Raw genomic sequence first — 144,179 nt, 5'->3', positions numbered from 1 at the left:
CAAACACACCGGTCTTTATTTTTTCAAATGACAGCCTAGGAAATGCCAAAATGAGAAACTTGAAACTTCTCTTTCAGTTGGCAAAGCTTTAATGAAATGCTTCATCAGACAGAGGCAGAGGTGGGAATATAATATTCTTTCTATCAACAAGTGGCTCATGTAGAAATGTTTGGATCACCTGGTTTTAGGGCAGATCTTTCAGGCAAATTCCTTTCCACCCAATGCCTTTCACCAGCTGTTCTGTCCCACATGCACAGATAACAAGGATACTTGGTGTATGTGGGTTGCTGACCAAGAAGGAAGCATACCATTTTAAGGTCAACACAGATGACCCAATTGTGTTGGACTCAATGGGCCAAATTTATCAATGAAATCCGCGCTCCCTGGTCGCGCGTACTTTCGCGCCGTTATATTGAGCCGGTTTACCGCGGGCTGGAGTCATATGCGCTCGTACACTCGCCTCCTCACTGCCAAGCCGGATGCTTGCCTTCATAACAAAATGGGCAATAGGGGTCGCGCATCCGCCAATTAAGGCCATTAGAAAGAATGATTTTTTAGGGGAACAGTGACTTTTAATGCAAGCTCGCCAGTGTAAAGCTGCCGGAGATGCGCGGCTCCGTCCGCAAGCTAATTCAGTTGCTGAATTGCGCGATGGCTTACGATTTCGGATCGCGAATACGAATGCGTGAGCGTCCGATTTTGCTTGATGAATTAGGGCCTATGTGACAGTGCTGGTGCTTGGAAAATGGCTTTGTGCTGCTACAAAGGAGTAGAAATGGGTGTCCTTTTTAGGGATGAGCGAGGACGAATATTAAGTTCTATCTCGCGGCGAATTGGGCCTTTCTCGCTTACCGAAAATCTAAGCAAGAACGGCCTCCTGATTCGCCGAGAGGTCGAGCTCTCGCCGAACAGAAGGATTTCCAGGGCTGCATCATGCAGGTTAATTAACCTCTAGTGCCTCGGGGATTGCACACTCTTCTCAATGAATGCAGCCAGAGCTGCAATCATTGAGAAGATGCCCTGCACAAGAGAACCTCCTGACATTGTAATAAAAGTATCTCTTACAAATGATAAATTTTTATCTGTATCTTTCACCGAACCATTGGAAGTTCAAGGAAATTTTTGCCTGAATGCCAGAGGCATTCTCTCTCATCCCTAGTCCTTGTATATACCCCAACTGGTTTGACGCAGAGCCTGCACAGGGTATCCTGACTTTCAGAGGTAAGCATAACTCTAGACAAATGATATCTGTTCTATAGACTTTGAGATGAAAAAAAAAAACTGTTGCTTTATACCAAGGTGTACTTTACTAATTATTTCTTTAAAACTATTGTGAAGGAGATGGTGTCATTTTGTTTATTTTTTTAATTAAAGCACAGTGCAAACATTTTGTATTTGTACGTTAATGTTTGCGTGACCTTGTGTTATACATGCAATAATGTTGATTGTTCTTTTTCTGAACTATAGCCTCACTGACTGCTGATAATCATTTTTTTTTCAACTACAGGCTGAACTAAGATATAGGCCAACTGATCCTGGCATATACCCAATGCATTCTCCTATAAAAACACTAGAACTGAACTGAGCATTTGAGCTACTGAGCTACTGGTGAAGGTGATTCTAACATGGAAATAACAGCTTTGGCAACCCTGATCCTCATCCTTCTTTTTTCATGTATGTTTATTTATTCTACATGGGATAAAATGTATAGGAAACCCAATTTGCCACCTGGACCAACCCCACTGCCATTGATTGGGAATTTGTTGCATATTAAGAGAGGTGGACTGGTAGAGTCATTGGATCAGGTGGGTTTCCATTGCATTGTACTGTGTGTGTATTGTATAACTGGGATTGGTAATCTAAGTAAAAGGTATACAATATTAATATTAGGGATGGCAAATAAAGATTGCATTTACACTCACCAGTCATCAATTCTTTAAACCTTTTAGTTTAAGTCCTAAATGCACAGTGATTGTATTATTGATACACTATACTCAGTGTATCTACATGATACACTATACTCAGTGTATCTACTGTGTGTTTCAAGGTTTTTACAACACCTACGTAAGAGCAATGCCAAAGTGAGAGTAAATAAAATTTTTAGTTTCTAAATATTTACTCAACAGTTTTCTCACATTCAAATAGGCTGATTGCTTAGAGAGACTTTTCTGGTATGGAAAGGACATTTTAAGGATTTTTAGGATTATATTGTATTGTACTGGACAAGAACATTTGTAATGCATCACAGAAATGTAATTTTTCCAATGTATTACCTTAATGAATATTTTTAGTAATGAATTTTTGCATAGATAATCAGCCATCACAATGAATTTTGTAACAAATAACCTTCTAAATTAAAGTACCATTAGATTTAATCTAATAAAATAAAAAAAAAACATTTTTTAAAAATGCTACAATAACCAAAAGCAATCAATTGAAAATTCTTCTTTTTGAAAGCAGGTTGTTTGCAAAGCCATAACAGCACAGGATATTGTGTTTTTTTAATACATTGTGTGTTATTTTCAGAATTTCATTATTCAGTTTGTTAAAATCACCCTAACAAATTAAAGATATGAATATTAGTAGACAGAGTAGACTGTAAGGAAGTTAGGATATAGAGCATAGACTAATCTATTAACAATATCAGCAGCTATGGGTGCCAATACTGATTCTCCTTAAATACAGTTTTGATGAGACAGATAAAGAAGACTTCAACACAAACTTCTAATTCCCTGCTTTTATATGAGTTATTATAATGTAGTTTAGATAATTATCATACATTAGTAAGGCTTAAACTAAACTTTTTTTTACAGGTTATCTCAATTACAGGATGATTCTCAGGGTTGCAATGAACACAGCCCTGGAAATCCTCCTGACAGTGAGGGATCCCCAGGCACTAGGGGTTAAATGAGGACAAGCCTCTCCATTCACCCCTAGTGTGCTGTGATTGGCTGAGGTTTTATGTTTCTCAGCCATTCAGCACTAGACATGAATGGCGAGACTTGTGCCCATTCATCTCTAATGCTCTGTGATTGGCTGAGAAATAGGAAACCCTGATGACAGCTCAAGCTTCATCAGGATTTCCCTTTCCTCAGCCAATCAGGGAGCAGAGCAGTTAGCGGAGCTTTATTGTGCTGACAGCTCCGCTCCCCTGATTACTCCCGCAGCCCTTGAGGAGCTGTGACATGTGTTCTGTATCTGTAATACATGTCACAGCTCCTATAATGCTGCAGGAGTGATCAGGGGAGCGGAACTGTCAGCAAAGCAGAGCTCCGATGACTGCTCTGCTCCCTGATTGGCCTGTGCTCATTGCAACCCTGGGAATCATCCTGTCATTGGGATAACCTGTAAAAAAAAAGTTTTGTTACACAAACACACACATTTAATAAAATATTTAACATTAAAGCCTTGTCTAATTTTTTACACATATTTTAACCCTTTCAGGGAATGAGTAAAGGGTTTTATGTACCCCTGTTCACTCATTCTCTGAAAGGGTTAAAAGTAAAACTTTTATAAACGCTTTAGTAAAATCATGGCAATTCACGGTACAGTTAAGCTTTAAAACACTAGTAAAAGTGCATAAAAAGCATATAAACGTGGTAGGAACGCTTATATGCGTTTTTAAAACTGTTCGTGTAGACCCAGCCTAAGGTCTTGAAGTTATCAATAAGAATCCTGTTACTGGTCAGTAGCACTGAATGTTCTAACTGTAGGTAATATTGGTTCCCCAGTAGGAACACCAAGGTTAATACAAGAGGGGTCCTTATAAAAAAACTTTCATACTCCTAATGTGGCTTATATCAATAGCTCCCAATATACTTATATCAATTTCAAATAGGCGATCCTCAAATTGCAAAACTTTCGTAAATCCATAAAAATCCAGTATTTGTAACCAGGTTTTCATAACTTCAGCATTTGCTTCCTGCACCCAAGGAAATTCAACTTTATTTTCTTTTCATATTTCAGCTGAAAGAGAAGTATGGCTCAATATATACTTTGTACTTTGGCTCACGGCCAGTAATAATTCTGTGCGGCTACCAAATGGTGAAGGAGGTATTGATTGACAAAGGAGATGACTTCAGCAACCGTGGCCATATGCCCACAGTGGACAGATTCTTCAATGCACATGGTAACCTCTCCAGAGATAGATTTCTTTCTGCTTTTTTTAATCATACATCATAATATGTTATGTTCATTACCCATTTAGTTTTTATGTTTTACGGGATCACTATAATGCTTTTTAGATTTGCTTCTTTTTGTTAGATTAGAAAATGGTTTAACAAAATGTTTCTCATACAGAAATGAAGCACTAAAACAAAACATATTATGTAGCCTTCAGTGGGCCCTATCACCTGTTACATAGCTAACTGTTGCTGTATCAAAGTAAAAGCTATTTACATTTCACCCAGAATTGGAGGTTAAAGCGACCCATGACTTTGGCTATACAGGGCAAGATAAGTAACACTTTGAATTCCCTCCGTAAAATACCATGTCCCACCCCCACCACATCATTATGCTTAACTTTCCTTGGCTCTCTTGCTGGATCCTTTTCCATTGCACCAGCAAAACTACCAAGCATATTCAGGAATAGAGTAGCAAATGATTGGCTAACACTTGACTCCAGTTAGGCGTAACAGCCAGTCTCCAGCCCCAAGCACCAACACATGACTGAGAGAGTTGTGTCACCACTCACATTGGTTGACTCTATTCTAATTTCAGAATTTTAATTGGTATGATAATGAAAGGAGGGAGCAGATCTAGGGGGCCTTTTGGAAGGACTTTGCCCTGCATGGACAAGGTGTGGGTGTCTCTTTTAGTAATGTGTGAGCACTTTAAGGAAATTAGAGGGCTTGCTTACACTGTATGCATTTGAAATAGAATGCTTTGCAGAAAAATGCATGTACAAAACTATACTTATCTCCTTCCAAAGGAGAAACATCTGCAAGCTCCCTCTCCTCTGCCAGCATTTTTTCGCAATAAAAAAAGACCAAAATGAAGTAAAATGGTCATTTTTAGTGTCATGTTCAGATTTATTCCAAACATTGCTTTTCCTTATACATGAAAATTTAGGTACACCCCATAGAAATTTTTGACATTTTAGCATATTTATATAGACAAACGTTAGATCGTTTTCAAACATTGCCTACAGATAAGGGTGATATACTTAAAAACAAAATTCAATCAATTTGTCTTTTCAATAGCGATGGGCAAAACTGAGAAATGTTTTTTTGCCAAAATTTTTTAAATAATTTCAAAGCACCTGAACACATTGAGCCTGATTTACTAAAGCCCGCCAAGGCTGGATAGGATACATTTTCATCATTGGAGCTGGGTAATCCAGCAAACCTGGAATGGGTCTGGTCTAGGAATGAAAACTTTGCTAACAAATAGCAAATTACTTTGCTATTTCATTCAGGTTCAGTGTATTCTCTCCAGCCTCGGAGAGCTTTAATAAATCAGGTCCAATATTGTCACTAAATTGCTGGGGGATTTGGAAGCCCAAACTAACATAGATTGAACAGTTGGTCCATATTGACATGTTAGCATCATGCTGCTGAATTGTCAGCAGGTTGATTGTGAGATCCACATTCAAACGTGCCATAGGTGCTTTAGTAGTTTGAGATCTGGTGACTTTTGGGGTCATTTGGGTACATTGAACTTACTGCTATTTTCAATAAACCAAATAATTCAAATAATAACTTCAATAAAGTTATTATGATCTTAGTGTTCCCATTTTTGTTCCATTCTCTGTAAACACTAGAATGATTGTGCATGAAAATCCCAGCAAAACAGCAGTTTCTGAAATACTCAGACCAGCTTGCCTTACACCAACAACCATGCCACATTCAAAGTCAACTAACTCACTTTTTTCCCATTCTGATGCTCCGTTTGAACTTCAGCAGTTAATCTTGACAATGTCTACATGCGTAAATGCATGGAGTTGCCATCATGTGATTGGCTGATTAGATATTTGTAGTTAAAAGCAGTTGAACAGGTGCATATAATAAAGTGGCAAAAGACAAGACTGTTACTGGCTTTTCAATTACCCTTGAAACATTGGACTTTAAACATATCTTTTTCTGACCTTTTATTCTTAACTTTATTTTTATTTATTTTTAGCATGTAATTTTTTCAATGTTTTTCATTTGATGAGTTTGATTTGATGACAATCTGCCCAGACCATGTAGTAGCAAAGTACCCTAAACTGTAACTTTTTCACCGCTATGCTTCAAAGTTGGTATAGTTTTTTTTCAAATGTTGTCTTCATTTTCATGTCTCAACTAACCTAAAAAAAAACTGACATACATCAGTAATTCATTAACCCATATTCTATTTTATTTAATGCATCTAATACAGTATCCAAGCATGCAATCCTCATAGAAAATAGTACAAGGGAACAATTACAGCAGATAAATTGATTTGCTGGTCTGTGAGTACAAAATTTGTGGTTAACAAATAAAAGTTTGGAGTTGGATGCTTCCCAAAAGAGACCATTAAGAGACCATTAACAATACCTTCCCCCTTCTCCATAAGGCCTTCTGCTTGATCATTCATATATTGAAAACAAAATGAAACATTTATCAGAAAGCCAAATCTTTTGAAAATGGTTCAGAGAGATAAAGGACTGAAAAAGGCAACTGGGTGACCAACACATTAACCTCTACTCAGAGCTAACAATGGGTAGCATTACATATTTAAAAAATATTTTAATATTTATGTAAACACTTTTTTTCGCCCGACAGGGATCATTCTGAGCAATGGGGAGCGGTGGAAGCAGCTACGTCGATTTACATTGATGACACTAAGAAATTTTGGAATGGGAAAGAGAAGCATTGAGGAGAGAATCCAAGAAGAGGCTCAGTTTTTAATAGAAGAGCTCAGGAACCTGAAACGTATGAAGTCCTGATTATGTTATCTAAAGATAGTAATGATGATATTTGTATAAATTCATTACCGATTTGCCGTTGAACGGTCGCTGCAGAGTGATAAAATTGCTACATTTTTCCAGATAAGATTTAACAGCATTTGCTCGAAATTTCTTTCAAATCTCATTCTTTGAAATAGATGAGACTAGATGAGCAAATATATTTACGGTAGTTCAGATCTTGCCAGGATAAATCCTAAACATTCACTAGAAGCTATTTTTCATATGTGGATAAAACTTTGTGAGAAATGTTTGGAAAACTTTTGTTAAAAAACAAGAATGGCTCATCATTATTTTTGCCAACACGTATCTCTTGAGGCTTAAACTGTGTTTATTTATTTATTGGAAATTGTTTTAATTCAAAAGAAAAAAAAACAAACAAAATGCGTTCCCTGAAGCAGCTCACCTCATTGCAAGGGAGGGCAAAAATGTTAGCCTAAAGCTCATATTCCCCCATAGAGAACAAGTAGGTGGTCGTTCCCTCTCCTTTGAATATGTTTTAGGGGCCACTTGGGCTCCGAACCAGTTCACTGGTATGCCCACGTAAAAGTTGTAATAAAAAAGAATACCACTTGCAATCAAACACCTCTATCATTCTCTTAATTAATATTCACCTTTTCAGAGTTGATCCAATGATGTCCTCCCATCCCCCGTCTTCCCCAGCTATAGCAGGACAGAGTTCAGCGGAGCCCCTTCCTAAAAACTGAAGAAGTTGTATGAGAACTTAAAACTGTACCAGTGGTGAGATCTTTGGTTAATATGAACAGTAATGCTATGAGATTTTGATGTAATTGCTCATATTTAGGTCAAATATTGGTAGTTTGCTCATATGTTGGATCACTGTCCATATTTGGACTAATATCAGCACTAACATCATCAAGGAACAAAAGGAGTTCTTTTGGTTCTTTTGATCTGCTGATGTCGGATCAGTACACCTTGGATATTTTTTGGATATTGCTGTAACCTGCAAAGGTAAGAATTATTAAAAATATTTATATGTGGAAAGGTTGCTAAAACTTTTTCCTACCTGCACACATTGGTATTTTCATTATGGATAGAGTGACTCTTAAAACCAGACAGAGGGCAACCTCCTACCTCTCTACTATTGGGGAAGAGTTACTGCAGTTTTTGCAGTTGGTATAGGTCTCCAAATGCTGTGTCCTGGTTCCATGCCTTTTGGTTGAAAACCTGGCTAATAACCCTTTAATTGTCTGGAATTGCCCCCCCCCCCCCAAACACACACACACACTAATATTTTACACTCTTTAATCCTTCAAGAAGAATTTCAAAGTGGTTTGTTAACCAAATCCAGGCAGATTTGCACATCCCTGCACAGTCTAAAAACTATTAAACTCTGAAAGAAGAGAGCAATGGCAATGTCTATATTAATGGAAATTAGGAAAAAAGATTCTGATTTCAATTACAGAACATTCCAAATGCATGAATGGCCATTGAGGTGGCCTAGGGGTTTATACCAATCAAATTAGGTTTTCAATTTCTTTAAGCAGAAAAAAGAACATACGGTGAAAAACACCAATTTCTGTGCAGGATTTTTTAGGCCAATATCAACAACATATATTATAAAAATAACAATTTTATTAATATTTACAGTAAAAGGCTCATTTCCAATACACACATTTACACTGTTTATACAGTTTTGCTCTGGTATCGATTTTAAATCACATCTAGTTGTTATTATTATTCCACCAATTTTAATGTTATTTCTATTAGTCAATTTTAGATGGAACTTGAAGCAAACAATAATACCATACTGAAATCCCACAGCTGCGCCACACGTTTACACACCAGCTCTTTCAGTATGGTATTAATCTTCTTCAGTATGGTATTATTGTTTGTTTCAAGTTCCATCTAAAATTGACTAATAGAAATAACATTAAAATTGAAGGAATTGTAATAACAACTAGATGTGATTTAAATTAATACCAGAGCAAAACTGTGTAAAAAGTGTAAATGTGTGTTGATATTGGCCTAAAAAATCCTGCTACAAAAATTGGTGCTTTCACCGTATGTTCTTTTTTTTCTGGGTTCAATAAGGGATGTGGCCTATGTGATATATAACATATGTATAGGCGGAAATCTTCAAATTTTATAAGCAATTTAGTGGCACAACTAAATTTCCAAATAAAATCTGTTTTGTAATTTATAAAAACCGTATACTTTGCTACAGTGCCGATCATGTTAAGGCTATAGGAGACCATTGTCCTGCATTTATGAAACCAGAGGAGTAGAGAAAGAGAACACAATGTTCAGTCAGTTACACTTTTAGAATATTATCTCAGCACAAATATGATCTATGAGGTTACATAAGGTATTAGCTTCTGTACACATAACTTGAGAGTTCCAAAGACTTTTTCAAATGTTTAGTAAATATTTGAATTAGAACAGGGAGGCATTTCTTGTACACAGTACAAGCTAAAGGTGAAGTTTAAAGTGTTAGAACAAGTAATCCATCTCCAGTCCTTGTACTTATACACAGAAACAGAATTTTGCTTAATAATCAATAGTGAATAGATAATGCAACGTCTGCAGTGTATGTTAAATGTAAATGTTTGTTGTTTTCTCATTGTATACAGTTTTCTTAAGCTAATCATTCTTTGGGAATCGGTTGCAAAATCTAATACATGGACATCCTGCCAGCAACAGAACATTCTGTCACAGACTGACAATGCTAAAATAGCTACAGCATTGCTATTCTGCCTAATTTTACCAAATGTAGTCAAACAGTTTTATTATTCTCTTAAAGCTGAACTCGAGCCTCATGTTTCTAACCTTTCCTTTGTAGAGTGCTGCTATCTTTTCTTGTTATTGCTTCCTCCTTGCTATCTTCGGCCATTTTGATCGGCTGGTCTGGGATGATGTAACTAATGTGCAATGTCTGTGATAGGAATGCACAGCAAACATGACTTGAGGATGGACAGAGTACCGCATCCAGTTCCCCACCCCACCCCTTAACATAAAGACACTACACCAATTTTTTATTAAAGTGTACCTAAACTCATAAATTTCACTTTACATAAAAGGGCAGACCAAGATGGCGGTGGCCGGAGCTCCGGCTCCAGGATGAATGCTGGGACAACGTGGGACCCAATACAGGACACCCCCCGATGGATCGGACTGCCCTGTGGGATTGAAGGTAAGTGTATTTTTTTTAGCTGATTTCAGTTTAGTTCCTCTTTAAATGGCCCGTAGGTGTTTTATTTCCCTAATAAATAACTGTTTAAATAATCATATCATGCAATAACTAAAACACCAATAACAAACAAAATTAGGACAAATTAATAGGAGTAACCCAACTAAAGTTAAATAACATTTTCCCAAACATTATTCTCTGATTATCGGTCCTCGAAGTTCTCCCCTTCCGAATTACTGCTTTTGGGATCTGCGCCACCATGATATGTGTGCTCCCAGCTGCATCATGCCAAGCGCGGGAATGATATCACCACAAATCACAGTCCATTCCTCTAACTACTACAGCCATAATCCACACCAAAGGCAGAATCTGCAACCTTCACTGAAAATACTACCCAAACCAACTTCCTTGGAGGACCTCACCACAGCACACTCAACAGACTCTTGAACCAGATGGGAGGGTGGGAAAAAACTTTCCCCTCATTCTCTCCCTTTCCCAAAATGATCACTCCCTCTTTTTCCTGTCATTTTAACCTTTTTTATTACCCTACCTCAATTTTCCCTTCTCTTCCCGTTTCTATCCTAGAGCCAACTCCCACTTTTTTATATAATTAACCCCCTCACTGCCTGCATCCTGTCTTCCTCAGTTATGCAGGCCTTCCACTACCTTCCTAACGTCTCTACGCTCCAGACCTGTCTGACCTTATAAAAGAAGAAGGGTGCTTAAAGTGACAGCCATAGAGGACTCCATGAAGAACTCATGAAAACAGAAGACAAAGTCACCAGCACCCCAAAGATTCTTGCTTTACTGAAAAAATCACTGTCACAATATGTCTGAAAAGCCAATGTTTCAGGGACACGCAAGTCCTTTCCAAAAGACAACATTGCACAGCTCCAAAATGTTAACTTTTCAACAAGTTGTGTTTTTTTTAGTAAAGCAAGAATCTTGTAGTTTGGAGTGCTGGTGACTTTGTCTTCTGTTTTTGTAACTCCATGGGAGGCACATGGGAGATCGCTCATTTTCAGATCATGAAGAGGAAGCCAGAAATTCTGGGTATCCTTGCAACCAAAACTGATGCTGTGGGAAAGAAACTTTAGTTCTGCTTTGGGTAATTCACCTTTTCAGGGTTGGTCCAAATGTGTCTTACCATGTCTGCTCCAGCTATAGGAGGACAGAGTTTGGGAGACCAAAGGTTCCGTCTTCTTCACTTCTGAAACAGGCACTGAGCACTGACAACGCTACCACCACTGGTACAGTTTTAAGTGCCTATTGATCCTCGGTGAATTTGAGCAGCAATGTTATGGGGTTTTCTCTTTGATACCATCGCTCATATATAGACAGTAATGTTGGATCATTTATCATCATCATATTTGAAATGCATGCAGATATGGGCAATTCTAGCTTGGTAACTCCAAAATAAAATATGGCATTGCTTAAACATACGTTTTACAATAATAATAATAATAATAATAATAATAATAAATATTTATATGCAGAATATGGTATGGAAAGCATAACTAATAATACACATACTATCCAACGGCCTCTCATTGTACTATGCTTTTAACATTTGAACACCCACAGTAACATTGTTTTGCCAGTGTAATTAGGCACATTTTGTGTTCTTACTCTTTAGAATCACCGATAAATCCCATCAATCAACTGGTCCAGACTGTGTCCAATGTCATCTGCTCTGTTGTGTTTGGGAGCCGGTTTGAGTATACAGATATGAGGTTTCTGAAACTTCTTAATATGTTTAATGAAGCATTCCAGATCATGGGCTCCACCTGGGGACAGGTAAATAACATTTTTATATTGACTGGTGAATAAAATCTTTATATTATAAGCATTGTCACTGTTCTAAAATATCTTTTCTGTTGAAGAAAGTATAGCTTGAGAGACACAATGTTTTGTATAAGATTGAACATACAGGACTACACACAAATGCTCCTTAACTAGTATCCAATAAAAACATTACATAGGCTTCAAGCATCAGTTTTCAACTTTTTATCTAAGGCTAAGTGGACCAATTTCAATCTGGTAAAAGGACACAAGTTAACATATTCCTGTATGCAATAATACATAATATATGTGTGTGTGTGTGTTCAAAACTAAGCACTGTATGTAAATACAGGTGGTCCCCGGGTTACATACGAGATAGGAACTGTAGATTTGTTCTTAAATTAAATTTGTATGTAAGTCGGAACATGTACATAATTTGATTAATTGCAATTAGGTCAGATGTTTGTCTCAACAAAACGTGGAGTCAGTCTAAAATCCCCCTCATTCATTAACTTCTGGAGCAATAAGAAACAACTGCAGAGTTTGTCTTGGTCATTAAAGAGTTACAAGATGTTACAGATCAGCTCTTAAGATCATTAACAACCTCAGCTGTGTATAGCAAAGTGTTTCCTATGCTAGTCATGCAAACCACCCCACCACCCCATCAAACCTCTGACCTGCTAGGGTAGGGAAGCCCTGTTCGTATCTAGGATTCACCTGTATGTTGGATGTCCTTAACTCGGGGACTACCTGCAACTGACTTTTCACTCCTCTGCACAACAGAATTTATACTGAAAGAGGGAGAAGCAGCAAAGGAAGTCAATCAGTTATGCTGTAATGCACATCTTCTACAAAAAAACATGTTGTTGGACAGATGTAGAAGGTTGAAGTTAAATAAAAGTAGAAAGAAAATAGAGAGAAAAAGTAATTTGTATATAACTGTATATAGTCAGATATAAATAGATTTTTTGACCTGAAAATGACATTAGAAAAATAATCCTGGTTTATACCCTCGCCACTAAATTGCCATGTATTCTCATGTAAAGAGTATAACAAACTCCTATAGTCTGAGGCAGAGTTTACTACACACTGAAGGAGGGGTCCACAGCCCCCGGTCCGAGATGTAGCCATCTGACAGGTGGGCCATTGCTCTGGCATCCCCCGGCGGGGTCAGGAAAAGGAGCCCAGTTGGGGACCAGAGCCGCGGACCACTTCTCCCAGAGACATTGCAAGCTCAGGGTGGTGGGCGGGTTGTGTCCCCTGATCATGACGTCACTCTTGGGGTAATTTTCTTCCCCATTTGATTGACACACGGCTCCCTGCAAGCTCCAAAAGGTTGGGGACCACTGCTCTAGAGGACACAAGGAAATAGTGCCACCTACTGTTAGGTAATAATGATGCACTAAAGAGCAAGTTTTGGAGCAAGTGATGACAAACTCAAAGTACAAAATACTATAGATCATTGGATATGTGTTTTGAACAATATATAACCTACAATTACTGGTTAGGAAGTTAACTGTTCTTACTTTTGTTTCATTTGAATTATTAAACAAGCTTTAATTTTGTGACTCCACCTTAATAAGATATAAAAACATTGTGCCAATCTTCCAGCTGCATGACATGATTCCAGAGATAATGGACCATGTTCCTGGACCCCACCAAAGAATTACCAAAATACTGCAAGATCTACTGGACTTTGTGTCTGAGAGAATAAAGATCAATCAGGAAACTCTCGACCCCCAAAACCCCCGGGATTACATAGACTGCTTCCTCATTAAGATGAATCAGGTAATCTTTATGTACCAATAAACAAATATAAATAGCAATCTGTCTATCAAACTGTCCTATTGGTGATGTCTGTGTAAAGGTGACAATTTAATTATGTTAAATATTAAATAAATGCTAAATAAGTGCAGACCGGAGGTACTGGCCTTTGTATCCTAAACCAAGCGTCAAGTGTCTATAGTGGTCTTAAAACAAATAGATTATTTTTGTTTTTATTATTAATGCAAAGAAGATAGATGGACTACAACAAATTGGTTACAGAGAGGCCTGTGAATTGGTTACAGACAGGCAGCTTAGACAAAAAACGGGACTGGCAGCAATTTACATGTATTGTTAAAGTAAATTATACAAATATTAATTAAAAGTGCATAAAATAAGTAAGGAAGGTCTTTCCCAATAAACACTTCATGAAACAGAGGACCAAAAATTGCTAAACACATGAAGCCATCTATATGATGAGGAAGCCTTTACACGGTTCACCAATAAGTGTCCATAGGGGATGTACTGAGAACATTACTGCATGGTAATCGAAGAGGTTTTTATGTGAAGACAGATAAAATCCTTCAAAGGGAGGACTTTTTATGCATTAGAATGCTGATTAGTGTTGATGTTCGAATTTGGGTTGTCCCTATATTCGACCCGAATATGGCTGTTCGAATTCGGATAGACCAGACCCGAAAAACACAGTATTCGACAGCAAAAATTCGGGAAAAAAAAGTTTAAAAAAAAAAAATAAAAATTAATCTTAAATGAATTTATTTGTATGTGTTTTTATTTTAACTTGTTCTTTTTTTATTTTTTACAGGTTATCCAACAATGACATTATAAATCATAATGTCATTGTGGGATTCCCGGACCGTGGGAACTTTGCGGTCACAGCTAATTGAAAGCACATGCCTTCAATTAGCTGTAACCGCAGGCAATACCAGGGCAATAGAGGTTGAATGAAGATACGTATCTCCATTCATTACCTCTACTGCTCTGTGATTGGCTGAGAAATAGGAAACCCTGATGACAGCTCAAGCATCATCAGGATTTCCCTTTCCTCAGCCAATCATGGAGCAGAGCAATCAGCGGAGCTCTGCTATGCTGACAGCTCCGCTCCCCTGATCGCTCCCGCAGCCCTAGAGGAGCTGTGACATGTATTACACATACAGAACACATGTCACACCTCCTCTAGGGCTGCGGGAGCGATCAGGGGAGCAGAGCTGTCAGCATAGTAAAGTTCTGCTGATTGCTCTGCTCCCTGATTGGCTGAGGAAAGGGAAATCCTGATGATGCTTGAGCTGTCATCAGGATTTCCTATTTCTGAGCCAAACACAGAGCACTAGAGATGAATGGGCACAAGTCTCCCCATTCATCTCTAGTGCTGAATGGCTGAGAAATGTAAAACCTCAGCCAGAGCACTAGGGGTGAATGGAGAAGCTTGTCCTCATTTATCCCCGTAGTGCCCTGCAATCCCTCACTGTCAGGAGGATTTCCAGGGCTCTGTTCATTGCAACCCTGGAAATCCTCCTGTCATTGGGATAACCTGTAAAAAAAAAAATTAAATTACACAAACACACACACATTAATAAAATAATTTAACATTAAACCCTTGTCCTATGTTTTACTTATATTTTAACCCTTTCAGGGAATGAGTAAGGGGATTTATGTACCCCTGTACTCATTCCCCAGAGTGGGGCGGTGGAGATCTGGGAGTCTCCTTATTAAAGGGGGGCTTCCAGATTTCAAAGTCCTGCTAAAAATGTTTATAAAAGCCACCATTGTTTTCAATGGAAGCTTTCATAAAAGCTTAAAAAAGGTTGAAAAAGCCTCCATTGAGTTCAATGGAAGCGTTTTACCGCGGTTATCCAGCGTTTTAATTTTTTAAATGTTGCAAGCAACGTTTAAGATAACGTTAAAAAACGTGCCTGAAGGAAACGTCCTGGTATAGATTAGCCCATGGGAATGCATGGGGACTTCAAACACGGGCTTTAAAAAGCCTCAGGTTAAACGCTGGGGAAACAGTTGTAGAATAAAGCTGCATACACACGTCCAATAATTATCGTTAGAAACGACCGACGAACGACCGATGAACAACTGATTGGCCAATAAAAAGTGACCAAGGACGCCTACGAACAAGGATTGTCGTTGGAAATGAACGACTGCCACGGTGGATCTGATTGGCTGACGATCTTTCACTATCTATCGTGTGTATGGTCGTTCAGTGATTGTGCATGTTTCTGCGGTACACTTTCTCCTTTACATGTTCCTCCCTGCATCGTTCAAACAATTGTATCTAGCGTGTGGACCCTGTTGGTGGATTATATATGAACGATCATATTGTTACAGCATGTACAGAATTGTGCACAATATGATTTTTCAAGTATAATCATGCATAATCGTTGATCGGTCGTAATCATTCATTTTCTAACAATAATTATTGGAAGCGTGTACCTAGCTTTAGCCTAATATTGATGTGACAGGTGCTCTTTAATATTCATGTGAAGTACAGGGGTATGTATCTTTTTATGTAATCATTTTATGTATCCTTTTACAATATATCCTTTTACAATGTATCTTTTTATGTATCCTTTTATAATGTATCTTTTTACATCTGTTTGGAGGCTGTAGAAGCTCTACACAGTGCTGAAAAAAACCCAAATTTTTCCTCCCATTGACTTTAATGGTGTTCCACTTTGACATTCGACCACCCAAATTTTTTTGCTCTATTCGAGCGAATAGCTGCCGAATCGAATAGTGAGCTATTCGACCAACATTACTGCTGATCATTATCTTTGTGCATTGTTTATTGCAGTGGGATTCCATAGTACTTATTGATAGAATTCTAAATCATATCTTGTTTCTGCCGTTTTGATACAGTACAGTAAACAATTGTTTTCATTATAGGACTAGAATTGTGTTACTGGCAAAATCAGCTAATTAAAATAGTAAACTGCTTGAAAAGAGAAAACAAATGCAGCAATCACAAATATGAACTGGCAAGCTTCAATATATTACATTTTTGAATTAAGATATACATTACAGTGACCAGGAATTCTCAGAAGGCGGCACGGCATGTCATCTATACTTATCATTATAGAAATATCAGAGTCGTCCATGCTGGTGTTTTTCTGAAAGCATTGGTCTTTACTTCCTCGTCCGTATCTGTTTCACTGAGAAAGGAAACACTGGTGCCAAAATACCAGTAACTGCCAATGAACCAGTATTATGAAATGAAGAGTTGACAGTCCCAGCCTACATATTTCTCTTATGAAAGGTGTACTTTATGTCTAATTTGTTCATTGAATTTTGTAATTGTTGTAGTTTGTGTATAACTGTTCCTTATCTTAATTCTGTGTTTACAGGATAAGCAAAACCCATCCTCAGAATTTAACACAAAGAACCTGTTGTTGACTGTCCTCCAGCTGTTTTTTGCAGGAACAGAAACAGTCGCTAGCACTCTCCGACACGGTCTTCTTATCCTTGTTATTTACCCCGAGATACAAGGTATAATGACTGTATAGCTTTAAAGTTTACAACCTGGCTTTATTTAAACATAAAACCAAAACAGTTATGTATTGCAGCCTATCAGTCTTTAGATGGGATAGCTGCATTCATTTTTTTATTTGATTTCTGTTACTGAAAGTCATCTTCTGTGATCATTCCCAGTGACTGGAGAACTAACAAGCACTGTACACACAGCACTGTTCTGTTCTATGAGGATGGTGGGGTGGAGAACGAGCGAGTGGCACCCCAATGTGCTCTCCTTCAAAAGAGTGCACAGAGGTCATTTCTGAACAATCTTCTCTGGTGGTTTGATGAGCAATGCCAGGGGACTGCTGTACATATGTCAGTGTTTTTGCCATAGATGCCCACAGCCTTTGATCATGGGCAAGAATTACACTTTTTTTACCCTCTTTAGCATGGGGGAGTCCTTAAAAAAACATTCAGGTCTTAAGGGAACCTCAGCTGTAATTGCATTGGTGTTACTTAAACTGAGTCGAGCTCAAGGAACCCCTAACAACCTCTGAAGCAACCCTGGGGTACCACGTTTGAAAAACACTTATAGCATATGTTTGTATCCTTAGTATGATAAAAGATGAAGATATAGAACAATAAATACTCTGCATTAGAAAACCTTGAAATCCAGATAAATCAAAGGTTCCTAGATGCAGGTGCCACAAAGTCCAAAGCATAAGGAGACACACATCTAGTTGAACAACCTGTATATTCATTAATGGCTGACACCTGAAATCTGTGTAATGTAGGCTGGGCCAAATGTAAATGTGTCAGTATTTAAATCACTGATCCTTATGTGCATACAAGTACTGCAAGTACCGGCAAACCAGTCCATTTTTGTCATCATCCATCAGACTTCTTTGTTTTTTTTGCCTAAGCTAATATTACATATTATTATTTAGAATTTATATAGCACCAAAAGACACAGGAGTAGAAGAGCTGGCACTAACTTTCCCACATTGGTTAAAAAACAATAGCTATCAAAATACAACAGACCCCACCACCCCCCAACACCCTGACCCAACAAACCCAATTAAAACTTAGTTGACTTTTTACCAATTCTGGTATCATTGGGCCCACTATGACACATATTATGGAAAAGAAGACCAGTGATCCAACATTGCAATATAATCCTATCACTGTCTTCGAGTCTTTTTTATAGATCCTGGACATTGCCAGGCAGATATGTGGGCCTACAAAGAAGAACTTTTTTTTTTTTGCAGTGAAGAAGGATTGACTCTATTTAGAGCAAAAAGCTCAGCTTTTTAAATGTAATTGGGCATTTAGCTGGGTAAGTGAGGAGTAATCCAGGTCACAAATTATTATCCTTATACCTTAGGTACAGTGAATGATATACCTTCATTTTGAGTAATATAACATGGGTAGAATACAAACGCAATTATTTTTTTCCAGAAGGCTGCTTTTCCTTTCAAGTCAGCTCCCAGTTTTGGAGGAAGCAAGATATCACAGGGCAGCTCTTCTTGTCCCTTAACCCAGTGGCCATGGAATAGTTGACACATTTAAAGTATATGTTAAAGTTTTTAAATAATAAGCTTGTTACATTGCTTTGCCTTACAGACAAATTGCATCAAGAGATTGATAAAGTAATTGGAGATAATCGCAGTCCCACCATTGAAGACCGCAGTAAGATGCCATACATGGATGCTGTGATTCATGAAATCCAAAGGTTCGGTGATGTTCTGCCACTCAATCTTCCACATGCTCCACAGCGAGATATGGAAATTAATGGCTACCACATACCAAAGGTAATTTCTAGAAATTTGAACAGAACCAGAAATGTAATAATTATTGTATATACTTGAGTATAAACTAGATTTTTTTAATATGAAAATACCATTGAAAAAATAATTTGTTTACTCAGGCAGACTTGAAGGCACAGTGTCTTCATAAATATTGTATACTAAATTCTTGCCTTTGATATAATATTTGCGTTTGTTAAACACCTAGGTTGTATTTGTAAAACAGGGAAAGACACATTCCCTCCAACATTTCCTAGTGGGAAACTTCCAGGTCCATGTGCTTCAATGGCAGTAATTAATTTGCACAAGGAAATCTGAGATCCTCTGTTTTAGAGGCCTTTATATGAGTATAGAGAGTGTTGATAGCCAACAATAAAGCATGAAAGACCATTTCAGAGCAAGTGACTTATACTATTTAAAAGTAAAGAAAGCCTATAGGAATACTCCCCCCCCCCCAATAAAAAAATAAATAATGTTTTTACCACATCACAGATATATTCATTATCGACTTTATTGGCATTTCAGTTGATTACTGTTTTGAATGTTAGTAGTGACGGCTGCATTTTGTGCCCTGAGTTTATACTCGAGTGTAGTTTTCCTGATTTTGCAGGAAAATTTTGGTACCTACATTTTTATTCAGATTAGTATTTTTATTCAAGCATATAAATCAATTTATGTAGATTGCAGGGATATTATCAAAGTTACTGCTTGCTGCCATTTGTACTGAAAATCACACATGGACTCCGCTCACTCCCTTCTAACTGCAGCCACATCCAACTTCAGGGGGACAGGTCTTTCAACACACTAGTGACATAGGTGTTGGCGAGAGACACTACAAAACAAGTCAGGAGGAAGCATACCCCAACGTTTGTTGGATTTAAAGATGTTTCAGGTAGCAGCAACAGAGTGAAGATTCTATAAAAGATTGCCAAAAGTATGAAGTGTGTATGTAGTAAAGCCATTATAGGCTTGTGATTAGCACATTTATCCCAACCTTGTGTATATAGCTTTAATCTGTTCACATTGTAACAATTTATTTTTACCAGGGTACTGATGTATATCCACTGCTCTACTGTGCTCTAAGAGATCCCAGCCATTTTGAGACCCCACACAAGTTCAACCCTAAGCATTTCCTGAATGAGAATGGCAGCTTCAAGAAACCGGATGCTTGCATTCCATTTTCCACAGGTATTTTTCATATACATGTGTTCAGACATATACCATCAGTCAGCAAAGGATTTTAAGGAGAACTACTGAGGGAAAAATAAAAAAATGATGTAAATATTCAGTTTATAACTATAATTTGTATTACTTGCACATCCTGGCAGTAAATCCAATATCTTTCTACTATTTTAACAGGATGACAGATTTTTGGGGTTTCTAATTGGGAAATCACCTTTAAAGAATGGTTAGATCATCTGCAGAATGTTTTTTTGGCCTCTGCACCTTTCTGTCCTGGGGTACCATCCCAGGGGCAGAAATGCAACAGGATGCAGAAAAACTTTGCACTGTGAAGATAATATGAAATATTCAACTCATTCATTTTTCATTGTCAGAAGCTTGACTGTGTACTGTTAGATTGTATCCCCGGCTTTCTGCTCAGCACCACCTTCCCCACTTCAAATCCCAACCTCATCTCCCAATAATAACACGCTAACACTTATGGTGAAAATGGCCTATAAGGCCATTTATTATACAATTGCCTAAATACTTTATTATAAATAAAATAATAAACATAACATTGATAATATCCATAATAAATGACAAATAACATAACAACATTCTATCATTGTATCTTTAGTATATAACAATCTCTCAACCGTATCATCAACCTAACCCCTCTGACAATATTGTAACCTACCTTAAGTTGGAGATCCTTGAGCACACTAACACCTTAAACTCCATTAACCCTAGGGACCTGCATTTCATTGATATATATCCTGCTCCCAGACGCTATACCACTGCCTCGGGAACTATATTAACCATACCCCAATCCCTTCACCACTGTACCCCACTTGCCACCAAATTACCATTTTAGAGACCCCATACCTTAGATGCCTCTTCACACCATTCCATCACTTTAAATACACCCTGCCTCAAACCGCCACCCTTCAAATAAGCCACATTTCCAATCCCTTCCAATTTTCTGGCGGGTAGGTGGGATTCTTTTCCCTTTGTTGTCCTTTCTTAATCTCACTTCAGACCCTCTTAGCCTTCCTATATCCCTTCTCTTTCCCGACGCATTGTTTTCCTATTGTCACCAATCCTTGACCCTTACCCCTCCCTCCAATGTCACCCATACCTTTCAACCTACCACCTAGCTCGCCCCCCCAGTCAGTTGGCCTTTCACCTATCCTCCTTCCCTCGTGCTCCAGGCCTTACTTTATAGGCCTTCTGGATGCACATTATATAAATAATAAAATCTGGCCTTTTTCCTCTAATCTGTCCAACCACATCAGCCTATTGTGGTTCATCAGGAAGACCAAAACAACTTCTGGTATGAATGTCCTGCAGATTTTCTTTTTATTAATGTCAGCTTTGTTTTACTATAGTCTGTTGCATTTTTGTTTAGTTTTGTTTCCTTTAAGGTAGCAGACAGCATTTCTTTAAGCTTTAGTTTTGGAGAAATGGTTGTTAAACTTTTAGTACTTTAGCTCCACTTGAGAGAATTATTATTATTATTATTATTATTATTAAACAGGATTTATATAGCGCCAACATATTACGCAGCGCTGTACATTAAATAGGGAATGTCCTTTATCTCCCATGATGATGACTGATACCACCAGGAACATGAAGTAAATGAACATCTCTTTAACAGGGGTACAATCAGTTGTGCAAATCATTTTATTCCCCCCCCCCCCGCACCATAGTAGCTGGTTAGTAGAAATTTGGCTTACAGTACCTTTTGGTTATTGATTAACACGTTTTACTTTTGAACTTTTCAATGAACCAGGTAAACGAATTTGTGCTGGAGGGGCTGGCTAAGATGGAACTCTTCCTGTTTTTAACCACCATTTTGCAGAACTTTAGGCTGACCTCAAAGATGCAATTTACTGACGCTGACATTGGTCCAAAGAAGGCCGGATTCGCCAAAGTTCCAATCATGTACCAGCTCTCATTTGTTCCTCGTTAATTTAACTCCATTTGTGGATCTCTTATGTATTATGATATGTATTTCATATGCAAGTGATTACTTAGTATGATCTATAAGGCTGTAATATTACATACATGTAATACTAATCAATTCCCAGTTCTTTTCAGACACGAAAACAGTTAGGAGCCCAGGTCTCTCTCATTTAAAGGTCTTGGAGTAAATAATGAATAATAAAGGAAAAAGATTGCCTATAAGGCTGCGTTGGATGCAGAAAAAAATATATGCAGTGCCCAGTTCAGGGTACATAACTACATCTGGCTACCAAGAAGTCATAAATAGCAGAAAATTAAGTCTTTTCATCTTTAACACATTTCTAGGAATTGTGGTCCTTCAAACTGAGTTTAGAGTGGATTGATCAAAGAAAGTAATAATATACAAAGCAATGCTTAGGCAGAAATTGGTCTAATTAAGGTCTTTTTAGACAATTGATGTGGCTGCCATTTTTAAGCAAGTAGATCACATATAGGGTCTGATGATAAATGATTTTGGGAAAACCTATCCAGGTTTGCCTGATCACCCAGGTTCTCCCATGATAGTCTATCTTCTCCAGCCACGGAGAGCTTTGATGAATCAGGGCCATAGTTGTTGAATACGTATGGTAAGAAATATATACTTTTGCTGCACCAAAAGTGTTATCAGCTCTGCCTGCTGAACCACAGAACAGGTCCCCAAATGTTATCCAGAAAGTAAAAGCAAACTGCAATGTAAAAATGTAAATGAACCTCCAATGTTTAAAACAGTTTATATTTATATATACATATAAACTGTACATATAGCTTAAATGTAAACTATACATACAATTTATATTTGTCATAGTACCTACACAGAAGAGGACTTTTTTTTTTTTTTTTTGCTGACATAATTTGTATTACTGATAAAGAAACTTTTTGTTTGGCACATAACATAGTAGAAAGTTATATCTTCCCAGATAACACAAATAAACTGATTAATGACAAACTTGAAGCAAAATGTTAATACTCTATAAAAAATACTGTATGATAATTTTATATAACACTGTCACAAGCAGAACATCATTTGGAAAAATATTTAAATTTTGTTGAAACAAGTTTTGACATGTATAATTTATAATTCTGTATAATATTTATTATACACCTAATATTAGGCAATCATGTAGCCATGTAAATGCCTCTTACCAACATAACTTTTACTTTGTGACCCCAGATCTTCTAACATTATCCTATACAGGTAGTACCTAAGTTAAGGACATTCGACATACGGACGACTTCTAAATAGGAACTTCCCTGCTCGTTTGTGTGCAGGACGGAGGCTTGATGGGGGGAGGGGTGGTTTGCATGACTTCTGCAACATCTTGTAACTCTTTAATGATCAAGACAAACTGCGGTTGTTTCTTTTTGTATATCAAAGCACAGCTTGCTCCAGAAGTTAATGAATATCCAAGATCCATAAAGTTTTTTTTGATTTTTTGCTTTGTTTTTTTTTTTTTTTTTGTTTGTGATTAACTCACAGTGAGGATTTGATAAAATAACTGACACCACACTGCCTAATAATATGTTGAGACAAACATCTGTCCTAATTGCATTTATTAAAATAATGTACCTATTCGGACTTACATACAAATTCAGCTTAAAAACAAACCCACAGCCCCTATCTTGTATGTACCTCGGGACTACCTGTATATGTTTTATCCATTCCTGGTCTTTTTGGTCTCCCTACTGGATTTCAACATCACTTTTTACAATTTGCAATCAATAAGGGGGTGTGGGGAACAGGAAATTCTGAATAACAATGAAACCACAAATGGGGTCCCTTCTTGTGTAAAATACAGCTGATTAAGACAAGATGATGTTTGACTAAATGAGGATTGTGTGCAGGCAGATGAATGCTTCTTTAAAGTTCCCCAGTTAGGTTAATCGGAAAGAAGGAAGTTTTGAAAAACAAATTTTTTTTTTCTTAAATGACAACTTAACCTTTCCCAAAGCTATCCTTTAATAAAATGCTATCACCCCCCTAAGTGCAAGTGCATTAGTCTTTTACTTGACTTTGAACAACTTTTGCCTTCTCATAACCTGAAAAATGAGCATTCAAGAACACTAAGGAGACATCTGATGCATTTCATGCACTTTTCATGCAACTTGTCACTCATCTTGCTGTCTGCTGCACCTCTTATATCTGTAATGTGTAATTATTTTTATTACATTTTTTAATAAATGTATTTTAAGGAAAAATATTTAGGTGCTTTTAGCAGAAACTCTGTTTTAGGACTAAGAACGTCTTAGTCAAAACTTTTGCCAAGTAATATGTTTCTTGGATGTTTTAGTTTGGCCTTTTCAAAAATGCATCGAAGAGTTGTTAGATGGGTATGATAAGCACTGAAGGCTCATGGTAAACACTGGAAAAAAATAAATCTTTCCAAAAATGTTGAAACTTAGACTATCAGGATGGTGTTTTTGGGCAAATATTATTGGTATTGTCTAACACCAAAGAAAAGGAGGAGATTTATGGATTTGAACTAATAAATATAACTTTGGAACAAATATAAAAGGGGTTTGGGTCATTTGGGTTGGTTTTTGCATCAATATCAATGGCAAGTACCAATATCACGATTGTTTTTGGAGTGGGTTGGGATAAATAATGTATGAAGACAACAACGACAGCTTTAGCAATAAGGTAGGATAAATATGGAGGAAATAGACCCAAGATCTGTATTTTTTCTTGAGGCTCATTTTAATTCCAGATAACAATTACATATTTTTAAAAAACAAATTAATTTTTTAATTCTATAACTCTTTTTTTGACCATAAGGGAACCCCTTAGAATAACTTTCAGCTTTTTAGGGTACCCCTGATATAGTTACTATAATGACAACTCTTAGTACATTCTTTTTTTTCAGTAGAGGAATGGCTCTGACAATGCTAGCCATTGGGAAAAATGCCCCCTTACAGATAGCTAAAAAGATAATTGGTGTCAGTTAAGATAATTGGAGTTCCTAGGATTCTATAGAACCCTGACTAGGAAATTATGCCTATACAATACACTGTGTATCTTTTAACACATACATGTAAAACAACAAAACAGTAACTGACAACAAAAGCACAGAAAAGTGGGTACCACGCAATCACATGTATCCCTGGCAAACAGCAGACTTTGGCTCAATTTTCAGTACATAACACAAGCATATTTAATATGGATTAGGATTAAGTGTTTAAAGAAATCACATTGAATGGCTGGTGATATTTTATATGAGCTTGGTGTCTTGTTAAAATCCTTTTCTTTCAATTTCCAAGAGCCTGCTATAAAATTACTTCTAATATAGACAAAATGTTATTTAATAGACTTAAGAATCCTGTGAATATTATCTAATGTTTGTGACAATCCCCCGGATTTTCTCCATATATAAAGAGATTCAATAGTACTTTATTGACAAACTGACCACAAAATGGATCTGACCGCACTAGGAACCTTGATCTTGGCTGTTTTCATCTCTTGTCTTGTAATTTACTCAACATGGGACAAATTATACAGGAGAAGAAATTTACCTCCCGGACCGACTCCTCTCCCTGTGATTGGAAATCTTCTACAGATTAAAAGAGGGGAGATGGTGAAATCTCTTATAGAGGTTAGCAATCTAAATTTATTTTTTATGTGGTCATAATTACTTTTTTCTACTGATGACACATCAGTTCTATAGGTAATATATCAATAGGTAAAATCTAAGTAGTGTTTGGATAGGCTTCTGGGAGATTATATGCTACTGCCACCAACAAGACACACGAGATAGGTGTGAAGAAATGAATGGAGGTTGAGTATTCTTTGCTAAGGTCACAACTTAAGATAGAAGGGGCTAAAACGTTTCTTTGATTACACATATTTTTAGAGCATCTTTTTTCCCCAGAGTTACCAGCTTGTCATAATAGTCATAAATCCATCCAAGCAGAGAAGTTGGAACCCCATTTAGTATCAATAGTAATCCATATGCTTCCCAGTTGCGGTGGGCCCGATATCCTTTTCCTCTTTAACCTCTAAAATAATGTGGGAATGGTGGAGGGGGCTTTTTTTAACAATTATACTATTATACTTCAACTAGACAAAGCAGATATCATTATTCATGGTGTTCTGGACTATTCACCTGTAAGAAATAAAGAAAAAAAAGTGCATCCAATGTGGAGAGGTTATGAACGGCATTGGGCAACTGTTTGTCTCGGATAATGAGTATCTGACCCATGTATGTTGTCCTAGGTTTTTTTTAGACTAATAGCGGGAAAGCTTCTTTTTCTAGATATTTACCCCTGGAAAACATTTCACTTAACTTCTGACCCCCCCCCTCATTTCAATCACTGAAACGAAAGAGATGGTGGTTGTGGTTGGAAAGTCTTTTTTTTTCCTGCAGACATTTCTCAGATAGTACAATTTTAGGTCAGCAAGACCCTCCTTGCAGCATTTTATGTTCAGTTAGCCACTCTACCACCTCACGCGATATAATCAGTAATCCTTTCAAATACCTGCTAAGCATATTTAGGCAATTAAAAGCTTTGTGAACAAGAAGTACAAAAAATAATGCCTTTCCAAATGACAATGTCAACTTTCAAAACTATTTTCAAGTCCTTGATAAAAACACCTGTTGTCAAACTTACCTGTTCCTCACTAAAGCACAGGCATCTCTTCCCTGCGCATGCAGGCAGTTCTGATGCTGGGCGTGCCACTGTTTCCAAGCTTTATCCACTCTGTCCATGCCGCTGGCCAATCAGAAAATAGCCTCTTAACCAGCCCTGGCTATTTAGCTAGCTCACAGACTCCATTTTGTGTTCGTGCAACAAGTATTACTAGTGCTGAGCTCCCTAGTTCCTGTGAACTATTGAACTAGTTCCTGTACACCTGCTGCTTAATCCAATGTTTCATGTGTCCAGCTCCTGTGTTAACCCTTCATTGTACAGATAGTTGGTTCCCAGCCAACTTCCCTGTGCTGTTCCTGTGTTCCTGTCTGCCTGTAGATATCCCTGCGTCACCTGTACCTTCTGCTGTTTCCACCATCTCTTGTGTTCCCTGTGCCCGCACTGTCATTGTCATTGCTTTCTGTCTCCTGGATCCTGGCTATTGACCCCTGGCATGTGACCTGACCTCTCTTGCTTGCTGCCTTGACTTGCTGCCAGGCTTTCCTTGACTATCTTTCTGCTTAGTGATTTGGTACCGTGCTTTGCCCACCTTGGTGTGCCCAAGGACCGCAACCGGGCAGTAACCAGTGGTGCAACCAGTGACCAGTGGCTCTGGAGGAAACCTGGCTACTGCTTAGATTCTGCGCCTTGGCCCTTCTCATGGCTCAAACCACCTCCGTGCAAGCCATAGCACCCCCTAGTGGTCCTGCCTCTCCGAGTGTGACACCTAAATCCACTCTATGCACCTACCATTTGACATTGGGCATTGGCTGTTCAGTAAGTGAAAACCACCTTGTAACCAAACTATCTGTCTAAACAAGCTCTTAGGGATTCTCATATTTTCCCAGTGTAACCTGGTAAAAGTTGTGAAATTCTGAATTCACATCACACATGTAATAGTATAGTAATATTTGTTAAAAGAAAGATGCATATGTTTCCAATTTATCAAATCGAATAATTTATTGTAGCAGTGCATTTGTGCACACCATTAGATATTGATTCATCATAACGACAGAAATTCCAAAGTCATGCACCATTGTGCTGTGTTAGTGACCTCGTAATGCACATTTAATTTCTCTGTATAGGTGGGGAATCGATATGGTCCAGTGTACACCCTTTATTTTGGCCACCGGCCAATAGTAATTCTCAATGGTTATACAGCGGTGAAAGAAGCTCTTGTTGACCGAGGGGAAGAATTCAGTGGATGCCTTCAGTGGACAAAATCTTTGATGGGTATGGTAAGTAGTATTATTAATTTAAAATAATTACTTGGGGATAAAAAAAACTGTTATTGGGCATTTTTAATGTGATTGCATGGTTAAGAGTGATTACCTGGCAGTGAACAATTAATATTTGTTTTCTTTAGCTCTTTGATAACAAAGCCAATTCCAGGAGGGAAGGTTAGGGTTCAAGTGGAGGAAATGCTTTTTGAAGGTTCAGGTTTAACCTGAAAGAACATTTTGTGTCTGAGTAGACATAATGACTGGATGGGTCTTTTTTATCCTACCATTGGTAACTTGACTGGTACTGAAGGGTAGAAGAAAACCATGGAACAAGAAAATGCATAGATATTTTTTTTGAGCAGATTTTATTGATCATCTATAGACACAGTAACATTTTAGCCATCTCCATAGCTTGTATTTGTGCCTCCTTTTAATGAAAAGCTTCTGGCTGGTCAGGTGAAAGTTGCTTTTTATCCATGGTAGAGGTGGATGGACCTTCAAACTGAAAAGCATGTGATATGTGAGACTCGATCGGAACAGAAGAACTAAGGCCAGCTTCAATATGTATTTGCAAGTGGGAAGACTAAGTAACATCTAGTGGCATAAAATAAATTACTTTGTAGGAAGATGTCAAATTGAAGCTAACTTCTGAGCTATACATTATTTTTTTTTTACTTTTGGTAATACATAGAGTTTTATCTGGTTTTGTTTAAAAATGAGAGTGTTACTTAGTTTGTCCTAATTTGTGTTTCAGGTGTTGTGTTTAGTAATGGGGAACGCTGGAAACAGCTCCGTCGTTTCTCCCTCACCACCCTGAGGAATTTTGGAATGGGGAAGAGGAGCATCGAAGAGAGAATCCAAGAGGAAGCCCAGTGCTTGATTAAAGAGCTTCACAACTTTAAACGTAGGTGGTTAACTCCTCTTAGGATTTATTTCTAAAAGGTCAAATCTAAAATCTATCAGTTTCTGGAAGAATGACTCTTGTGAAATTGTAATTTTTTTTTCCCGAAATTTAAATATTTTCATAATTCCTAGGGCAATTTTATTTCCTGAGTAAGAAGCCTTTTTTTCAAGAGTGATAATCAAAGTGAAAGGCAAAATTTGTTGCAGATCAAGTTGCTGACCTCTATGGAACAGAAGTGTCAGGCAGCCTGACTGCATATGGACTGGCAGTGTCAAAAACGAAAAGTAACATCTGTCCAATTATTCTATTGAAGGTCATTAATTTGTTTCTATAATTGTATTATACATTTTACACAACTTGCTTGTCTTCTCATCCACAGAAAAGCCCTTAGATCCCAGGAATATCCTTGTTCAAGCCATCTCCAATGTTATCTGCTCAGTTGTCTTTGGAAACCGCTTTGAGTATGAGGACCTCAAATTTCTGAAGCTGCTAAATTTATTTAACGAAACATTCCTGTTAATGAGTTCTACCTGGGGACAGGTAAATTACCACAGAGATTCTACCTAATGTGTATTTCTTTATTTCAAGAAGTAATTATTTTGTATGACTAAATATCTCGGGTCCAGTCTTCATTTGCCCCTAGCCCAATATGCTTTGACGTCACCTTTACGTTTGTGATGTAAACACAATAATGTGAAGCCAATATTCTAATTCAACAACCTTAAATGCTATTTGAAAGTGATTGTAAATATATTTCTATTTTTTTTATATTTACTTACCCTGTGAAATGCCATGTAGCCATTTCTCAAGTGCATGTAAACAGGAAGTTGCTCCAAAGAGGCTGCCCTTTGGTAATACTGACAGTTATTTGAGGGAATGTCTGGTAAAGAAATTCTCTTTTTATTTAAGTTGCAGGAAATACTTCCGAAGATAATGGATTACATTCCAGGACCGCATCAAAGAATCAATCCTATTATTGAGAGACTCCTAGAATTTGTGTCCGAGAGGGTTAAGATGAACCAAGAAACCCTTGATCCAAGTTCACCAAGAGATTACATTGACTGTTTCATTGCCAAAATGCAACAAGTATGTCAAGGATTGTGAGCGTGAATGGGTTGGAAGAAAGGCAGGGAAAAGTATCAGGCAGATACAAATCTTCTGTATCATCCAGTGTAATTTAGGGGTTTTGTTACAGCTATGTGATTTTCTCACACTTTTAAGCTTCCCCAAGCTATCCTGCAAGTTGGAATCCTTAGCACTATCATCTCAGATGGTTCTGAGCCAATAGACATTGTGGACCCAATTGGCATTATTGACCCAATATAATTTCAATTGGCTAGGCCGCAATCAGGACTTTCTGTATCAGTGTGCACTCCTGATTGCAAATCAAACACCATGTGATTGCTGTTCAGTGGTCAAACAAGTATTTTTGCTGGGCTGTGACTATGTATTGTTGGTATTGACTATTTGATATCCATATGTACCTCAAAATGTACAAAAGAAAACAACTTTCATCTCTCAGCAATTAATTATTCATGTTTTATTAGAGATCTAAATATATCCTTTTGATCCCTGAGATGATTAATAAAGCTGTGCTCATCTTCCTACTGCTGGTTCAGGAGACACAAAACCCATGCAAGCCTTTGACTGAGGTAGAAACTGATGAGATGTACCTGATCTTGTCAGTAAATTAACATTCAGGTGTGAAAGGTTTAAACACCTGGTCTGCTAATTCAGAACCTAATAAATGCTAAACCTGCAGATATCGTAGCACTTCCTATATGTTTTTTTTTATTAAAAGGTACAATTAATTTATAGGAGCACAGGCCAATTTGTTCCTGGTACGATAATACAGTTTTTTTACTTGCTATTCTAGGATAATGAAGACCCCACTTCTGAATTCAATATGAGGAACTTACTTCTAACTGTCCTCAATTTATTTTTTGCTGGGACAGAGACAGTCAGCACAACTTTAAGACACGGATTCCTTATTCTTATGAAGTATCCAGAGATACAAGGTAAAATAAATTAAATTACCAATAATACCAGGCTGAGAGGGGGTAACGGGGCTCTGCTTACTAAAGGGATGCACAATTTTCACTTTGCATTGAATGGTGAATGGAAGTATCTTCTTTTTTTGTGGCCAGAAAAGATATACAGTATATTAAACCCATGGTGTCATTTCCAGTAGATGTAACTTTGGAATTAGTTCGAACTTAGAAATAGCATACTTGTCTGGGCATCGCTATAGGCCCATACTATGCAATTCATTTCTAGAAAAATTATAGCTAGCACCAACCCCTTAACACCCACACCTGCACTTGACTGTGGCAAAACATTAGTTATGCAGACTTCTGCCTCCACCCCCAAAAAAAAGCCCTTTGTTACCTCCTTTACAACGTTTTACCCACCTTTAACAACCCCCTGCCCAATAAAACATGCCAAGATGCATTGGTTAAATGACCCGAAAGCCTTTTTTTATAACAATTATAAAAATATTTACTTTTAATATTTATATAAATTACAAATATAAATATAAACACCATAACAAATCAACAAACATTAATACATAATAACCAATAAATTAACAATAAAAACATTTAAATAACCATTAAATAACAATTAAACATAAACACTGTTCCCAACTGTGGTCCTCGAAGGCCACCACACTTTTTTGGTCTTTACCCCAATAACAATTGCTCCCAGTCGCCAATTCTCCCAGCTCGATAGATAGATTCCTTCCATTTGTGCAGAACCCCCAACAACATATTCCAAACACCATTATCCAAACCAACAGGAACTCCATACCGTACATGGGTCCCCAATCCCATAGCCATTTTAAACTAGCACACCCCCATCAAGGACCTCAACCTCCCACCCTACTACTCTATCCCAACTCTATGCTGTCTACTCCCTGTCTGCCCAGTCATGTCAGCCTTCCCCTATACTCCTTTTCCTTGAACATTACAGGCCTAACTTTTTAGACCCTCAGCAGTGCCTCAACCAATTGCAATTACTGTGTTTGCAATGTTGCAATTGGCTGTTTTCATTTATATGGGTCTCTGAGAAAAAAGAACTTCAAGCACAAATTAGAGGGCAGGCACTCTGTAGACTGATCTGTATTTCCCTAGGAACCTAGTGTAATAGACATTACTGAGAAATTGTATATTGTAGAATAGTAAGTTCTAATATTGCTTATGGTGTTTGGCCACATGTTTTTTTTTTATTATTTTTTTTTTAAACAGAGAAGTTACATAAAGAGATTGACTCAGTTATTGGTCAGAATCGCTGTCCAAATATTGAAGATCGGAGCAAGATGCCTTATATGGATGCTGTCATCCATGAAATTCAGAGGTTTAGTGATGTTATACCAATGAATGTCCCCCATACTGTTGTTAGAGATACAACTTTCCGAGGATTCACAATTCCCAAGGCAAGAGGCACAACTTTCATTGCAAAATTTATATGTTATTAAAGTACAACTTATTTGTAAAGTCACAAAATCAGTTCTGCTAATGCAATGTCTTGAAAAGCAAAAAGATTTTTTGAAAAACCAAAAGGGATTGCACCATTTGTAATTATAATTGTAAAATTTATATTTGTTTTTTTAATCATTAAATGTTTTTTGTACAGAAAACATATTTACAAATTAAAGTTTAAAAAAACTGGCCGTGCCATTATCTTCTCGGGTCACTCCCCCACTGATAGGAGGACTCAAATCTCGCTCCGCCCCTCTCCAACGGAGCATGTCTACAGTTTTGCAGATATGCAAGTCATTGCTGTAGGCGGCTATGACAACTTATTTTATATTATTATATGTAAATATAAAGGACAAAATATGTTTTTTTTATATACATATAATACTTACATTTGTAAATGTATCCTGTAATTAATTTAACTTTTCTACTTTTTGGACCCAGGGTACTGACATTTACCCCCTTCTGTGTACAGTTTTGAGAGATCCCAGTCAATTCTCAACACCTGACAAATTTAATCCCGACCACTTCCTTGATGAATCTGGAAGTTTTACGAAGAGTGATGCTTTCATGCCATTTTCCATAGGTAAAATTCACTTGTATTTTGTGAAAAAACAAAACAAAAAACAATAAGACATCACAAGCAAGCCAAAAATTTCATTACTGAATTAGATCTTTTAAATTGTTATCATTTTTTAATACAAGGAGTATATATAAGTAATTAGCTATTATGTCAGAAAAAAAATGAGACAAATTAGGAGTTTTACTTTCTGCATCTCCTATTTTTCTGATCTGATAACATTTCCTTTTATCATTAAAACTCATTGTTCATTAGAAAATAAAGTTCTTAATAATGAACATTTGTTCAATGTTTTGAAATTTTTTCTATGTTCTAGGGAGAAGGATTTGCCTGGGAGAAGGTCTTGCCCGTATGGAACTATTTCTGTTCTTGGCAACCATTTTGCAGAATTTCACACTCGTCTCAGAGACAAAATTTACAGAAGAAGACATTGCCCCGCAAATGACTGGATTTGCCAATGTTCCCATAGACTATAAGCTATCTTTTATACCTCGCTTGATGTAATTTAGAAATAGAAATCCATCATAGACATTTCTAAGAATCTAAATCTCCACACCTAAAGAAATCTTACTTTTAGTAAAGGTGTCCTTTAATGTCAGACCCCTATAGAACCTCCCTCCTGCCTGATCTTTCATAGAAAAGTTTTGAGGGTCAGTTCTCAGTGCTTAGTTCAAGCAGAAGATTTGACAGCTTTGCTTATGTCAAGCCTAGTTTTTCATATATATAATAAAATTACTGATGTAAAATAAATCACTTTGTTTCTATTTTTAACTGTACATAATAACAACTATAACTGAAAATATTAGAATACAGTTTTCCGTAAACTGTACATATCAGCACATTGTTTATGTTAAATATATAGGAAAAAAGGATTTTTTTCTATTTTTTTATAAAATAGAATAAAGAATAGAATATAGAATAGAATATAGAATAAAATATAGAATATAGAATAGAAGTTGAGGCCCTTCTGCCTTTACTGTTGCTGCAGTAAGGACTAAATGGGAAGCCCACTGCCTTCTGAGATAGCTACTTCATGTATCCCAGGAGGCTTCGGGCTCCTCTTTCTGTACATGCCTGAGATCGGGGGCTTTTCCTGCAATGTAAAAAAAAGGTCCAATCTCACACATATGCAGTGAAAAATCATGTAAAGAAAGCTCCTATCTATTTACCAAAGAAGAGCGTTTGGTAAAAAAAATGTCTGTCCTACTATAAAAAAAAATACAGAGATTTCAGTGTTTGATAACTGTTCCTATTTACCAAATAAACCATTTGGTATAAGTGCATTTTTGCCCGAATAAGAAAAAGATGAGTGGTAGACACAGCGGAAGGCGTGGAGTTGGGCGACCTGCCACATCTGGCAGGGGGCATACTCCCCGGCAGTCCATCACTGTAGGACAGCAGCAGCAGCAAACTGTTGAAAGCAGCACACAAGTGGTCAAACAGGTCCAAGATGTGTGCGGAACAGTTTCTACCCAACCCGGCGCAAGAGAAAGAAATGGTGACACTGCCTCCATGTATCCTCCTGTAGCAGCAGCAGCAGTAATGGCAGCAGGCCGCACACATCCAAAAGTCTAGGCCAAGGCAGGGGGGATTTTCTGGATGCCTGGTGAAACCTGATGCGGCCACCTGAAACAAGTGAAGTGCAGGGGCATAACAATCGAGAACTGATGAAGCGCATGGTGCACGTTGGCTCTTTTCTGGCTGGTGGTGGTGGTGGTGTTGACGACAGCAGTTATGAGGAGGATGCCTGTCCTGGCAGGAGTAATGCCCTTCATTTTTGGGTCAACAGGCTTGAAATCTGCCCGCAGTTGGCACAGTATGCCATCAAGCTTCTTTTGTTCCCGGCATCCAGTGTTCTGTCCGAATGAACCTAAAGTGCCACTGGCAGATTGGACAAGGACAACCGATCACGACTGTCTCCGGAAAATGTCAATTGCCTCACCTTTTTTGAAAATGAATGAAAGGTGGGTTACTAAAAACTATCATATCGCCACTGCAGATGTCACTGATTGACTAACACAAGTACTCACTGGCAGATCAAAATCCCCAGTACTGCCACACTGATAGGTGCCTTTGCCTAATGTTTTAGCTAAGTGTTGTAAGATTGAGGGTTGGCATTCATGTCATCCACTTCATGATGCAAACTAGCAATATCTTCTACCTTCCTACCGTTTCCGGCACCACAGACCACAGCAACAGTACTGGCGCACTAAACATTGTGGTCTGGCCGTTCACAAATTACAGATATTTGTATTACACACTTCTGGGTCGCATTGACAATGGACTGCACCCAGCTCTAGATGCCAATTACCAATGCAGTCCCCGCTCTGTCTTAGGGCCCACCGCCTTCTCCTCCTGATGTTAGCTGCTGCCGCCTGTCAGATCTCTATTCACTGAAATTGTACACTTCTGGGTGGCATTGACGATGCACTACACCCAGCTCTAGATGCCAGTTACCAATGTGGTACCTGCTCTGTCTCAGGGCCCACCACCTCCTCCTCCTGCTGTTGCTGCTGCCGCCTGTCAGTCCTTCATTCACTAAAATTGTATTTTACACTTCTGGGTGGGTGGCATTGTCAATGTGCTACACCCAGCTCTAGATGCCAGTTACCAATGCAGTCCATGCTCCGTCTCAGGACCCACCGCCTCCTCCTGCTGCTGCCGCCTGTGAATACTCACAGAAAATTGTGAGCATTCACAAAAATTGTATTACACACTTCTGAGTGGCATTGACCATGCACTACACCCAGCTCTCCATGACACTTGCCAATGTGGTCTCCCTGGCAATAGCTGACCAGAGGCCACACACTGCTTTTGCTCTCACTGACTCAAGCTCCGTCTCTGGTCCTCCATTTTTTTGCCTAATGTCACTACGCTACTTGTCCGCAACTTTATGGGTGGCATTCCTAACACATGTCATCCAGGTCATGATACCAGCTAGCAATTATTATTATTAATAACCAGGATTTATATAGCGTAAACAAATTATGCGGGTATATAAATTAAATAGGGGTGTGTACATTAAATAGCAATGCATTCTTCTGTTGTTTTGACCGCAGAGACTGTTGCTAGTGGGTTGTGTTCACCCTTTCTCAATGTCCTAATATTTATGCTGCCTTCTGTGCGCTGTCCATTATGCAAAAATCATATTTGCCTGCTGTCACTCCTGCCATTTTCTGGAAAACCACAAGGTCTTTTGGAACTTTTGTATTGTTCCCTTGTTGCCACTGTTCTCCCACACATACCTAGAAATTATTTTGGTTCTAACATGTATAGGGTCTTTGCTATTAATGTTTAAATTCGGCCCATTGACTTTAATAGAATGCGCTAAATCGGTTTGCCGAAATTTTGCAGATCCATCGGAAGTTCGAGGAAATTTTCGCGAGACTGTCAGAGGCATTCTTGCTCATCCCTACTGAGAGGTTTATTTACAGAAAGCAAATATGATTCCTTATGACCAGGACCCATAACCCAAAAGTTGTCCAGGCACTTCTGCTTTTTTAAAAGTACTTTGTGGTTCTCATATGTTAGGAGACATTTATCTGGCTGGACATCTTGTACTCTGCGCCACCACAGTCATACCCTGTTCGTTCTGTCCTGTGGTGTTGCTTGCAGCAGCAAGGATGCCAAGGAAATATAAGCATCTTCTGCTTCCCTCTAGCTGTGCATCCTGAGATGTATCTTCTCGGCATCCCCTGCACACACTCTGAGGCTGAGCACAGCAGAAGGGGATTTTGGGAGCAGATTAGTCCCTGGTTTCCTGCCATTGGCTGATAAGGGTTTAAAGCTTGCTCACAGTCACCTTGGGCTGACTTGCTGCTGCTGGGGTTTTTATCAGTTACTGTTGCTGACCCTGCCTGCTAAGACTGAAGTTTACCTGCGACCCTTACTCTGCTTTGTCTTTGCCCTTGACTACTTGCTGGACTGATTACCTGTCAATGGCTCAATACTCTGGACTTGTCTTTGAAAGAATCTGTGGGCTCCTGGTCCTGTGTCGTCCTTGGACAGAAACCATCTCTGTGCCCAGAAGTCCTGGGGCAACTGTGTGCTCAGACTTAGTGCATCTTGCCTCCCGAGGCTGAGCGAGAGCTTGATATAAGTGAAGAGTGCGGCTTTAGATTGGGGGCTGGTATCTGGTGAGTACTGGTGATGGACCAGGGCCTTGCATCATCCCTGATAATGGAGCTAATCTGTGTGTATGTGCTAGATTTAAAATAAATCAAAGTTAGCCTGTAAAATAAAATAGTGATTACCTGCCATTGTAATACCCATGACATTAAAATTGGCTGCATTGTAGAGAAAACCTTACTTACAGGGAGTAAATCAGGGACTAGTTTGCTCCTAAAATCTCCCTTTCAGCTGTGAACAGCCACAGAATGTGTGGTGGGGATGCCAGAAATGTACATCTCAGGCTGCATGACTAAAGAGAACCTGAATATGCTGAAAGCTGCTGAACAAAGGACAGACAACTAGTTATGTTCCCCTTGCTGCTGGAATGAACAGGATGCATTATACTGCGGTGGCGCATAGCATGGGATTGACCAGATAAGAATCTCCAAACACAACACTCACAATTGGTTCCCTTTCCTCTAGCCAAATTTCTAGCAGAATTCTGAAATTCACTAAACATTTTCTGGTGGGGAATCAGTCACTGACATTGATAATGACCAAGAAGAATGTTTGATGAATGTCAGAATGTCAGTGCATAAAAAATTGGGGGTAAAATGAGAACAAATGCATTGACTTGCCTTTCAAATCATGATTGCCTACATAAAGTTTACATGTCAAAATTACCATAAAAGCACAGGCCATCTATACATATAATTAGCTTGACCTGTTTATATTGCAAAACAATTTCCAGGATTATTTTTCAAATATATGATGCTGTCTCTTCTTAAAGCTGGTACCAAAAAATTCTGTATACTTTACTGTATTTTTACTGAAATATGTATGCAATATATAACCGTATGAAGCCTACTCAGCCTCTCCCTAACTGCCTCTCCCACTCTCAGATATTCTGTATTTGTTTTTTTTTTCCTTGGAGATCAATAAAATGTTGTATATGAAACACCAATGCTATAATGCCATTTCTTATATACTCATATAAAAATATACCGTCTTTTCCACATGTGTGCATATCCACAAGGAGATTTACAATAACCGAATCATGTTCAATGGGAGCTTCATGGTAGCATGGAAAAAATTTTCAAGAAATTTTGGGGGTGTCCAGCTACAGTTCTGGAGAAACAAATCTGTGCTCATTTTTACTATTTCTTTAAAAAGTGGTGGTTAATGCCTAGGATTCAAACAAGACTGATCTCATCTATATAGTTCAGGCTGTAGATGCATGTATAGAGAAGTGTCAAACTCTTCAAGCATGCATTACCATAAAGAAAATATTATTAGTGTATATATATATATATATATATATAGCTTCTTGAGGTAATTGAGGCAAATTGTAGTGGGTATGTGGCATCAACTTCCACACTTTCTCTATTTTACCTGGGAAAGAAGGTAAAGGACTTGGATGATAGAACTGCAATTTTACAGATCTTTATTTGGGATCCAGGTCCGGAGTGTATCAAATAGACTGGATTGGCCAAGCACTCCATTAATTTTCAGGGCTTGGTTTTTGAAGTGGTTCCACAGTACATGGCTAACGATAAAAGAGAGTGTATACTTCAAACTGGGGCATAGAGTCAGAACATGAAGTCACGTATGGCTCGGGGAGACGGGCCTGGTGAGATGTGGGCCATAACCACAATTGATTACCATAATGGTGTATAACTGTGTATATATATATATATATATATATATATTAATATATATGTTTATCTATAGCATACAAGAAGAAGGGAAGGCTTTTAAACAGCACTCATAGGGTAAATATTATAAAATAAAATCATACTTTTTATTTATTACTATACATTAAAGTAAAATAAATGCATCATGATGTAAATCAATGTATGCCAGTGCATGTTATGATACATGCTGATGTTTTATGTAAAGGGCACTTGCAAATGAAAAACTCAAATTGTTCAACAACAATATAACATTTTCAATGAAAAGGTGAAAATTGGGAATCAATTTGGATGTGTTCAAGTGGAACAGGTTATATAGCGTAGAATTACTGCCAATGAACAATGGACCTAAAAGGTTCTCCACCAGAGAATGTTTAAGTGAATGTTAGAATGAGAATGTCCCCACTTTATAAATAGATCAGATAGTGTGATTTTAGTGGACCATCCATGAAAATGTTATATAGTGCAGAAATATGCTTTTTGGCTTGGAATCAATGCTGTAGAAATGAGCTTCTGTTCCCTAGTTGTGGTATATTTTATTCCAGCAATGCATATAAGGTGGAGAAGCTGTCCCTGCATAGGTTTATGAGTTATTGCCAACCCCAAATACATTAGAATACATAAAAAAAAACAAAAAAGTAAAGAGAGGTGGGGCTTTTTGACAAGTGTAAATTTTTACTCTTGTGAAAAGAAGATGATTGACATACTGGGATATACTTGATGTCACCATATGCTACTTTCCCAGCAAAAGTCCCCAAAATTGTATGCTGTACATCTCTATTTCCCCTAATGATGCCAGTAATGGCAAAATGTGTTGAAAACCAAGACGATTGTGTTCTTCTTGAACTTGACTTTGGTTTTTATTTTGTATTTACAAGACATAGGGATCCCTGAGGTCCAACCGACTGCCACAACTTCCCCATCCGATTCCTTTGCCTTCTTTCTTACCTCCCCAAAAACCACCAGACACTGTTTTGATTTTTAAATGGCTGTAGCAGCCTTTTACACAATAAATAACCATAACAATACATAACAAAAATAATTGACAAGAATATTTAACATCATTCACATTCTCAACATTAACATCCCCAACCCCTATTGCCAACAACCTAGGCTCTAGGTCTTCAAATGCATCCCAATGCTTTAACCTTTTTGGGGCTACCATCATCACCTCCCCCCTTACCAGCCGAATTTCACTGCCTCAGGAACAATAACAGACGCCACAGCAGCCCCACCAACCTTACCACTTAACGCTCCACCTCTCTTCAAATACTTAACCAGAGACACCACACCTAAGGCGGTAACTCACAACACCAAGATTACTACCCTTTTCAGGACTGCCCGCGAGGACTTTCCAACCTCCAACCCTACAATCTTTGACTACCAGCCCCTCTAACACCAATATTAAGGCATGAGGGTGGGGTCTTCCTTAACTTTACAGGCCCACTAATGGTCCTCTACCCTTCCTCCCCCCACTTTTAAACCTCTATATCCCAGTCCTTTTTGAAACAACCAATCCCCTTCCCTTTATCCTTGGCTCTGTCGATCCCCTGTCCCCCCAATCATGTCTCCTTTATCTTACTTTCTCAAGAGTAAAAATTGTTTACACTTTTACTTACACTTCTCTTTGCTTTTTTTTTTCATGTATATTTTTCTAAAATTCTTGACTTACTTCAATGTGTTTTAATCATCCGTGCAATTGTTGTTTTCCATGTTGAATTCTTATGGGAATAAAAAAATTATTTCAACATTTTAGCCAAGTAATTTATGGAAAACTACCAGCATATTTAAATGAATATTATTATTGCATGATCTGTAAATTATATGTTGCAAACTCTGTCTTTGCTCTCATTCTCATCCATCAGTAAAGCCTAACAACTACTAACCAATGGAAACCAAGCAATACCCTATACATATAAATAAATAGTAGCAAATTACTTTTGCGCATAGCAGACATTTTTTGACATTGCTTGGTAGCTGTTAGAGGTGGTACCACTAGCTTAGAGTAACCACTTACTTGGGAAAGGTCTGGCTACATGGAGATGTTTTATTTTGTTAACACTCATCCTAAAGAACTTCACAATGACCTCCAAGACTAAGTTTGCAGACCAATACATTGCATATAGGAAGTTAGGGTTTCCTAGTTTCCCCATTTTGTATGTCTTTTATTCCTATCATTTTTAGACTTTTACCATTTTCTGCAAAAATGTATGTCAAATTGTTTAATTTTTACAATGTCACGGACTAACAAGGAGGAATATTACAACAATCCAATTTAATTTGGAAACTTTTTACCAAGTGTTGTAAAGAATGTGACATCTTCTAGGGAGTGATTTGTACTCTGTCAAAATAGGTGAAAGAACATGTTCCCAATAATAAGAGAAAGAAAACTCAAAGCATCCTTAACCATATTAGAAGCCATCATAGTTAGTGAAGGGGAAAAAGGAGTGGATCAGAACCCCACTAAGAAAGAGGTAATGTTTTTGTCAAGCTTGGAACATTGTACAAAGCTAGTCCAAATTCAAAACCAGGCATTTTTTTTGACAAGGGCGTAATTTTTGCAGAATAGGTTCTAGAAGGCTCAACAGTGAACCAATCTATATCTATAAAATTGTATGTTCCACCATCACTCAAAAATGCATGGAGACATTTCAACCAAACTTGCTATACATATGACTGAGACTCATGTCAGTGCACCAGTCATTTTGTACAGCACTGTGCTATATGTCAGAGCTATATTTGTATGTATGTATGTATGTATGTATGTATGTCATCACTAGGAAATGCATCGAGACAATTCAACCAAACTTGCTAGACATATGACTCAGACTCATGTGAGTGCACTGTTGATCTTTATACAGCGCTGTGGTATATGTCAGAGCTATATTTAGAGATCACTAGGAAATGCATAGAGACATTTAAACCAAACTTACTAGACATATGACACCGCTGATCTTTGTACAGCGCTGTGGTATATGTCAGAGGTATATAAATGTATAATAGTGCGTGACTGTGGGGGGACATTGGAGTGTCAGCTCCTCTGAACAGAGACTGATGGGTCTAGCTCAGTGTTTCATTGTACAGCACTATGGTATATGTCAGAGCTATATAAATGTATATATAAAAATAGGATGGATGTATAGATGTGTGTATGTATGTTTGTATGTATATTCCACCATCACTCGAAAATGCATGGAGACATTTCAACAAACTTGCTATACATATCACTGAGACTCATGTGAGTGCACCAGTCATGTTTGTACAGCGCTTTGCTATATGTCAGAGATATATTTGGAGCTGTGTATATCATCACTAGGAAACGCATAGAGACATTTCAACCAAACTTGCTGGACATATGACTCAGTCTCATGTGAGTGGACCGCTGATCTTTGTACAGCGCCGTGGTATATGTCAGAGGTATATTTGCATCTATGTATGTATGTGTGTGTGTATGTATTGCTCAGTGACAGTGTGCCTTTTGCTTATATTTTTACATACTTTTTTTTGGACTCTTTTACAAATTTGTGGCCTGTAATAATGCTTTAGAGAAAACGTAAGCAAAAAAGGCAAAAAAATTCAAAATTCCTTCCTGTATAATATAAGATTGCAATAAATAAATACCCCGGCAACGCCGGGCTATCAGCTAGTATTATTATAAAAAAAGCTGAGAGAAAGGGGCTAATTTATTAAATGAATGTGTGTAAGACTACAAGGAACATAATCAATCTGTAGTCTTTGGGGTCCAGTGGTGAATACTGCCACTCTCGGTCCCTGGACCACAGCATTATTAAATGAGCAAATGGGTGAAGAATTTCCAATTTAGGCCAATAATCTTCAGCTGGGCAGTTTTGGTTGGTTTGGTAAACTCAAGTCAATGGTGATGTCATAGCAATCAATTAGGGCACACCTGGTCCCTACTCTGTACCTACAGTCCATTACAGGTCAGTTTGAGTCTTGTGCTATGTGCTTGTGCTATGCTGTTATTTTACATAAATATAATTTCAAAGAATTGTTCATATATATATATTTGTTTGTTTTAGTTGATGGTTTAAACATATTTGTTTGTGTATTGGTTACAACACTGCAAACTATTTTATTTCAAAATGTATATATAATATTTTGCACTAGTTTAAATATTTCAACAACATTTAGTGATATCAACTTGATGCTTATCTAATAGTATATGTAAAAACATATGCATTCATTTGTGCCATTTTAACTGGACTGTGCTAGTGTTTGTGGGGTTAATAATCAAGTTTACTTTCAATTGTATGAATTGATGTGATTTTGTACCCTTCATTATTGTTAGCTTATTTGTTGCTGCTATGTTCAGTTCTTCAACCAGTTTCTTATGTTTCAATGTATTTGTAATCAATAATGTTTTGTCATTTTATTTTTATTTATTTAGCAAATGATGTGTATTTGATTTTGGTAATGTTAGCCAAGAAGATTTTGAATACATTTACGCATGGTTTCCAGTCAAAACTGATACTTGACCCCTTCTTGATGCCTTTATGTCCCATTCTAGACGTTGTATTGTCACATATTAGTATTTGCTATTTGAATGTGTTATGTATGTATTCCTTTTATGAATCAGTTTTCATGTTTTTTTTTTTTCCCTGACATTTTGCTTAAAATGCTGTGGTTTTCATTTAAAACACTTCATACATGTTATTTTCCTGCCACTATTCTACAGAACTCCTCTTCAGTTGTAATGTTATTGGTTTGTTCACATTGTACTGTGCATTGTCGTTGTTGTGCAGGCTGATCTTAGCCCTTTTGTATATGCAACTTTTCCTAGGCCCTATTTTTTCTAATAACACTTGTAATAACCTTCCTTGTTTTGTATGTTCACTTACACACAACACCCACTTGTTACAAGCACACTTCCACTTGCTGACCAACCTGGTTGTCAGTTAGTTGTCCAGCTAAATTGCATACTCATTGTAACAACATCAAAGCACAACATCAAAGCACATTTAATAGACATTCTCACAAGCAAGGCCAAGCACTGAACAGATGTTATGCTTTTGCTCTACTTAATTTTGCACGGAAAATACCAGATTGTATGCATTATTTATGTGTTTACATATTTTGAATAGTACACAGTATACAAAATTACTAGGGTGAAACAACCTTGGGCTCCGTTACCTCTGGAATTTCCAGGTATCGTTATGATGCACACACAGGTTGTGGAGGATGCAGCATGACATGATGACTCGGGCAGCTTTCCAGGGTGCGAAAACGAGTTCACCAGCGGGCCGCGCCAAGCACAAAAAACATGCTCTCTGTGTTCTCCATTACCCCCCTGCTTGTCAGAAGAGATTTGTCATAGTTATGCTCTGCTTTTTACTGGGGGATGCACAGGTGTCATCAGCCACTGAAGCTGGCCATATCCTTTGTCAAGTTGTGGTTATTCTTCAAAGTGTTCTCTGTCTTGATCCTTCCTGCCCTAATAATGCATATACAACTATTGTTCAGTGTAACCCTAGAGATTCCTAGAAAGGTTGCTAAGGGTTTTGGCTTTAGAAATCATTCTTCCTACTACTACACTAACCTACTTTGAGCTGTATTGAGCTGTAATTACATGGTAATTTTAACAGAGGGTTCCCTGACCACCTAAATTGTATTTTAAGGGTTCCCCCATGGTCAAAATATTATACATATACATATACATACATATAATACATATTAAGAGGGCACTTCATCAGCTACTTAGGTGTCTTTAGGAGTTACCTACTGTTAGTTGTAGTAAAGTATGTACATTAGACATTTATTAACCAACCCTCAGGCATTTCTCCAGAGTTGAACTTTTGGCAGAGGGCTGTCTGACGCAGGATAAAGGCATCATAGCATGATCCTGTGAAACCTGTACCTGCACTCATAATTCTCCTGTTGGCATTACAGACTACTTGTACATTCAGCAAATGATATTGCTTCTGGTTGTGAAACCAGATTTTCAGTTGTTTGAGGGCCCAAATTGCCACATGGGTGCAATTGATGGCCCCAAAAATATTAGGAAATCACCAGAAGAAATCCACTTTTGCATTTCTCCAGATGAATATATTGTGGTACAAGGTCCAAAATGGCATCTATGACCTGCATAAACACCTTGGATACTGTAGGCTGGCTCAGGCCACAAACCAATCCTGATGCTGCTAGGAACAACCCTCTGCCTAATATATATAGAGTTGGCAGGAGTCTGGTAACCCCTGGCACAACATAGCTTCTGGATGTTTTCAGAGAGCTTTTTTTTCCTCCAACAGATAATAGAGGTGCAGAAGTACAGGAATGCTGCGTCTCCAAAAAATTTGTAGCAGACAGAACACCATTGTCTTGTCCAAAAGCCACCATAGTCGGCTTAAGACAACAAAAACTCCCTCCATAATGAAACGGATGTTAGATGTTCTTAGCCTTTCTCTTTACAGTTTTAAACATTCTTGGACAGGAACATTTTTTTCTTCAAAAAATTGGAACATCTGTATTTAAGGTAAGGCACCATTTCCTTTACTCATCAATAAGCAAACTGACATAAATGTATTTTGTAGTTTTGTCTTCAGTGTGTCGTTCCTTTTTGTTTTTGGTTGGGAGGCATTCTGAGATAATTTTTCTAAGATTAGATGTTTATTGGGAATTTTGTTGGATTTTAGGGAATACGCCTGAGAGACATTAGTCCCCTCCTGGCTTCTGGCCTCTGGCAGATACACATGCAGAAAATGACACTGACCTTGACAATGTACAGCTGTCTATTTTCATGTTTTTAACAACAGTCATATGTGTAATATTTCAGCTCCCCTACATGCTAAATTGATGCATTTGCTTGTCTTGGGGGGTCTTATGTGTTGTATTTTTTTTATTACATGCTTCACTTTTTCCTTTTGGTCAAAGACATTGCTGAAAGCCTCCGTATATGTGCAGCTGCAGTGCCTTTAGTCCATGAAAATGCCCTGTGTTTCCTTTTTCCACAAGTTTCAGGCTTTGTAATGTTATTTTACTTTTTGGGGGCTCTATCACAGTCCAATAGTGGCACTACCATGTAACACACTTTAAACAGCTAGTTTGCACTTAGGACTGCCCCAAAAACACAAAAACAGAGGTTCTGCCTTTCACTTCTTTCTTCTACTGTGGTTTTCTATGTGTGAAATGAGAAATTTACTTTGAGAAAATGAGAAAAAAACTTTATGAGAAAGTCAAATTTCAGTATTCAGTCTTTTTGGTTTTTGGAACTGATCAATACAAATGATGGTTTGTAGCCAAGCGCACATTCCTTCTGGTGTATCCTGGATATTTAACAAAACTACATCAACAAGAGGAGGTCGTTGAGCCACTGCAGGATCTGGAGGAGATTCAATAGAATATATATATATATTATTCTAATGTTTGTTTGTTTTTTTTATGTATATCCATATTCATATTTGGCAAAGTACTTTTAACAGCCTCCAATAAAAAAATCAAATATCAGATTTTTTTTTTTACAAACTATGGGTGGGGTCTACCCTGAGTGGGGTCCATCCCCCAGTTGCTGCTCTATGGCAGACATCCTGTGATGAAGGCAGTATAGGTTTTCGTCTAGCCCTGGTTCTGGGTGGAAACATATACAAGAGAACCTGGAGATTTTTAGAAAAGCATTTTATTAGAGACATGGCAAAAAAACAACTTTGAGATAGGACCTCCTCAGGCTTGCTGCTTCTATTGATTTTGAGCTTGCTATGTGTAGTAGGAAAAAAATGAAAAAGAGAGGTAACCACTCTGAGCCAACGCAACAGTATAATCCAATCTACCTGGGGCTAACCAGCATATTCTGAAAACATGGGTGGATTTTTCAGCTTGGTCCTAAATTTGCAAAGTGCTAAACAATGAAAGTTTTGTTAAACTTTTTTTGATAAAGTTATTACTGTTTTGCTGTTTTCACATCTCGGAGAGAAAAAAAAGCTGCTTCCTGGAGACAAGCCAATGACTATGCAAAGGGAACTAAAGTGATACAGCTCGGGGTAAACGGGCGTTTGGCTTTTCACAAGAACAAAACTTGGGCAAACAATATTTAACCTTTTGGCTTGGGTTAAAAGCTGCCTAGGTATGAAGCTAGTGACACACTCAAATTGTTACTTTTTGGAGCTAGGCCTAACAACTAAACTATCTCCAAGTTTATGTTATTTGTAATAAAGGAATGACCAAAATTTTTAAACACTATAAATACTTACATTCAGATGAGGCAGATGTGACCTTTGGAGGTGGGGAATCCAACCCAGCTCCCGTAGCTGAGAAAAACAACAGCTTGAGTAAAAGGGGATGGGGCAGACTAAAGAACATTTATAATGGTATTTTAGGATAACAACTTGAGATAGAACAGTAAAGATACTTTTTGTAAATTTTTTTTTTCTGAACATTTCAAACTCAAACTCATGGTGCATCTATAATTTTTATTCTAGCCAACAACCTAGAAAGAACCTTCACTTGACGCTAAAGCATGATTAATGAGTGAAAGCTAGAAGAAAATCATGCTAGATCTTTGTATTTTTCCCTAAATATTGTAAAGGTGGTGTGAGAATGTGTTTGCCTTTAAAATATTGAAAAAATATCCTGTCGGGATAGAAAGCATACTGCAAATGTAAAAAAATAAGCGAATATTACAACAGCAGCAGGAGGAGGCAGTGGGCCCTGAGACAGAACGTTGACCGCATTGGTAACTGGCATCTAGAGCTGGTTGAAGTGCATCGTCAATGTCACACAGAAGAGTGTAATACAATTTTAGTGAATGGAGTACTGATAGGTGGCAACAGCAGCAGGAGGAGGTGGTAGGCCCTGGGACGGAGCGTGGACCGCAATGGTAATTTGCATCTAGAGCAGGGTCTAGTGCATCATCAATGCCACACAGATGTGTGTAATACAATTTTAGTGAATTGAGTACAGACAGGCTGCACTTGGGGCCCCTGAGACCCAGTCCACAATCCTCTCCACATGACGTGGCTGTATGATTGTATTCCACCCTCTCAATACATCTACCTGCGTACTGGTGCTATGCACATTTCTCAGACCTGTTTGAAAACTTGTGCTGCTGCCTCCAACAGTTTGCTGCTGCTGCTGTCCCACAGTGGTGGACACCCCGGAAGTATACCTCCTGCCAGATGGGGCAGGGTGCCCAACGCCACACCTTTCCCTGGGTCTACCTCTAATCTTTTACTTAGTCGGGCAAAAATGCACCTGTACCAAATGTTTTCTTTGGTAAATAGTACAGGTATCAAACACTGAAATATCTGTATGTATTTTACAGTAGGCCAGAAATTTCACTGGACAAAGTGGTCTTCTTTGGTAAATAGGAACAGGTATCAAACAATAAAATATCTGTATTTATTTTAAAGTAGCACAGAAATGTCACTGTACCAGTCTTCTTTGGTAAATGGGAACTGTAATTGATTTTAATTAGCTTTAGTGAATGTACAGTGTGAAAAAAGATGACTATAACAGTGTCTTCACTAATTCACAATATAGATTACACTAAATGTGCTGATTGCTTACAATTTAACAACAATTGTACCTTCAGTGCATGTGCAGTCAGTAAACAGCACCTAAGAGCGTAATACACACAATATAACTTGCACTAAATGTGCTGACTGCTGACAATTTAACAAAACTGACTAGCTATGGGTGGCACTACAAGTAGCAGCAAGCACAATTGTACCTTCAGTGCATGTGCAGTCAGTAAACAGCACCTAAGAGCGTAATACACACAATGTAACTTGCACTGAATGTGCTGACTGCTGACAATTTCACGAAACTGACTTGCTAGTAGCTCATGTAAAATTAAATGCCCTATAAAACGCTGAACTATGCAGCTAACAATGAATCGAGAGGCTCCTATGCTGTCCTCGTCACACTACACGTTTCTTCCTGCGTCTATCCTCTACACAGAACACAAGATGGAGTGACTAACCCCTCCCTCCTTCCCTGTATATATATGCCTGTGCTCTATTTCCTCCTGATTGGCTGCTGGGCCTTGCTATGGATCCTGGAAGCAAATGATTCGCTCCCAGACGCGATTATCGCCTACATTTCTCGACGTTACCACCCCCCGCTTTTTCCCTCGTTAGTTCCATGAGAACATGACCTCATGGCGAAACGCAAGGCCGTTCACCTTTACATGTTCGATAAACGAGAAAGGCCCGATTCGCCGCCGCTCGCTCATCCCTATTCTTATTTATTCTGGTCATTTCTAGTCACCAATCAGGACTCAATGGGTTAATATAATAAAGAACTAGAGAAGTTTGCTTTGCCAAGGAAAGTAAACCATCTCTGTCAAGGAATAGTTCTCTTAGCATAGGGAATAAGGTGAATCTTTGCTGACTTCAGCCAACCAAGCATGTGCAAGCAAAAATCCTGTTTTTTAAGATTTTATTGCACACATATTCTTTGCAAAGTAAATTGTCATCACATACTGTATTACAAATATTTTCTTTATCACATATTCTGATCTGTACAATTTTTGGGAGTGGCTATCCAGTAAAGTTGTATTTTTAAAAGTAATTTTTATTTTCTTCAGGGAAGAGAGTTTGTGTTGGAGAAGGTCTGGCCCGTATGGAGCTGTTTCTTTTCATAACAACTATCCTACAGAACTTCAAACTGACTTCTAAGACTAAATTTGTAGATGAAGACATCCAACCCAGAATCACAGGATTCGCCAATGTCCCCAAAGTTTATGAGATGTCTTTTATCCCTCGAGCACTGTAGATTTTTACTCTCTAATGAACAAACTTATGTTCCTATAAAGAGCTCATTTCCTATCATTGAGTTTCTTATTCTTGGAACTCAATAATTTAAAGGAGACATGTTTCTTACCTTGCTTTTTTCTGCTGCTACATCAGTTTTGTTTCCTGTTGAGTACTATGGCAATGTTTAGAAGAGCGAGGCTTATTGTGACATACTAGACAACAAAGCTGACTACAAATGCGGCTTTTCTTTTGCATCCCCTTGGTTTGAAAGAAAATGATCTAGATTTTTCCAGTCTTCTCTTTAAATAATTACAATATAAAATCATCACATGATTGACTATACTGCGTTGTATGTGCTTCACTTAACCTGAATAAATCCTGCTATGATGATATATGAAAAATTAAAAGAATGTAGTTTTTCTGTTGGCATTAAAGGAGACTGTTTCCAAGTGAAAAAAAAATTCAAATTAGGTTAGCCGTTCAGAATTATTTTTCACCACCAGATTCAACACGTTTGAAGCAGAGAACATGTGTGAGTTTGCTAAGGCACAATGCAGCCACAATATTGGTCTCATTGTTAGCAACCACAATGTCAAATTTTGAAGTATGGGGAGATCCAATGCATAATTTGTCTTTGCATGGTAAAAAATAAAATTGTCTGTGGTGTGACTTTATTTAATCCAGACTGCGTAGATGGATGATTGCATGGCAGCTCTTCAGCTTACTCATGCCATACTGAGTAGTGGAAAAGCTTTGCCATGTTTGTCAGTAGAGATAATAAGTAGAACAGTAAAAGGGACAGTAAAAGAAATAATAAAAAAAAATAAAGCTAAATGTTCAGCCGACCATTTGGACTTGTCAATGCCGAGCAATACATGTACCCAATGAGTTATGAAGGATATGTACTGCCACTTCTCTGGGTATCTGCCATTGCACTGAATTGGATTCACCATAAAAAAATAAGAGAAGTGGACACATAATAGGCTATTTATTCATTGACAACTTGATTTGGAAAGTAATGGTAGCTTTTTATCTTCTAACGTGGTTGAGCACCCTCTATAAGTTTCTTAAATGTCCTGGCTGCCTCCAGCTTGTACAGAAGTGGCTGTGCCACCAGGGTTTTGGTCAGGATAGTGTTCACTTGGCATGCCAGAGGATGGCTGGGTGTGTACCTGTTTCATGGCTAAAATTTCACCAGTTGAGGACAAAGGACAGATGAATAAGCAGAAGGAAAGGAAGAATTCTGCAGGACAGGCAAAGATGTACATAAAATTTGTGCCCTGCTAGTGACTATTTCCCATGGGCAACAACATCAGCAGCAATACTAGGAGCAGCAGTAGTAGCATCAGAAGTACCAACATGAACATTCAAATGTTTTCCTTTTGAGATATTGGTGGAGGCTGAAAATGATATAGTAGGATTTGCTGTATCAGTTGGGGCAGCTATAGAAAAGTCTTTGACCTGTGCATGTGATGAGGTTTTGAGTGAGAAGTCAATTGTAGGTCATTGGAGTAGCGAAGAGAGTGGCTAGGGGAGTTTTTTTTACCAGGTCAGAATTATTTAAACAAACCACCCAACCAATAATTTCTCTCTAGAAACACATGATTTTTGTTAGGTTTAAAGTTTATTTATAATTTTTATCAACAGAAAACAAAAAAAAATAAGTTGCCAAGATAGTATATATTAAATATCCAAGTGCATTTCCATGGCTTCCAATATGTTGGTAGATGTACAAGTGTTGAAGAAGACACTTCTTTACTGAAAATCCACAGTGGAGTCTGGTATTTGTGGAAACAAATATTCTCAATGTGTTTCACAGCTCAAATGCTGCTTTATCAAGAAATGAGGGAAGGCAGATCAAAATCTAAAAAAAAAATACAAATGTACCTTACCTTTTCAATGTTCAGATGTAGACATGGCTCATGGTTCAAAGTGCCCATATTCCTTGTAGGCGAATTGAAGGGGCATCACTGTTAAGGTCCAACCAGGAATTAAATATGACATGTTTCATGGATTAAGACTACTTCATCAGGCTTGGTGACACTCCAATATATCAGCCAAATGGTTCAGATGTATGCACTCGAATGGAAAAGCACTGGAGATCCCACACCACTAGGGGCCAAAGATAGACCATAGGATAGGTATAGGCCAAAGAGTCAAAGGTACTCATTGAAGAGATATTGGCTTAGCCAAGGTGTACTGAGTGAATATGGGATGAATGTATATAGCATGGAAAGATAGGAGTCCCTCCTAAAGTGAATATGAAGAACATATATAGTAGGGAAAGTACAGGAGTCTGCCTAGAAGTCACTGGTATGGCAGAGAGCTCCAGGAATTAAACCATCAGCGTGGCACATGAATTACAGGCAAATAAAAAGACAAATGATGCAGAAATAGTGCAACAAATCATGGAAGCACAGATACTTGGGATGGGTGTGTTCATATGGTGTTGCAACCTCAGGAGGTTAAAATGTCTTTTTTAGTGCCAATGTTTGGGTAATGAACTCATATTGTCATTTGTTTTACTAAACTTGCTTATATTACAAAGCCAGAACTTGTTATGAAATAATTCCAATCTCCTTTATTTATTTTATAACCTATTTATGGTGTATTCAGTCCCATAACCACCTTTGTACAAATATATAGTAGCAGGGCAATCTATTTATCCAACACTCCTTTTAGTGGCGTGTGTGTGTGTCATCATCTGCTCAATAGATTTTTAGAGACTTCTCACGAGTGTTGGAGTGCACAACAGAAATTTTTCATTCACCAAGTTTGCTGCCGAGTAGTGGTACTTAGGAAAAGGTAAGTGCTGCTGGATTTCCACATGAAAATAAAATGGAAATTAGGAGACATTTGACCCTAACTCAAACCCAACATTTAATGGACTGTTTCCTCATCATAGAGCAGGCGGTGCACGTATTAAAAATATACTATACAGTTCTTTGTAACAGATTACCAGAAATTCTGATGTACTGTTTAACCTCCCTGGTGGTAAGAATACTAAGTATTTTTAAATGTAGATGCGGTATATTTAAAAATACTTAGTATTTTAAAATGCCCGCCTGCCAGCCACACGTACTGCTTTTGGTATGAAAAAATCACCCCGAGCCACACTCGAAATTACCACCAGGGAGGTTAAGTCATGTCAATGCACCAAATAAAAACAAGTAGGCTAGCCTAACTAAAGCTGGGTTTATTCTGCCTATAGTTTGTCTTCGTTGTTTCCTCTATTCCTACATCATCACATATAATGCAATAATGGGTGTATTTATGGATGGATGTCATTTTGAAAGGGGGGTATTACTTGGTAGGCTATATTTGCATGCATACAATAATGGCCACATATAATATCAAACTACTGTGATTAAAAGAATTGAAATTCACTGAGAGGGATTGGTTATAGACATTAGAAAGTGTTAAATGATGCCAGACATCCTCTGGCCAGTAATTGGAAGCTTTTAAACTTGGCCCTGGAGGAGCTAATTGACTGAGGGGTTACATGATTAAGTGGAGGAATAGTCACAAAGTAATTAAAAGTGTGAGGTAGGGTAAGAAATAAGAGGTCCTATCTGAAGGAGCCTCTGGGCATGGTTACACTGGGGGGAGCCAAAAATAATATCCTGCACGGGTTGGCTAGAGAGTGAAGCTGTCCTGCCCACTGTCCTTGTGTTTCTTTGAATATGGTTAGCAGATTTTTCTTATACACAGCAACATGGCAGTTTTTGGGGGTTTTTTGGGTTCTCTTTAAGGTTTACGGACAATACCAGGGCGCCAGGTGGTTCTTTTCCAGTTAGTGTTGTTGGTTCCACCTGGTGCTCGGTCTCTTGGTGGATATTTATATACAAATTTCATCCTCAAGCCGACAGGGGTTTGCTGCTAGGGACAGGAGTGGAATTTGGTTGTGTTTTGATTAGTGGATAAATTATATTCTATAAAAATATTTCAATATCAGTTACCTTGGTATTTATTTAAATGTTTTGTTTCATAAATGGTGGCTGTAGCCAATTCAAATCCACTTCTAGGGGTTGAAAACATTTATTCAATAAATTGTTAACATTTACTTCAATTATACAAGGACATAAAAATTATTTAATCTGCACGGGAGCACAGCTACAATGTAAAAAGTGACAATTCACAAGTCCTTTAATAAATCAACCTTATAGACTGAATTTGCAAACTTTTTTTTTTCTCCTTTTCAGTTTTCAGTTTTTTTTTCGTGGCTAGTATTTTACTATTCAAAAGATCAATTTCGGAAGGTTCCATCAGTCAATTGGAATACTGACTGCTGTTTACATTGACCGAGGCCTAAAGACCATTTTTGTTTAAATTATTCATGATTAGAAGCAGTGTGATGTTAGTACCAGGGAATAATTGATAACTTTTAGAATCACTGCTTTGGAAAAGACCCAACTGATTAAGGGTAAAGATAAAACAAAATGCTTTGTATCAACTTTGAATCATGATGGCCCACATAAAACTGATATTTCAAAAGTGCCATAGGGACAAAATTGTCTTGTGTGATGATTGATTTACCAAACATTTCTAGTACTATTAAACAAAAGATGTTCAACCAGAATGTGAGAGTGAGATTTGGTTCATCTTTACATATAAGTAGCCTGCCCTGACCTGTTGATATTACAAAATAATGAATTTCCTGGCTTTTCAATTTATTTATGCGGCCTCTCCCTGAAGCTGGCACCAAAGAAGTCTGCGTAGTTATTTTCAGTGAAAAAATTGTGCAATATATATCTGTGTGAAGCTTACTCAGCCTATCCCTAACAACCTTTTCCACTTGCAGATTTATACAACCTAAAGGTTAATCATTCTGTACTTGGATATTTTACTTTGGAGAGCAAAAGAATGCTGTATATGAAAAGTATAGATAACATTAATGTCCAAATACTTTTAGGCCATTTCTGTTTTTATGCTGGCATTTCATACCATATAATATATTAATTAAATAATATTAATAATAATTATTTCCACAATTTAAAAAAAAAACACTTTTAAGAAAATGTGGATATCCATCTCTGGAAAAATGACCATGAACTAGATAATGTTCAATGGAATCACTGTGGTAGCATGGATGACATTTTCAAACACCCAGATTTGAATTGCTAAATCATGAAGATCGCTTTAGGATGGAGTGGGCTTGGTAATTAATTAGCACACATTTGCAGAGGTAAATTGTTTACTGGAGATTGCACACTGAGCTTATCAATGATTGCAGCCAAGGCTGCTGTTATGCTGCAGGGTAACTGCCAGGTGCCACTCCAGAGCAACCTCCAGGTCAGTGGCAGCTGACCAGAGGGGTCAGGGTACTCGGTGCAAGTACTGAGGGGCTTGCGTGGCCAAGAGGGTGATGGCAATCAGACAAAGTCCAAAAACAAGATGCGAGGTCAGGGTCAGGCGGCAATCAGGCAAAGTCCAAGGTTAAGTAAACAAGGTCCGGTACACAGCAAAGCAAACAGAGGAAACACCTTTGCACTAGGAGTTACACAGGCTAAAAACTAGAGATTGCTCAGGCATCTTCCTGTAGTAGGAAGTGCCTTTAAATACCAGCAGAGATCCAGCCATAGGCTGTAGAAAACAGAGGGTGTGTGTGTGTTACCTCATAGATGAAGAGAGACACACCCTCGCCAGCTCACGACAGAGCAAGTCTCCAGCAGAGAGGAAACTCTGGCAATGGAGCACAGGTAGTGGGGTTACTCTATGTGAAAGATAGGACCCGTGCCTGCAATTAGGAGCAGCGGCGCGGGCACGACCTGCAGGGTTAACAGATGCAATCATTAAAAAGAGTGTGCGATCCCTGGGGCACTACAGGTTATTAAACCTGTAGTGCCCCAGGGATTGTAGTGGAACTGCAGAGTTGATCTGCATTTCAGTTCCCATAGTCACATGACCATGGGAACTTTGCTGTCACAGCTGTGACGCCAGGCGATCCCCGGGGCACTACAGGTTAATTAACCTGCAATGCCTCGGGGATTGCACACTGAGCTAATCAGTGATTGCAGGAAAGGCTGCAATCATTGAGAAGAGCGTACGATCCCAGGGGCACTACAGGTTATATACCCTGTAGTGCCCCGGGGATCGTAGTGGAACTTCATTCATTTGCAGTTCACATGACCGTGACTTGTGACTGCAGGTGATCCCCGGGGCACTACATGTTACATAACATGTAGTGCCCTGGGGATTGCACACTGAGCTAATCAATGATTGCAGCCAAGGCTGCAATTATTGAGAAGGGTGTGTGACCCCCAGGGAGGGCACTACATGTTAGTTAACTTGTAGTGCCCCGGGAATTGCATATTGAGCTAATCAATGATTGCAGCCAAGGTTGCAATCATTGAAAAGAGTGTGTGATTAACCTGTAGTGCCCTGGGTATCATAGTGGAACTGTAGAGTTCATCTGCAGTTCAGTTCCCACAATTACAAGACCGTGGGAATTTTGCGCTCACAGCTGTGACTGCAGGCGATCCCCGGGCACTAGAGGTTAAATGGGGACAAGTTTCCCCATTCATCACATCTAGTGCCCTGGGTTCTTGGATAGAGAAACTCTATCCAAGAACACATACAACTAGTAATGGGCTGCAAGAGCAATCTGATTGCTCTTGCAACCCTTAATAGTCCCTAAAAATAACCTGAATTCTCCCACCATTGACTTCAACGGTGTTCAAATTCAGCATTTGATCACCCTTACAACATCTCACTATTCGATTGAATAGCTGGTGAATCGAATAGTGAGATATTCAACCAACACTACTTGTGTTGTTTTTAGGTCATGGGAGGAAATGGGAGAGCCTGGGAGTGCTTGGAGGGAACCCATGCAAGTACATGGAGAATAGATAGCGTACTGGCCAACAATCAAAACTAGTACCTTGGTAAGGTTGCTAGCCACCTTGCCACACAGTTGTCCTGCTCTTTTTTCTCAACATGCTTGTGTATATGTGTATGTGTCATGTTTGTTTGAGAGATTTCAAGAAATCTTTTGTGGCTGTTGAGGGCTCATTAATGGCTAATGTTTTCATAAGTAATCTTATCTTTCTTTCCAATATTAAGCTGCTGGTATTTGTATGTCATATTCAGGTTGGATTCAGGTCCAACTTCTGTGTTAACCCCTTGTTGCCCTTGTCTGCCCAGTGTGTTTTTTTTTTAAAGAATGTATTTTAAAAGGTGCAGAAACTTTATGACTTCATCTTACCCATGTACTAACTGTGATAACTACTGTTATAGACATGTATGGGAGGGTGCATTCCAGTTTTTATACCCCATACTTTATGATCAACTGAAATATGTCTTATATAGGGTGGTACTACAGATATGAAGTGTTATTCCTTGCAGGCTGTGTATTGGAAATCATGTACTTGTTTCATGTACATGCCTAAAAAGTTTTTGTTTTAGGCCTAGACCTCTTGTTCAGTTTAGGTGCTACATGTTCTATGTGCATTAGTATTCTCTAAGTAACCTTGAAGTGAAACTTTCATTAAATAAAAAAAAACACCTTTACTTAGGTCACCCCCCCCCCCCCCATTATTTTCCTCCTCACATACTTCTCAGTAGATACTTCCCCCCCGCTTACATGTTGATACCCCAGTCATGCCCAATGACTCATTGGAAATCTGGGGTATTCAGTTTTGTTATAAGGGAAGCTGAAGACTAGCTGAGAAACCCATATATAAAAATAAATCTGTATACATACATGTACCATAGTGAATATGTTTCTAAGGATCTTCAGGAAGATCTTCAAAGATACTGTAACATGCATCTTGATTCTGGTGTTGTCTGGACGTGATATGTATTGTGAACTGTATTGATTACCCCACCGTTGTTTTGTAATTTTCTTGTGTATTTTAGCTTTGTAATTGGTATACTTTGAAACAATATTAAACATCATTAAGAATGAAGAATGTGGTATATATGAGTGTACTCTAGATAGATCCTAGAATATGGAACATTAAAAAATGTACCCTGACAAAATAGGTTGAAGAACGCATTCCTAATATTAATAAGAGAAAGACGAATCATTGCATCCAGAAACATATTACAAGCTATCACGGTTGAGATTTTAGGAAATTGAAATTTATTTTGATAATACAGGTGAAGGGAAAATGGAGAAGGACAACAGTTTTGTTTAGTCTCACAGAACCCAAACCAAAAATTAGGTTCTCTGGACAATTTTCCAAGGTTGGACCCCAAATGTATTAAAAAAAAATCACGCACAGTTCAAACTGCCCCTGACAGTTCACAAAGGTTTCAACTTCTCCTGAGCTACAATGCAAATAGCCAAATCCCAATAGTTGAGCTGTACATGTCATTTGGTGAATTACCATATAACAGAACTTTTAAAACTGATTAAATTAACCTTTAAGCCATATAAAAAAAAATATCAATATCACTTTATTTAGTATTGTATCATAAAACTAACAACAGTAAACAGCTTTTTTAAGTATGAAAACATGAAGTTGCACTAATACAGAGCTCCTAGGAAACACCCAGATAAGGATGTTCCAAACTGATCTATGCGTTTCACAGAATCTTAGTCTGCTTCCTCAGGAGGAGGTGCAGTACACATTTGTCATTAAATTGATTATTATACATTACATCAATTCCATAAGGTACATGATTAACTTACATATGTTGCATTGAGTGTATGTGCATGTTAACAAATGCACATACCTAAGTGTAAATCCATTTGAATATGTTGTATTGGAGTAGTCTCACAACTCTCTCTCTCTTTCTCTATTGACTGGTGGTTATTAGGGGTGGTATTTGCTGTATGGAGCTGTTTATTTTGTTAACATTCATCCTAAAGAACTTTACTATTTAATTACAGACAAATCATTTGCAGTTAAGAAGCTCGGGTTTCCTAGTGCACCATATCTTAATATATCTAAATAGATGTCTCTTATTACTGGAGCCTTGTTGGAGCCTTTTAGATCATTACCATTTTTTTTTCAAAAAAAGTTACATGAAATTTGTTTTAATTTTTACAATGACAAGGACATTGAGGAGGAGGAATATTAAAACAATGAACTCTATTTTTTTTAACATCTATTATAAGGAATGTGGTATCTCTAGTGTGTGAATAAAGACTTTACTAAATAGGAGACTAAAAATGTAGCCTGGTAAAACGGGTGAAAGAACATGTCCCCATGAAGAGAAAAAAATGACAGCATCCCTAACTATATTAGAGGCAATCATAGTGAGGATCCTAGTGAATTAGATTCCTTTTCCACTGGTAAAGGGGAACGGAGAAGGGGGAGATCCTACTGAACTCTTAGGGTCAGGTTCGGAACTAATATGGGATTCAGTTACTCTGCATTACTGCCTGACACCCAAGGCCTTAATCAGTGATTGGAAGGAAGGAATATTATATGCCTGCTTATATTTTGTTTTTTTTGTATTAACATAGGAAAGAAATATAATAGCATACCTACAAATTTTAGAAGACATCATAGTGATTCTACAGGTGAAGGATAATGATAAGGGCGGGGGGGACTCTATAAAGTTCTTTAATCAAAGAAAAAGGGATTGTTTTTGTTAGACGAGGAACCCTGCACACATGTATAATTCTTATTTGTCAATTTTGAGTAGTTGAGTAGGTCACGTATTGAGGTTATTGGCTGTTTAATTTTTATTGTCTGTGTCCTGTTGTGGAGATTTTCCATTACTTTCTGTCACTTCATGAATTGGGAAATAAGAAGGTAAATCTCTTCTGTCACGCTTGGGAATTTTTGGTTTGTTTATTTTTTTTAACACAGATAGTACGCCCTGAGACACGTCCCCTCCTGGCTGCTGTACGCAGAGTGATGTGGATGAGGCTTCTAAACCTGTGGCAGATACACACACAGAAGCTGATACTGGTCTTCCTTCTGGTAAGATTAACCTTCATGGTGTATATTCTTTGACAATGTAGAGCTGTCTATTTTCATGTTTATAACAACAGTAATATGTGTAATATTTCAGCTCCCCCACACGCTAAATTGATGCATTTGCTTGTCTTGGAGTCTTATGTGTTGATTTTTTTTTTTTAATATATATACTTAATTTTTTTACTTTTTGTCAATGGCATTACTGAAAGCCTCAGTATATGTGCAAGTGCAGTGGCTTTAGTCTATGACAATGCCCCGTGTTTCCCTTTTTCCACAAATGTCACACTATCCTTTGTAATTTTATATTTCTTTTTTTTTGGGGGGGGGGGGACTTCATCACAGTCCAATAGTGGCACTGCCATGTAACACAGTTTGGACAGCTAGTTTGCGCTTAGTACTGTGCTGAAATCACAAAAACAGCGGTTGTGCCTTTCACTTCTTTCTTCTACTGTGGTTTTCTTTGTTTGAAGATTGGTGAAAAAGTCAAATTTCAGTATTCAGTCTTTTTGTTTTTGGAACTGAACACTACAAATGATGGTTTGTAGCCAAGGTCAATATATTACTGGTGTTTCTTGGATATTTAACAGAACCGCATCAACAGGAAGAGATTCAATGGAAATGTTTTTGTGTGTTTTTCCTTCCAAAGGGAAAGTTGAAACTTCTATCGATATATATCAAATAATATTATTTTTCCATTTTATTGCCTTTGCAAAATATTGTGAACTTTATTTATGTGGAGATTTGTCTGCAAGTTCATTGATGTTGATGTCATGTGCTTTTGTGTCATGTGCTTTTGCTGTGTCCTCTGGTTTGTAATGCTGGAGATTTATCATGGGCTGAATCCTCTGTGGAGGTAGGCAAGAACTGATCAATTTATATTCTGATTTTCATAAGGTTGGTGGGAGGGATGAGTGTTCCCCAATCTGCTATATTTATATTTCTTTGTTAGGGTCCCTCAGGTGCCCAGTTAACACAAGAAGAGGAAACGCCTGTGGTTACCGTAAGCCATACATGTTGAATGTATGCCATATTCTTTGGGCTCGGTTTCTATGTTTTGCCCTTCTTGTTTTATTTTTAGCTAGGTTTTGTTTTTCTGTGGATCATTTTACTTCCAGTTTGCATGTTTCTCAGACAGGCTTTGATTTAAATGCTCCCTATAGTTCATGTTCAGGGTTTTGGATTATGTAATATTGTCTATAGATTCACTAGATTTGTCTGTGTCACAATGTCAGGATGCTAACTAAATAATGTAACGGTAACCCCAAAGTAATTAGCTTAATTAATTACTTTTTCCTTTTTTTGGCAACAAATTACATGATGGCCTTGGTAGGTAAATGCATGCTTATAAAAAACAAATAAATATAAAATATAAATAATAATAAAAACAATATATTTACAAAACAGGAGGAATGCCAGATGCCGCAATCTTCACCTGTCATCTTCCGTGTTCTTTTTCCTATGTCACCTGGTCTCCCTCTGTGCAGGCGCGAGATCGGGTGACGTAGATTGGGGGAAAAATGGACAATCTTACTGCGCATGTGTGAGATTGGCATTTTTTTCCCTATTGAAAAAAGGGCTCTTTCTGCGCATGCCTGAGATGCTCGAGCATGCACAGAAGGAGCTCCCATTAGCCTGCTAGGATGCGTGACATAGTAAAAATTATGAGTTTAAGTACGCTTTAACTCCCATCACGTATAATGGGACAAGGCACCACTCAATATAATTATTTATTTTGTGTATATTCTCAAATGTAAGTGTATATATTATCACCATGTGTTTTTGAATAATATATTTGACATCACTGGACAAAAAAAAAAACCCTTTCTCTGTCTTTTGTTCTTTTTTTTTTCCACCTAGACAGACCTTATAATCTGCTTTAGTGACATGACAACAGAGAAAATTGAGGCACTGATTGTCGCCTGTGAGACACAGAGAGCAATTAAAACATGATGGAAGTTCTAACCATTTCCCCACTCTACACAAAAGTTGAAAAAAGGTGAGGGCATACATATATTTCTAATGTGTATTTCAATATTATGAATTATTTGATAACAACTACTATATATGTATATGTTTGTTATGTTTTTGTTGTTACAGAATAAGAACATATTACGTAAACTGAACATTATTCATCAATTATCTGTGTCTAGTGTGAGACAGAGGAAATATTTATGAAATAATTAATCGAGTTGTTGCTGAGTAAAAAAAGACCCACGTGTTGGTCGTGTTGTTAGACTGAGGTTGCTGGCCACTGATATCATCTAGCAATGGAGAGCATTAACTTATTATTTTTCACAGATGTGTGACCTTACACATCATAATATACAAAGGGATACTGTTTACATATTGCATATATTACTCTAGTTTCTACACGTTGGTGCCCCAGGGGGAGCATCCCTTTTTTTTAGATAAAGCTTCCCTGGCACATATTGTGAAGGCGTTTACTATCTAAGGTAACAGGTCTTGGCACAGGGAGTTGTTTTAGTGAGGGTTTTTAGGGTGAGAGCTGTTGGATGTCTTCTCACACCGGACAGATTGTCATACTTACTCCTTAACCAACTCTGGAAGTCAATAAGCCCATTTGTACGAACTGTTGTTTAAAATTGTTTAGCTTAAGTAAAAAAAGAAACCTTAATCTTCTGATATAGATGCTGGGTTTTGGGACATTGGCCATATGACATGGCGATAAATATATATTGTTCTGTTTTTGGAGACTTTTCTGGTTCTGGTCATTGAAAATGAGTGCTGTGTAAAACAGTTTTGTTGATCTTCTTGTTTTGTTTTTGTTGAACAAGGGGAACCCCTTGAAATAACTTTCAGGGAATCCCTGCTACAATTGCTATATCCATAGCTCACATTAGCTTACATTAGCATAGGGGTCATTGCGAAAATTGCTTTTTTACATTGCAGGTCATTGGGAAGAACGTCACACTTACAGCCAAAAAGATCATTGGGGTCAGCTAAACTGACCTAAGAGTCTCTTGTGTAAGATTTCTCATTACTCAAGGAACCCCCTAGCAACCTCTGGAAGAACCCAAGTGTTGAGAAACACTGGTGTGGATGCAGCCTTTTACATTGGACTGAATAAGTTGTTAAAACTGTTTTAAGGGTCTATTTATAAAGCCGTTAATCTGACATTCACAAACATTCTCTGGTGGAAAATCTTCCAGACCCATGTGTTTTAATAGTATTCATTAATTCTCCACCAGAGAATGTTTGGTTGAAACCGCTCAATTGCCATCCTGGTAGAAAGAGATCTGTATCTGTAACTCGTTCGGACATGAGAAAGGCCTTTTTGTATAGCTTCATGGACACAATTGAAAATACACATACTTTTAAATACCAACCTTTGTTGGTGGAAATTTCTTGTTATTTAACAAAATGCAAGGTTTTATTCAATTTCAAGACCAACCTTGTGCACTAACAAAGTCATTATCCAAATTGGTCATTAAGTCACTCAGGATTCCCTGGTCCCTGGTTCCCTGGAGGGAATCAATCTGAATGAGTTTCAGTGGAATTTTATATAGGCAAATTTCAGGGGGACTTTCCCAGAAATTCTGCTCGGAGTGGGAAAATATTTTCTGCTGCAGAACCAGTTCCAATTTCCATGTTTGAAAGTGCACCACTCTTCTCTCAAGAATGGATCACTAAACATCTGCATGCTGACTTTTTTTGTTTTTATTTGATACTGTAAATGTATGACCAGCTTAATTATCAATATCTTCCAGATATCAACTTCTTAACTTTTTCTCTGTATCAATAGACTTTGCTTGTGATACTTTGCAAAAGGTAGAGAAACATTTTTTTATAGCTAAATGTTAAAACCATGCCAATGAATTGCTGAGTGTTTGTAATTGTAAACATTTTATTACGTATGCAATCGGGGCAATTTGTGCCAAGAAAGAAAATTGCTTAACCAGTTATTTATTACCATAATTTAACAATTAATAATTACCAATTAAATTGTTATTTTAGAGGATTTGAACATACTGTTCCCATAAAAGATGGACATCACATGGATAAGCTCCCTGGTCCTGGGCTTTATTATCTCTTGTGTCATCTTCTCATCATGGAATACCTTGTATCGGAGACGTAACCTTCCACCAGGACCAACACCACTGCCCATCGTTGGCAATGTCCTACAGATAAGAAGAGGGAAACTTGTCAAATCCTTCATGGAGGTCAGTTAAAATAGATACATTTCTAGAGATTTTGATTTATTGCTAATATGACCAATCTCCCAGGATGAGAGGCATTAGCAGATTCATCTGTAAGATTCCAACATCTTGATTATATACCAAGACTTTAGTGAAAAAGGAGTAAAAAGAATTTTCTGTTGACTGGATGTATTTTGGCCTGGGTCCGTAGCAAAGATCTCCTAACAGATACAGACAGCTTCTGCAAGCTAAGAGAAGCTCATCCACTACATGTGTGTTTTATATCCATTGGATACTAACCCTCATGCTAAGAAACACATCATAACCAATTTTTCTATAATGAACATACGTAATGAATGGGAAAATTTAGGTACAGGTTGACATTCAAAAATCCGTAAACCTCCAGACCTGAGGAGTGTTGGATTTTCGGAAATTCTGGATTTTTGAAGGTTATACTCACCTCCACACATAGGCCAGCCTTCCACGCTGCACTCGCGGACATCTGGCACAGTTCCAGGGAGCAGGCTTCAACGTGTATTAAGTGTAGCGAGCAAAACCTAACAGCTGCTTCTGGACCTAACAGCACCATCAAAACATCAGTGGCCAAACAGTGTACTACAGATTTGTGATTGTCAACCTGTATTAATCATTTTAAAAATACTAAGCGGAGTAACCTTTGCAAAGGGATCATTCATTCATCATTCATGTGCCCATGTAAAAAGTCCATGTAACCATGCAGGAGCACAGCAATTAAAGTTGTAGATATACGATCCTCTTTTAGGTGTCATTAAAGTGTTTAAGCTTATATGAGATTTGGGTCACATATCAAAAATGCCTTGGGCTGGCCATGCTAATGATTTTCTTTTTTTTTCATCCATTTATTAATTATTTTTTGTCCATTTAATAATTTAGAAGGACTGTTAACCACCTGAGCGTTACACTGAGGTCTAGATTTCTGTACCAAAAGTGATCCATTGTTTTTCATGAAATTTTTTTTTTAAATTGTAGACCTGTAACTTACAGAAATATGTCCGAACAGGGGTTCTAGTAGATATTATGAATATAAAAAATGTTTGAAACACACAATCATTTAAAAAAAAAAATACTTTTAATAAAATTAAAGGAAAAACACAAAAATCAGCTTAAACATGACTACATAAAAAAAGCTTGAAGCCATGGCAGGGGTCAGGCAGGCGGTGATGTCCAGGTCCAGGCAGAGATGTTAGAGTCCAAGCAGAGGTCAAAGCAGGCGGAGATGTCAGAATCCAGGCAGAGGTCAGGGCAGGCGGCAGGCAGAGATGTCGGAGTCCAGGCAGAGGTCAAAGCAGGCAGCAAATGGTCAAAATTAGGCGAAGATCAGCAAAGGTAAGATAAGACACAGTATTACACACTAGCCATAAGTGGCAATTTTTAAAACTTTGATTCTGTATTTATTGGTGTTTGTTTTGAATCATTTTGTATTTGATTGAATACGGGAGTTTGTATCCAATCCAATACAAAATAAGAATTTGAATTTCCAAGTTATTTACTTTTATTTTATTTTTTTATTTTTTTGTATTGGATTGGATACGGGAGTTTGTATTCAATCCAATATAAAATGAGAGTTTGAATTTACCAGTTATGTACTTTGTATTAATTTTATATTATTTTGTATTGGATTGGATACGGGAGTTTGTATCCAATCCAATACAAAATAAGAATTTGAATTTCCAAGTTATTTACTTTTATTTTATTTTTTTATTTTTTGTATTGGATTGGATACGGGAGTTTGTATTCAATCCAATACAAAATGACAGTTTGAATTTACCAATTACACACTTTGTATTTATTTGAATTATTTTGTATTGGATTCAATACAGGAGTTTGTATTGAATCCAATACAAAATGAATGAATGAGTTTCAATTTGAATTTCCCGCACACGCGCCGACGTCATCACGCACGCAGGGAGAAGCCGTCCGTTTTTTTTTTCTCCGCCGGACGGCTTCTCGTTTCAGATAATAATATTTTCTTCTATAACATAAACTGAGCATTATGAAAACCATTACATATTCTTGTTAAGTTTGCAGAAAAATATGGATCAGTATATACTCTTTATTTTGGCCACCATCCTGTTATTGTCCTAACTGGTTATGAAACTGTGAAGGAGGCGTTATTGGACCTACCAGAGGAATTTAGTGGACGTGGAAGGTTTCCAATTTTTGACAATTATTTTAAAGGATTTGGTAAGTTTGGTAACATAAGTATGTAGGCATGGCTTACTTAAATAAAGTGAAGCATTCAATACATTTTTCGGTCTTTTCAAATGCTCTCCTACTACTTTTGAACAATACTGATCCATTTTGGGTAGAATATCACCTATATAAGAAATCAATTGGAGTCATTAGGGGAAGCTGCAATTAAGATGGTTAAGTAGTATCCAAACAAATATACAAAATATGAATATATTCCTTCCTAAAGGTCATTGTGGTGGCTTTCTCTGGGTTATTTATTATTTTTTTTTTTTACCTTTGTAATTCTGCTGGTCTTTTGCAGGCTGAAAACACGGTGCACTGTATGCAGTAGAATAAAACTGCAGCTTTGTTACTCTAGGCTGATCACATAGTTTGGATTATAAAAACCACCCTTTATTATTAAAAATATCATATTACGCAGCACTCTATTGTGTTGTGTCACTAACTGTCCATCAATGGGGCTCACAATCTAATGTCCCTACCGTAGTCATATGTCATTTATACAGTCTAAGGCCAATTTTAGAGGGAAGCCAATTACCCTCACTGCATGTGGGAGGAAACCTGAGTACCCGGAGGAAACCCACACAGACAAGGGGAGAACCTGCAAACTCCATGCAGATAGTGTCCTGACCGAGATTCAAACCTGGGACCTAGAGCTTCAAAGACAAGAGTGCTACCTCTGAGCCACCATGCTGCCCTTTCTACTTTATCCTATTTTATAATTTTTTTAAGCTTAAAGCATAGCTAAACAGTCACACTGGATTTCAAGCAAAATTAACATTTATGTTTCTCCGCTCAAAGAAACATGCCTCATTCAAGATGGACCAAACAGGTTTATTTATTATTTATTACTTTTTTTTATTTTGCCAGTAAAGAAATTCCTTATATTTAAAAACTATTTTAAAACTAACTCCCTCTTCCACCCCTCAAACACTGGCAATAAAAATTGCCTTTTTAACCCAAATCCAATATCATTTGATGGGTTTACAATGGATACAGTTCATCTTTAGGTGTCCACATCACTACCTTCATGACATGGACACTTAATAAAGTTTGTCCAGTTCCTAGGTACCTCTCAGAATTTGCAGTATGAGGAGACCAGTCAGCGGAGGGGCATCTTCAGGATCAGCAGATGTACAGCAGATATAGCTGGAGAGAGACCTCAAAAAAAAAAAATACTTTCAGATGCTAAGAGTAATTGTATTTTGCATATGATAACTGTACCTTTCACTCTAGTTGCTGTTTTGCAGGAATTGCCTTTAGCAATGGAGACCGATGGAAGGATTTGCGGAAGTTTTCACTTGCCATGCTTAGAAGTTTTGGAATGGGAAAGAAATCTATTGAGGAGAGAATTCAAGAAGAGGCTGGATTTTTAGTGGCAGAGATCAAATCTTTGAAAGTTATATTGTCTGTGTGTCTTAGATAGAACATGAAAATTATGTACCACAGTTTAAAAACATATTTCAGAGGTGTCTTTCAAGAAAAAAAAAATCATAGATGTCCCCAAAATAGGAGTTATATGTCTAAGGGAAGAAATGGTCATGTTTCCTAGAAAAAAACAATCCACATGATGAAAAAGTAAAGTGAAAAATCTGTTTGATTAAAAATGGACAAGAGCACAGTTCTTCTTTCTGACACTTGAAAGTTACACTCCATATTTCCAACCACTTTCAATAAAATAAAAAAAAACAAAAATAGACCAATAAAAGCCCAAGACATGTAACAGGCATCAGGAATAAAAGTCCCCACTTGCTGTCAGGGGTGTAGTCATAGAAAAAAAAGAGGGGGCATGGTACTATCCATGTAAATGTGCTTCCCCAATACATCCCTGCCTATGTGTCACTCAAAAGGGAAGATACTTCCCCCAGAGTGACGTCATTATACCAGAACTCCCCCACTGCAAGTCTGAGCCTGCGGGTTGTGTTCAGAGAGACAACCTGGCCACCCCCCTAAGCCTGCAATTCCATATGGGAGATGTGGTCTGTGGCTCTAGCTGGTGTGCCCCCCCAGTGGGGTCCTTATCATAAGCCTGTAGGGGGTCACACTGGCTTCCATTAATCATTCCTCCCCACCTGATTGCTGCAGGGAACTGCTGACAACATCAAGCTGGGAAATTCGAGTTTCCCCTGTGCTTGCTTGGACTGAATGAACGAACTGCCATGCACCTACACGGGAGGTATGTCACCTGGCCTATCAAGATTGGCAAAAGATTGTTTCTAGGAAGAAGAAGAAGGAAAGAGATGGCAATGCCCTCTAACAGAATGGGTAAAGGTGACTAGAGAAGGTTTTTTTACTTTAAATAGTCTATAACCCAAAGATGGCTATCAAACTCTTATGAATTTAGTGCATTTAAAAAAAAATTCTCATTCCTCCAGCCTATCCCTGATTTGGAGGGAGCATCCCTCATGCAGATCCCTCTGCTATGAGAGCCTGGGCAAGAATCATCACACAAAACACGTGTGGATACTGCAGGACAGGGCTGTGATAATGTCTGGGACATGTCTTTGTTTCCTGGGATCTTGTTGAAGATGGAAGGTGGAAGGCAATCATTTTATTCTACTTTTTTCCCCCTCTTTTTGTGTTAACTTATCAGGGAGAGGAACTGGGTGTTAAGATATACTTTAACAAGCTGACTTTGTCCTCTATGTGAGCGGAATCCTATTATTACACAAAAATAACACATGTGCAGCAATAGAGACATAAACATACCTAGTTAAGTTAGAAGTGAAAACCCATACAATAACCAGATCTTTAATATTTGGCTGTAGAAAAATCTGTGGACCCATCAAACATTCTACTGCAGACTGTTTCCAATGTCATCTGCTCTGTAGTATTTGGGAATCACTTTGAATATGATGATCAGAGTTTTCAGCAACTCCTACGATTGTTTGGGGAAACTTTTAAAGACATCAGCTCTCCATGCGGACAGGTACGTAGCACTGATGTTACATGGCATACAACAATTTAGTAATTTGAGACATCATGTCAATTGTTCAGAAAGTCTAAATCTCAGTTTTGTAGTAATAAGATTGATGTGAATAAAAACAGAATTTCAATTGATGTTTATTAGATGAACTGCATATCGAATGCTGTGTTGATAAATGCATATCTGCAAACTTTAGGCATACTTTGGGAGATTGTTAATAAAAGTTACTCTGTAAAGAAAAAAAGAAAAAATAGGGTAAAACTGCTTTGCTAGCTACTCAAGATGTTTTTTTTTAACCTTTAAATTTGAATTTATGCTGCTGTTGGCCCTGACATCCATTTTACAAATTTGAATTATAGGCAAATTGTAAAAAGTACTGTATCTTTATTCATTTTCCAGATGTTGGACATGCTCCCAGAAATCATGAACTACATTCCGGGACCTCATCAAAGAATAGTCAATCATTTGAATAACCTGGAACAATTCATATTACAGAGAGTGAAGATGAACCAAGAGACATTTGATCCCAACTGTCCTAGGGATTACATTGACGGTTTTCTTCTAAAGCAGCTTCAAGTATGTGAATTAACTACATAATCTAAAAGAAAGAGTTTGGGTTTGTCCAAAAGTCAAGAAAGCATATGAAAACTTCAGAAACCTACAATAAACAATCATAATTTTCTTTAGAATTGTCACAGATCTATGGGACCCTATGTAGAATTTAGATTTGGGCCTCCCCTTCCATGAAACTCTGTGCATCTATTGATGGTCTTGTAATTACAAATATACTGTCCCCCAGGGCAAATTTTTGACAAGGCCCCTACCACGTAGGACAAGTTACTTCACATCAGGAGTGCTTCTTTTACATCAGAAATCTCCCCTTTGCAGATCAGGACTAGTGTTGATGTTCAAATTCGGGTTGTCCCTATATTCGACCTGAATATGGCTGTTCAAATTCGGGTAGACCCGACCCGAAAAACACGGGATTCGACAGCAAAAATTTGGGAGGAAAAAACATTTTTTTTTCTTAAATTATTTATTTGTATGTGTTTTTTTTTTTTAAGCTTGTTCTTTTTTTATTTTTTACAGGTTATCCGACAATGACATTATGAATCATTATGTCATTGTGGGATTCCTGGACCGTGGGAACTTTGCGGTCACAACTAATTGAAAGCAGAAGCCTTCATTTAGCTGTAAGCACAGGCAATACGAGGGCAATAGAGGTTAAATGGAGATACTATCTCCATTCATTACCTCTACTGCTCTGTGATTGGCTGAGAAATAGGAAACCCTGATGACAGCTCAAGCATCATCAGGGTTTCTCTTTCCTCAGCCAATCAGGGAGCAGAACAATCAGCAGAACTTTACTATGCTGACAGCTCTGCTCCCTTGATCGCTCCACGATCAGTGGAACAGCGCTGTCAGCATAGTAAAGCTCCGCTGATTGCTCTGCTCCCTGAGGAAAGGGAAAGCCTGATGACAGCAAAGGCATCATCAGGATTTCCCTTTCCTCAGCAACTCCCTTTACACCATCAGAGTCCTCAGAATCCAACATTCACATCAAGAACACCCCAGATTTTTTTTTAGTATGGACCCTCAACAGTTTATCTACAAATCGTACTTCACTGGCACCTCACTGTTAAAAAAATAAAAAAATAAAAAAAAATTGAAAGTCATTTGCTACTAAATGTTTTGAATTCTGGACCAGATCAGTTCCAGGTTAGCTGGATCACCCAGCTTCACTGATAAAAGTATATGCTCACCAGCGTTGGGGAGCCTTAATAAAACAGACCCACTGTGTTTGTTTCCTGGCTCTGACAGATGACCTCTTGTTAACCCCCTTGGCGGTAATCTCGAGTGTGACTCGAGGTGGATTTTCCATGCTAAAATTAGTAATCCCAGATCCCACTCGGCGTCACTTAAAACCTAATAAAAACCCACTTACCTTGTACCGTTTTGTCATCCCCCGGCAAACTGCTTGTCCCCCGCAACTCTTTAAAGGTTACTTTCAGGCATTTTCATAAATGTTGGTTTCTGAAGAAACTTCAGTTAGTAATCTATCTTCTATCAAGGTTTATTAGGACTAGGGATGAGCGAGTGAAATTTGTCATTTCGATTTTGCAGCAAATCAGGCCTTTCTCACTTACAGTACATGTAAGCAAGAATGGCCTTGTGATTGGCCGTTATGTTCTCGCTGACTTGTCATGTTCTCGCTGACTTGAGAGTTCACCTTAGTTCGCCTGCAGTCACAGCTGATAGGAGGCACCCGTGTGCCTCCATTCAGCTGTGACCGCAGGTTCCCATGGTCATTGGGCTGTACTTTTCAATGATAAGTACACCCCAGTGACCATGGGAACTGAACTCAGATGAACTCTCAACAGAGAATTTCCATTGAGAGTTCATCTGAGTTTGCCTGAAGTCACAGCTTGTTGGAGACCCTCGCATGCCTCCAATCAGCTGTGACCACAGGTCCCCACTTATCAATGATAAGTACAGCCCAGTGACCATGGGAACTAAACTCAGATGAACTCTCAATGGAGAATCTCCATTGAGAGTTCATCTGAGTTCCCCTGCAGTCACAGCTGATAGGAGGCACCAGCGTGTCTCCAATCAGCTATGGCCGCAGGTTCCCATGGTCCCTTGGCTGTACATCCCAGGGACTGTGGGAACCTGCAACGTGAACTTTAATGCAATTCACAAAATCGGTTTGCTGAAATTTCGCAGACCCATCGGAAATTCAGGGAAATTTTCCAGAGACTGTCAGAGGCATTCTCGCTCATCCCTAATCAGGACAGAGGACATAATAATAATTATTTTATAATAATAATTTTCCTTTCCTCTTTACTTTTTTTTAGAAATAACTTTTTTGCAATGGTCACTTTAGGATCTATTTTTTTACATATAGCATTTTTATTTTTCTCTTCTGCACCAACAAATTTATTACTGTAATATTTTTGCTTTTAGGAAAGAGGCAATTCTAACTTTAATACAAACAACATGATAAAGGCAATACTTACCTTGTTCTTTGGTGGAACGGAGCCAGTTAGCAGCACCCTGAGACATGGATTTCTCCTGCTTATGAGATATCCGGAAATACAAGGTAAATATTGAGAGCTTAGCAGTGAAACATTTTTTAAACTAAATATGGAGGTTTATTACCTTGGCAACAAATCAGACTTTAGTGTTCAATAATCTAGAGTAGGTGGAGCAGAAGAAATAAAACTGTTTTTTTTTCTTCATCATTTTTATTTATATTAAAATCTTACTCAAGAGAAAGTAATTAAAGAAATAGATCAGGTGATTGGACAAAATCGCATCCCAAAAATTGAAGACCGGATCAAAATGCCATATACGGATGTCGTTTTCAAGGGATATACCATTCCTAAGGTTGGTAACTTCTCATTGTTATATTTTTGTGGTATTTGATGGTGTGAATTCCAGCATAAACACATTTCCAAACACTTAAAACACGAATTGTTTTAGGAAAGTTGAATAACTTTTGATCTAAATAAAACAAAACATTAGAGTGCTTGTTTTATATTTTACTAATCTGTATTTTATATGACTTTTTTCTAATTAATCAGCGTACAATCCAAACAGTTGTTCAAATATTGTTTTACAATATAGAATGCAATAAATCATTTTCATGGTTACTCATATATCTTTTGTATGTCTTTAGGGTACAGACGTCTACCCATTACTATGTTCTGTTCATCGCGACCCCAAGAAGTATTCTACACCCAATACATTTAACCCCAATCATTTCCTGGACAGCAATGGCTGTTTTAAAAAGAGTGAAGCATTTATGCTATTATCTGCAGGTACATTTACATTTTTACCAAGTGCTGATAAAAATGGCAGACATCACAGTCTTTGAGGACATGCCACAAATAAATGATTAGAAATAAGATTTTATACTGTTCACATAGTTACATAGTAGGTCAGGTTGAAAAAAGACATAAGTCCATCAAGTTCAACCACTAGGGAAATAAAAACATTCCAGATATAAAAGCCTATAAGACATAGTTGGTCCAGAGAAAGACAAAACAACCCTGGTACACTTTGCTTGAATAGGGGGAAAAATTCCTTCCTGATTTCATGAGGCAGTTGGGTGTTCCCTGGATCAACAGCCACTGTTATTTTTACTTTAAAGCCTTAATACCCAGTTATACTCTGTGCTTCTAGGAAAACATCCAGCTTTTTCTTAAAACAATCTATAGAATTTTCTGAAACTACTTCATGAGGAAGCCAATTCCACATTTTCACAGACCTTACAGTAAAGAATCCCTTTCTTATCCGGGGCTTAAACTTCTTTTCCTCTAGATGCAAAGAGTGCCTTCTTGTTCTTTGTAATGATCTTAAAGTGAATATTTGGGAGGATAGTTCTTTTTATAGACCATTTATTTATCTATATAGGGTGATCATATCCCCCCTTTACCCCCTAGTGGTAATCCTGAGTGTGACTCGGTATAGAATTTACCTGCAAAAAGTGAAAATCCTGAGTTACACTAGGGGTCTCTTTAACCTAAAACAAAAAACCCATTAACCTTGCTCTGTCGGCATCCCCCATTGTCCTGCTGGTCCCTGTAGGTCCTGGGGACACGTCCTGCTCCTCCGATCTCCAGCTGTGAAGTGCAGAGACGATCTACGGGGTTTCCTGGTGATCTTGGTGCATGGATCAGTGCGGCAAGGAGGGAGAGGTGGAAAATTCTAATCATTTTGTATTGGATTCAAAACAAAATAACTGTATTGAGTCCAATACAAAAAAATCTTGAGATATATATATATATATATATATATATATATATATATATATATAATTATATTATATTATTATATTATATATGGTACTATACAGTTACATTATATAACTATTCTTTAAAACTTTTTTTTTATTATTTTTTTTATTATTAAATTTATTAACTATTGGACATATTTCTGTGTTAGGCCTAAGAATTATAGTCTGTAATGTAAAATAAATTTTCATGCAAAAAATTGTGCTGCTTTTTTACACGGAAAACTGGACAAAATCAGAGCCATGAACATCTCTTCTCAAGGGAAAATAGATTCAGTTCAACTAATCTCTACTCATAGCTAAGCTCCTCCATTCCTTTTATTAATTTAGTTGCCCTTCTCTGCATTCTCTCCAATTACACAACGTCTTTTTTGTGAACTGGTGCCCAAAACTGGACTGCATATTCCAGATGTGGTCTGACCAATGCTTTGTACAGGAGTAGGATTATTTTTCCATCTCTGCAGTCTATTCCTCTTTTAATATAAGAAAGTATTTTGCTAGTTTTAGATCTTGCAGCTTGGCATTGCATGCTGTTATTAAATCTATGATCTACTAGAACCCCCAGATCCTTTTCCATTCCTGACTCTCCCAAATGTATTCCCCCTAGACAGTATGAAGCATGCATGTTGTTAGCTCCCATGTGCATAACTTTATCTTTATCTATATTAAATATAATTTGCCACTTGTCTGCCCAATCAAACAGTGCATCCAGGTCTGCTTGTAAATTATAGACATCCTGTATGGACATAATTATATTACATAGATTGGTGTCATCTGCAAACACAGAAATGGTACTTTTAATCACCTGGCTGTTAAACCCGACCATGTTCGGGGTAAAAACTTTTGCAAAAAAGTGTTAAACCTGAACTTTTCTCACCAGGTGGTTAAATGTAAACAAATGTTATATTGCAATCCGATTGTCATACATTGTATGACAATCGGATTACAACTGAAAGCAAATACTTACCCGTCCCTGCAGCTCCTCCAGCAGCAATAAAAAATTTGCTATTGCTGCTGGCATCTGCAGTGAGATGTGAAGCACAATGCAGAAATCCTACATTGTGCTGTGCATCTCTCTGTAGATACAGCAGCATCCAGCGTCCAGCGTCTCTGTCTCTGTGAGCTGGGCAGGGAAATCCCCACCCACATCACTCGGAGGATGAGTCATCTTCCGGGTGATGTGATTGGTGATGTATTGGGGGGTGTGTCAGGAAGGGAAATTTAAAAGCATATTACAATGTAATCTGCTTTTAAATGTTTTTTTACAGTACAAAAACACCACACAACATGAAATAAAAATAAAAGTACATTTTTTTTTTTTTACATGATTGTGTGTTTCAAACATTTTTATCTTCATGATATCTACTAGAACCCTGTTCGGACATATTTCTGTAAGTTACAGGTCTACAATTTAAAAAAAAAATTTCATGAAAAACAGTGTAACGCTTTTGGTACAGAAATCTAGACATCAGTGTAAGGCCCGGGTGGTTAATCCCAAACGCTATATAATTTATAAAGATGTTAAACAGTAAAGGTCCCAACACTGATCCCTGGGGTACACCACTAATAACCTTAGACCATTCAGAGTATGAATCATTAATTACAACTCTTCGGATGCAATCTTTAAACCAGTTTTCTATCCATTTACAGATTGACTTTTCTAAACCTATTGACCCTAATTTGCATATTAACCATCTGTGGGGTACAGTGTCAAATGCTTTAGCAAAGTTCAAGTACACTATATCAACTACTACTCCACTTCCCATTTCTGTTCTTTGTTCTTTGAGGAAAATATTCCCTCCCAGTCCAAGTCACAAAGAGCCGGCCTTAATAATGAAATAATTGCTCACTTAAAAAAAGAGGCAATTCTATTGCTTTCTGTTTCCAGCTTACATTAAATTAAATCATATTATGGTCACTGCTACTCAGATTCCCTTTTATGTATACATTTGTTAAAAGCTCTGCATTGTTAGAAAGAACTAGGTCTAGCAGAGTATAATTTCTATTTGGGGCTTCTATAAACTGTGAATAGTGTATAAAACTGTGTATAAAATTATCTTATAATAAATTTATAAATTTCCTCCCTTTTGCTGTTCCCATAATGTAGTGTTATTATTCCAGTCAATGTCAGGGTATTTAAAGTATCCCATGATTGAAACATTACCAGCTTTTGCTGCTTTTTCTATCTGTGCTAGTAGTTAATTCTTTATTTCTTCCTTTTCTATTCCTTAGCACGGGGGGGCCTATAACAGACTCCAGTATTTAATTGTATATTATGCATCTGTTAAGGGGATCCCCTATTGATCCCAGATCATTTTTCCCTCTTTCTGATTACTTCTGTTTACAGTGCTGGAAGAGTACGTAACACACGCAACTTAATGTGTGGTTAGAGCACTCTCAAAACTTTATTGTTTGCACACAGTTTATATAACAGTTCAAAGGCATGATCACATGATCACATGACTACAAACAATTAGCAGACATGACAGATGTCCTTGTGGTTCTCTTAGAACAAGATATTTTTGTCAAAGTAACAGATATATGGCCGTAGGGATGAAAGGAAGAGTTTCAAAGCAAAAAGGGGGGAAATGGACACCTTGTTTCAACATAATTCAATCATCTACAAAACACAACAAAAGTACAAAAATAATTAACTACAAGAATCGGCAAAATTCCTCAGCTCCTTACATTCCCTCTTTTTATCCTTCAAAAAAGGATAACTACTTGACTTCATACCTCTGTTCCTTTACATACAAATAGACAGCTTCAGGTTCTTGGGCATATGTAACTTGAGGGAGCTGGGTGATTCTCTGTAGTACTTTCATCCTACAGTGGGATATTTCAGAGGGGTTACAAGTCATACGGTAAGATACATCTCCCTGGATAATATTTATAGTATGTGTAAATATCATAAATTTTTCAGGGAATCATAGGTTTTACAGTTGTTGCAAAAGTTATACGGATTATGAAGTAAATGTATATCACTTTCAGTAACATCAGTGTCATTGTAGATATTGCTAAAGACTCTAAGCAGTATGGTAACTGGAGTGGGAGACAGCAATCAAACAAGAAGTTAACATATCTTGAGTATTATGCATATCAGATAAGCAAAAACTAGAGCTATTATATATTTCTTTGGCAAGAAGTTCCCATATGCTACCACGGAAATCAGTCCAATCACTTTACTCAAAACCTTGCCGGTACATAGACAGGGTAGTCATTTTTTAGGCTATGGCTTGATTGGAGGCAAATGAAGGGCAAATCGTGAGGGTGATAGTGGCAAGTTGTTGTGACCCAAACAAGACAGAATTTGATAATCAGGGCTCCAAAACTGGAGACAAATATCTGGGCTGGTACTTGTGAATCAAGAAGCATCATCTTGGCTCGGAGGTGCCTGTTTCACTTTTGAAGCATGTATCCAGGTGGGTCCTCCACTGGTCAGCACGGCTGTTCTAGTGATGGCTTGCATGGTGACCGGACGTCCAAAGGGCGGATCCAAGGATTTGTGCTCGTGCAGAGGTTTGACCAACACTACGTCTCCAGGCTTGAATGGGTGTGTCGGTTGATCTGTAGGGAGAGGAAAAGAGAGAGAGATATCTCTTATTTGTTGTCCCCCAGTAGTAAGAAAAGGTTTTTTTTGGCCCAAGGGGTGGGGAATGGACATCCTATTAAAATTTCAAAGGGTGATAGCTTATTAACTGGATTGGGTGTCATTCTTATTTCTGCTAGCACGGCTGGTAGATATTGGTCCCACTTATGGAATGTCCCTCCAGTTGCTTTCCTAAGTTTATCTTTTATGTACTATTCATCCTTTCTACTACTCCAGCACTCTGGGGGTGAAAGGGATGTGAAACTTCCATTCTAAGTTCATCATTTTTTAAATCTCCTGTGTGACTTTAGAAGTGAATGGAGTGCCATTGTCTAAGCTTATTCTCACTGGGCATCCAAATCTGGAGATGATCTTCTTGCAAAGTATCTTAGCTACTGTCCTTGAATTTTCTTTCCTGACTACAAAAGCTTCTACCCATCTGCTGAATCTATCTGTGATCACTAACATTATCTGACATCCATTGGAAGCCTTTAGAATGTGTGTGATGTCAATTTGTAACTCTTGAAATGGACCCTGTGGAGGTAACAAATGTTCATGTTGTCCTACTTTCTTTCCTTGCACGGTTTTTCTAGCACCTGTTAAACAATGGGAAAGTATGGCTTGTGTGTGTTCTTTAAATTCTGGGTACAAAATCGCTTGTTTATTTCTTGTGTTGTGGTCCTAATGCTTTTGAGTCTTATACCGTGAATTTGAAAAACAATGAGGGGTACTGCTATTTGAGGCAGCCCTATTATCCGTCGTTTTGACCAGATTCCAAAGGAATCTAAGGTCAATCCTTCCTTTTCCCAGAATTCAGTGTCCTGTGAGGTGGCAAAGGACTGTAATTGTGTTAGAAGTGTGTTGGTTTCAGTGGAAGCTGGGATGGCGAGCTGAAGTGTATCAGGGGGGCTAGTGGTGGGTGTGGTAGACTGAACAGCAGCCTTGGCATGAACATCTGCTAGTCTGTTGCCCCTGGCATTGAAGGAATTGGAAGAAGTGTGTGCTTGACATTTGACAATGGCTATTCGATTTGGAAGGTGAATGGCTTGTAAAAGTTTTGAAATTATTGCGCAGTGCTGAATGGGTTTTCCATCAGCTGTGGTAAAACCTCTTCGCTGCCAAATGGCTCCAAAATCATGTACAACTCCAAAAGCATAGCGGGAGTCAGTGAATATGTTTACAGCTTTTCGTTCCATAATCTCACAGGCTCTGGTGAGTGCTATCAATACTGCGGCTGGTGAAGAGTTAACAGAGAGTGGGGCGGCTTCAAAGACTGTGTCAGGGAGCTGTACCATGGCATATCAAGCAAAATAAGTTTTGTCAGGGGGTCGCGAACAAGACCCATCCACAGAAACATTTTCTGCTAGAGGAATGGGTGTTGTGGATAATTTTGAACGTGGTGTTGATGTGTTACTTATTTCAGTGATGTATGAGTGTGGCTCCGGTACTTCATCCTCTGGCTCTTTACGACCTAAGAGGGTATTGAGCACAGCGATAGGACTCCTGGTAGCGGAAGCATATTTTATACTTAATCCTGCAGTGGATGTTAGGATAACTTCATAACCAGACAACCTTTGTGCTGTTATGTGTTGAGTGGTTAAATTCCTAACTCTTAAAGTATCGTCCCGTGACCCAAAGTTAGAAGTGAGACACTTCTACAGCCTTTGCACATGCTGCCAGCACACGCAGACAGGCTGGCATGCCTTGCACAGTAACAGGCAGTGTCTTAGAGACATATGCCACAGGCCTCAATTTACCTCCATGCATCTGACCAAGCACAGCAGCCATGGTTTTACAATTCTCTCTTGCATAAAATACAAATTTTTCTGCAACACCCTCTGTCCTTCCTTTCCCAAAAAACAAACAATGAAACCGTATCCTTCTGACATGCCTCCTGCGACAGGCTAGACAACAATAGATCAATACATACAGTAATTAAGTTGAACCATGCTACGGCTGACAGTTGACAAGGACCTGCTGGAGGGCAATTGAGAAAACTGCAGGTGAGTCAACAAAAACCTGGGGCAAGCGGCTTCATGTGTACTGCTGTCCTGTAAAAATGAAAGCCATAAGGGGCTGAGTCTCAGGCGATAATGGTATGGGGAAAAATGCATTGGCCAAATCAATAACACTGTAACATTGGGTCTCGGGCGGTACTGCTGTAAGGATGGTACTAAAATCTGACATGACTGGTGTCAGGGGCGTAACCAGCTCATTGATGGCTCTGAGATCCTGTGTAAAATGGTATGAGCCATCCGGCTTTTAGACAGGATTTACTGGAATATTGTAAGGAGAGCAGGTTTTCTTAAGTATGCCTTGCTGGCAGAAAGATTAATTCATGGGTGGTAAGGAATCTTCCTTGTCTTTAGTTAAAGGATACTGCTTTTGGGATATTGATGTGGTTTTGTTAGTGCTGTATATGGGGTGCAGTCCAGGAATCCCATGTCATATGGTCTGGTGGATCATGTGCTGTCAGGAACAGGAAAATTCATCAAGGGCAGTTGCAAGGTTGTACTGACATTAATCCCTCCCTTTGGGTCAACAACCAGTGATATTCCCAGAGATCCCATCCGGTCTCTTCCTAACAGGTTAACTGGACAACTAGGTAATACCTCGAATGAGTGATGTGTAATGTATTCTCCATGTACTGTACATATGGGAATATGAGGTGTGCGTCGTGTAGGGGTGATGACTCCGTTTATTCCCACAGAGGGCCCACCAGGTGTAGATGGACCTGACCAGGATTGGAGGACAGAACAAGTCGCTTCTGTGTCTAAGAAGTCTGTCAGGAACTGTTCTACTATTAACGTGATTGTTGGGCTTTCATCAGCCTGGTCAGAGATTTGTAACAAAGTGGTGGTGCAGTCTTCCTGTGGGCATCCCTATGTTTGATGTGGTTTGCCTCCTCATTGTATGGGGTACTTTGGGGCAGGATGGTTGTAATTGTGAGCTGAATGTGGCTACATTGAAGTGCTTTGTGTTTGCTGCTGTATCGACTGCTGTTGGTGTGTAGGCCAGTCTCTGGCCCAATGACCTTCCTGTCCACAGGCAAAACATGCTTGATTCCATCTAACATTTTCATAACCTCTATTGTCATTCCTGTCCTGTCTACCTCCTCTGCCTCTACCTTTTCCTCTGTACCCTCCAGGTTTCCCTGAATAATGGAGTCCCTGAGCATGGGGTTTTGACAGTTTAGGTAGCTCAAAGCAATCTGCCGCGTCTTTAGTTAACAATTATCCCAATTATATCCTGTGGGGGTAATATGCTCCAATTATCAATAATCATTTTGGCAGTTTTAGGATGTTCAGTGATTAATCCATTAATCAGTGACTGTATAAAAAAAAACATTCAAATCACCTCCTAATCCTAGACCTGCCTCTTCCTTCCACACTTTCCTAAACCTTTGAGAATAATCGCCTACTGTTTCTCCTGCTTTCTGTTTGCATGCTAATGCTTTGGCCTTTGATTTTCTATCTCCATGTATCCTAACAAATTCATTATTCACTTGGTCCCGCATAAGTTTTTGGGGTTAAGTACACAACAGCGGATGATGTGTAGCCACTGCTGGGTGATGTAGGACTAGTGGGGGGTGGTAATAATATCTGTGACTGCTTGGTCTTTGTTTTGGTAAGAAGAGGAAGGGCTGAGGGGAAATCCTGTGTAACGGTTTGTTGCTGCACGGACTGTATTAGACAGATATTGTGCTCGTAATCCTCATCCTCCCATGTTCTCCTTTGTGTTTCTGTTGTTAATTGTGGATATAAGGGTGTATAGGGGGGTGGAATAGAGGATGTAATTTTGGCAATAGTTTTGTCTTTACGGGGATACATTTTCAAAGTATACCAGACTTCTCCGCAACCCTTTGTTATGCACGCGGGTGTGGACCCACTGTGCCACGGACTGGGAATGCTCCAGAGGGGCGTAACTAAGCCGCTACGTGGTCTTCACTGGAGCCTCTGATGGTGAGGATAGGCTTGGGCCACAGGGTAGCTGCTATTTTCAACTCCAGAGCAACCCCCAGGTCAGTGGCAGCTGACCAGAGGGGTCAGGGTACTCGGTGCAGCACCGAGGGGCTTGCGTGGCCAAGAGGGTGATGGCAATCAGACAAAGTCCAGATACAAGATCCAAGGTCAGGGTCAGGCGGCAAATAGGCAAAGTTCAAGGGTCAGAAACAAGGTCCGGTACACAGTAAAGAAAACAGAGGAAACACCTTTGCACTGGGAGTTACACAGGGTGAAACCTTGAGATTGCTCAGGCAACTTCCTGTAGTGGGAGGTGCCTTTAAAGACCTGTGGAGATCCAGCCATAGGCTGTAGAAAACAAAGGGCGCGTATGTGTTGCCTCATAGATTTAAGAGAGACAAACCCACGCCAGCTCAAACACCAGAGCAAGTCTCCAGCAGGGAGGAAACTCAGGCATGGAACACAGGTAGTGGGGTTTTTCTACCTGAAAGATAGGACCCGGCGCCCGTACCTGCAATTAGGAGCAGAGGCGCCGGCACGACCTGCAGAGCGAACACCCTTCAAATATTGTCGGTCCCACTTCGGAACTCTTGGATCTAATTTATATACCTATCTGTCTCGATTACTGAGAAAAATTCCTAAGATACAACTAATATGGAATTTAGAGAATGATCCTTCCAGTGGGAAGGGGTCAGGGCATTTCAAGTTTTAATGCCATTTTTCTAATGTAATGTAAAAGGGTCAGTGTAATAGTCTCCTGCTCTGTGATTTACAAAATCAACAGTTTCCCCTAGAATATTAAAAGGAATATCCTCATCACTGGGTGACATGGCTGTGAGTTTTAGTTTCTGTCTGATCTGAATGCGTTTCTTGACATGTTTTTTATGTGGATCTGGGAGCTGTTCCTCCTTTGTGGAATTCCCCTTACTTTGGGAATTCCCCATAGTATAAATTACAGTATAAATATCAGACGGTTTTACACAGTTATTGTTAGTTCAGCAGGTAGCTGCAGTGCTCGCTGACGTCCTGTTCCCAGGACCGCTTACCAAAACGCAGCTTAGGTCACGTTACTGCTTGCCTGAGGCAACCACAGCATTGAGGACTGACCCAGCTTCACCTTGGCAACCAGATTAGTACACAAACTTATCTTATATACAATATTTCTTACACTTCTAAACCATGCAAAAAAATTCTTATACTCTATACATTAAACAGAAGCCATCAGTGTGCACGTATTCAATAAAAGATTTCCCAAATCTTCCTAACTAAGGACCCAGTCCTTCTATGAGGGCGTCTACACTGTCACAGTGCTTAGGTTCGTAGGATATCTACAGGGACCCAGGGGAGGGCAGAGGTAGAAAAGAAAATTTGTACTTACCCGATACTGGTCTTTTTAAGGTAGGTAGATATCCCACTTCTGATGCCAAACTGTTAAGGCGATCTCCTATTGACCCCAGATAAATTTTTCCTCTTTCTAAACACTTCTGTTTACAGCGCTGGAAGGGTATAACTCACGCAACTTAATGTGTGGTTAGAGCACTCTCAAAACTTTATTGTTTGCACACAGTTATATGGTAGTAGGGAGGAAAGGAAGAGTTTCAAGGCAAAAAGGGGGGAAACAGACGCTAGTTTACTGATAAGAAGGGAACAACTAGTTCAACATAATTTAATCATCTACAAAACATAACAAAAGTACAAAAATATTTAACTACAAGAATCAGCTCCTACAGCATCTCCACATTCAATTCCAGGAGAATTGTCTTTTTGAAAGGATTATTTCAGTTAGGGAATGTTGTAAGCTACTGCAATGATTAGGAAAATTGTTCAGTACTTAGTACAAGCCTTACTTTCCTCAATGGGATATGCAGGCAATCTGAATATGACTCTTCTCATTTACTCTTCTCTATTATCTATGGTCTAATTAAGAACTAAGTACTAGGAGAAGTTGGCCTAGGAAAGTAAACCATCTCTGTCAAGGAATTTTTCTTTTAGTTTAGTGAATAACGTGAATCTTTGCTTACTTAAACCAACTAAGCATGTGCAAGCAAAAATCCTGTTTGATGATGTATTGTCATCACAAACTGTGTAACAAATATTTTTTTATAACATATCCTGACCTGTACAAGTTTTGGGATTAGTTATCCAGTAATATTGTGTTTTTAAAAGCACCACTGTAACTTTTTTTTCCTCAGGGAAGAGAGTTTGTGTTGGAGAAAGTCTGGCCCGTATGGAGCTGTTTCTTTACTTTACAACTATCCTACAGAACTTCAAAGTTTACCCCAAAGTTTATGAGATGTCTTTTATCCCTCGAGCACTGTAGATTTTTACCTACCTCATATGAACAAACTTCTGTTTGGGAGGTAGGAACTCTCTATAATTTATAGGTACAGGTTTCTTACTTTGCTTTATTCTGCTGCTGCAAAGTTTTTTTTTTCCTGTTGAGTACTATGGCAATATTGTAGAAGGGAGAGGCTCAATGTGAAATGCTAGACAACAATGCTGACTACAAATTCTGCTTTTCTATTGCATCTCTCTGGTTTGAAAGAAAATTATGGATTTTTGTCAGTTTTCTTTTTAAATAATTACAAATATAAAAGATTCACATGATTGACTATACTGTGTTGTATGTGCTTCACTTAACCTGAATAAACATGAACAATTAAAACATGTAGTTTTTCTGAGAGCATTAAGGTAGACAGTTTCCAAGTGAAAAAAATTCAAGCCAGGTTAGCTCTTCAGAATTTTTTTTCACCATCAGATTGAACACATGTGCAAAGCAGAGAACACGTGTGAGTTTGCTAAGGCACAATGCAATCACAATATTGGTCTCATTGTCAGCAACCACAGTGCCAAATTTTGAGGAAGTAGGGGGAGAACCAATGCAAAATTTGTCTTTGCATGGTAAAAAATAAACTTGTCTGCAGTATGATTTACCTAATCCAGATTGCGTAGATGAGTGATTGCATGGCAGTGCCTCAGCTTACTCATACTATATTGAGAAATAGAAAAGCTGTCAGTAGAGATAAAAATTAAGGAAGGGGAAGGAAAAGAAGTAAAAAAAGAAAAGCTAATTGTTCAGCCCACACACCTGGGTGATGAGAGATCCCACCATTTGGAGATGTGTGGAGTTGTGAAGGATATGACTTCTCTGGGTATCTTCCATTGCATGGACTTGTATACACCTTAAAAAAAAACAGGAAGTGGCACATCATAGGCTAATTATTTATGGACAACTTTATGTCCATAAATAGTAAACAACCCTTTCATGTTAAGTAAAAATTCTGTTTTTTTTTTTTTTTGTTTTTTTTAAAAAGGGTGTAGCACTGCCCCCTAATTCTTGACCGCCTTGAGGAGATGGTGGCGCCTGATGCGCCGGCCCATGGAAGGATGCTGGGACTACACGGGACCCGAAAGAATAGACCTTCAGATAGATCGGACTGCCCTGTGGAATTGAAGGTAAGTGGATTTTTTTAGGCACTTTTGGGTTTAGTTCCTGTTAAAATCACCAGGATTTGGTAAAGATCATGTTCAGTTGGCATGCATAAGGATGGCTGGGTGTGTACCTGTTTCATGCTCAAAATATCTCCAGCTGAGGACCAGGGGTGTATTCAAAAAAAAAAAAAAGAACAGGGAGCACAGTACTATTCATGGTGATCGCACATGCGCATCATTGTTATGTAAACATGCCCGCCCTCCTACACCCCAGCCTATGTGTCACTTAAATGGGAAGAAATTTCCCCCAGAGTGACGTCATGATGCCAGAACCTGCCCACTCTACCGTTGCAGATCTGAGCCTGCCATGGGAGAGTGGGCAGGTTGTGTTCAGAGAGACAACCTATCCACCGCCCTGAATCGTCAATTCCATACGGGAGACATGGTCTGTGGCTCTGGCCGGTTGAAGATTGGCGGACCACCAAATAATTTATTGCAAAATAAGAATGCGTATGCATGCCCATTCCCTAAAAAAGTGAGGGCACAGTGTTCTTCCACTAGTCAAAGATCCACTAGTGGGTGGTCTCTTGAGGGGTCTATTTACTTTGCTATTCTTGTTTTGACCAGATAATGACAAACATAGCATGAACAATTTATGGTAATGGACACGTTTATACTCACAATATTGTAAAACAGGCACATTTCTTAAGCAACAATGTTAAAAAATGTCTGTATATAGCTGGGAGTAATTGTTGGGATTTTACTTGGGTAATTATCTTTTTTTTAAAAAACAGGTCAAAGTGGAATAAAATCGGGTGTTTATACCTCAACATAAAGTAAGAAAGGCCAACCTCTTGGGCATGCACTGAAAGGTTTTCAAGAAATGTAAATACAAAAAGAGTGCCATTCCCATGCATGTACAATAAGATCAGCACTTTTTTAGCAGCCTCCTGGGATATATAACTTTTGTGTCCCAAGAGGCTGCGGGTTTCCCATTTAGTCTTCACTGATGCAGTGGTGAAAATGGAAAGGAGTTGTCATTCCTTTCAAATTAAAAAAATATATATATGAACACAAAGAAAGAGAAATTTCTCACTAAAAACGCAGGATTTTTGTTAAAAATTATGAATAAACTATATAACATATCAACAAAAAAACAACATCAAAATACAAAAAAGCATAAATATTGAAGTAGCATTGTACGACCATAAGTTGCCAAGATAGTAAGTATTAAATATCCAAGTGCATTTCCATGGCTCCCAATATGTTGACAGATGTACAAGTGTTGAAGGAGATTTCTTTACTGATAGTCTCCAGTGGAGCCTTAAAGCAAATATTCTCAATGTGTTTCACAGCTCAAATGCTGCTTTATCAAGAGAAGAAATAAGGCAGATCAACATCTAAAAAACAATGTATATGTATACCTTACCTTTTCAATGTTTAGATGTTGACATGACTCGTGGTTCCAGTGCTCATATTCCTTGTAGGCGGATTGAAGGGGCATCACTGTTAAGGTCCAACCAGGTATTAAATAGTGACATGTTTCATAGAAGAAGACTACTTCATTAGACTTGGTGACACTCCAAAATATCAGCCAAATGGGTCAGATGTATGCACTGGAATGGGACAGCACTGGAGATCCCACACCACTAGGGGCAAAATATATGAGTCAAAAGCACTCATTTAAGAGATATTGGCTTAGCCAAGGTGTACAGAGTGAATATGGGATGAATGTATATAGCATGGAAGGATAGGAGTCCCTCCTAAAGCGTATATGAGGAGCATATATAGTGGGGAAAGTACAGGAGTCCACCTAGAAGTCACTGGTATGGCAGAGAGCTCCAAAAATTAAACCATAAATGCACCATGGCACGTGAATTTCAGGCAGATATAAAAGACAAATAATGCAGAAATAGTGCAACGAATCATGGAAGCACTGATACTTGGAATGGGTGTACCACAAGAGGCTGAAATGTCTTTTTTAGTGCTAACGTTTGGGTTAATGAACCCTGAACTCTGTAAAGAAACAATTCCGGTCTCCACCTTTGTTTTACTGTGTATTCAGTCTTATAATCACCTTTGTACCAATATATATTAGCAGGGAAATCTATCGATTCAGCACTCCTTCTAGTCATGTGTGTGTCAAACATTATCTGCTCAATAGATTATGGAAATTTGGTTTAAAGCACCAGCATCACCAGGAGAAAAAGCCTCCAATCATCGCTGGAGGAAGCTGCATGCACCGTTGGAGGACGCCGGTGGAAGGTGGGAACCAGGTAGGACTTTTAAACTCCCTGGAAATTCCTTTAAACTCCCTGAAAATTGGCTCAGGGTTACTGAGCCACACTCGGGATTACCACCAGGGAGGTTAAGTCAAGCTTTCATGTCAATGCACCAAAACAAAAACAAGAAGGCTAACCTACCTAAAGCTGTGTTTATTCTGCTTATAGTCTGTTATCCTCCATCATCAAATATGCCCTGATGCAATAATAGGTGAGTAAAAGGGTGGATGTCATTTTGGAAGAGGTGTGAAATAGGGTAAGAAATAAGAGGTCCTATCTGAAGGTGGCTGGTTGACTGGGAAGAGACACTGGGCATGGTTGGAGTGGGGAGAGCCAAAAATAACATTCTGCATGGGTTGGCTAGAGAGTAAAGCTGTCCTGCCCACCTGTCCATGTGTTTTTTTGAATAAGGAAAGCAGATTTTTCTTATACACAGCAACATGGCAGTTTTTTGGGGTTCTTTGAGTTCGCTTAAAGGTTTAATGACAATACCAGACATGCCAGGTGGCTCTTTTCCAGTTAGTGTTCTTGGTTCTACCTGCTGGTCAGTCTCTTGGTGGATATTTATATACAAAGCCGATAGGGGTGCTGCTAGGGACAAGAGCGGAGTTTGGTTGTGTTTTGATTAGTGCATATATGTTATTCAATATTATATAAATATTTAAATATCACTGTACTTGTTATTTATTTAAATGTTTTGTTTAACCCTCCTGGCATTCTAATTCTGTCCATATTTCCACATAAAAAAATCGTCACTTTTTTTTGTATGAAATTTTATTTTACGTTGTAGACCTATAATTCTTATTAGGTATAACTCACCGAAATAGGTCCAATATTTAATAAATTTAATTATAAACTTTAAATAATTATTTATATATATATATATTTAAATATTATATAAAGATTTCTTTGTATTGGACGCAATACAGGTATTTTGTATTGAATCCAATACAAAATTATTTGAATTTCCCGCCGCACCTACGCATGTACTGACGTCATCAGGAAACCCCCGGAGATTGTTTCTGGACACGCTGGGAGAAAATCGAAGAAAGAAGACGTGTCTGGAGGAGTTGCAGGGTCCAGCAAGACAACAGGGTATGACAACGGAACAAAGTAAGTGTTTTTGTAATGTTTTAAGTGACCCTGAGTCACACTCAGGATTACCTCTAGGGGGTTATTAAATGGCGACTGTGGCCAATTCAAATCCAATACCAATGTGTCTTTATTGTGAAAGTCCCAGTCATGAAAACTGCAAGAAGCTCCCAGTGTGCATTAAAATCAAAGTAATCAATTTCAGTATGTGAGAGGAGGCTATAGAGCTGTTCAGAACTAAAGATAAGGCTCAGATTAGTTGAAAACATTTATTCAATAAATCAGTAACAAAAGTAACAATAAAGTAAAAATTTACTTCAATAGTCCAAGCATGTGAAATTCAAGCTCCCATTATTTAATCTGCATATGAGTTAGGCGAATGAACACAACTACGATGTAAAAAGTGAAATTTCTTAAGTCCTTTATTAAATCAACCCTATAGACTGCATTTGCCAACCTGGTTTTCTCTTTTTAGTTTTCATTTGTTTTTCTTTTTGTGGCTAGTATTTTACTATCCGAAAGCTCAATTTCAGAAGGTTGCACTAGGCAAATGGAATACTGCAATTGGAATGACTGCTGTTTACTTTGGCCAAGGCCTAAAGATAATTTTTGTTTGTACTAATCATGACTAGAAGGAATATGTTGATAGTATACACAGTATACACACACTAACGAGCACAAGTTAACCAAAGTTAATGGGAGCAATAGGATTGTTCTAATACAACCCAAACCAAATGTTAGATCAAAACAAAAAACAGCAAACCAAGCAGCAACACTAAAAAGGAGAAAGAAGTATGGAGACAAAAATTGTAATCCCTTCCTCTTTACACTCTCTGAGATTTGGTGACGCCCAAAGTGTCCGAATCAGCACCATTTAATGCAGTATTATCAGAACAACCCATCGGAACTTTTACCCAGATTGAAACCAAAATGTATAGCCTGATATATAGAAAAACATCACTCAAAAAATCTATTTTTAATGTAGGAAACCTGACATTTACTAAGCATTCTCTGGTGGAGAATCAATTACTGTCATTGAAAAATGGCGATTTTCCACCAGGGAATGAATGATAAATGATTGATAAATGTTAGAATCGCTGCTTTGGTAATAGATCCCATTAAATAAGGGTAAAGATAAAACAAAATGCTTTGATTTCCACTTCACATCATGATTGCCTATAAGAGTTGGTTCAGCTATACATATAAGTAGCCTGCCCTGACCTGTTGATATTATAAAATAATGAATTTACTGGCTTTTCAATTTAATGATGCAGCCTCTCCCTAAAGCTGGCACCAAAGAAGTCTGTATAGTTATTTTCACAGAAAAATTGTGCAATATATATATATATGTATGAATCTTACTCTCCCTAACAGCCCTTTTCACGCTGCGATCTATATCGCTTAAAGGTAATTCATTCTGTACTTGGATTCTTTACCTTGGAGAGCAATAAAATGCTGTATATGAAAAATTATAGATAACATTGATGTCCAAATACTTTTATGTCATTACTGCTTTTATGTTGCCATTTAATACCAAGCAATGAAACAAGTTAAAAATACTTCCTACAATTTTTGATTATATTTATTTTATATATTTATTATATGAATATATTTATTATATAATTTTTGATTATATTATGATATCCACATCTGAAAAGATTGCCATGAACTAGATAATAATAAATAAAAACACTGTGGTAGCATGGATGACATTTTCAAAATGCCAGATTTGAACAGCTCAATCATTAAGATTGCTTTAGGTTGGAGTGGGCTTGGTAGTTGAGCACACATTTTCTGAGGTGCAAATCACAAGTAAGTGGTTTACTCCTCATACTAATATTATGATTATTTAATTGTATTTTTTTAATGCCGACATAATACGCAGCCCTTTACAAAGTTAGTAGTCATCCCACTAACAAAGGCGGCTTACCATTCATCATATGTCAACATATACTAAGGCCAATTTTGAAGAGAAGCCAATTAACCTAACTGCATGTTTTTGAGATAAGGGAGGAAATTGGAGTACATTGGGGAAACCCATGTAAGTAGAAGGAGAACATACAATGTCCGAGCAGATGGTGTCCTGGCCATGAATCAAACCTAGGACCTAGCTCTGCAAAGATAAGGTTGCTAGCCACTGAGCCACACAATTGTCCTGCTCTTTTTTTCTCCTGCCTAACATGCTTTATATCTGTATATACTTCATGTTCATTTGAAGGTTTTTGTGGTTGTTTATGACTATTAATGACTATAGTCATAGTCATTAATGACTATTGCTTTCAATTAACCTTGTCTTTTTTTTCTAATATTAGGCTGCTGGTATAGGTATGTGATATTTAGATTGGATTTACAGTCCTGTTTCACTCTGTGTTTAATCTGTCTTTTCTCTATAACATTGCTTGTTTTGTATTTGTCTATTTAGTTCTTACTTACCCCTTTGTATCTGACCTTTTTGACTTTTTTTTGTGGGGGTGTGCTTTGCTGTATTTGGTAACTCTGTTGCAGTGCTTTTTATTTTCCCTTACTACCTCAATAAGCTTTAACTTTTTAATTGTGTTTATCAATAAACAATGTATTTTCTAAGGTGAGGACATTTTATGACTTTGTCTTATATGCTGTAATGCCTACCATTATAGACAGGTATGGGAGAGTGCATTCCAGTTTTTATACCTCATACTTTATGTGCAACTTAAATTTGTCCTTTCTAAGATTATAGTATTATGAACATCCATGTAATGTTATTCCTTGTGTGCAGTGTATTGTAAATCATGCATTTGTTTCATGTACATTCTTAATAAAAATTCTGTTTAGACCTAGACATCTTGTTCATTTCAGATGTGATTTTTAACTTGTTTGTTTCATGTGCATTGGTATTATCTAAGTAACCTTAAGTGAAACTTAAAATTAAAATTAATATAAAAAAAAACCCTTACCTATACTGATGAAAAGTCCTTAAAGCGTACATCTACTCAGAATTTTCACTTTACATAAGTGGGTAGACATGGAAGGGTTAATAACCCTTTCATTTAAAGTAAAAATTGAGCTAATAGGTCTTCTTTAGGCAAGTGTGCCTTGGGAAGGTCTAGCCATGTGGAGCAGTTCATTTTCTTACCAAGCTTCTTACAGAACATCACAATAACCTCTAAAGCTAGGTTTACAGAGACAGAAAAAGCAGCATCAAAGGGATTAAGGGCAGAATAACTAATATTTCTTTGTCTAATATTTATTCATCGACATGGATCCTGAAGGGATGTGTGAATGGTAAAGCGAAGTGGATCTAAATTCAACATTTTCACTTTACAGAAAGGAATTTTTTTAAGTGCAACATCCTTAAAAAAAAAAGGGTGCAGCACTGCCCCTTTAGGGAAAGGTCCAGCACCATCGATAGATCTGCAGGATTAAAGGTAAATTGTTTTTTTTAGTTTGGTTCCACTTTAATACAAGAAACTAAAAAAAAAAAAAAAAAAACTGGTACCTTCCAAAAACTTTAAAAACATTAGCTTTATTTTTTAAAAAAATGAATACATTCAACTACATATTATGTGTCAGTACTTGCCCCTCTGTTCAATTTCATGGTGACAGCCTGTGACAGACATGGACAGAGTGCATGAAGGCAGTGATATATGAAAAAAAAATCACGCACTGGTATCTTTTTCTAGATCTATATCTAAAGTAGTGAATCTGACAGTTACTAAACATTTTCTGGTGTAGAATCAATCACCAAAAAATGTAGACAAAAATGTTTGATGAATTTCAGATTTTCTTTATAAATTATGATTATGATGATTATGGAAAAAATAATAAATACAAATGCTTTGACTTCTTTAAATCTTGATGGCTTATAAACAATTTGGCGAGCCAAGAGTGCCATAGAAGCAAAGCCCTTTTGTACTGCTATTTGCATAATGACTCGCTAGACATCTATGATACTAATAAACAAAAGATGTTCAACCAGAATGGTGGGACCTGTTTTTTCTGTACGTGCAGTCTCCACTGGCCTGGTAATATTGCAAAAAGGTGAATTATTTTGTTTTTCAGTTTATTAATACTGCCCCTCCCTAAAAGATTTTTACTGCATTAATATGCTATATACATCAGTATGTATTAAGGTATCCAAGTAAAGTGCTGGAGGGCCAAATCTGTACATATTTGTCGTACTTCCTTAACAAACAGCAATAAACATCAAAGATTCTAACACACCATAAGGCTGATCTCAGTACATTCCAGCTGTAGTTGCAGGCAGAGACATGCCCATGTTAAGCCATGCACATCGACAGGTCATGATGCAAGTAAATTCATGTGTAACAGTACACATTAAAATGCATGCTGCCATTAAATATAAAGTTCACTTAAAAATGTAAAACTCGGATTGTACAACATCACATATAGGAGTAGATATATTTGTGGGACTTTATAGGCAGTTCAGTACATGTCACAAAATGGGCTCAAATATGCTCAAATAAAGTGGATGGAAATTCTATAAGAATGCTCAGTACAATAACAATTGTGTATATTATTGGTATGTTGTAATAGATTTTGATAATCCAACGCGTTTCACAGAATTAATCTGCTTCATCAGGGATTATACAAGACCTCAATAGATAGAATGCACAGAGGTGTAAAACCACAGTATATAGTATTAGGTGTGATGCAGTCATGAGGAACAGGAGGACCCCCTCCAGCAGCAAGAGAGAGAGATGCTCAAACCGGAACCAATAAATATAATGGAAAATTTACATTTTGTTTTTCTGTGTCAGGTATAATCCCATTGGGTACTGAGTAATAATTAGATTAGGTGAAACAAAGGTTCAAAATGAGAGTCTGCTGCAGTAGATGGGACAAACAGGGTCCCATTAAACAACATCACGTTTTAACAAATGCATTTGGGTCAAAAATACAAAAAATGTGTTGTGAATCTATTTGGACGTGTTCTATTCGATTAGACCATATAGGGGTCTATTTATAAATCAGTGAATCTGACATTCACTAAAACTTTTCCTGTCTGAAATCATTTACGGTCATTAAAACACATGGACCTGAAATGTCAGTTCACCAAATTGTATCATTTTGGTGAACTAACCATAAAAGAGTACAAAAATGAACTTCCTTGCATAGATTCGGGGAAATATGTTACTCTTCTCTAGTCCCAGTACCTTTTTGTAATGTTTCTTACTGTAATTTATGGATTAGCTAGGGAATAGTTTTTTTCCATATTGAATTCTTAAACTGATTATTATTATTCATAATAATAAACAGGATTTATATAGCGCCAACATGTTACGCAGGGCTGTACATTAGCTGATGCAACATTTCAGCCTAGTAATTAACATTTCAGCCATTTTTAATTAATACCATGCTTGCATGATCTGTAAACTGTATTTTAGAAATTTTAGTAAAGTCACTAACAACCACAAACCAATGGAAATTTTCTCTTTTGACTGACAGTTATTAGGGGTGATATTGCTGACTGGGAGCTGGATGTTACTAAATATATTCATGTTACTAAATATATATTCGACGTGTTTCGCCAGTAGGCTTTTTCAGGGGATATAGGTAGAGTCAGAGCAATCAGTACACAAAATGACATGCAGAAATGGTATGAACTGGTGGTGGGAAGGAACAAAATGGGATATCCCTATCAAACTCGAGATGCAACAAACAGTTGCCTGGGTTGTTTAACCCACGATATGCCAAAATGCTTCCAAGCGGACAAATTCAAAGAAAAAAACAACAAGATGTCAGGTTCAAAAAGACAAATTCCTTAGGTCAAAACAGCCCTAAGTGGTTTGACCTAAGGAATCTGAGGTTTGATAGGGACATTGCATTCTTTTCCAACCCAGCACCAGTGAATTCAATGTCTTTTCTACTGGTAAAGGGGAATGGAGAAGGGGAGGCCCGACTGAACTCTTAAGGGCAGGTTCAGTACAATTTCAGGAATGAATGACCCTGCATCCCTGCCTCACACCAAAGGCCTTTATCAATAAGATTTGTTTTTTTTTTATATACTTTACACATACCTAAAACTTATTTGTAAATTTTTTTAGAGTAAGGAAGGAATATTATATGCCTGTTTATCATTTGTTTTCTTTGTATTAACAAAGGTAAGAAAAATAAAAACATGCCTAAAAATTTTATAAGACATCATAGTTATTCTACAGGTTAAGGAAAGTAGTGAGGGGGGAAACCCTTTAGAGTTAATAAAAGAGAAAGGGAGTGTTTTTTTTCGGACTCGGAACCCAGCACACATGTTTAATTCGTATATGTCAATTTTGCTTGTTTAATTTTTATTGTGTCTTGTGGAGATTTTCCATCACTTTCTGACACTTCATGAATTAGGAAAAAATTAGTTAAATCTTCACTGTCAAGCTTGGGGAGACAGGGCCACTAGGGGGCACTACAACTTGCACAAAATGAGCTTAAGCTCTGAGAAGGGCCAAGACACAGAGTCTAAGCAGTAACCAGACCTTCTCCAGAGCCTCTAGTGGTAAGGATGTAGCACTGCTGGTTACTGCTAGGTTGCAATACTTGGGCAAACCTGGGTGGGCAGGAAGACACCAAATCACTAAGCAGAAGAATTGTCAAGGCAGCAAGCAAGAGAGGTCTGGTCACAAGCCAGGGGTCAAATACCAAGGATCCAGGAAATAAACGCCGGTGACATGGGCCACTGCAAACACAGGGAACACAGGAGACACTAGAAGCAACAGGAGGCACAGGTGACTCAGGGATATCCACAGACAGAGAGGAACACTGGAACAGCACAAGGAAATAGGCTGGAAACAACAGACTGGGCAACAAGGGGTTAACACGGGAGCTGGACAGAGGAAACACTGATCTAACCAACAGGAAGTGCTCAGCTGTAGTGGAGACACGTTTCACAAACACTAATTGCTGTGTCTGAGTTAGTTAAATAGCCAGGGATGATTAATTCGCTCTTTACTGATTGGCAGGCGGGATGGGCGAAACTGATAAAGCTTGGTAGTGTAGGCACTCCCGAGTCAGAACTCCTCCCATGTGCAGGGGAATTTGTCAGACGCTGTGAAGATGGAGATATACATTGATGAGGAATCACACGATACAAGCACTGGAATACACATAAGCACCTGGGTCCTACCATTGCACCTAGTGAGGGCTTTGGGCTTTGCGTGGCAGTCTTTGCTATTCAGCTATATTCTATCTGCTGGCATATCTAGTACACAGCATGGATTCTGTATTCACATCCATAGTGTGACCCATAGGGGTAACTCATCAAACCCATATCAGTCATCTTCACAGGGGATTTTGAGATTTTTTAGAGCAAATCCTTCATGGATGGCTAATATTTCCTGGTAGTAATCATTTTAAAATATATGTCTGGTAGCATTATGCTAAAATCTTTAGCAATTAAAAATATGCTCCATCTTTTCTCATTTTGAGTCGGCTGCAGTACTGTATAATAATTTATTGATATATTTTCCTTTAGTGTCTGCTTACAACTATTAAAAGATTAATTCACTTGAAGAGCATGGTTGAAGATGGTATAGAATTTATGAATCTGATGAAGTGGACTGGATTCCAAGAAGTGCGTTATTGTCAATTTTGAAAAATATGAGATTACTAATATATTTGTGAACAATTGATTACAGTTTGCATAATATACTTTAATGAATAATACATTCCGATTGGAAATGTTTGTTTAGTTCAAATATGTATTTATTAGGAATTTTTAGGGTCTTTTATATAAAAACACATAAACCTAACAACTCAGAAATCATACAAAGTTGCAACAAAACATTAGAGAGGGTTTATATATATTATAACGGGGATACTTGGGGTATATCCGCATTGCTGACCAAGAAGGAAGCATACCATTTTAAGGTCACCACAGATTAATATTCTTTACGTCTTGACCCCTTTTAAACCTTCTGGGAGCGGTAACCTCAAGTGTGACTCGAGGTAGAAAAAAGATGCTAACAGCGGTAACCCCGAGTCACACTCAGGGTAGATAAACCTATAGGAAGCAATAGTAAATCGCTACTTACCAGATATGTCGGTGTCCCGCGTTGTCCTTCTCTGCGATGTCCGTCTTACTTCTTCCTCCGGCCGGCTTCCTCTGCACTGTATGAGTCACTGGGAAGTTCCCGATGATGTCGGTGTTTGAGGACGTTGCTGGCAGGGCGGGGTGGGAAATTCAAATCCATTTGTATTGCACTCAATACAAAATAAATGTATTGAATGCAATACAGTGGATTTAAATGTGCAAAAGCAGTACATTGTCTTTCATGAACATTTTTTTACAGTATATTATATAAGTATGAGTATATTATTTTTTATTTTTTTTCATTCATTTAATTTATTATTTTGACATGATTTTGTGTTTCAAACTTTTATACTCATACTATTATATTATACTGTAAAACAAATTTTCATGAAAAACAATGTACCGCTTTTAGACATATAAAACTGGACAGAAATGAACCTCTCAGGAGAATAATCCTTTTGTAGCCTTGGTGACCTCTAGTACTTGAGACCTTCTTGGCATTATGCTGATGATGTCTGACTGATACCTTTTCATTTTTTCCTTCTCTTTCTTCTCTGCGTCCTTCCCTGACATGTTGTGTAGCCCATGTCCCAGCAAATTAGCTTGTTGAACACACACGATAAGGCAGATCATGCCAGAATATTACAGTTAGATTGTCTATGTTATGAGTTGGTTTTCATCAGGTCATTTAGGTCAATGCCTTGTGCCTTACATTCTGTATATCCTTGAATAAAACATTGATGTATGATCTGTTTCCTGTAGTGCTTGATCCTGTCTTTTACATTTTATTGGCTATATTTAGGCTATGTACACATGTCAGATGATTCTCATCCGATTATCACATCAGTGCTGGTATCAGACGAAAATCTGACGTGTGTACAGTGGCCTTTCGATGTAGCTGATGGGTCCGCCCTGGCGGATCCACGAACGGCAAACAATGACCAATCACAATAGAAGTGAGAGGGAGAGAGAACAGTGGGGTGCCGTTCTCTTGTTCTCCTCCCTCCCCTCTCCATAGAGCAGAATGGTGCTGTATGTACAGAGCTTGTTCATGCATCTTGAAATAGATCATGTGATGATCGTGTGTACGCAGCCTAAGTTACTGCCTCTTTATTGACCTTCTTTGTTAATGTATTACTGTGCTTGTATTCTTCGTAATAAAAAAAGGAGAAGCATTCCTTTTTTTCTAGATAAAGCAGCTTTGGCAAACACCATGTAGGCGTTTACTGTTGTAGGTAGAATTAAGTCTTGGCACGCGCAGAGTATTTGTTTAAAGTAGCAAGACAGTGAGAATTGTTGGATTTGTCTTTTTACACCGGACGAATTATTGTACTTGTGTCTTAAGGAGCTCTGGAAGTCCGTAAGCACATTTATGTGATAAAAGCATTTTTAACTCTGTTCAGGCATTTGATGCTCTGGTAAAAATCTTTCAATGTATTGGGACATGAACAAATGCTATATAGTTGTATGTTTGGAAAAGTTTCTGGAAAAAAGTATTGTGTTCTCTGAGTGAGATATTAAAGGGGCACTTTGCAGCTACAGCCTTGTAGTCAGTTGGACATAATGTTCTAGGAAGTGGCATTTAAACCTGTTTTGGGGGGGCGATTTATAAAGCTTGAATATGACATTCATCTGTTTTCACTCATTTGGACATTATTTTGGACATTGCTGCTCTTGATAGAGATCTTTTGATAAAGATCGAATTTCTGTTCTGAAAAAATAGAGATTGTATTTTCTGAGAGTGTGTAGCTGTGTGATATATCAATGGGATCTTTTTCTATTTTATGTTGCCACACTTGGTGTAATGGTGTTAATAGTAAATCTCTAGTCTGTACAGACAAAATGGCAGATGGATAACTTTACAAGATCCACAAAAAAATTAACTCACCAAGTGGATCCAATTTGTATCATTAAATGACAGTACTTTCCTATGTCAGTAAACAGCTTAGGCAGGAGCTTACACTAACTTACCACATGGTAAGAGTTGGAATTTTCAATAAAGGCTTGTCTAATAATGTTAAATAGAAGAGAGAACACAAAAACATGTTAAGAAACCAAAAAACGGTGTTTATGGCAACAAAGGTGGATTTAACAGGAGTGTAGGTAGAAGGCGTTTCCTTGACTGTGTGGACATGGGGAAGCTGGATAGTGAGGGGTTATTATGAGCGTGGAGTGAATATGTAAAGGGCTAGGAATTGGTGGAATAATATAATGGGGGTGGAGAGGGAAAGATGCAGGAATGCTGTTAGGGGATATGTCATTCTAACATAGGGTAACATGTAAGGCCTTTTTACTTACCTTTTTTTTTTTAATTTTTATCACTTACTAATATACAATGGTTCCACACCAACAATAACTAAAATACAATATACGTTTTTAGACATATGCAACCCAAAATAAGGAAATCCCCATACTCTTTATCTAAATACATAACTATTGCTTCTAGATGTATACAATTTAGCTTAAAGTATCCTCCATAACTTTCTTTTTAGTATCACTTTTTTTTTTTTTTTACATAATCACATAAATTACATTTTGCCTATTAACTATAAGACATTTTGCATTTACTATTATCACTGCACATGTGTTATTTTTAAGATGATGTTTTAACATTGTCCATTGTCACTATTACTACCTTGGTAACCTTGATAATTGTGATGATAATAAGTTGGTGTTCTCTAACAGCACATTGATAGTGTGATATATATATATATATATATATATATATATATATATATATAGTTTATGACTAACAGTTTGCCTTGCCTGCCGTTATCTTGCTATTGTCTTGCTATTGTTCAAAATAATATTTTTTGACTATAGTAAGAAAATGAAAGACTTAAATGCCTTTGACTTCTTTGAATCTGCCTTGTCTAAGAAATAATACTAATATCTATCTTTCTGTATATCAGTTCATGCTATAAGTCTCAAAATCCCCTGGAGAAACCTAAAAGGGAACATGTTGGGAAAACAAGATGGTCTCTCCTTTGTAAAACATCACACATGTACAACTATAACTGGGTCGGTAGGACAAGATAAGGAAACGTTTGTATAGACTAGGTATCTCCACCGACTCATAATTTGGATAAGTGATTCTGTCCTTTGACAGAACCTATATCTATTGTGAGATTGCCTGTAGCAACGGGGGGTGTTTCAAACAGGAAAAGGGGCAGCAGGTTAAAAGTGCATCAAAGGTTTTATTTCCTAATACTATTTTCACACAAAACAGGCGGAATAAAACAAACAGCAAAATAAAGCCTCGCCACTTGGCCACTAACTGTTAGTTCCCTTTACTAAAAATCCAGCCCAAACTAGTGCTGCACAGAGTTTCTTTTGGAAACCCATTCTGTTGGAAAGTTTATATCCACAGCCTAATTTCCAGTATGCATTTTAGCTGAGACAGTTTCACCTGATCATCCCCGGCCTCTTTAGCTCCCCCACCTGGCCAAGAACATTTCTATTCACCTTTGTAACATGTAAGAAAGACCTTGCAGCCTAAGATAATTTACTCAAATCAAGAAAACAAAAAGTACCTTACAAACATAACACATTTAGCATGAGTTAGCCACTTCTCCCAATCTAAATGGAATTTCTTGCATTTGTCATGTGCTATTGCAAAGGTTTTCTCCAAAGAACATTGTATATTGAGATAATACACTACCTCCGAAAAATTAGGCACATTAGCGTTTTCCATTTTCTAACAATTGCTAGTTTCATATTAAAAAAGATATGTGTGGCTACTAATCTAACCCCCCCAAGGAAATATTGGCATATTAACATTTAACAAAGCCATTTCTGGATTTGGGTATAGAAGACTACCATGAATTCCAGATAGTAGCATAAACACTTGATTCCAAAAGGAACAGACAGATTTACATTGACATAGTATATGGAGTAGAGTGCCCATATCTCCACATTCCCTCCAGCAGTTCTTTGAAATATTTTCTGAAAAATGTGTGGGCAGCTCTGATTGCTGATTGCTGTTGCAGCCCTGTACTATGTGTTCCTGATTAGAGTTTCTCTATCCAGGAACTCAGTGTGAGTCTCACGGCTGGCTGCTAATGAATGAATGCAGCATGAGAAAAATCCTCTGATTTTTTCCAACGGCCGCGTTCATTAATAAACGCAAGCCGCATGACTCGCTCTGAGAGGAGGAGTATGAGAATCCACCTCTCAGTGAGAGATCCCCGGGCACTACAGGTCAAAATGAGGGCTTGCCTTATTAATGAAGCCGGTATAATCCTCCTATAGTGATTTCCCATGGTTTTGCGAAATTCCGCGGACCCATCGAAACTTAGAGAAAATTTTCGCGAAAATGCCAGAGGCATTCTCGCTCATCCCGTACTATCTTGCACTAAAAAAGCCGTTATCTGTAGAGATGGGAACTTTTTATTCTCTTTCTCCTTCTTTTTTATGGAAGCAAGTAACTGATTAAGTTGTTGCAATCTATATTTCTTATCATATGCACTAGTTTTTAAGAATACTCCTCTCATATACGCCTTATGCGCATTCCATAACAGAAATGGATCTATATCCTCCTTGTTGTTGGTAGAAAAATACATATCCTGTGCCTCAAGAAACTGCTGCTAATATTTCATATGGGCTAAAACATAATAGTTCAGTCTCCATAACCTGTCCAGATACGAATGTTGATCTCCCCATTCCAAAACCACTGGAGCATGGTCCGACCAGGTTATGGTACCAATTTGTGAAGATGTAAATCTGGGTAGAGACCAAAAATGTTTAAGAAAAAAATCTATCCATGAGTGAGAAAGATGCACAGGAGAAAACAATGTATAGTCCTTTTCTGTTTTACGCTGGCACCTCAAAACAGCAAACAACTCAAATTCAACCAACAGCTTAGCTTTGGAATTGGAATCCATCTGGTAAGACGGTGTGATATTAAAATCTCCTCCTATCAAAAGAGATCCTTATTTGACTTTATTAATCCGCTTAAACATTTTCTGTAGGAAGGAGTGTTGATTGTAGTTAGGTGCGTAGACATTCACCAATGTGAACAGAGTAGAGTTCATTTTGCAAATAAGAATAAGGAATCAACCTTCTTCATAATCGGCGTGATCAATATATTGAAAACTTTGGGGATTTTTAAGGGAATCTTTGATAGCAATCATAACTCTACATTTTTTTTTGTCAACAATGGCAAAAAATTTTTGAGAAAAGGATTTCAGGTTCCATGTAGGCAATTTAGAACTGGAAATGAGTTTCCTGGATCAATAAAACTTCCCCTGGAAAGCGTTGAACTTCTTGGTGCAGTAAAGCTCTTTTAAAAGGGCAATTGAGCCCTCTAGTATTTGAGATGAGTAAACGAATCATAAAACAGTCGTGTGAACGCTTCAGCTTATGCTGCTAGGACACGTACTTTGACCAAGATGCGTAGTTGTAAAGGGTTTACGTAAAATAGGCATGAATTTGTAGACTGGACATACATATTTCAACAGAAAAAAGGAAAACATTTAAAAAACACTGGGAAAAAGAACAGTCCCCTGGTAAAAAACAAAGTGAAATGGGCAACTTTTAACAATACTGATGCAATCTTCCTGAGAGTGGAGTAATCAGTTAATAAGCACACCCTAAATTTAGGCACACATATTGCTACAGCTTCTTTACATGTTTAGGTCCATTCCTGAACCCCTTTTGCTGGTGATTTGGGTGATCTTTGTAGGGAGTTTGAGGTATTCAAATTCCAGCTTTGAACCAGTTTCATCCCCACTTCCAAAGAGGACGCCAGGTGGTATTTCCCATGAAACAGGATTAACAATTTAGTCGGGAATACTTATCTATATATGATATTGTGATCTCGAAATATTCTTGTAAGTGGGGTAAATTTTTTCCAGTTTTCCATTGTCATAGCTGACAGATATTTGTATCCCCTGAAATTGATCCTGCAGAGAAGGTGATTTCCTCACCATTATCATTTTTTTCTTTTATGTGGAAAAAATGTAACCTCGCCAATACATCCCTTGGGGTGTCACCTGATAGAAATGTCCTATGTGCCCTGTTATTATTATTATTATTTTGATAGTGAGCTCCAAATCCATTGCCATCAGTAATATAGATTGACACAGTTGTTTAATATAAATAAACAATTCCTCATGGGTGATAGCTTCAGGGACACCTCTCACTTTGATATTATTGTGTCAAGAGCATTCTTCCAAATGTGCACTTTTAGATTTAAGCCATGTGATATAATTTGTGTGTTCCTGATGAGCATCCACTAAATCATTGTGAGCTTGAGAAAATTCCCCCAATTTGTTTTCCATGTGATGGATACGTTTATCATAGCCAAAGTGGTGTTAAATTTATCTAGCATCACAATTATATCTTGATATAGGGATTGTTTAAGTGACAGTAGCATTTCCTTCAGTGTAGAAATAGATAGCTTATCTTCCCTTATTTGAAAATGCTCTAAATCCACTCTGGCTATAGGGCCTCTATGCGATGCCTCCTTCCCACTTTCACTGACAGGCGAGTTAGAATGATGACATACCTCACCTCCTAATGAACGTGGCGACATTGCAGGGTGACATCTTCCTGTACGCTTCAGGCTGCCCTGGTGAGGTGATGCATTAGACGCGTGTGCTGAAGGAGAGGCTGTAGGAGAAGAGTCGGCGCCATCTTTAGAGTTGCAGAAGCTCTGAGGTCGTAAATAATATGAGAACTTCTATGGACCTGTCTTGCCTTACTTTCTTTTCGTCATTGTCCCCAAGATGAGTGATGTTCTGGTGATCTGTCATTATGAGTTGAGGCTGTCTTCGGGTATTGAAATCGTTGCTTGTGCCTGGATCCTACCGGAGCTCGGATCTCACGCGGCCATCTTACAAGCCGGCCATCAACACCCCTTTGTGGGTAGGTTTAAGAACCTATTTTCTCGTTCCCCCTTTCTTTTCATCCATGTTGTCTTTTTTTACCTTTATGGTGTTAGTTAAGGGGTGGCTGCAAGTGGTATACTTGTCCTAGAGTTGGTGTGATTTTGTGGCTAGGAAGTAAGTGATGAATAGTGATGATGACATTAAAAATACACAAATCCTTCAAATACCATGTGTTAAAGCCTTGCTGGGTTTTATTTTTGGTTATGAAAAAAAATGCCTAAGGCATAAGTAAATTTCAAGACCAGACCCCAATATGACAGATCCCATGTTAGCAGCTAACATCTCTACTGACCTGACCTCCATGTGCCTGCACCTAATCTGCATTTATCTCTACTTTCACAGGTATGCTGTGCAATCTGACTGCCATCCCCATCCTGTATGCAATTTCCATGTGATTGTTTATGGTATGCTGTGCATTTTGGATGAACTTATTGCTCAAATTTGAATCTGGCCATAGCACTATATGTTCCTTACCAATTTGTCCCAGTTTAGTCCCAATTTAGCATTAATTGATTTTATTGCCCTGCTAATCCCCAGCCGTGAGACTCACATTGTGTTCCTGGATCTCCTCCAAATTTCACTGTGACTCCCATCAGTCCATCCATATTCCGAGCCCAAAGCACTTCTATTTAAACAACGTGCAAGGTCACGTGCCCAAATTTCAAGTGCCAAATATAGGTGCTTTGAGAATTAATCCAGGGAATAGAACCGTGAATTGAAACAGAATTGGACATACCATCACACTCTGCTACTCTCGCCTCATGCCTCTGGACTGAACCATCATCGAGCCACCTGGATGTCTCTACTACCTCTGCTGCTGCCACCCTGAACTGATTTCCACCAAGCTACTCCCTGACTGATTGCTACCACACTCCTGAAACTTAACAAGATGACAATCTTCACTACAACCCATATTACAGGAGCTGCTCACATGGACTTGAGTCTCCTCACTATGTATTGCTCACCATACACTCTCTCTGCTCACCCTATCCCCCCCCCCCCCTCAGTCTGTTAACCCTTTCTCTGTTTGCTTATTCACTCTTCTGCTTTCTCTGTCTATACTTCTGCTCCTTTTTTCTCTCTTACTACTTGCTGGTGACATCTCATCCAACCCCGGTCCCCTTTAAGCCTTTCTCTTCCCTACCTTCTCAACAAAACATTCACCCTCCTAACCTCATTACTATCCCCACTACCTATACGTTTACACCCCCTCTCTCTGGCAGTCTTTGGAATGCCAGATCTGTAGGCAACAAATTAACCTATATCCATAACCTTCTCCTTTCTAAATCTCTAAATTACCTGGCTCTCACTGAAACTTGGCTTTCCTCCTCAGATTCTGCATTTGCTGCTGCTCTCTCCTATGGAGGCCTGCACTTCACACTTACCCCAGGACCTGGCAACAGAGCAGGGGGGATGTGGGCCTCATTCTCTCACCTAACTGCACATACAGAGTGCACCCTACCCCACCCTCCCTCATTTTCACCTCTTTTGAAGCCCAATCTGTCCATCTTTTCTGCCCCCTATTGTTGCTGTTGTCTACCACCCCCCTGGCCCAGTCCCACAATTTCTGGACAACTTTGCCTCCTAGCTCCCACATATTCTTTTCCATGACCTACCCACCCTCATCCTTGGTGACTCTAATGTTGCAATGGATGACCTCAACCATCCTTCCAGCCAAACTGCTCTCCATCACCTCCTCCTTCGGACTCACACAGAACACCAACGGCCCCACACATATTGCTTGACACGCTTTAGAACTGGTATTTTCCAAACTCTGCAACTTCCCCCACCTTGACAATTCACCATTTCCCCTTTCAAAAGACTGTTCGTGCCGAGTGCCAGTGGAGGAAATCTGGCCTCATTGCCAACTTCATGGACTACAAAGCCAGACTACATCACTTTAACACTGAACTCACTATCACCAAGCAAAATTACTTCTCCACTTAGTATTTCCTCTTAAGCTTCCAACCCACACAGCCTCTTCTCAACAAGTAACTCACTCCCAAACCCCCCACCTGCTCCCCCCACAACAACCTTCACTGCTCAAGACACTGCCACCTACTTTAGAGATAAGATTGACAAAATCAGACATGATGTCTCTGCTCACTGGGCCACCCCAACCATATCCACCCCTTCAATGTGTAAATCATCACTGGCGTCCTTCAGCCCTGTTACCGTGGAGTAAGTCTCCCCTCTTTTCTCATCATCCCCATCTACTACCTGTCTGCTTAACCCAATTCCCTCTGATCTACTCTGTGCTCATTCCTCCACCCTGGCCCCCGCCTTAACCGAACTATTCAACCTCTGCCTTTCTACTGGTATCTATCCCTCCGCTTTCAAACATGCCATAAATCTCCCTATCCTAAAGAAACCCCCACTAGACCCCTTCTTACCTTGGAGCTACCATCCTATTTCCCTTCTCCCACTTGTTTCCAAACTCCTTGAGTGCCTTGTTTTCAAAAGACTCACAGATTATCTGAGCACCAACTCTCTGCCTGACCCTCTCGAATCTTGCTTCCGAGCTGCCCATTCGACCAAAACAGCCCTTACTAAAGTGGCCAATGACTTTATCAGAGGTAGGTCTCAAGGTCATTTTTCACTCCTCCTTCTCCTTGATCCTTCTACTGCATTTGACACTGTTGACCACCCCCTCCTAATCCAAATCTTGCGCTCCACTGGTATCACTGACACTGCTCTCTCTTGGTTTGCTCCCTATCTGTCTGACTGCTCCTTTCAAGTTTCTTTCAATGGTAACTCCTCCTCTCCCACTCTCCTCCCTGTTGGTGTTCCCCAAGGGTCAGTCCTTAGACTGGTTCTCTTTTCTCTGTACACCTCCTCTCTCAGTAGTCTCATCTCCTCCTTTGGCTTACAGTACCATCTGTATGCTGATGACACTCAAATCTATCTGTCCACCCCTGACTTGTCTCCCCCAGTCCAGGATAAGGTCTCATGCTGTCTGTCAGCAATTAGGGATGAGCGAGAATTCTTATGGCATTCTCGCAAAAATTTCCTCGAACTTCAAATGGTTCCGCGAAATTTCGGCAAACCGTTTTTGTGAAAACATCAGAAGAGGAAATTCAAACAGGAGGATTCCCAAAGTTGCATTCAGCCCTGGGAATCTCCGTGTTTGCAATCCCCAGGGCACTAGAAGTTAATTAACCTCCGGTTCCCCCAGAGATCGCACACTCTTCTCAATGATTGCAGCCACAGCATTGATGACCTCAGTGTGCGATCCCCAAGGCACTAGAGATTTGGATCACACCCCTCCAAGAAAATGTAAAATAAAATGTAAAGATCACCATCAATTAAAAATAAATTATATTTTAGAGGACTTTGTCATTGTGTTCCCATAGAAGATGGACATCACATGGATGAGCACCCTGCTCCTGGCCTTTATCATCTCCTGTGTCATCTACTCATCATGGAATGCCTTATATCGGAGACGTAGCCTTCCACCAGGACCAACACCACTGCCCATTGTTGGCAATGTCCTACAGATAGAAAGAGGAAAACTTGTCAAATCCTTAACAGAGGTAGGTTTTACTCTTTCATAAAGCAAGAGAGGCATTACCAGATTTGTCTATAAAATTCCAATTTCCTGATCTTGACACTCTGGCCTTTGCATCACTGGGTCCCAAGTTTGAATCTTGGCCAGGACACTATCTGCATGGCGTTTTCAGGTTCTCCTCGTGTTTGGGTGGGTTTCCTCTGGGTACCCCGGTTTCCTCCCACATTTCAAAAACATGTAGTTAGTTAACTGGCTTCCCCTATAATTGACCTTAGACTGTATTAATGACATATGATTATGAATACATTAGATTGTGAGCCCCTTTGAGCGACAGCTAGTGACATTACTATAGACTTTGTAAGGTGCTACATATTATTTCAGCACTATTTATATAAATAATCATAATAATGAGGCCCAGTAGGTCAATTTCTGCAAGCTGAAAAGTTCATCCACTACTTGTGTGTGTTTTATATTCCTTTGGTGTTAACCCTTAAGAAACCTTTCTTAAGCAAAGCTTATTCTGTAATGAACACACATTTTAAGTGGGAAACTTTAAATAAAAATTATTTAAACTAATTTATTGAAAGAAAATATTCGGTTAAAGACACCAATTTTTGTGGGACTTTAAAGGCAAATGACAAAACACAAATAAACCAACATCACTTTATTGATGAATTGTTAAAATTGTACAGAAATATAAAATATAATAAACCATGAATTGTACACTAGACTCCCCTATTGGGGTAACCCTTGAGGGGATACAACCAAGTGTTTTCTCCACGTGTTTTGTGGAAATTTCGACTTCATCAGTAAAAGAATATCTGGTGTTCATTTATATATGGCAAAGCGCTCTCATAGAGTGGTATATGCAGGAAAAATGGTGATAAAAAAGTATCATTGCAATAGCATGATCACTTTCATTAAGCTTCACAATTGCCCCACATTAATCGATTCTAGCAGAAAGAAATCATGATTCTGTTTGCTATTTAAAAGATGTTTACAAACATTCAGTTTAAACTTGATCACTTGGCATATAGTCTCCCCTGTAAACAATTCCACCTATCTTACCCACTTTAGCAGTGTCGGCACACAAACTGAATGTTTGTAAACATATTTTAAATAGCAAACAGAATCTTGATTTTTTTCTGCCAAAATCGATTAATATGGGGCAATTGTGAAACCTAATGAAAGTGTGCAGTGACTTTTGGGACACCCTGTAAATAACCCTTCTTGTGCAGACCCATGATTTAAGTATTATTACAGTGGCAGAGAAATCAAATAGATGCAAGAAAAGAGCCAAGCAGTGATTAGCTACTTGGCAAATAAGTGTACAAGATTTAGCCATGGGTTCACATTGCTTGCTATAAAAACCAGGAAATGACTGCTAACTCCTAAATTTTAAATGACCATGCAGAATATCAATAATACTAGGGAAACTATGACAGCAGGTTTGATGTTACTGTATGTTTTTTTTTTTTTTTATTATCATGTGTTAGCATTTATTAGTGTATTTAAAAGGTGAAAGCTCCTGTTTAACAAGAACCTTTTTTTTTCTTTTTATTGTGTAATATGAACAATATACAAACATCTTCATATTCTACCTAAGTTTGCAGAGAAATACGGACCAATATATACAATTTATTTTGGCCATCGCCCTTGTGTTGTCCTAAGCGGGTATGAAACTGTTAAAGAGGCATTATTGGATCTACCAGAGGAATTTAGTGGACGAGGAAGGTTTCCGACTTTTGACAACTTTTTCAAAGGATTTGGTAAGGTATTTTCAAAATAAGTATGTAGACATGGCTAAGTCTATATTTAATTTAAAACTCCAAATAACTTTTTAACTCTTTAAATAAACATCCACCTATATACATTTCTTTATCTTAAACAAGCCACATCCCTAACATTCATAGGAAAAGATATGCGATGAAAGACATCAATTTTAATCGGGACTTTTAAAGCCAATACCATCAATAATAATTACAAAAATAACAAAATTTTATTATTATTAAACATTAAAAACAAACATCATTTCAAATACATAAAAAAACAATAAAATCATGGGTGTATATAATGACTTCTCCCTACAGAATACCCCCAAAGGGTTTAAATTCTGATTTACTTCTCAACGCGTTTCACAGAAAAAATCCACTTTTTCAGAGAGGAGAAGTCTGATGTTTGTACCCCCCGCAGCCCTCTTATTTAAAATTGTTGCAAGGAAGGAGGTAGTTATGGCGGCAATGGTTTATTCAAATCCTGTTTAGCTAATTAGTGAATAATCTCTTTCAATTTTCAATATAAATCACAGTGATCCTAAGTTTCATGCCCTTAAGTCCTCAAACAGATATAAGAACATACGGCCCAACAGCACAACCATGTTCCTATTCCATCGGTGAGACAGCTGAACAAACACCCGACTTCTCCTGATTTTCAGGGAAATGATAATACTGCTCCCAAAAGTTACATTAGAATTACGAGTTGGAGCGGGCAGGAAGGGGGCTTCAATGAAAATCTTTTCATATTCAAGGAGTCATTGCATATGATAACTGCACCTTTTACCCATTAGTTGATTGCTGTTTTACAGGAATCCTTTTTAGCAATGGGGAACGATGGAAGGATTTGCGCAAATTTTCACTCACCACACTTAGAAATTTTGGGATGGGAAAGAAGTCTATTGAGGAGAGGATTCAAGAAGAGGCTGGGTTTCTGGTGGCAGAGATCAAATCTTTGAAAGGTATATTGTCTGTTTGTGTGTGCTAGATAAAGTTTGAAAATTATGCACATGCACTGCAATAATTGAATTTCAGAAGTGTCTTTAAGGAAGAAAAAAAAAATATTAGGTGGGACTTATTTATGTGTTCAAAGGAAGAACTGGTCACGTTCACCAACCTAGATGGTAAAGTGAGGCCCGCAGCTTTACAGATAAGTGTAGGGTCTGCATGACAGGGTACACAGCCAGGATCACAGGAGAAGTAAGGGTTGAATGATTGAGGAATGGTAGGAAGGGGAATGTGAAGGAGGATTGGTTAGGAGTCAGAGGAGTGGGTAGTTAGAAAGTGTTATGAGGGGCTGTATCGGAAGTGAAAGGGCCTTTTTGTAGGAAGAAAAAAGTTTACTGCCCACCCACCCTTTAATATTGCTGTGGGGGTAGGGGGGTGGGTATTGGACAGTTGGCGGTTGGGGTTTAAAAAGGCAAGGGTCTTGTGGAAAAATTAATAACGTTGGTATGGGGGGATTTTCCTATGGTGGAGTTCCCCTGTAATTGAAATATGGTAATGGGCCTCTGAGGCGCTGCTGGGTGGCTAGGGGATTGGTGTTGGGTGTTGGTGTTGGAAAGAAGGTGAACTGGGGGTGGTACAAACCATATTAAGGTTATGCAGAAAATGAGTTAAGATTGAATTCTGTGAATTTTGATAATGTTAAGTTATTTCCTGTTATTTATGTATGTTTATAATTTTGGAGTTAATTGGTTAATGTTAAAATTTCAATGTTATTTAATAATCCACTGACTACAAGATGAATATTTTAAATGGATTTTAATGATCATAATCATATACTTCTGACACATCTTGAATCTCATGTCTTGGTTAACCACAAGGGTATTGTTTATGTTTATTCTGATTGGTCAAATACATTGTATCACGCTGTCCACATGCATTGATTTGTGTATATAAGTTTACCTTAGTGACAATAAACTTGAGAGCTTGAAACCATAACCGGTGTGTTGTATTTTACTCTCCCGGCACCGCAGACAGTGCCTAGCACCATAGAGGGTACTGATCTGGAACCAGGCAACAGAACTTACTGCTAACATTTCGGAGGCTCGTCCGCGATACTCAAGACCAGGATTGGGTAAGTGGAAATATTTTTTCTACCTCTTCCCTACCCTGTGTCACTGTTGAGTATTCCAAAGAACCCAGTGTTAGCTCAGTGTTAGTTGCAAAGAGTTCTGTGGTAGCACCCCCTCGGAATTAAAAGAAATAGAGTACTGGGTTCTCCAAGTGATTAAAGGGAAATAGATCACTAGGTTATTGTGCACAAAGGGAGCTAGTCTCTGTCTGATTATAAAATAAGTACCTACCTCTTTTTGCTTATCGTGAATTGTTGTTTTCTGTTGAAGCGATTGTTTAATATTTACATATTTAGGAGGCTTATACGAGGAGAAAAGGTTGGTTGGCAAGTTGGTGAGGGGTGGGGGTTTTGGGGTGGGGGGAAGTTTGAAGGGGCAGGGCGAAGGGAATCTGGGTTACCCTGGTCAAGTGAAAAATATGATTATACAAGAACACAGTACTTCCAACTGACACCTAGAAATAATATTCCCTGTTTTTGTTGAAGGATTACATTGCAAAGGTAAAATAAAGAAAACATAGTTGCAGCTGCCTGTTACATTGTGTAATAAATTTCTATGGTTTTAGCAGGGTTGCCTCATTTACCTTTATGTTTCAAGTTAGAAACTGTTCCATCCCTGTCTCCTAAAGTTGTGAGGAGTAATAGCCTCACCAAAAAATGCAGTCAGCCTAACCAGGAGACAGAAGCCTAGGGGAGCTTTATCTTGCAAATACTTGAAATACACCAAAGTAATAACATACATTACAGTTAGCTCTCTGGGAGACACTCAGAGCTATAAATTAATGAGCCATTTCTTAACTCCCCTTCTTTAAGCTGTCTAAGGTAAACAAAGACACCTACTACTGGTGCACCTACCTTGTGTTTACATTAGGTGTTCAGTAAGCTGACAATTCCTAGGTAAAGTTGCTAAGAAACTGACTAGAACTAGTAGAAGATGCCCTACAATATCCGCATATACAAAAGTCATCAAAAGCTGGTTACTGCTTAAGAATATGCTAATACCTGAATGCCTATAAATAAATATGTATTAGCCCAAGCTAGGAAAGTGTTACTAGTATACTGAAAAGACCTTCGTGTGAACTGATATCAGTGAGTTTACAAGTTGTATTTTGTGACCTGATATTGTCAAAACACCGAATACAAGAAAATAAGGCCTGTAAGAGGATAATAGTTTGATAATATATTTCCTTCCCCCTGGATTCCATAGATTGCGGTGTGACATTGATATTAATTGATTCATGTAATGAGAAATAATGAACACACAAAAGACACAAGTAGATACTGGGGCTGCGATCATCTCTGGGTTCCCCAAGATCGGGGGTGCTACCCTTACTCTCAATTTTTTAAGTTTCAGCAAGGTTGAGGGGGGGGGGGCATAAGGGGACACCTAAAAGCGGGCTTTGATTTCTGGATGAGGGGAATGCCTAGTGATATACCAGTAACATCAGTAACACACATTTTCATTTGTTACCTTTTTTACACAACCAATATATAGACGTTCCCTAGGCTGCAAAGACAAGACAAGAAAGCCACAAGGCAGGATGTCCCCCAGCTCTATTATTAGTAGTATAAAAAACACACAAATGTAGCAATAGAGGTATAAACATACAGAGTGAAATTAGAAATCTTTTAAAACTTTACAATAATCAGATTTTTAACATTTGCCTGCAGGAAAATCTGTGGACCCAACCATTCTTCTACTCCAAGCTGTTTCCAATGTCATCTGCCCTGTAGTATTTGGAAAACGTTTTGAATATGGTAATCAGAGTTTTCAGCAACTCCTAGGATTGTTAGGGGAAACTTTCAAAGACATCAGCTCTCCATGGGGACAGGTAGGTAGCATTGATGCTGCATGGTTTACTTAGGAACATTGTTTGGAAGCATGTACTAAGACAAACATTATGCTGGGATAACCAACTTGGTTATTAATATTCCTAATAAAAAAAACCAGCATACAATAAATCAGCAATTGCTTAGAAAGAAGGAGAGAGAGTTTGGAATCTCTACAGTGTTTTACACCAATATCCCAAATTTGTACATCCAGTGTAAATAAAAAGATTTTTTATAAATTAGGTGTCCTACAGATATACCTGAACATAGCTACAGATATATTAACAACATGAGTATAGAAATATCTTCAGACATTGACTTCGTGCATTATCCAGTTGCAGGACATGCTCCCAGTATTCATGAACTATGTTCCAGGACCTCACCAAAGAATAGTCGATCACCTGAATAAACTGAAGAAATTTGTTATACAGAGAGTGAAGATGAACCAGGAGACATTCGATCCCAACTGTCCTAGGGATTCCACTGACTCTTTTCTTCTCAAGCAGCTGCAAGTATGTATTTTGACCTCATATTCCAAAACAAGAAGTTCAAGTTTGTCTAAAAGGCAAGGAAGCGTTTGAAAACTGCAGAAGCCTACAAAAAACAACAATAATTCTCTGTAGTTATGCTACAGATCTATGGGTCTCTATCTGGAACTTAGACTTGGACCTCCCCTTGCTTTACAATTCTACACATCTATTAGTGGTCTTCTACTTACAGATTTAAAGTCCCCTAATGCCATGTAGGACAAGCACACTTCAAATTTTGACCCCCTCCACCTTTATATCAGAACTTCCCTTACATGAGAGTACACCTTTCACCTCTGAATGCCCACTCCCCCATCTTTACATCAGGAGCCCCCTTTTGCATTAGAATCCTCCCAACACAACAGAAAGTATGTGAATTAACTGCATATTCTAAACAATAGTTTAGGTTTTTCTAATGTGCAAAGGAAAACTGAAAGAACTTACAAAAACAATCATAAATCTTAGTAGCGTAGTAGCAGACCTTTGGGTCCCTTTGTGGAAATTAGACCTGGGGAGGCCTCTTCTGTAGCAAGTCCCCACTGCCATTGTTGGTCTTCTGGTTAAAGATCTATGGGCCCCAAGTGCTAACTCTTGACAAGGCCCTTACCATGTAGACAAGCTACTTCACAGGGAGTGACTCTTTACATCCGAGTTCATCCCTTCACATATTAATATCTGAACCTCACTTTCACATGAAAATCCCCTTTTTACATGAGTTTCCCCTCTTTCATCAGTTTGTTCCTTCCCATCGTTCACATTAGTCCTTCATCTGGAGACCCCGTTACATCAGAATCCTACATTCACATCAGGAGCCCCCAGACCTTTGTTGATGTGGACTATCAGCAGCTTTTCTACATGTGTAACTTCTCTATGGATGAGGGCTGCATGAATGAATGCAGCCTGGGAATCCTCCTGTAATGATTTTCTGGAACTTCCAATGGGTCAGCGAAATCGGTTTGCCGAAATTTTGCGGAAATTTTGCAGCTTTTCTACAAGTGTAACTTCTCTAAGGATGAGCAGGAATGCCTCTGGCATTGACCCATTGGAAGTTCCAGAAAATCATTACAGGAGGATTCCCAGGCTGCATTCATTCATGCAGCCCTGGGTATCCTCCTGTGTGCAATCCCCGGGTACTAGAAGTTAATTAACCTCTAGTGCCCGGGGAACACAGTGGATTCCCAGGGTTGCATGAATGAATGCAGCCCTGGGAATCCTCGTGTCAGTGTGCGATTCCCGGCACTAGAGGTTAAATGGGGACAAGTCTCCCCATTCAAAACCTCTAGTGCTCTCTGATTGGCTGAGAAAAGCAGTATCCTGATAACGCTTGAGCTTTTTTTTTTTTTTAGAAAAAAAATTTTTTTGGTAGGAAATTTGATCTTGATCAGCGAATTTACACTGGCCATTCTCGCTTACGATTTCGGTGCGAAATCGCGAGAATGGCTGAATTCGCCGCAAGATCTTGCTTGCTCATCCCTAAACTCCACTAGCACCTCACTATTGTAAATAGAGACAGCAAAGCAGATCTTTCAATACCATTTTCTTTTCCTGAAATCTTTTAATGTGGAGCCCGGAAGAGGAAGCCAGGGGTGGAAGATTTCTATTTGTATAACAGTGAATGGCCAGACAATGATCACGTGGAGGCTCCTAGTTGATGAGACCTTTGCAGCCCCTGTTCCTTTGCCACTAAAATATTAGTAATGAATTAATAGTTATTTTAGAAACAAATACTTCAGGTAAAGTTGATTCAATTTTTTTCACATGCACTTGAACCTATCAGTCCCTACATCACCAAAGAATATAGTGATATAGAGAATGCTGGAAGAAAACAGTGAAGGACACAGGAGACTGGAATTTTCTGAAATGTTTGTTTCTGAGAAGAGAACATTTAGTGATTTCCCTTCATTATATTTGGGTTTATCAGGACAGAAGATGTAACAATTGTCCTTTCCTTTTACACAGGGAAAACATTTTATAAAATATTAGATTTTTGCAACAGAGTCACTTTCAAATCTATTTTTTTACATATTCGTGTATTCCCCTCTTCTGCACCAATCAATTTAATTATTACTGTAATATTTTTATTTTTAGGAAAAGGACAATCCAAACTTTGATACAAACAACACAATAATGACAATACTTAACTTTTTTTTTGCTGGATCTTCAACAGTGAGCATCACTCTGCTACATGGATTTATCCTACTTATGAGATTTCCTGAAATACAAGGTAAATATTGGATGAAATATTTTTTTTCTTTAAATGTATGCACCTAGCAGCAAATCAGGTTTCAGTTTTTAATAATCTAGAGTAGGTGGAGCAGAAAAAATAAGTCTTAATTGGTTGTTTTGTATGAGTGCAAATATAAATACAAAAAAGAATATACAAAGAGGGTTAAAGCTCTGTTTTTACTTCATCAATAATATCCATAATAATCTCTTATACAGACAAAGTAATTGAAGAAATAGATCAGGTGATTGGACAAAATCGCATTCCAAACTTTGAGGACCGGATCAAGATGCCGTATACAGATGCCGTAATCCATGAGATCCAGAGATTCAGTGATATCCTTCCAATTAATTTTACGCACAAGGTTATAAAGGATGTTAGCTTCAAGGGATATATCATTCCTAAGGTAGGGAACTTTTTTCTCACTGTGAAAATTTAGTTTTGTGAAAATGTCCTTGATGTAGCCAATTCCAGTAATTCTTGCATATCAACATAAACACATCTCCAATAATAATAAAAATGTTTTGAGAAAGGTTAATAATGTCTGTTCTAAATAAAAAAAATATATACAGATATATTTTTAATTTATCTTTATTTTTTTTTTACTTTTTTTTTCAAATTAATCAGTTTACAAGCTAAATAGTTGTTTAAATATTAGTTTATAATCCAGAATTCATGAAAATATTTTCTTCAAGGTCACTTGTATGTTTTTTGTATATTTTTAGGGTACAGATGTCTATACATTACTGTACTCTGTTCATCACGACCCCAAGAAGTTTACTACCCCCCAAAAATTTAACCCCAATCATTTTCTGGACAGTAATGGTCGCTTTAAGAAGAATGAAGCCTTTATGCCGTTTTCTGCAGGTACGTTTACCTTTTACCAAGTGCTGCTAAAAGTGGCAGACATCAAAATCCTTGAGGTGCCATCACAAATGGGGTTTTATTATGAAAAGAATTTCGGCCAGTATTTCTCAACCAGAGGTTGCTGGGGTTTTCTTGAGCAGTCACTCAGTTTAAGTGCCACCAATAATCTATCCTATTAAAATCTTAATCGGTAAGGGTGACATTCTTCACCCTGGCCAGCATTGTAGGAGACATTATTTCTATTGCCAATGCACTAATGTACTGTGAGTTGTGGATATAATATTTATAGAAGGGTCTCCCTGAAGACTTGAAAGTTATTTCAAGAGTTCCCCCCATGTCAAGAAACTTTGGTTTCTTGATATGGCAGTTCATCTAGCAAAGTGAATTTTCCTTTTGCTTAGTGAATAAAAAATGAATCCCAATGATTAAGGTTTTGTTTGTTTGTTGTTTGGTTTGAAAAATATTATTTCTATAATAATTGTTTTAACACCGGCCACTGTGTAACAGTCAGTACTTGCTCCAATCCCAATTTACAGAATGGGCTATTTAGAGAATTTGATAAAGTGACATGGCTCACTTACTCAGTACCTGGTCATCTCTGTTCACTAACAAGAACTGAATGGGTTAATATATTAAAGAAATATAAAATGTTCACTTAGCAAAGCAAATCATTCCTTTGCAAGGGATAGCTAGCGAATAAGGTAAAAGCGTTGCTGACTCCAGTCATTCAATCATGTGCATCAAAAATCATGTTTTTTGAGATTGTATTGCATATATATTCCTTGAAAAGTAAATAGTCATCACATAAAACAAATAGTTTTTCTCATTTCATGACTTGCATTAAAAAACTGTGGGAATTTTTGGAGTGGTCACCAGTAACTTTATTTCTTTTGTCTTTAGGGAGAAGAGTTTGTCTCGGGGAAGGTCTGGCCCGTACAGAGCTGTTTCTTTTCTTAACAACTATCCTACAGAACTTCAAACTGACTTCCAAGACAAAAATTGTTGATGAAGACATCCAACACACAATGACAGGATTCGCCAATATTCCCAAAGTTTTTGAGATGTCTTTCATCCCTCGAGCACTGTAGAATATTTACCTCAAATGAACAAACTGCTTTTCCTAAAAACAGGCCATTTCCTCCCATTATACAAGGGAAGAACCTTGGCAGAACTCTCTATAATTTACATGAGGTGGGTTTTTTGCTTTGCCTCGTGTTTCTGCAGATGTACAAGTTTTGTTTCTGATTGGGTACTGTGGCAATAATAAAAGGGGAGGCTTAATATGAAATGCTAAAAAAAAACAAAGTTGACTACAAATGCTGATTGTCTATGGCTAACAATAAAAAAAATCCAATCCTCTTTTTAAATAATTACAACATAAAACCTTAACATTGACTATACTGCTTTGTATATGCTTCAGGTACCCCGAGATAAACCCAGCTATAAAGATTATATTCTTTCTGCATACAAGGAGGCTGCAATCTTTCTAACAGGGTAGTATTAAAAAATCTTATGTTGAAAAGCAATCAATGCAATGTTTCATTGGCAACATTCAGAAGGTTGTGAATTCGCCAGATGAATGCAGCCCCACAGGGGGACCTTTGAGAACATGATCAAAAAAGCAAGAAAAAAATGAAAAAAATTAAGGTTATTCAATAAATAAATAAAACAAATAGTTGTGACACCTGTTGTCTTTTTTGTAATCTGCATTGGATCAACTGATTCCAGTCAAAACAGTTAGTAATTATGTGTCCAAATCAGAAATCCAAGTCAGAGTTAATTTTTCTGTTCTGTTCCCACAATGGGAAAAAAATTTAGTATAAAGCTACGTACACACGTCAGATTTTTATCGCCCGATAATCGGCATCGGCCAATTATCGGGCGAAAATCTGCCGTGTGTACAGTCGGTCCGGACGACCGACCTGCCGGATCCATGGACGATGGACGACGACCGATTCTAATGCAAGGGAAGGGGAGAGCGCGCAGCAGGGTGCCGCACCGTCGCTCTCCCCCTCCCCTCTCCATAGAGCATGAACGGTGCTGTATGTACAGCACTCGTTCATGCATCGTGCAGTCCCTTGTCGTTGGAAAGGATCATGAAAGATGCTTTCCAACGACAAAAATTGCAAGTGTGTACGCGGCTTAAGTCTATAACTGGAACAAATTGTTATGATTTTTCATAGTGAACCATCACAAAAAGCTTTTCCCATTGTTGCTAGTGAAATGTACCTGTTTTCTCATTTTTGAATTGTTACTTTTGGTGGAAGATCAATACGAGTGGTTTATTTAGTCAGTTTTAGAACTTTGTACAACATGGACCCAATCTGAATTCATTTTCTGTTCCATTCATATCTAATAGTGCCGAAAAATGGTTAATTTCTACACCACAATGGGAAAAAAAACTGTATACCAAGAACTAATTTCCGTAATTTTACTTAGTTAACAGTCACAAATAGTTGTTTTTCCTATTGTTGCTAAATATATTTGTTTTCTCATATTGGGACTATTATTTTATGGTGAAAAATCACTAAGAATAGTTCCTTTACCAAAGTGTAAGAGCCTTGGCCAGCATAATGGCAGTTTGAATCCATCCCTCTATTTGGTTTATTTTTACCAGTGCTGTTGGTGTTTGTGATGGTTGCTTAGCATCAGGAACTGGTGACTGAAACAGATCAAGACCAAGCCAGTTTTGTGTTTCTGTCAGTAGAGATGAAGAAGAATGAAGCAGAAGCAAAGAAAATATAAAAAGAGGAGCCAACTGTAAATCTCATCCTCTTAACCACTCTACTGAGTGATGGGTGATCCAACCATGCAGCAGTGTCAGTGCTGAGCAAGACATTCCCCCAATTTGTGTACTGCCCGTTGTCTGGGTATCTGCCATTGCATAGACCTGGTGGTGGTTTGGTATCTTTTAATGTGGCTAAACACACTCAATAGGTTCTTCAAAAGGACCCGGCTTCCACTAGCTTCTACAGAAGTAACTGTACCACTGGGATTTTGGTCAGGAGATTGTTATTTTGCATACCAAAGGATAGATGGGAGTGCACTTCTGTTCCATGACCAAATATTTTCCAGTTAAGGACTGACAGCAGCTGCTTATTGCTGACAATATGCAAAAGAAAATATATGAGGGGAAGGGGAAAGAAGTTTCTGTGGGGGACGCAAAGGTGTACATCTCTGTATATCTGTAGCACAAAATTCTTGTCCTGCTGATGGCTGTATCCATCAGACAACAACATCAGCAGTAACAGGGGGAGCAGCACCAACATTTAAAGTTTTACATTTTGAGATATGAAATAAGGATGACAATAATGTGGTAGAATGTGGGCACGGTGTTTCTCCTAGATCACATAATTATGCTTCTTCATTTGCTTGATAAGTAGTGATATTGAAAAATGTGTTTTCAAAAAAAGATGATTCATTGGCAAAAAATGCCTATATAGGGAACACTTGCTGACCTAAGGCACCAAGACTTAAAGCTCTCTGGGCTGTTGCCTTTTTCTATTAAGGGATGACAATATCATGCAAGCACAGTGAAATAGGCTTTTTTAAAATTGTTTTCCTTTACAGTGGGCTACGTCACCTGATTTCGTACCTGTGCAGTACGAGATCATGTGACATGGCAAGAAGACAGAAAGAATGAAGATGGCGGCACCAGGACCGAGAGGAATTCCATGATGACATGGGACGGGATCACAGGAAGGATCAGTGGGACCTGCAGGATTAAAGATGTCTCATTTTTTTGTTTTCGGTTTAGTTCCGATTTAAAGGAGACATATCTTATGCTGACCTTACATTAGCTAATAAGTTGATAGCAGCTAAATGAGCAATATCTTCCAGATATTCTTCACCTAACTGTTACCACAATGCACTTATCAACCATTATTTTTTCAATGCCACTCTGGGAGAGATCCTTTCTTGGTTAAATTATTGGTGGTCAGAGCTGGGGGGGGGAGCAGTACTTCCAAAAACAGGAATTACTGATCAATGTTGAAATTATAGCTAAAAGTAAGAATAATGCTAACTGATGTCTTAAGTGTTTAACTGTAAACATTTTCATACACAATAGGGGTAATGTGCCAGGAAAAAAATGTTTAAATCAGTTATCTACTAACTATATAAATTGTTCCTTTTAGAGGATTTGGAAGTATCTCATAAGCTATGTACATCTCATGGATAAGCATTGTGCTCTTGGCCCTTATCCTCTCCTGTGTCATCCAAGGACCAACACCACTACCTATTGTTGGCAATGTCCTACAGATAAGAAGAGGAAAACTTGTCAAATCTTTAACAGAAGTAAGTTGTAAAGGCTAATGTTAAAGGGGAAAATATATAGAGCTCTTGATCTTTTGTTTATATCATCGTGTCTCTGGATGAGAAGAATTATGGGGTTCATTTGTAAGATTCCAACATCAGGATCCAGGGTTTGAGTAAAAAAGGAGTAATGTATTTTTTTTTGGTCAGACCAGATGTAAGGGCTTGCATCAGTAGCCCAACACATTAAGGCAATTTCTGCAAGCTGGAAGAGCCTAATCCCCTACAGGTAGTACCTGGGTTACATACAAGATTAGGGGCTGTAGGTTTGTTCCTAAATTGAATTTGTATGTAAGTCGGAACAGGTACATTATTTTAATGTTTTTAGGACAGATGTTTGTCTCAACACATTATTAGGCAGTGTGGTTTCAGGTACTGTATAGACTCTTCACTACAAGTTAATCACAAACAAAGCAAAAAAAAAATTTGTGTCTTTGTAAGATTAAAAGTAGAAGCTCTGTTTTATTGAGAACCTATTTTCTGGTATGTAATATAAGGCCTTTATATTCTGTTAAGTTTGCAGAGAAATATGGACCAGTATATACCCTCTATTTTGGCCATCATCCTATTGTTGTCCTAAGCGGTTATGAAGCAGTTAAAGACGCATTGTTAGACCTACCGGAGGAGTTTAGTGGACGTGGAAGATTTCCTACTTTTGACAATTATTTCAAAGAGTTTCGTAAGGTTAATTTACCCTAAGTATGTAAATACAGCTTAGTCTATAATTAAACCATAAATAAATTCCTATTACATTTTGACCAATACTGGTCCATTTTTGGAGGAATGTCTCCTTTAGGAGAAATAGATTGGAGTTAATGAAGGGGAGGTTAGTATTTACAGATCTGGATCAACAATACATGTTGTCAAGGAAAGTGGAAAAACAGATTAAGGTGAGAATATCCCTCACAAGGTAAGAAAAATACCAAGCATTATGGGCTACAGCAAATCTCAATGTGACGTTAATAAAAAGCCTTTTCAGATGCTAAAGGTCACTGCATTTTGCAAATAAGGCACCTTTTACTTATTGGTTGATTGCTGTTTTGCAGGAGTTGGTTTTAGCAATGGAGAAGGATGGAAGGATTTGCGCAGGTTTTCAATCACCAGGCTTAGAAACTTTGGAATGGGAAAGAAGTCTATTGAGCAAACGATTCAGGAAGAGGTTGGGTTTCTGATGGTGGAGCTCACATCCTTACAAGGTATATTGTCTGCTTTTGTGTCTTGGGTGCAATATGAAAATTATGTACAGGCCTTACAATAAACAAATTTGTAGTTTTTCCTAGTAAATTAGATGTGGGCCATGTGCTGTAGAAACCCTACCTAGGCAACACAAGCATATAGGCAACACATACATTCTAAAGAATTATACTTGAAGGCTTGATTTTTTTTTTTTTTTTGGATGCATGTCACAATCTACCTTTATTGCACCATGCATTAACATGAAGACCAGAGCACAAGGACTTACATTAGTGTTATTGGTTCCATCATCTCACAGGTGACTTCAGTTGGGCTATGTAAGAGGTGCACAAGGCCTCCTATAGGACTAGGCTGTCATTTCTACAGCCATGTACTAGGTTGTGTTGCAGGAGCTTTGACAGTGACTCCTGTACAAATGAGTTATACACTGGACCTGCTGTTTACTACTCCTGAAAATAAAAATGGCACACTTGGCATTTTTCATTGGAGTTTTTACACTCCTGTGTTAAGGAAAACCTGCAAACCAATATCCAGACGATAGGCATACCAAGCAAGGAAACATCTGGCTATTTTAGCTGTTTTTTTTTTCCCCGCCCTATATATGTAAAAAACTACCAAATTGACCAAACAAGATTAAGAAATGTAGCAGGCGTCAAGTGTGAAAGCTGTGTGTGGTTAGTTACAGTGAGATTACAGGTTCTAACTATGCACAGCTCACTAATTTCTTCTCTAGCACGGGCTCACTTCCAGGAACCATCAGTGATCTGCTTCTGCCTGAAAAAGACTCTGATCCAAAGGGAACCACCAAACTCTTGGACGTAAATTCATACTTCCAACAGTCCCTCAAGCAGATCACTGTTCTTCTTTCCTCCTTAGCTGTCCTTCTTTTGGTTGTAAATAAAATTGTTATATTTAACATTATAATCAAGAAAAATAAATAATCTAACAATTATACAGTATTTCGAATGAGACCTTTTTTAAGTAGTAAATGTAATTGTCAAAAAATGCTCTTGACTGTTACATCAGTTTTTAAGAATGTATTTTCTATGGTCTTGGCATGATTGTAGGTTGACACATTAGGGCAAATTACACAAAGTGTCCCCTTTCTGCCTCCAAAAGCTGGTGTTACCAGCTTCACCATAAATTTGGTCAGCCAAATCAGAAGACAGAAGCCTAGGAGAGCTTTATCTTGTCTATTTAAAAAAAAGAATTCAACAGTTATGAACATACAGCTAGCTCTGTGGGGATGCTAAAGCTACGTACACACTTCCAATTATTATCATTGGAAAACGAACGACGAACGATCCTGCACGATACCTACGAACGATCGTATAGCACCGATCCTGCACATAGAGATAACGACACGATCGTTCGTAGATATTGTACACACAATAGATACGATAGTTTGAGCGATAGAGGAACTATGTGCACGACAGGAAAGTGAACGAACGTTCGTTCATTACGCATGCTCAGGCCCTGGACGATCAACGAACGACCGTACACACGAACGATGTTCAACGATCGTCATCCAATCCGATCTGCCGGTCCGGTCGTTCGTTTCCAACGACTTTCCTCGTTCGTCGGCGTCGTTGGTTACTTTTTTACGAACGATTTTTTGCCCAATCGATCGTTCGTCGTTCGTTTTGAACGATAAAAATTGGAAGTGTGTACGCACCTTAAGAACTAAACATTTACATTAAATGAGCCTGCTTCATGCTGTCTAATGTAAACAAGAAACATCTGCTCCCTACTGATAACACCTACTACACCAGTAGTAGACCTAGATTAGGATGCCCTACGATATCTACCTACGATGCACCTACAAAGGTCATAAACATTTTAGAAACATAACTTTTTCATAGTTTGTTACTACTTGAATGTATGGAGGTGGTATGCCAAAAAGACCTTCTTGTAAAATGTCAGTGATGGGATTACAGGTTGCATATTGTGATTTAGTGATGGCACTGCACTCAATAGGATGTTCACTTTTAAGCCTGTAACCCTTCCATTTGTCAAAACACTAAGTGCAATATAATTTTGATGTTCTATTAACTCCAGATTTCATAGTGTTTGGATTTACATTGGCAATGGGAGCCAGTGGAAGGATGAGCACATGAAAGACATGAGTAGATAATGCAGCAAGAAAGCTGTAATAACGTTTGGGACATGCCTACTTTGCCTGGGATTTTGTTCGAGATTTCTCCTTCACCTGGGTGGAAGTCAATAGATGTGGGCTGCAAAGGCAGGACAGGAAAGCCACAAATCTGGATGAGCCCCAGCTGAGTATTCAAGTATTAAACCCAAGTAAAACACATATGCTGCAATTGAGGCATGCACATAGTAAAGTTGAGTGTTGTATAACCAATAACTAGATTTTTACACTTGCCAACAGAAAATTTGGTGGACCCAACAAACCTTCTACTGCAGGCTGTTTCTAATGTCATCTGTTCTCTAGTATTTGGGCATCGTTTTGAATATGATAATCAGTTTTCAGCAACTTTTGAGATTGTTTGGGGAAACTTTCAAAGAAATCAGCTCTCCTTGGGGACAGGTAGGTGGCACTGATTTTATTGACTTAAAATAAATAATGGCTAAAATAATAATTTTTAGTAATGATAAAAACAGCCATACAACAGCAATTGAGAGAGAGGAATTGGAGGTTTAAAAGTTTTACACAATAATCCCTGCTTTGTACCCATATACATCAATTTTAATTCTATTTTTTATATTAGGTGTGATGCTTAATGTACAGCGCTGCGTAATATGTTGGCAATAAATCCTGTTTAAAAAAATGTTAACACAAGTATTAGAAAGGCCTTCAATACTTTTTCTTGATTTATGTATTATGTGTAAAGCCAGAGGTTTATTTGGATTTATCCAACACCCGACCCAGGTAGCTTGGTTGTACGCATCAAATCACCCAAAATCATATACTAAAACCCATCCTTTTTAGAATGCCAAAGAACACTCAACATAGTATGGATTAAATGGCCTTAACAGCTGCTTTATTAAAATTTTTATCCTAGCAGATATTTTACCTTAAACTATCATATTTTGCTCAACATAACTGGCTCAATGCAAAACAAATAACTTGAAAACCCAATTACCACCCTCCCTCTTGTGCATTAAACAAATCCTTGGTTGCAGGTCCTTGAGGTCTTCACCACTGCCATTTTAGCTGGGGGTCTGATACTTAAATATAACCCTATCAAGTGTCTATCCAACCTATAATAATGATGGAACATCCCTTTCATGCAACAAAAAGGAGCATAGTACATCTGGACACACATCCAAATATGCCTGTAGAGGGGCTACTGGGCGAGCAATGGACTCTCGCAATTCCCTAAGCTCTGAAACCAAACCCCTTAGCTACCTGATCCATCTTAGAACGTGTAATTCACAAATATTCCCACCTGCCAAAATTGCTCCTTTGCCTCCTAACAACAAACTAAAACCTGTATCCCCCAAAATCCCATCTGATTCCCCCACCCCCATCAGCATGATTTCACTTCCCAGCCAAACACTAGTCCCACATTCTATCAACCTGGCGGGGATCCACATGCACGCTGTTCATACGCCACTCAAAGCCTAGGTGGACCAATGAGGAAGTCACTACCTTCCAGAATGTAATCCCCCCTCATAAATGCCCACACACAGCTGACCCCTATAGGCATCTTTTACACCCCAAACCTTTGCCAGGACTCCCTGCGAGCATTCACTGCTGCCAAGGGGACCACAAAGCCCCACAAACAAATCTCCAGCCATCCTGGGTGTTCTCAAAGGTGGAACAAGCCTCTATAGCTGCAGATGTTGCCAGACTAGTGATGTCATCTGCTTCTTACAAGCTTTTAGTCCTGGCCTATGGGTGTCCTGGAAGCAATCTTGCTTAGGGCAATTCTTCCACCATGCTACGCTTCACTGCCATGTGCTCCCTCCAACTAGGACTGACAGCCAAACAATGGGACAGGCTCGTACCTGCAGAGCCACTCTTCCTCCATAGTGCAACACTAGTGAACCTCTATCCTGAGCTGCCAGTGCTTGCCTGCTCACCACCCTGGGAGTCACCTCACAGCCATGGAGGATAACAGGTGGTGGGGGCTACTGTTCAGACAGTTCTCCCAGGCTTCCTCCTGGGCAGAGGAAGCCAAAGGATCTCTTGAGAGGCTCCCTAACCTACGTTGCAATCTGGGGGAGGTGTCTGTGGTGAACCCACTGATGCAGTAACCCTGGACTCTCATCCTGGGAATCTGTCACCACCTCTGGCAGCATGGAAGCCACTTGCACCTGCAGCCATCCCAACTCCCTTCAACTGTGCCTGCAACAGAAGCTCCTCCACCTCACTCATCCGGCAATTGCACTGGATCTCCAGTCTGTCGCTTTCCCCTGAACTAACGGAATGACCTCTACCCATGCCTGCCTGTTTATGTAAACCCTCTCCTTCCCACAATTTAATAAAATTTCCCCAATCACCTTAGACTTCTCCTTAACTCTACCTTGCCCAAGCTTTAACCCTTCTTTCCCATGCTGCACCTTGCACTGTGATGCCCCCCTCCTGCATAGCTCCAGGTATTACTTTACTTGTAAAAAATTCAACTTTTTCAAATGCATATAATGTGGTAACATGCATACTTGGAGAACAGACATTCATGTTAGATACTAAGCAGTATAAAGGTTTAAGAAGGCCGTAATATTTCATGATAACATTATGTTGATAGATGCATATTGCAACTGCTACATTCTTTGTAAGAAACTTATTAAGTGACTCTATAAAGACAAAACATGAGGCCAAAGAATGACCCTGCACAGCTTGAGATGTCAGTTTTTTTACCTTTACATTTGGATTAATATTCTGTAAGCCCTGACATTAACAGTATTTGCAGTTTTTACTGTATGGGAAAGTCAAAATTTCCAAAGAGCTTTATTATTCCATAATTAATTGAATGTGAAAAAGCAATTGTACATGCCTTTGCAAAGTTGTCAACCCTTTTATTTAGCTCTTCCTTTCCATGCATTTTTCTACAGAGGGGAAGGAAAATTTCCCCCATTCCCAGATATGCCACACAATGAAATCCTTCTTTGAGAAAGACAATATCAGGAAACATGAGTAAACTTTAGAAACTATACTTCAAAATTACAATAAGTGCTAGACCTCTGGTACAGTGTCCAAGAATAGCTTCAAGAATGACATTTCTCCACTTCTTGTTCATACAGCAGCTGCCGGAACTACAATGGCATCCAATTCTAGGCTTTAAATGTCTAACAATGTATGCAGAAACATTGTTTTCACTTTAATGCTGTAAACTGGAGTTTTTCATTTGTTGTTCAACCTTGAGTGTCATATGGTCACAAGTGATTGACAGTTCACACTAAAAATGAGAGAGAATTCTTTGCACAAGCACATTTTGGTCCAGAAAACTGATATTGTGTAAACCTAAATGTTTGAATTTGCCTTGTTGCATTTTGGGTTTAGTTGGGCTTTAATTACAGACTTAGGATTGGTGGAAATTGGGAATGGTTCCCATGGTCACAGTGAAATCTGCAGTTCCATTACGATCTCCGGGGCACCAGAGGTTAATTAACCTCTAGTTCCCCGGGGATCGCACTCTCCTCAATGATTGCATGCATGGCTGCAATCATTGATGACCATAGTGTGCAATCCCCAGGGAACTAGAGGTTAATTAACCTCTAGTGCCCTGGGGATCACACACTCTTCTCAATGAATGCAGCAAAAGCTGCAATCATTGAGAAGATGCCCAGCAAAGGGGAACCTCCTGACATTGTATACAATCTCTTACAAATGATAACATTTGTTACAAATACAAATGTATCATTTGTAAGAGATACTTATTACAATGTCAAGAGGTTACCCTGTGCTGGGCATCTTCTCAATGATTACAGCTGTGGCTGCATTCATTAAGAAGAGTGTGCGATCCCCGGGCACTAGAGGTTAATTAACCTGCATGATGCAGCCCTGGAAATCCTTCTGTTCGGCGAGAGCTTGATCTTTCGGTGAATCAGAAGGCAGTTTTTGCTTACATTTTCGGTAAGCGTGAAAGGCCTGTTTCACCATGAGATTGAACCTAATATTCTCGCTTGCTCATCCCTAGTTGCCAGTGTTTATTGTTCAAGCTAGCCAAAGTTCCTAAATAATACCTTAAACTGGTCAATTCTAAAAATACTGTTACTTTGTTATTATCCAGTTGCAGGACATGCTTCCAGAATTCATGCACTACATTCCTGGACCTCACCATAGAATATTAAAGCATCTCAATAAACTGGAAAATTTCATTTTGAAGAGAGTGAGGATAAACCAAGAGACATTTGATCCCAACTGTCCCAGGGATTACATTGACTGTTTTCTTCTAAAGCAACTGCAAGTATGTAATTTACCTTTATACTTTAAAACAGAGTTCAGGTTTATCTAAAATACAAACAAAAACTGTAGGAACCTGCATTAAAAACCTATAATTCTCAGTAACATGATCAGATCCATGGGTCCATATATTGAATTTTGGCTCGGAGTACCTTTTTTTTTTTTTTTTTTTCCCCACACCCAGTGTAAATTTTTGACAAAGCCCCTATCATGTAGGACAACGTACTTAACATGGAATACCTCTTTGGATAAAATTCCTCCCCCCCCCCCCACCCAACCTTTGTGGAGCTTCAGCTTGTCTGTAACCCCACTTTTACCACTTTTAAAATCATCCAATACCAGTTTACTTTCCTGTCTCCGAAAGATGACCCCTTCAAATATCAAGGCTGGAAGAGGAAGCCAGGGGTTACCTACACCATACTGTAGGGGCCTGGTCCCAATAAAAACATCTGCAACCCTGTTCCTATGCCACTAAAATAAAACAAGTCTATTTAATAGCAAACACTTCAAAGAGTTGATCTACATGTCTCCGGCTGAACTTGAGCCAGACATTCCTAAATCACTGGAGAACATGGTGGTATATGGAATGATGTGAGAAAATGATGAATATTGGAATTTTCAGATATGCTGGTTCTCTTCAGACTTCAGTTAGTGATTCCTCTTAATTACATCTTTATCAGGATAGAAGTTGTAATATTTTCCCTTCACAGGAAAATTGTTTATTAGAATTTTTCAGATCTATATTCTTACTTATATACCCTTTCCCTTTTCTGCACCAACTAACAATATATTTTTCTTTAGGAAAAGGACAATCCACACTTTGATTCATGCAGTATGATAAGGAGTGTACTTAACGTGTTCTTTGCTGGAACTGAGACAATCAGCACTACCCTACGATATGGATTTTTCCTGCTAATGAAATATCCTGAAATACAAGGTGAATATTGAAGAGAACTTGGTAGTGAGATTTTTAAACACAACATGGAGCTGCATTTACTTTACAGTCGATTAAATTTCAGTTTTCAAGAGTGAAGAGTAGGTGGAGAAGAAAGAACTCCTAATTGGCTGCTCTGTATCACTGCAAATATGAGTAGACGGAGTGTGTTAAAGTTTTATCATTCATACCCATATCATTATACTATTCAGACAAGGTAATTGAAGAAATAGATCAGGTGATTGGACAAAATCGCATTCCAAACATTGAAGACAGGGGCAAAATGCCATATACAGATGCTTTAATCCATGAGATCCAGAGATTTGGTGATATCCTCCCACTTAATGTTCCACGCAAGGTTATAAAGGATGTCCATTTCAAGGGATATACCATTCCTAAGGTAGGCAACTTTTGCTCAATGTCGCGCTGTGTGTGTATATGATATATATTATAGAGGTATTTGTGTGTGTATATATGTATGTGTGTGTATATTTGTGTGTGTATGTATGTATATGTATATGTGTGTGTATGTATGTATGTATATATATATATATATAGATATATAAATTTTTTTTTAATTTGTGTGTGTGTGTTTTTTTTTTTTTTTAACATGAAAGCCATTAGGAAGGTTGTTTAAATATTGGATTACATTTTAGAATTCATTAAACCATCTTCAAGGTCACTTGTATGTCTCTTGTATGTCCTTAGGGTACAGATGTCTATCCATTACTATGTTCTGTTCATCATGACTCCAAGATGTTTATTACTCCCAATACATTCAATCCCAATCACTTCCTGGACAGCAATGGCCGCTTTAAGAAGAATGAAGCCTTTATGCCATTCTCTGCAGGTACATTTTAATAGGTGCTGCTAAAAGTGGCAGATATAACATTCTTTAAGTTCCCAACAATGAGGTTCTTTCTTTTAGCCTTTTGTATAAGGTGCAACCTAAATTCATGTTTTTAGAAGCTTCTCTTTCATGTGATTATTTTGAGTTTTCATTATGTATAACAAATAGGTACTTTTTTTATGACAAACAGAATTCTAAAAACAATCCTGAAAGTTTTGAATTTGGTCACAGTAAATGTGTATTTTAATAAAGTGTGATACATATATATATATATTTTTTTTCTCCAGGGAAAAGGGTTTGTGTTGGAGAAGGTCTGGCCCGCATGGAGTTGTTTCTCTTCCTAACAACTATCCTACAGAACTTCAAATTGACTTCTAAGACAACATTTGTAGATGAAGACCTCCAACTCAGAATGGCAGGGTTCGCCAATGTCCCCAAAGATTATGAGATGTTTTTCATCCCTCAACATCCCAAACACTGTAGATTTTTACCTACCTCAAATCTAACATTCCTTTAAACCCTCAAATTACCATGATATGGGTTTCATCACTTGCCTCATGATTTTTCATATCCACTAGCTTTGTATCTCACAGGGTATTGTGACAATATTGTAGAAACTTAAGGTTTATTGTAAAATGCTTTACAACAAAGTTGTTCACAAATGCTGCTTTTACTTCCCCGGAAGCCCTATTAAACACACCAATATCCACTGTGTTCTGGTGTATAAACTTATCAATTTCATATTCAGTGCTACCAAACAGGTTAACCCACATTCTTGGAAGTCACTATTTCATTTTTCAAGCCATTCAATGAAAAATGGACTTCAATTGAATCTGTTTTCGGTATAAATTTTTAAACCTACCTGGCATTTGTCTGCTTTTTCTTTTCTTTTTTTCTTGCTTTCTATATATTTGTTTGTCTCCTTTGGAATTTTTCTTTTTTTTTTATACCGTAATATTCTTAGGAGTTACTAAGCGACTTGATTTGCTTTTTTTTACTGAGGTGTGTATTGCTTTTTTAATATGAATATTTTCTGTACTGTAATTTCTTTCAAATAAAAATTATTTTTTTTCCAGGCAACTCCTCAAATTACAATATGAAAAAGCTAGACATGGTTGACTACTACTTTTGATGTGCTTCACTTTTAAATCTTCTATAAATACATTATTTCTGCATGCAAGCAGGTGGTGATCCAAAAGAGTAGCATTAAAAAAAAATCACTTATGTTGAAAAGCACCCAGAGCCATATTTTTTTTTTTTTTTTTAGGGCTAGCTCCGTACCATCAGCTGCATTCCCACAGGGAATGGGGACACCTATGGAAAAACAGTTGGATTGAGTGGGGGAATCAGGGCAGTTAGGGATATGTAATAAAGTAAACATTTCAACCACTGCAACATAGTTATATAGTTGGGTCCTAATTCCATCAAGTTCAACCATTAGGGAATCCATATCCCAGATAAAAACTGATGGAGAGGAATGCAAAACACCCTTATAAAGCCTGGTTAAATTTGGTCCAATGGGAAAAAAAGATCCCGTAAGGCATTAGTATGTTCCCTGGATCAACAGTCTTTCCTGTCTTAAAAAATTCCCAGTTATTTTCTGTTTCTAGAAACACATCCAGCTTTTTCCTAAAGCGATCTATAGTACTTGCTAAAACTTCTCCCTGAAGGAACCTATTCAACATTTTCACAGACCTTACTGTGAAGAATCCCTTCCTTTGTGATACAAACTTCCTTTGTGAACTTGTACTTCAGATGCAACTAGTATCTCCTTATCCTTTGTAACCAGTTTGGGTGCATTTTTCTGCTCTGTTCACCTCCTGTGTTGAGATAAAAGGGGCTACACCACAGTAGGAAAAATTTGCCTTTGTCTACTTGGAACTAATTGTGGTGATTAAACTTGGTTACGTGAGTATTTTTTCACATTGTTGCTTACAAAAAAGTCTGTTTATGTGTAATCCTACTGTAATTGTTGGTGAAAAATCATTAATGTTTTTTTAGCCAATAGTAGAAGCCATAGACCGCATTAAACCAACAATAAGTCAGAACTTGACAAATGTATTCTTTGGGACCTGAAAAACAAATAAAACAACAATGGGAGAACTTGGTTGCTTGTAGAAGCCTCAGATGGTTTTCTTAAAGAACATATCAACTGTTTCATTGACTAAATGTCTTTGGATGAGGCCACAATATGTAAAACTTCAGCTGACTCCATTGTAATCCATGGAATGAACAGAACAGGTCATGCTTGTAAAACTGAATCATTTCTAGGCTTAAGTGTTTGATGGAGAAAGGTTCTAGCTATAGCTCCTTTAGTAAGCTTAACATCACCACTGGTAAAGTCACCAGGTAGTGGAGTGTCCCAGTCTCTGAGGTGAGCTGGCTAAGTAGGAATTTCCTTTGGACTATGTCTGGAGCTACAAACTTTTTTTTGGAACAGAAATATTGTTCACCACTACTAGGGCTCCATGTTTGGTAAAGGGCTTATCACTTGGAACGTGAATAAATCTTGCTTGATATCCCAGAGCAAACCAATACTATGCTACATGGGTAGGATTTCCAATGCTAGTTCCATATTTATCTTTGTGGAAGGCTTTTACTACCTTGATACATTTGGGAGATTATACTGTGGAGCCTGAGGTTGGCAACTTGTGCTGCTGCCTCCCAACAGTTTGCTGCTGTCCCACAGTGGCGGACTCCCCCTGCCAGATGCTGCAGGTCACCCAATGCCTTCCCCTGCGTCTACCACTCATCTTTTATTCGGTCAAAAATGCACCTGTACCAGTTTCCTTGGTAAATAGGAACAGGTATCAAACACTGAAATATCTGTTTTTTTTTTTTTTTAGTAGGACAGAAATTTTTCTGTACCAAAGGGCTTCTTTGCTAAATAGCAAGAGGTATCAAAGACTGAAATAACTGTATTTTTTTTTTTTTAGTAGGAAAGAAATTTTCCCCATTCCCTGTTTTTATGCCTGTCCTTAGATCTCTCCTGATTGGCTGCTGGGCCTTTCTGTGCATCCTGGAAGCAAATGATTCGCTCCCAGCCGCAATTACCACCAGAAATAGTGTCAGTTACCACCTCCTGCTTTTCCCCTCCTTATTTTGGCTAGAACACAACCTCATGGCGAATCACAGGGCCGTTCTCACCTACATGTTCAGTAAGGACGAAAGGCCCGATTCGATGCGAGATCAAAATTACAATCTCGCTCGCTCAACCCTACCTGTCAATTTTAAAACTCCCCACATATTCCAAGAGTATATGGTAGGGTATCTCCTTTAACTGTAAAGTAATTGAATTCTAATTAGCACTGATCATCCAGAATTGTGCACTCTTAGTGCTCCTTCAGGCTGTCCTTTAAGATGCACTAGGCTTATTTTTGCACAGAACTTGTCATAGATAACTTTTCTACCAACCTCAGTGCATGTATAATGTGCAAAAAAATGAAGTGGAGATTGACCTCTAGTTGGAGCTCTCCTTGCCATGATTTTCATCAGAAGCATGATCTGCAAGAGATGGGTTATGATGAAGCAGATGGACTGCTTGTACATGGGTATTGCTTCTACATTCCATGTATTAGATTACAGTCTTACAGTTCTTTGCAAGAGTGTTTTGTAGAGGGGACAACCCCTGAAGCAAATCCCAAATTTCCTTAATAGTCCTTTGTGTTTTTGCAGTGCTTTATTCCAAAATGCAATGCATTTTTTTTTATAAATGGGTCATTAGGGATTCAATTTCACCTTGCTTACACTTTTCAGAGCTTGTGTCAGCACTGCATAAAAAATGTGTCTTTTGCATTATTACAGGACCTTCATGGTTTCTGAATTTAGTGGGAGCAAAGAGAAAACTTCAACCCTGGGTGCTGGATGTGCAGTATGAGATAATTTTGAGTTTCTAGTGATCTGTGATTCAGTATAGTGTAAGTGCAGCAGAATAAGCAGGGAGAACAGGTTTGTCAAACCCTAGAGAAGTCCTAGTAGTTTTGAGAGGCTGATGTTCCAAGAAATGTCAGTCTTCAGGGGCATGGGAGATCCTTCTCCTCTGGCTTCATAGGATCCTCTGAATTTGCATGACTGTGATAGAGCAGAGAACCGCATTAAGTAACCCCCCCCCACCTCACATAAATACGCCACAACAAAATTTTATTAAAGTTTAAATAACTTTAACTTAACATCAAATAACAATGAAAAACATTAAATTAGCGTTACCATAACAAACATATAAACAATATTTTCTTAACCTTCTACCTTTTTAACCCTTCTGGTGACTGGTCCTCGAAGGCCCACCCCTAAACCCATCATTAAAGTGGGTCTGCACCACCGATGCTATATATGCTCCCAGCCGCAACCACCCAGCTCAGAAACAATAACACCAGTACTCGCAGGCCGTAAATCCAAAACTACTCCATTTGTTCTTTTATCAACATAATTCAGAAACTCCATACCATAGATGGCTCTCTCATCCACACTGAAACTAACACACCAGGCCAATTTCCTCGAGGACCCCCATATCATAATCCCCACCATATCATATTCCCACTACCAACAGGGATGGCTGATCTGGACCCCTGCTTTCAAATCATTGTCCCTCTTTTTCACATCAGAACACCCCACCCCCCTATTTTCATTAGTTTGTTTCTTCACATCTTGCCTTTAATAATGTGGACTCAGCAGCTTATCTGCAAAGTGTAACCTCAGTGTTTGGATGATCACCTCTGCAGGATCCAGTTTCAACACTGGTTTGTTACGGCTCTTTCCGATGAGATCTCCTAATAGGGAGCCATGAAGAGGAATCCATGGGTAGGTTTCCTCTCATGCTCTGCATAACAGTGAGTGGCCAGAAAATGGTCATTAGGGCCCCTACTCCGGCCTGTCAATGCCTCTGCAACTCTGTTCCACTTAAAATGGAAACTAACATTTCCAGGAGAATTGATCTACATGTCTCCTGCTGCACAAGAACTATATACTATAACTATATACTATACTGGTGGTATAGGGAATGGTGAGAGGAAGCGTGGAAGAAGGCATTTTCAGGAATGTTGGTTTCTGAGGAGACTTGAGCGATTCCTCCTAATTACATCTGTTTAAGGACCAATTATTTTCTCTTCACACGGAAGTCTTTTATTGGAATTTTTTAACAGTATTTTAGATCTATTTTACATATACCCTCTTCACATTTTCTGCTCCAATTTATTACCCAAATACTTCTTTTAGGAAAAGGACAATCCAAACTTTGATTCAAGCAATATGAAAAGGAGTGTACTTCGTGTGCTCTTTGCTGGAACTGAAATGGTTAGCACCACTCCATGGATTTTTCCTGCTAATGAGCTATCCAGAGATCCAAGGTAAATATTTAAGAGAACTTGGCAATTGCTTATAAGGATGGGTAAAGCTGTTTTGTCATTTATGACCATATTATTATTTTATTCAGACAAAGTAATTGAAGAAAAATATCAGGTGATTGGGCAAAATTGCTGTAATTCATGAAATCCAGGGATTTGGTGATATCCTCCCTCTTAATGTTGTGCATATGGTTATGAAGGATGTCAACTTCAAGGAATATACCATTCCTAAAGTAAGCAACTCTTCTTACTGTCAGCATATATTTTGTGAAACTGATCTGACTGTAATTAGTTATTTTTGCATATAAACAAACACATATCCAACCACTAGAACTTTTTCTGGGAAAGGAATATTTTGTTATAAACATGAAAACTATTTGGAAGGTCTTATATTTTTTGACAGTCTTTTCTTTCCCCTAATTTAGCTTAGAAGCCAAATAGTAGTTTAAATATTGGTATACTTTTGGGAATGCATTAAACTATCTTCAAGGTCACTTGTATGTCTTTTGTATGTCCTTAGGGTAAAGATGTCTATCCATTACTATGTTCTGTTCATCATGACTCCAAGATGTTTACTACTCTCAATACATTCAACCCAAATAATTTCCTGGACAGAAATGGCTGCTTTAAGAAGAATAAAGCCTTTGTGCCATTTTCTGCAGGTACTTTACAATTTTAACTGCTGATGAAAGTGACAGACCTTACATTCAAGGTCACATCAATGGGGTTATTACACCTAGCTTAGTGAATAAAGTGCAACCTAAATTCTTGTTTTGCATGTGATATTTTTTTCCCCTGTTTTGACTTAAATTGTAAACAATACTAAACATTTTTTGAAGTGTTCAGTCAGTAAAAGTATAATAAATGTAATACATATACATATATTTTCCAGGAAAGGGAGTTTGTCCTGGAGAAGATCTGGCCCCTACAGAGCTCTTTCCTTTTTTAACAAACATCCTACAGAACTTCAAATTGACTTCTTGGACAAAATTTGTAGATGAAGAAATCCAACCCAGAATGACAGGATTTGCCAATGCTTCCAAAGCCTATGAGATGCATTTCATCCCTAGAGCACTGTAGAGTTTTGCCTACCTATTAAAAAAACTAACTTTTTTGTAAAATGTGTAAATTCCTTTCACATGGGGAAAAATCTTGGCAACACCCTCTAATTTACATGTAGGCTTCATTCTGTGCCTCATGATTCTTCTGATCCACTAGCTTTGTATTTCATAGGGTATGGTGGCAATATTGTACATGCTTAACATTTATGTAAAATTGTATGCAACAAAGAGCTCCATAAATGCAGCTTGTCTATTGCAAACCTATGGATAAAAATCTTTGTGGAACCCCCAGAGCCCTTATTAAAAAGACCATCAATTCCATGTTTGGTGCTACAGATTATCCCACATTCCTGGAAGTCGCCATCGGTTTCTAAGACATTACCTGCATAAATGGTATTATGATTATTGAATTGGGCAAACCTTTTTATATTTCTTCCCATCTAGTCCCCATGGACTGATCATATTGCACTGAGGCCTGAACCTGTTTTAGGTGTAAGTTTTTAAACCCACCTTTCTGTATTGCTTTTCTTCTTCCCTTTTCATGCTTTTCATGTATTTGTTTGTCTTACTTTACTTAACATGCCAAGATATTCTGACAATTGGGTTTATATTCCTGAATATTTTCTGTACTGTAATTTTTTTCTCTTTAATATAATTATGAAGTAAACAAAATGTAGACTGCGTTGTATGTGAGGACTTTTCAGTTAAATGGAGGCAAATGTTTAAATTGGGGAAGAACTTGAATCCTTTAGGGTAAGACTGCCCCAACAACCGCTAGCCAAAAAGAACATCTTAAGTCATTATCCTGGCATTGGGCTTACAGTCCGTTTGAAGGATAGGAGTGGGGGAAAGCTTGTATGTAATATACACAGTGGAATATGTCTTCAGGGACTAAGTTAACCAACGTTATCATGGACAGGAACATTTCTCTTATGTCTTACAAATAAACTGAATTTCGATATTTGTTAAACATCCAACTAGTTCCACACAGTTGTTTCCAAGTTGAAATTCAGATTTATGAGTGATTCATTTTCATGAACACAAATTGTTCCACAGGGAGGGCAAACAGCATTGTCATCATGAAGTGACTATTCTACCTGCTGCAAATAAAACACTTTGACATGACACTAGAGGGTGGAAAAGACAGCACCCTAATGGCATATTTAGACAGTTTAAAGTCAAAACTTTCAGATGGACTTTGCAGATTCTTGGCCCAGTAAGTTAAGAGATAAATAATTTTAGCACTTAAAGAATGCCAGAAAGGATAATGACATCTGTCCTAACTACAAAACCAGACTGCTGCCATGGCTAGAATTAATTAGCCATTATGTAACGCAGGCTATAGTAGGTTTCCTTGGCCTGGTGCTGGCTAAGAAAAAGGGTGCTGAGGACTGATGATTTAGAACACCTCTTGTTTTCTTGTAATTCATACAAACTACTTATATTGCTTTCTGGAGAGACAGGAATGCTATTTGAAAATAGATGTGGTGACCATGAACCTGTGCTCTGAGAGAATGACATAGGTTAAAAAAAGACATAACTCGATCAAATTCAACCACTAGGGAAATAAACATACTACAAACCAGCATATCACAGGTAAAACCCCTATATACACTGTTAATCCAGAGGAAGACAAAAACCCACATAAATCATGGTTCAATTTGCTCCATCAGGGGAAAAAAGAAAAGTGTTCAAGAAGCTGGGGTACCCTGGCTTCAGGGTAATGTATTACTTTCACTGTCTTCCTCTTCTTCCTGTGACTGAGATGTTGGAGTCGACCAGTCCACAAGGGACAAAGCTTGGCTGAGATAAATTAGTTTCTTACTACCTTGCTAAAACATGCATAAGAACTCTTTCTAACTCTTAATATTGGTGGTATGCTTAGAGAGGATTGTGCCAGTGCCCTCCCTCCTGTCACCTGTAGTTTGAGGAATCCTGGATCCAGAGATCAGGTTTAAGTCAAGGATTCATTAGTGGCTGCTGGTCTCTTGTAAGGCCTATTACAGCCTTATTAATATTGACAAATAAGCATAATTTTTGTGAGTTAAAATATGAGAAAGCAGACACTTTTTTATATTTGGAAGCAACAATGTGAACAAAATGCTAGGAAATAAAATATACGACTTCACTTTATGGGAAAACAGGCACATTTTATTGTAATATTGGGGAAAAATGTTCTTTGTAGAACTGGAGCAATTGCTTTAATTTCATTTGGTAAACCGGCACATAATGAGAAAACGGGCGGATTTTTAGGCAACAATAGAATAAAATCATGAGAAATCATCAGTCATGAGAAAACAAGCAACTGTTTATGTAGCGATAGGAATAAACATTATTGCATAAGTAGAACTAATTGATGTTATAGAATTTGGTTCACAATCACAAAATCATAATACCATGTGAATTGTATTAACAGCAATTGGAAAAATAACCTAACTATAAATAATTTATTTGATTTTCACTTCCACTCTCACAAAGCCTGATTTACTAGAGTTATCTAAGACTGAAAAAGTTATACCAACATTGCTCAACCAAGGTGATTCAATAAATCTGGGATGGGTTTCTTCAAAATTATTTCTTCGTAACCTCCTTGGTGGTATTCCCCAGTGGCTCGGGGTTAATTTTCAGTGCCAAATCAGTAACCCCAAGCCACACTCGGGGTGGAATTGCCTCCACCTTGGAGGTGGCATCCTCCAGCGATGCCTGGCATCTGCGTCCCTGGCGTGTGATCGTTGGGGATGTGCGGCCAGGGAAGCAGATGCTGGCCGGGCGTCTGCTAGCAAGCCTTAGGCTGGAGGATGGGAGCATGGGGCTGGTAGGCAGGACTAGGCAGAATATTTAAAACAGTAAGTATTTTTAAATGTACAGATTTTACATTTAAAAATACTCTTTATTCAGACCGCCAGGGAGGTTAAGTAGCAATTAATTTAAATCCTTGACCAGGCCAGGGAAAATAATGATAAAAAACTGAAAGTATATAAACCTTGCAGTGATCGTCATCTGCCTGTGCCCACAGTGGTAACAGCAATGTAATACACACAAAAAAAATATTCCAGGTTTGCTGGATCATCATGGTTCTCTTAAGGTTGTCGGTCCTCTCTATTATTAAAGAACTTTAGTAACTTTGGTCCACTGTCCCCAAGCACTTTTTCCAAACTATCCCCCGCAAACACACACACAAAGCACTTTCAATCTCAAGCATTGGATAGTTTGTCTAGCCAATAGCTATCTCTATGTTTAACACCAACAATGCAATTGTCATTGTGAAAACAAGGGAGCATACAACTTGCATTTTAGCCAACGTGAATTTGCTCCCTCTTTTCTCATAACCCTGTAGACTTCTACAAGAATGATAGCCTGTGTCTCTTTCTATTGTCATACCTCAGACATCTTTTTTCAAGGTTTCCTCCTGACTTTATTTCTCCATTCTATTCATGTAGCCCATTTCCCTCTACGCGCCCCATAGAAATTCTATTTACATTTCCATGCTTGTGGGGCACAGGATAAGAGTCTTCCTGCTGGTCTATATGCTGCATCAAATCCCTGTGGTTTCTAACATTAAAATGAGCAGGATGATATATTTGTTACAGCTGTTTTCTAAACTGACAGATTTCATTGCTATCTCTATTAGCTTCAACAAGGGACATAAGCTGCCACTGCCCTGGTTTAAAGAAGCCCAAGAACCCTGCCAGCTCTGTGGTGCATTAGAAAGTCAGTTACCACTTTCCTACACTTATACAGATGGTACAGTATATGTAATGTTGACTTCCAATTAGGGGTTTTGTAGAAATGTAGGTCATTCTGTTTCTTAAAGACTACAAGTAGAGATGAGCGAATCCAAGCTGACAAAGTGGAATTCGATCCGCATTTCAGAAAAAATTTGATTCGCAACGAATCCGAATTTGCTCGCGATTCATTGAAATGAATCACAATTTTTTCTAAAATGGTGGCTACACATGTGAGGACATGGAGCAAGGAACTCTGGGAAGGCGGGATGACCCATAATTCCATGCATACAGCCAATCAGCAGCCAGCCCAATGATGTCACACCCCTTTAAATAGCCTCAGCCATCTTAGATGAAGATTTTTTACAGCGTTCTGAGTGCGGGGAGAGATGTGTGCAGGCGCTAGGGAGAGTGTTAGGAGAAACCTGACTGTGTTAAAAAAAACTCAAAAAACGATTTATAAGTGCAGGGAAAGAATAGGGAGGAATCATTTCACAGCATCTTAGTGCAGGTAGAGACGTCAGAAGGCGCTAGGGACAGTGCTAGAAAAGCAAATTACAAGTGCAGGGAAAGGATAGGAAGGAAAGAGAGGCACGTAGCCGTAAGAATTAGGCGCAGGGTCACATGACCAGGTGCTAGGCCTAGCCCAGAGCTTTTAAGGGGTTAAGAAAAAGGTAGTGTTGCTAGAGGGGGCTGGGCTAGTATGCAACGTGGGGTAGGAGGAGATTAGGAATGGGAGATGTTAAAAGGTTTCTGTACAAAAATAAAAATATATTTGTCGCTTTTAGGTGTGTTTTAATTTGCTTTAAATGTATTTAGTTCAAGTAAAAGCATGTCAGACAGAGAAGTGGAAGGCCATACACAGAGCGGTGGCAGAGGCCTAAATGTTTATTGCGCAGGCAGAGGTCACAGCAGAGTAAGGGGGCGTGTCATCAGGAGTTGCAGCGAGAGGCCTGAGCTCCCGCTGTCATCTAGCGGTTATGTCTTGACCAGCAACCCAGCTATTCTTGATTGGTTAACTCGGTCATGCAAGTGACATCAGACACCTCCAGCCAACAGCCGTTGGGTTCGTCAGACACAACCCTTAGTTGGCATGGCGGGGAGCAGACCCTGTGCTCTCACCTGTCCTCAACTTGCCTCTGTCTTTTGCTGTTCCCTCAGCCACAGAAGTATTGTATGCTGTGGGCTCAGCTCCACTTTACAGCAAGGACGAGCTAGTAGAGGACAGTCAGCAGCTACTGCCCAGCCAAGATCTGGAGGAGACATCCACCGCTTTCTCTACTAGGCGGGCAATTAGTGATGAGGAAAGTGGCGTGGGAGGTGGTATTGTGAGCAGTCAGGCTCCTGACCCATAGACCGTTGAGGAGGACATCAGTGACGTGCATACACTACTCGATGATGATGAAGCCGATCGCACTTGGGAGCCAGGTGAAGAAGGGGCTTCATCATCATCAGGAGAAGAGGGTGGCAGCTTGCCCATGAGGCAGTGGCTGAGCCAGCAAGGTGGTAGCATGGCTGGTAGTCAGCAGGGTGGCAGCAGTGGGAGGTCGGGAGCCAAACGTACCCGGGGTAGACCATCTGCTTCGCAGCAGCCTACCTGCCCGGCAGCAGTCAGTCAGGGTGGAGTGTTGGGGGGAAAATCACCTACTCGGTGGTGTGGCAGTTTTTTGTTAAGACGCCGGAGGAGGTTAATATGGCCATATGTAAAATTTGTAGGCAGAAGGTGAAGCGTGGCCAGGGTGCCAATGTTGGCACCACGGCCCTGCGTCAACATAAGCAGCGTCACCATAAAGTGGCCTGGTAGAATCGTGGCTCTGATGTGGTGGTCCAGCCTGCCGCAGCAACCTCTGCATCACCCACCCACTTTCAGGCAGTCAAGGCTCCACCACCTCAGCCGAAGGGAGCTGTATGTCATTTCCATCTTCTGGTCCAGATACTCCTGCTCCTCCTACACCTTGTCAGTCATTCTGTCAGCCATCGATCACCGAAACAACAGTATGCGTGCACTCATCCAACGGCACAGAAGCTGAATGCGCTCCTGTCCAAGTTGCTGGTGCTGCAGTCCCTCCCTTTCCAAGTGGTGGACTCTGCACCTTTCAGAAAACTGATGGCTTGTGCCCAGCCGAGGTGGAAAGTCCCAAATCTTCATTTCTTTGCAAAAAAGAATTGGTGGGGCAGTCCTTGAGCCTGTCGGTGTCTGCCAAAGTGCACAGCAGCACCGACGTGTGGAGCTGTAACTACGGTCAGGGACAATACATGTCCTTTATAGCCTACTAGATGAATGTGATTCCTGCACGGGCCACACTAGCAACTTGGCCAGGTGACACCGCTTCCGCCTCCACGTTCTCACGCTGCTGGTCCTGCGACAACATCCACCTCTGCCTCCTCATCCTCCACGGTGTCCTCAGCCTCCACTGCAGGGACAATTCACAGTGCCCCTACGGCATACCACATGTGCAAGGCCTCCACGTTCTCACGCTGTTCTGCACCTGGTTTGCCTGGGGGAACAGAGTCACACAGGGGAGGAACTGCTCCATGTGATTCATCAAGAGATCAAATCATGGCTTTCTCCCCGACAACTCAAAATCGGAACCAGGGCGACCGAGAACGGGAAGAACATAGTGTCTGCGCTGCGTCAAGGAAGTCTGAGCCATGTCCCCCTCAATGGCATGCCTGTTCAATCTGGTTGTCAAGCAGTTCCCGAAGTCTTCCACCCATCTGCAAGACATCATAAAAATGGCAAGGAAACTTTGCATGCACTTCAGCCCTTCGTACACCACAAAGCACACCCTCCTTGACCTGCAGCGGCAGAACGGCATCCCCCAACATAGGTTGATATGTGACGATTCCACCCTCCATATGTTGAACCGACTGTACGAACAGAGAAAGGCCATCAACGAATTCTTCATGATCCAAGCGGATAGGAGTACTCCCATGTGTAACTTTGATGTCAGCCTTTGGCAGCCCATGCGTGACGCCTGCCGTTTGCTCAGGACCTTTGAGGAGGCCACGTTATTTGTCAGTCACCAGGACTACAGGATGAACAACGTCATTCTACTACTTCTTGTCCTGGAACAGATGCTGGTAAATCTGGCTGGTCAGGGGATTAAAGACGTGGCACCTATATCGCACAGCCACATTAGCCCTGTGAGGGCTGAACTGGAGGAGGAGGATATTGGACCAAAGGCAACGGCACCCAGACACACCGTGGCAGTATGCAGTGGAGATGGAAGCAGAGAGTCCCTCCGAGTCGCTTGCAGAAATGGCCCGCTGCATGCTTACTTGCTTGCGGAGTGACAGCCGAATTGTCACCATTCGGCAGAGGGATGACTTCTGGCTTTCCACCTTGTTGGACCCTCGCTACCGGTCCAAAATGGGGGCCTTTTTTACACCCGCTGAGAGGGAGGACAAACTGAACTACTACAGAGACATCCTATGTAGTCTGTTGGCCACTGCCTATCTGCGCCATCGTCCATCCTCTCGCAGGTCTGACCTGGAGGGGGGTCCTCTGCACTCACGTTTCACTGCCATGGCTGCTGTGGAGGGGTGGCAGGAGCAGTACCAGCTCCATTACCAGCCTGAGTCTAGAGTCGCTGATGAGCAGCTTTCTACACCCGCATAGTGAAGAAACTACTAACCAGCAGCTAGATATAAAGCAGCTAGACATAACCAGAGCAGAACCTAAACCAGCAGGTGGTGGCATACTTGAAGTGCACCCTGCCAGCTGTCATTGAAGATCCGCTGGACTACTGGGCAGCCAAACTGGATTTGTGGCCGCAACTGGCTGAGTTTGCCCTGGAAAAGCTGTCCTGCCCGGCCAGTAGTGTGGCATCAGAGTGGGTGTTTAGTGCGGAGGGGGCCATAGTTACCCCAAGAAGAACTCGCCTGTCCACCCAAAATGTGGAGAGACTGACCTTTGTTAAGATGAATCAGGCGTGGATCAGCCAGGATTTCCACTCACCAATGCCTGATGCATCTGATTAGATGATCCATGCCGCCTGACCCAAACCTTGATAAAAGAGACCGGTTTCTACTGGCTACCTGCCTCAGCTACTAGTCTGATGCTGCCACATGCCTGATGCTACACATCAGATGCCAAGCGCCCTTTCTTTCACCCACCTTCGTCAGCGGGTACAGGTATTGCCACCCACTGCCCCAGTCTGTCACCGGGTCACTTTGGGGTCTCCTGATGCTGCTGCTGCTATCTCCACCCTATGTCACCTTGCCGCTCTGTGGTCTTCTGATGCTGCTGCTGCCATCTCCACACTATGTAATTTTTCCACTCTGTGGTCTCCTGATGCTGCCGCCACCTCCAGACTCTGTAATTGTGCCACTCTGTGGCATCCTGATGCTGCCGCCAACTCCACACTATGTCCTTGTGGCACTCTGTGGCCTGCTAATGCTGCCGCCACCTCTACACTATGTCCTTGTGCCACTCTGTGGCCTACTGATGCTGCTGCCACCTCCACACTATGTCATTGTGCCACTCTGTGGCCTACAGAGGCTGCCGCCACCTCCAGACTCTGTCATTGTGCTACTTTGTGGCCTCCAGAAGCTGCCACCACCTCCACACTATGTCCTTGTGCCACTTTGTGGCCTACTGTTGCAGCCTCCACCTCCACACTGTGTCCTTGTGCCACTGTGTGGCCTACTGATGCTGCCACCACCTCCAGACTCAGTCATTGTGCCACTCTGTGGCCAGTTATCCCTGTGGTAAATTTTCTGACACCTCCTGCTCCTAACCCAAAAATGGGAAGGATTAGGAGGCCCCACTTTCACGGTCTCTGTTCAGACTGAAAATCAAGATCAAGCGAGCTTTTGCCCTTCTGCTCCACGGGAGGTTTCTGTCCTCCCTGAGCTTGCCTTAGGACACCTGCGTTACCGTTTAACAGGTTTACCGCCCCAGTCAAACTCCCCACCTGTCACTGTCCTCAGAATGGGTCACACCCG

At 38.7% G+C, this 144,179-nt stretch overlaps 4 protein-coding genes and 1 pseudogene across 8 annotated transcripts; all 5 read left to right on the top strand.

Moving 5' to 3' along the window:
* The first annotated feature begins 1,581 nt into the window (after window positions 1–1,581).
* Window positions 1,582–23,089, top strand: LOC140343383 (cytochrome P450 2G1-like; annotated as a pseudogene).
* Window positions 23,090–24,662: 1,573 nt separating this feature from the next.
* LOC140343384 (cytochrome P450 2G1-like) lies at window positions 24,663–33,641 on the top strand. The gene is given in 10 exon segments (XM_072430041.1): window positions 24,663–25,662; window positions 27,781–27,898; window positions 27,901–27,933; window positions 28,673–28,822; window positions 29,202–29,362; window positions 29,732–29,908; window positions 30,699–30,840; window positions 32,068–32,255; window positions 32,743–32,884; window positions 33,195–33,641. Coding segments are annotated over 10 exon segments (1,479 nt in total). The 5' UTR covers window positions 24,663–25,482; the 3' UTR covers window positions 33,383–33,641.
* Window positions 33,642–61,116: 27,475 nt separating this feature from the next.
* LOC140343893 (cytochrome P450 2G1-like) lies at window positions 61,117–83,329 on the top strand. Its single transcript, XM_072430795.1, has 10 exons — window positions 61,117–61,256; window positions 63,236–63,441; window positions 65,478–65,640; window positions 66,900–67,064; window positions 68,406–68,578; window positions 68,975–69,151; window positions 71,540–71,675; window positions 71,847–71,962; window positions 72,255–72,396; window positions 83,114–83,329. Exons 2-10 carry the CDS (start codon window positions 63,265–63,267, stop codon window positions 83,239–83,241), a joined length of 1,377 nt encoding a protein of 458 aa, XP_072286896.1. The 5' UTR covers window positions 61,117–61,256; window positions 63,236–63,264; the 3' UTR covers window positions 83,242–83,329.
* Window positions 83,330–97,009: 13,680 nt separating this feature from the next.
* On the top strand, window positions 97,010–117,123 carry LOC140344568 (cytochrome P450 2G1-like). 5 transcript variants are annotated; one of them, XM_072431804.1, is made up of 11 exons: window positions 97,010–97,104; window positions 102,977–103,038; window positions 105,988–106,167; window positions 107,749–107,911; window positions 108,727–108,876; window positions 111,663–111,823; window positions 112,157–112,333; window positions 114,437–114,572; window positions 114,791–114,978; window positions 115,298–115,439; window positions 116,340–117,123. In XM_072431804.1, exons 2-11 carry the CDS (start codon window positions 103,036–103,038, stop codon window positions 116,525–116,527), a joined length of 1,488 nt encoding a protein of 495 aa, XP_072287905.1. In that variant the 5' UTR covers window positions 97,010–97,104; window positions 102,977–103,035; the 3' UTR covers window positions 116,528–117,123. The 5 variants fall into 5 exon arrangements, with proteins under 5 accessions (XP_072287905.1, XP_072287910.1, XP_072287907.1 ...); XM_072431806.1 differs by lacking the exon at window positions 97,010–97,104 and adding an exon at window positions 101,852–102,611; XM_072431809.1 differs by lacking the exon at window positions 102,977–103,038 and having other exon boundaries at window positions 97,013–97,104.
* A 10,720-nt stretch (window positions 117,124–127,843) lies between these two features.
* Window positions 127,844–130,125, top strand: LOC140343891 (cytochrome P450 2B4-like). Its single transcript, XM_072430792.1, has 4 exons — window positions 127,844–127,897; window positions 128,415–128,654; window positions 128,963–129,104; window positions 129,392–130,125. The coding sequence occupies exons 1-4, from the start codon at window positions 127,844–127,846 to the stop codon at window positions 129,619–129,621; spliced, it is 666 nt and encodes a 221-aa protein (XP_072286893.1). The 3' UTR covers window positions 129,622–130,125.
* The last annotated feature ends 14,054 nt before the right edge of the window (window positions 130,126–144,179 follow it).

Source organism: Pyxicephalus adspersus, chromosome Z (assembly GCF_032062135.1).
Source record: "Pyxicephalus adspersus chromosome Z, UCB_Pads_2.0, whole genome shotgun sequence".
Classification (NCBI taxonomy): Eukaryota; Metazoa; Chordata; class Amphibia; order Anura; family Pyxicephalidae; genus Pyxicephalus; species Pyxicephalus adspersus.
The sequence above is the reverse complement of the archived record's forward strand: the minus strand, read 5'-3'. Positions and strand labels throughout refer to the sequence as shown.

What these genes read in the sequence shown, in the direction of transcription:
- LOC140343893 (XM_072430795.1), top strand. Translation starts at nt 63,265, where the DNA reads ATGGACATCACATGGATAAGCTCCCTGGTCCTGGGCTTTATTATCTCT. An exon ending in GAAAGTTATATTGTCTGTGT is followed by an intron (nt 67,065 to 68,405) that starts GTCTTAGATAGA and finishes CAGATCTTTAAT; the next exon opens with ATTTGGCTGTAGAAAAATCT. An exon ending in AGGGATATACCATTCCTAAG is followed by an intron (nt 71,963 to 72,254) that starts GTTGGTAACTTC and finishes GTATGTCTTTAG; the next exon opens with GGTACAGACGTCTACCCATT.
- LOC140344568 (XM_072431804.1), top strand. An exon ending in TTCTTCTCAAGCAGCTGCAA is followed by an intron (nt 112,334 to 114,436) that starts GTATGTATTTTG and finishes TTTTATTTTTAG; the next exon opens with GAAAAGGACAATCCAAACTT. An exon ending in GAGATTTCCTGAAATACAAG is followed by an intron (nt 114,573 to 114,790) that starts GTAAATATTGGA and finishes TCTCTTATACAG; the next exon opens with ACAAAGTAATTGAAGAAATA.
- LOC140343891 (XM_072430792.1), top strand. Translation starts at nt 127,844, where the DNA reads ATGTCTCCGGCTGAACTTGAGCCAGACATTCCTAAATCACTGGAGAAC. An exon ending in AATCACTGGAGAACATGGTG is followed by an intron (nt 127,898 to 128,414) that starts GTATATGGAATG and finishes AAATATGAGTAG; the next exon opens with ACGGAGTGTGTTAAAGTTTT. An exon ending in AGGGATATACCATTCCTAAG is followed by an intron (nt 128,655 to 128,962) that starts GTAGGCAACTTT and finishes GTATGTCCTTAG; the next exon opens with GGTACAGATGTCTATCCATT.